The 126,855-nt window shown below is 47.3% G+C and overlaps 12 protein-coding genes across 15 annotated transcripts; 4 read left to right on the top strand and 8 right to left on the bottom strand.

The window, feature by feature from the left end:
• Positions 1–5,552: 5,552 nt before the first annotated feature.
• Positions 5,553–15,919, top strand: LOC136653475 (zinc finger protein 585A-like). The gene is made up of 4 exons (XM_066630371.1): positions 5,553–5,648; positions 7,110–7,195; positions 8,721–8,821; positions 10,429–15,919. Exons 1-4 carry the CDS (start codon positions 5,553–5,555, stop codon positions 12,840–12,842), a joined length of 2,697 nt encoding a protein of 898 aa, XP_066486468.1. The 3' UTR covers positions 12,843–15,919.
• A 13,282-nt stretch (positions 15,920–29,201) lies between these two features.
• On the bottom strand, positions 29,202–30,209 carry LOC136653474 (urotensin-2 receptor-like). Its single transcript, XM_066630370.1, has one exon. The coding sequence runs from the start codon at positions 30,207–30,209 to the stop codon at positions 29,202–29,204; it is 1,008 nt and encodes a 335-aa protein (XP_066486467.1).
• A 28,222-nt stretch (positions 30,210–58,431) lies between these two features.
• Positions 58,432–59,043, top strand: LOC136650906 (histone H1.01-like). Its single transcript, XM_066626848.1, has one exon. The coding sequence runs from the start codon at positions 58,432–58,434 to the stop codon at positions 59,041–59,043; it is 612 nt and encodes a 203-aa protein (XP_066482945.1).
• An 869-nt stretch (positions 59,044–59,912) lies between these two features.
• Positions 59,913–60,323, bottom strand: LOC136650907 (histone H3). The gene has a single exon (XM_066626849.1). The coding sequence runs from the start codon at positions 60,321–60,323 to the stop codon at positions 59,913–59,915; it is 411 nt and encodes a 136-aa protein (XP_066482946.1).
• Positions 60,324–62,080: 1,757 nt separating this feature from the next.
• On the bottom strand, positions 62,081–62,392 carry LOC136650910 (histone H4). The gene has a single exon (XM_066626852.1). The coding sequence runs from the start codon at positions 62,390–62,392 to the stop codon at positions 62,081–62,083; it is 312 nt and encodes a 103-aa protein (XP_066482949.1).
• A 3,158-nt stretch (positions 62,393–65,550) lies between these two features.
• On the bottom strand, positions 65,551–65,927 carry LOC136650909 (histone H4). The gene has a single exon (XM_066626851.1). It carries the CDS (start codon positions 65,919–65,921, stop codon positions 65,610–65,612), a length of 312 nt encoding a protein of 103 aa, XP_066482948.1. The 5' UTR covers positions 65,922–65,927; the 3' UTR covers positions 65,551–65,609.
• Positions 65,928–68,134: 2,207 nt separating this feature from the next.
• LOC136650908 (histone H3) lies at positions 68,135–68,545 on the top strand. Its single transcript, XM_066626850.1, has one exon. The coding sequence runs from the start codon at positions 68,135–68,137 to the stop codon at positions 68,543–68,545; it is 411 nt and encodes a 136-aa protein (XP_066482947.1).
• Positions 68,546–69,589: 1,044 nt separating this feature from the next.
• LOC136651832 (histone H1.01-like) lies at positions 69,590–70,207 on the bottom strand. The gene has a single exon (XM_066628544.1). It carries the CDS (start codon positions 70,205–70,207, stop codon positions 69,590–69,592), a length of 618 nt encoding a protein of 205 aa, XP_066484641.1.
• A 4,432-nt stretch (positions 70,208–74,639) lies between these two features.
• On the bottom strand, positions 74,640–76,248 carry LOC136652088 (histone H4). Its single transcript, XM_066628946.1, has 2 exons — positions 75,830–76,248; positions 74,640–74,954 (listed from the first exon to the last, which is right to left on the bottom strand). The coding sequence occupies exon 1, from the start codon at positions 76,234–76,236 to the stop codon at positions 75,925–75,927; it is 312 nt and encodes a 103-aa protein (XP_066485043.1). The 5' UTR covers positions 76,237–76,248; the 3' UTR covers positions 74,640–74,954; positions 75,830–75,924.
• A 3,952-nt stretch (positions 76,249–80,200) lies between these two features.
• FIZ1 (FLT3 interacting zinc finger 1) lies at positions 80,201–87,652 on the bottom strand. 4 transcript variants are annotated; one of them, XM_066628091.1, is made up of 3 exons: positions 87,627–87,652; positions 85,042–85,120; positions 80,201–83,938 (listed from the first exon to the last, which is right to left on the bottom strand). In XM_066628091.1, exon 3 carries the CDS (start codon positions 83,920–83,922, stop codon positions 82,474–82,476), a length of 1,449 nt encoding a protein of 482 aa, XP_066484188.1. In that variant the 5' UTR covers positions 83,923–83,938; positions 85,042–85,120; positions 87,627–87,652; the 3' UTR covers positions 80,201–82,473. The 4 variants fall into 4 exon arrangements, with proteins under 4 accessions (XP_066484188.1, XP_066484187.1, XP_066484185.1 ...); XM_066628090.1 differs by lacking the exon at positions 87,627–87,652 and adding an exon at positions 87,250–87,407; XM_066628088.1 differs by lacking the exons at positions 85,042–85,120; positions 87,627–87,652 and adding an exon at positions 87,250–87,407.
• A 1,500-nt stretch (positions 87,653–89,152) lies between these two features.
• LOC136650894 (sacsin-like) lies at positions 89,153–113,746 on the bottom strand. The gene is made up of 8 exons (XM_066626824.1): positions 113,679–113,746; positions 108,102–108,132; positions 106,788–106,875; positions 105,451–105,562; positions 104,521–104,667; positions 102,479–103,946; positions 101,478–101,566; positions 89,153–100,424 (listed from the first exon to the last, which is right to left on the bottom strand). The coding sequence occupies exons 2-8, from the start codon at positions 108,122–108,124 to the stop codon at positions 92,293–92,295; spliced, it is 10,059 nt and encodes a 3,352-aa protein (XP_066482921.1). The 5' UTR covers positions 108,125–108,132; positions 113,679–113,746; the 3' UTR covers positions 89,153–92,292.
• A 4,569-nt stretch (positions 113,747–118,315) lies between these two features.
• Positions 118,316–123,474, top strand: LOC136654285 (zinc finger protein 524-like). Its single transcript, XM_066631237.1, has 2 exons — positions 118,316–118,404; positions 121,757–123,474. Exon 2 carries the CDS (start codon positions 121,799–121,801, stop codon positions 122,921–122,923), a length of 1,125 nt encoding a protein of 374 aa, XP_066487334.1. The 5' UTR covers positions 118,316–118,404; positions 121,757–121,798; the 3' UTR covers positions 122,924–123,474.
• The last annotated feature ends 3,381 nt before the right edge of the window (positions 123,475–126,855 follow it).

Below are 126,855 nucleotides of genomic sequence, written 5' to 3'. Positions count from 1 at the left end.
AACTTTTTGGCCAGAGGGCCACATGAAATATCTGGTGCAGTGCTGAGGGCTGAAAAAAAATTTAAATATAAAATTTAAATAAAGATGGAAATTAGATGAATGAATAAATGAATGAGTGGGCTCATTCACTCAGCCTCTCCGGCCCTCAGAACACCCTCCAGATGCAATCAGAGCACAACTCTGGTCATGTTCAGTCGAGTGGGCCAGAGGCTTTCAGGGGACAAGAGGCTGGCCGCGGGCCGGATAGAGGCTCACTGTGGGCCGCATCTGGCCCCCAGGTCGGGGTTTGGAGACCCCTGGTCTATAAGAAAGACACCTGAGGGGGGGACGGGGACATGATTGAGACATGCAAAATTCTGCAGGGGATGCATAAGAGTGGATAAAGGGATGTTCTTTTCTCTCTGCACAACACCAGAACCAGGGGACATCCACTTAAGATTGAGTATTGGAAGACTTAGGACAGACAAAAGAAAGTATTTCTTTACCCAGCGTGTAATTAGCCTGTGGAACACCTTGCCACAGGATGTGATGGCAGCTGGCGTAGATGCCTATAAAAGGGGATTGGACAGATTTCTGGAGGAAAGGTCCGTCCGAGGTTACAAGCTGTGATGGGTATGTGCAACCTCCTGACTTTAGAAGTAGGCTACCTCAGAATGCCAGATGCAAGGGCGGGCACTAAGATGCAGGTCTTTTGTTGTCTTGTGTGCTCCTGAGGCATCTGGTTGCCCACTGTGTGATACAGGAAGCTGGACTAGATGGGCCTTTGGCCTGATCCAGCAGGGCTCTTCTTATGGGCATCCCAAACTTAACCTGCACTGGCAAAGCTGCACTGGCAAACACACATGGCCTGTGCTGTATCCAGCACAGGTTAGGAAGAGACTGAAGATATACTCTGGGTAAAGCCCCAGCCTGTCCAATGGGGCTTTTTGGGTCTGTACCAGCAATATCGCTGGTGCAAATCCAGGAAGTCCCGTGTAATGCCAGCAGGCCCAGGTAGGGAGTTAGGATACAGCAGAGGCCTCATCGCCGATCCCACCCCCCTCCTGCATCTGTCTCACCCCCTGCTCTGCCCTCTCCTGCCCTGTCACACCACCTTCTCACTTCTGAAACACCCTCCCACCATCTTCACCCAGCTCCTGCACTGTTTGGTGGTTTACTCACCTCTGCTGGCAACCAAGACTCAGATTCAGTGCGGGTGAGCCAGCGCAGAGCTTCCCACTGGTGCTGCTGGCTCACAGTAGTCAAAAACATGCTTTATTGCACCTTGTGACACTGTAGGCTGGCGCAGTTAGCACTTAGTATTGCACTGTTAGTAGAATAGTCTTGCCCACTACTGCTACTGTGAATTCTCGCCATGTTTGCCTTGAAGCTTTACATTGAATTGTCACAGACTATGCCTCTCACATTTTATGGCCATTGTTTACTTTTTTAAAAAAAAATTCTGTATACAGGTGTGCACCACTTAATGATGGGGGTGCATTTTCTTATCCCTGTTGTTATGCAATTAAGTCACTAAGTGAACATTGTCCAATCTATTGCCTTTGTTGTGTAAACAGACACTCCCTGCCAGACACTAGCTGGCTGCACAGGCTACTGGAGATAAATTGCCTCTCCTTTGTATTAAGAACCTCTCTGTTGTGTAAACAGACACTCTGCTGCAGGCTATGGGAGACATGATTGCCTCATTAAGAGCATCTTTATGATGCTTTATTATGCTTGCTTATGTGCAAGGAAAGCGCCCTACAGGTAGACCACAGCTGCTGATACAAGGACATCTGCAAGAGGGATCTGAAGGCCTTAGAAGTGGACCTCAACAGGTGGGAAACCCTGACCTCTGTGCGGCCCGCTTGGAGGCAGGTTGTGCAGCATGGCCTTTCCCAGTTTGAAGAGACACTTGGCCAACAATCTAAGGCTAAGAGGCAAAGAAGGAAGGCCCATAGCCAGGGAGACAGACCAGGGACAGGCTGCACTTGCTCCCAGTGGGGAAGGGATTGTCACTCCCGAATCGGCCTTTTCAGCCACACTAGACGCTGTTCCAGAACCACCATTCAGTGCGCGATACCAGAGTCTTTCGAGACTGAAGGTTGCCAACATGATATTATGCTTTGACGACCATCATATATGTGGTTCGTTGTTGAGCAAACGTATGTTAAGGGGTGCGTGTCTGCCAGCTGAGAAGATCACTTCACACATTTCATGGTGAACTGTAGTCCATGAAAGTAAATGTTACAATAAATGTGTTGATGTTTAAGATTCCACAAGACTGCTGTTGTTACATTCTGACCTGACAACCTTGCCCCCAGTAGTAGTTTGGCTATGAACCCCTACTGTGCAGAGAAACACTTTTTAAAGTGAATGCTCCTTGAATTTAGCAGCTGGAGAATAACTCTCCCCCCTTACCCCCTAGACTGTCTGTTCTGGTGGCTATTTGATCACCTTACATCTATGTCTTTGTAGATTGTGAGCCCTTTTGGGACAGGGAACCATTACTTTCTGTGAACTTACTGTTGAAAAGTTTATATAAATATTCATGATAATAATAATGACCTTGCTAGGCTTCTCCTCCATGAATCTGTCAGATCCTTAAAAATAAATAAAGCTATGCTGATGATGGTCATCACCATATTTGTGAGAATGAATTCCTTTAATGTGGTTGCCCAGTGATGTGGTGCATGCTCAGAGAGACCGCTTCCCCTTGTCTTCACCTGCCCCATGAGTGAGTGTGTCATGTTACTGTAAATATATTTAGGGGTGGTGAACCCTGTCTGGTATGTCCATGTGAGAGAACCCAAAAGACAGGAAAGAAAAGCACTGGAAGTTGACTCTCCACAATATTTTCAGGCTTCCTGTTTACAACAGGCCCCCCCCCTCCCCATTTACAACAGGAGTTCTAAAACCAGCATTTAGATTTTTCTGTGCTTATGATATAATGGGTGGCCAAACAGTGGTTCGTGAGCCGCGTGTAGCTCTTTGACATATAATGTGTGGCTTGCATAAATATGTTGGCTGAACTCCTTTTGGCATCAGAATTAATATAAAATGTAATTTTTTAAAAAAAAGTTTTATAACAGTGATTTTCAACCTTTTTCATCTCATGGCACACTGACAGGACACTGAAATTGTCAAGGCACACCATCAGTTTTTTGACAATTGACAAGGCGCACCGCACTGCCAGCTAGGGGGCTCACATCCCTCTATGGTCCTACTAATATATGACCCTTCCACAAACTCCCACAGTGCACCTATGGAGCATTCACAGCACACCAATGTGCAGCAGCACAGTAGTTGAAAATCAGTGCTTTATCAATATTTACTGCAGTGGTTCTCAAACTTGACCCACTTTTCAGAATGACAGTGTGTTGGGACCCACCAGAAGTGATGTCATGGTTGGAAGTGACATCATCAAGCAGGAAAATTTTTAACATCCCTATATGACAAAATCAATTTAATTAAGTAAATTAAAAAAGTTTACAAAAAGTATAAGTTTAAAAATTTATTTAAAATAAAGAAGAACCCTCCTAACCCTCCCAGCAGTTGCTGGTCTGTTAGAAAAAAATTCCCCAAACATCTGGAAGGCTGCAAACCTATTCACACTTACCTGCGAGTAAGCTGCAATCACTGTCATTGTTAAAAACATATATATAGATGCCTGTTAAAAGTACATATCTGTAACATTCCCCAGACGCAGTCACATACCATGCTAGCATCAAGTATACTAGATTAAAAATAAAATACACATTGACATTAATGGGGACCCATCAGAAATTGGCTTGCGACCTACCTAGGACCTACCTAGTGGGTCCTGACCCACAGTTTAAGAATTTTACCAGATATAAACTGAGAGTCCACTGGATTAAAACCAAAAGTGTGATGTTCTTGTTGAGTAAATATATTGAAGAATTTGAGTCCAATCATGTGCACGTTTACTGAGTAGTCATGTTGGCATCCTTCAGTCTCGGAAGACCATGGTGTCACGCTCTGAATGGTGGTTCTGGAACAGAGTGTCCTCTCCAGTGCGCGAAGCCTGGGTAAAGTAGGTATGGAGGATAGGCCGTTACCCATGCAGCAAATCCCCCCTCTCCACGTCGCTGAAATGGTCCAATGGAAAGGCAGAAGCCAATACGGTTGGTTCCAGCAGTGTCGCAGGAGTTGCCAGAACGTGACTGTGTTCAGCCATGAACTGCCTCAGGGACTCCGGCTCCGGATTTTGCCTCGAGGTTGACTCCTGAAGCCTTTTCCATAACTGGATGTAGCCACAAGGCAGTGGAGGTTTGGGATCAGAGTTTTCCTTCTCTCCGATGAGCTGCCTTCCCAGGCTGACGAGTCCCATCTACCCGGTGGCTGTTTATTCGCCTCTTATGACAAGTACAGCCAAACTGAGGGCCTATTCTTATCCCCAGCCCCCAGGGATAGTAAGTAAGTAGTAGTAAGTCAGTAGTAAGTCATTATAGCCAGTGGGGCTTACTCCCAGGTAAGAGTGGATAGGCTTGCATCCTAAATGCCTCTTAAATAAGTAAGAGTAGTAAGTCAGTAGTAAGTCATTATAGCCAGTGGGGCTTACTCCCAGGTAAGAGTGGATAGGCTTGCATCCTAAATGCCTCTTAAATAAGTAAGAGTAGTAAGTCAGTAGTAAGTCATTATAGCCAGTGGGGCTTACTCCCAGGTAAGAGTGGATAGGCTTGCATCCTAAATGCCTCTTAAATAAGTAAGAGTAGTAAGTCAGTAGTAAGTCATTATAGCCAGTGGGGCTTACTCCCAGGTAAGAGTGGATAGGCTTGCATCCTAAATGCCTCTTAAATAAGTAAGAGTAGTAAGTCAGTAGTAAGTCATTATAGCCAGTGGGGCTTACTCCCAGGTAAGAGTGGATAGGCTTGCATCCTAAATGCCTCTTAAATATTGTGGATCTCAAACATCTGAGGTTGATCAGATGTGGCTCTTCTGCTAAGCAGGTTTGGCCACCCCTGTGGCCAATATGAACTCAGAGGGTAAAAGGGTATTTCTGCCCTGAAGACACCAATCCAGCAGGGAAGGCAGGTTGGCCACGCGTAGGTGGGGAGATGAATCCACCACCCCGGGGGCAATTCCACGCGTGTGTATCCCGACAGGAGGAACCCAGGAGTCCTGCCCTGCCTCCTCCCCCTCTGCCCTCCTCCCTAGTTGCTCCTGTCCCCGCGTCATGGGGAATGGAAGGCGGCGCAGGCAGGCTGGCAGGCAGGCGCCCCGATCTTCGCTGGCGACTGGCCTGCCTGGTGAGCGCAGGGGAAGGGGGGAGCGGAGCGGAGCTTCAGGGCCAGGCGGGCAGGAGGAGGAGGAGGAGGAGGAGGCGGAGCTGGGCCTGGCGGTGTTTTGTCTGCAGGGCTTAACCCCTGGCGTGCTGCGGGGGGAGCGCCCTGGGGGGCTATGGAGACGGTAAGGGGTGGGGGGCTTTGGATCGCGGTCGGGGAAGGGGAGAACTTGGGGCGCCTCCGCTTGGGCGCACCACCAGCTCGGCGCAGCGCAAGGGGACCTGGAGAGGACCAGGCCGTGCGCTCCCCCTGGGGTGGGACGTGGGGATGAGTGTGCTGGGGGGATCCAGTGGGAAGGGGAAGGAGGAGGTCCTCGGCCCCGGGATCGGAAAGGTGGGAAAGGAGGAGGAGGAGGAGGAGAAGGTGCGCCCTGGCTGGCTGCCTGCCTTGGAGACAGGCTGCTGCTGCCCTGCCTGGCTGGCATTAGAGCACCCTGGCCCCCAGGGAGGGCAGCCAGAGGGAGGCAAGATCTTAAAGATCAAGAGGGCTCAGGTTTCCTGGAGGGATGATCTGAGAGGAAAGGGGAACGAGCCCCCAAACCTAATTGCCTGGTAAGGGTGGAGGGAGCTGATTCTTTGGGCCTGGAGCAACTCAATGAGGTCCCAGACACACTGTAAACCAAAGCGAATGTGGTTTCCCTTCCCTTTGGAGCTTCCAAAGGGTGTGTGGGTGTGTGACATTTGCCCCAAAGGGGTATGCCATCACCACCATTCCCAACAATCCCCATATGTACCATCTCGAAGCATGAGATCACCCCCATTCAGGGCAAACTTTCATGCAGGTCTTGGTCACTATGCCGACCCATACTGCAAGAGCACCCAAGGGAAAGCTAGTGTGGTTTTGTGGTCAAGGGTAGAATTGAGGAGATTTGGGTTCAAATTCCCATTTAGCTATGAAATTCATTGGGCAACCTTGGGCTGGTCACACTCTGCCTAACCTCCCTCACAGGGTTGTTGGGCAGATAAAATAGGGATGCCAAATATACTTACCTGAGCTCCTTGGAAGAAGATTGGGACCAAACAGTATAAGGCCTTTGCTCTCCCAGCAGTTCAAAAGTGGTGGGCTGGGTGGCTGAAATAGGCTGTGACAACTGGGGCTGGCTCCACCCTTCGTCTCTGAATCTAGGGAGAGGAGTTGTGCAAATGTAGTGACTGCAAAGCAGGCATTCTCCTATCAGTTCTTGTGATGGGTTCGGGCTTTAGCTTTTCACGAAAAGCTGTGGAAGGACCATGAGAGAGAAAGAGAGAGAGAGAGATCCATTTTGCCTCTTAAACCATGTTACATTAAGTCAGTACATAGGACAAACTGCTTCTCTAGCAAAATCTTCCCCAACCAGCAACACTTATTTACAAAATAAGTTGGTTTACAACAGGGGTGCTCACACTTTTTTGGCTCGAGAGCTACTTTGAAACCCAGCAAGGCCCGGAGGTCTACCAGAGTTTTTTTACAATGTTCACGCCATCATAACATATAACATTTATGTGTACAATGTATGTTGGTGTACCTTGAGCCCCACTGAGTATAACAGGACTTACTCCTGAGTAGACATGCCTAGGATTAGGCTGCAATCCTAGCCACACTTACCTGGGAGAAAGCCCCATTGAGTACAATGGGCCTTACTCCCGGCGTTTCCTCCCAGAGGCACCTGAAGGGGGGGGTCAGCACTCCACGATCTACTCATTTTGCCTCGTGATCTACTGGTAGATCGCGATCCACCTATTGAGCACCCCTGGTTTACAAAGTATATAGGCAGTTCTTCAACTTATGCTCCCAAACTGTTTGTTCTCCTTCACTGATTCTGACTCTTTTTCTCTTCCCATTCAGGCAGAATCAGTGTCCTACCCAGGCTTCCCAGTGGAAGCTGAATGCAATGGCCCCTTTCCTCTGGAAGAGGATCCCAGCAACCCAAGGTAAGGAAAAAAAATCCAAACCTTGGCTTCTTTCCCTCACTCCCTTCCCTATGTTTTTAAGTCCAAGTGGGCTGCAATCCTGTATACCTTTTCTTGGGAATAAGTCCCATTGAATTCTGTTGAGGCTTACATAGATGTGATGACTGCATAACTTTGAAGGCACCTGGGCACTTTGATGTCTATGTGATACTCTAGAACAGGGGTGCCCAAACCCTGGCCCTGGGGCCACATGTGGCCCTCGAGGCCTCTCAATGTGGCCCTCAGGGAGCCCCCAGTCTCCAATGAGCCTCTGGCCCTCCAGAGATTTGTTGCAGCCTGCACTGGTCCGACACAACTGCTCTCAGCGTGAAGGCAACTGTTTGACCTCTTTGCGTGAGCTGTGGGATGAAGGCTCCCTCCACCGCTTGCTGTTTCATGTCTGTGATGCAGCAGAGGCAGCAAAGGAAAGGCCAGCCTTGCTTTGTGCAAGGCCTTTTATAGGTCCTGAGCTATTGCAAGACCTTCATTCATTCATATAAGTTCATCTTTAATATATTCATTCATGTAAACTTATGTATATTTATTCAATTTTTAAATGTAAATTAATTCTTCCTTTCCCCGGCCCCCGAAGCAGTGTCAGAGAGATGATGTGGCCCTCCTGCCAAAAATTTTGGACACCCCTGCTCTAGAATCTAGACAGGCCCCTGTTATTGGGAAGGGGGCAAGCTGTCAGAGCAACCATTCAGATGAGAATGTTTGAGTCCTTCCTCTCATTCAGGGCTTTGAGCATTGTGGCTAGTTCATTTTATCAGAGTCATGCCTCAGAGAAACATAGATCCCCCCAAATGTATTGTTCCGGAGTAGGTGATGTCTGGAGAGAAGTCACTTAAGAGGGTGTATGCCACAAGAACAGTTCTTGAGCTCCTGGTTTCTATGGGCAGTGGACTCCTCCAGCCTCTCTATGCTACTCCTTTAGATCAGTAACAGACCATTTAAGCATGGTGTGTGTGCGTGCTGAACTTGCCATAGCATCAACCAAGAGTGTTAAAACTGAACTAGATTTTTTTTAGTGATAACAAATGCAGAAGGATTTTAAAGCATCAGGTAGGGCAGGAGTGAGATTCTTCTATATTATCAAGGCTGTTGCACATTGTCACTCCTAACTTATGTATGTCTTAGGCTGCAATCTTGTTTACTTGGAAGTAAGTGGGGCTTACTTCCAAGTAAACAGGTATAGGATTGTGCTGTTAGTCATGTGACTCTTTCAACTGATGTACAGAAATGGGAAATTCAAATATCACTGCAAAGGCCACTCACCCTTTTATTTTTTTGAAAGGGGCATATTAGGTTTGTGTGATGAGGATGCTGTATAACTGCACATGGCCAATCTCGTCTGATCTCGGAAGCTAAGCAGGGTCAGGCCTGGTTAGTACTTGGATGGGAGACCGCTTGCAAATACCAGGTGCTGTAGGCTTATACCATAGTCTTTCGAGACTGAAGGTTGCCAGCCAACCATAACTGTATTATATAAATTGTTGTTATTTAGGTTCCCAGTTGCAGAGCCAAACTTTTCTTGGGTGGAGCAAGAGGAGGAGCTGCAGTTTCCAGACTCCGGAGAGAGACAAGAGCTGATGGTTGTGAACACAGGTGAGGAATGCTTTAGGATTATTCTTACACCCATCAACTTGTGTGTTTAGCAAACACAGGGGGGAGAATTGACTGAAAAAGGCTTTTGTTGCTTATGGGCCCGATCTTATCAAATTTTCCAGAACCGGTGCAGCTGCAGTGCAGCCCCAAGGTAAAGGAATAAATGTTCCCATACCTTAAGGGAGTCTCTGTGACTGCTGCCCCACCACAAGATGCAGTGCATGCCCCATTGGCACAGCTGCACTGGCACTGGCTAATTGGATAGGATTGGGCCCTGTGCCCTCTGAACCAGGATGGTATAGTGGGTCTGGTGTTGGATTTGACCTGGAAGATCCAGCTTCAAATCCCCATGTGGCCATGAAGCTGCCTGTGTGACCTTGGGCCAGTCATTATCTCTTAGCCTAACTTACCTCACAGGGTTGTTGTGAGGACAAAAGAAAGGAAGGAATTATGTGCACCGCCCTGAGCTCCTTGGAGGAAGGGAAGTATAAAAATGTGAAATAAATAACTAAGGGCACAATCGTAAGCAGGTCTACTCAGAAGTAAATCCTATTGTGTTCAATGGGACTTACTCCCAGGAAAGTGAGGTTAGGATTGCAGCCTAAGGGCCCAATACTATCCAATTTTCCAATGCTGGTGCAGCCATGCCAATGGGGCATACACTGGATCTTGTGGTGGAGGGACAGTCACAGAGGCCTCCTCAAGGTAAGGGAACATTTGTTCCCTCACCTTACGGTGCATTACGGCAGCACCGGTGCTGGAAAGTTGGATAGGATTTGGCCCTAAATATCTTACAGGGTTTCTGTGATTGCAAAGTGTTCTCAAAATTACAAATGCTATGTCAGTGTTCAATTGTCATTGCAGTAGCCAGTAAGCATTGATCCATTGATCTGTGTGCATGACAGCCAGTGTAGTTATATGGTTGGAGTGTCAGACCAGGACTCAAGAACTCTTTTATGGAGGAGCTAGAAATTGAGGCAGGGGATGAGTGTTGCCCAGGCAACAAGATTTCTCCTGCTTTAATCAGTTGTGCAGAATGCTGATTGGCTGGCTGCTGTGACATCAGCAAAGCCTCCTCTTTCTCATTTTCCCAGCTGGCTGTGCAAAATGCTGATTGGTTGGCTCTTGCAGCCAGAAAGCCCTTAATGCCCCTTGTCCAGAGTTTAACAGAAAGTTTAAAAAAAAAAAAAAACCTAAGCAGGTTAGCTTTTTAGGAAAAAAGATGTCAAGCAAAAATTTAAATGATAAACATATCAGCCCACCAGCCCCCAAAAGATAAAATAGGAATCCAAAATATGCTTGTAGAATGAGAGGCCTGGACAAAAAAATCATGGAGCAGCTCACCAGAGAAGTGAGAGCAGGAGGAAGTTACCACAGAAAATTCCACACCCCCTCCTAGAGGGAGATACGTTGTTCTCAAGCTTCCTGCTGGCCCACAAGGTGATTGTTGCCAAGTGGAGTTCTGAAATTGGCTCTCACATGTCCAGACCCAATAAGCTATGCTCTGTGCCACATTGTGCCTTAAAACATACTTTGTGCCAGCACACACTTGGGGGAATATATGGATACAAGATATCAAAATGTAAGATATTCCTTTCTACTGCCAGGTTCTGAGACACCAAGTGAGGAAGAGGAGGAAGAGGCTGTGACTGACCTAGAGGGCTGTGTTTGGCCCCATGTTGCACCTGAGGAGAAAGATGCTGCAGTTCCTTCTGCAGCAGGGGGGCCAGACCCTCGTCCATTCCGATGTTCAGAGTGTGGTAAGGGATTTTCCCAGAGCTCAAACTTGGTGAAACACCAGCGGATTCACACTGGGGAGCGCCCCTTCCGGTGCCCTGAATGTGGCCGTGGCTTCAGCTGGAGCTCATCATTGGCGGAGCACCTCAAGGCTCATGGTGGGCGTCGCCCTCACACATGTGGCGAGTGCGGGAAGTGCTTTGCCCGTGGCTCTACGCTCGCCGAGCATCAGCGGGTGCACACTGGGGAGAAGCCCTTCCGGTGCCACCAGTGTGGGGCCCGTTTCTCGCAGAGTTCCACTCTGGCACACCACCTGCGTACACACTCGGGCGAACGCCCCCACGCCTGTCCTGACTGCGGGAAATGCTTTGGGCGCAAGTCCACTCTTGTCACTCACCGGCGGACTCACACTGGCGAGAAACCTTATTGCTGCAGGGAATGTGGCCGCTGTTTTGGCGTCAGCTCTGACCTCGCCAAGCACATGCGCAACCACCGGGCTAACGGGAGCAAGTGGGCAAACACAGCTGCAGAGGTGCATCCCCAGGCTCCACTTCCAGTTGCAGATCAGAGCCTCCAGCAAATTGAAGATGCTTCCCCTGAGAGCTCAGAATTAACTAGGCAGCAGAGTGATTGTGTGGATGAGGAGGAAGAGAAAACATATACATGCCCTGAGTGCGGGGAAGGTTTCAGCCAGAGTTCTGCTCTTACTACCCATCAGAGGATCCACTTGCCTGAAGTCTCCAGCTGCTGCTATCAATGTGGAGAAGACTTCCCCATCAAGTCGGATCTGGAGAACCATATGTTGAGTCACAGGGTAGAGGATAAGCCCTGCAAATGCTCCGACTGTTGTGCTTGCTTCTCTGAATGCTCTGCCCTTCAGATACACCAGAAAGTACACCTTGGAGAAGTGTCCCACTTTTGCCACCAGTGTGGAGAGAATTTCTCTACCTCCTTTGAGTTGAAGCAGCATCAAAGCACCCACGGTGGGGGGGACAAGCCCTTTGAGTGTGTAGAGTGTGGGGCTTGCTTTGCTGACACCACCGCATTAGCAACACACAGGAGAATTCACCTGGACAAGAAGTCCTACCACTGCCCCTGCTGCGGGGAAACATTTCCTGATGGCCATGAGCTGGCATTTCACCAAGTGAGTCATACTGGCAAGGAACATGAGAAAGAGATGCCTTACAAATGCCACATCTGCAGTGCTTGCTTCGGTGAGAGCGCTGATCTTGTGACGCATAAGATGAACCATGCAGCAGATGAGAGCTCCCACAACTGCCCTCAGGGTGGCAAAACTTTCCCTAGTAACTCGGAGCTTGTGATTCACCAGGCAAGCCACCCAGCAGAGGCTAGCTTGAACAAGCCATACTCATGCACAGTGTGTGGGAAATCCTTTGCCCTCTTTGCCACACTGGCAGCGCATGAACGTATCCACATGTCTGATGACAATGCCTACCGCTGCCCGACATGTGGTGAGCACTTCCCTGACAGTGGCAAGCTAGGGAGGCACCAACAGCGCCATTTGGGGGAGGAGAGGCCTTTCCGGTGCCCAGCTTGCAGCAAGGGCTTTGTGCTGCTTTCAGGGCTGCGACAGCACCAGCGTGACCCTCCAGCCCGGTGTCCTCAGTGTGGTGAGACCTTTGTGTGGCGATGCCGGCTTACGGAGCATAGGCGCAATTGCCATCCAGCTGAGCGTCCCTATAAGTGCCCTGAGTGTGGCAAGGGCTTTGCACAGAGTTCGAAGCTTCTGCGGCACCAAGTGACGCATACTGGGGAGAAGCCATTTAAGTGCCCCGAATGTGGCAAAATCTTCAGCCAAAGCTCCAACTTGGTGGAACACCGACGCACACATGCTCCCGGCAAGGCTCACCGCTGCGCCATCTGTGGCAAGGCTTTTGCCCTGGGTTCCTACTTAGCAAAGCATCAGGCCACCCACACAGGCGCCCGTCCTTTCCGGTGTACTGAATGTGGCAAAGGCTTCCGGCAAAGCTCCAACCTTATACAGCACCAGCGTACGCACACGGGGGAGAGGCCCTATGTTTGTGCCTCCTGTGGCAAGTCCTTCACCCAGAACTCACACCTGGTCAAGCACCGACGTGTCCACACAGCGGAAAGGCCCTACCGCTGCCCGGTCTGTGGCAAGAGCTTTCGGCAGCGTGGAAACCTTGCTGAACACCAGCACCAGCATGCCGGCACCCGCCCATACGTCTGTGGCGCTTGCGGGAAATCTTTTCGGTGGAGTTCAGCTTTCTCCAAACATCAGCGGACTCACCTGGCTCCTTGATTTCTAACCTTTTATCCTGTGAGGGGGGAAATGGCATGAAGTCTCTCTGGTGTGTTTGGCCTTCTCCAAATACCAGCTGATGGAATTCGGCTTATGTGACCAAATAGGAAGTTCCTCTGGTGTAACCTGGTTGTTCCTGAGCCCCTCCTGACCCATCTCAATCTCACCCCTCAGCTCTGACCTCAAACCAAAAGGAAGATTTTTCTTGTTAGGCAAAACGTTTTCTGGTGGACTCATGTTATGCCCTGATCCAGTCTAAACTGTGACGTCCCTTCCCAAAGATTGGTCATTCACATTAACTCGGGCAGCACCTCTTGATGTCCTGAGCAACCTTCTCAAGTGGGTTGGGCTCCTTTGTGCCCAGGGCTTCCCAGCACTGAACTAGAGCGGGGGGGGGCACTTAGTGTTGCAGGGAGCCTCCCCACAGCATGCAAGCGGCCCCTTCCCTTGGGAGCAATTCGCCTCTGTTTTGCCCCCCTCCCCCCTGCACAAATGGCTCCAAAGCGGAGGGGAGGAGCCGCTTGCACACTGCGGTGAGGTTCTCTGCAAAACTTAGTGCCCCGCCCCCCAGCTACGCCAGTGCTTCCCAGTCAGATATTTTAGCCCAAATTCCCCTGAACCAAGTCTGCACTCAAGCCACTATGCTGGGCAACTCTTCCAGCTCCTCATCATTCTTATGCCCTACCTCAGCAGTTCTCACTGTGGGTCTGGGGCCCACCAGTGGGTCGCAATTCAATATTTGGGACACCTCTTGGCATTTATAAATTGGCCAGCAGCCTCTAGGGCAGTGATTTTCAACTTTTTTTGTCTCATGGCACACTGACAAGGTACTAAAATTGTCAAGGCACACCACCAGTGTTTGGACAATTGACACTGTGCTATTGGTAGAGAGCTCACATCCCCATTGGCCCTACTAACAAATGATCCTTCCCCCAAACCCTTGTGGCACATCTGCAGACCATTCATGGCACACCAGTGTGCCATGGTACAGTGGTTGAAAATGGCTGCTCTAGGGTCTCTAAAAAGTTTGCGAACCCCACTGCCCTACCTGATATCTGTCCGCATAACGCACCCATTTTTGTAGCTTCTCTTTGGCTTTAGAAATAATTATTCCATTTCTTGTCTTCCCTAGTGAAGGTTCTTTCCTTTATGAAATATTGAGCCATTTTCTGCCTGTAGCACATCCAATTGAAATGGTGGGGGGGAGTGGGGGGGGGGAGAGTGTCAGCCCATTAAGGGCGGAGAAGAAAGAACGAAGAAGACAGATTGAGGGCTTGGGGATATCTAGCTAGATTATGATAAAACCAGTTTACATGGTTTGAATGCCTGAACAAACAGAAAAATTAACTTCTTCCCTCCTAGAGGCAAATCCCCCTTGCTTTGTTAGGTTTTTCATAGCCTGATCCTCCCAGGTTTAATGGGAACTGTTACAGTTTATTCATATCTAATAGAGAACTGTGGAGGAAGAGGGCAGGGTAATAGTTTTTGGGCATGGCAGTAGTTTTTCTTTATGAATTAAAAAAAATTAGGGAACCTCATCTGGTGCTGGAATTTTTGTGTGTGCATGAAGTGGAATGAAATACTGTATACTTCTTAGAGAATTGAAATATTTAAAAATTAGAATTGATTTAAGTTGTGATTTCCTCTATCACAAAAGCGGGGTTTTAGTCAAAAGGAGATCTTCCTTCAAGTGAAACTCATTTTAAAATATTTTTCTCTCCCCTTTGAAAAAAAAACAAAAAAGGAACCATTCAGAGTTGACTTTATATAAATGTATATAAACTAGAATTTTTGAAATACCCAAATTTGCTGCAGAAATAAATCATTTTGAAGTAGGACCACAAGAGGAGTCCTACTGTCAGGACCTAAGGTCCATCTGATCTAGCATTCTGGTTCTTGCAGTGGCCAACTAGATGTCTGTGAGAAACCCACAAGCAGGGCATGGAGCCAAGAACCCTCCCCTGCTGTTGCTCTCCCCACTTGAATTCAGAGGTATACTACCCCTAAACATGGAGGTTCATCCCTGAATTTACCCTGCACGTGCCCGATCTCGTCTGATCTTGGAAGGTAAGCAGGGTCAGGCCTGGTTAGTACTTGGATGGGAGTCCGCCTGGGAATACTGGGTGCTGTAGGCTTATACCATAGTCTTTCGAGACTGAATGTTGCCAACCATTTTTTAAAGCCATCCAAGCCAGTGGCCTTCTCCATGTCCCGTGACAACCCATTCCATAAATTAATGGTGTGTTGTGTAAAGAAGTACAGTACTTTCTTTTATCTGCCCTGAATATGCTTCTATCAGTTCCAGTGGGTGAGCCCCATTCTAGTGTTACAAGAGGGGGAAAGTGAGAAACATCTCTGAAATGGTGTGTGTGTGTGTGTGTGTGTGTGAGAGAGAGAGAGAGAGAGAGAGAGAGAGAAAACACTGATTACCTTAATCCCTCTTTTCCCCCTTCATACAGGTCATGGCTAGTATTGCACAGAGTATTGCACTTGCTGTGGCAGTGGGTATTGGCTGTGTGCCTGTGTTTGCTTCTTAATGTACATGTCCCCATATTGGAAGAGGAAAATTCAACATTACAGTTTCTGACCCTTTACATTCCACTAAGTCAAATAAAATATCTGGGCCAGTATTGTCCAGTCTGATTGCCTGCAGGATCTTGGGGAGAGCTTTTTCTCGGCTGTGCTCCTTTCAGCTGGAGATGGAACCTGAGTCTTCTTTGCAAAGTGTGTGATCTAGCACTGAGCTGTGGCCCCTCCCCAGATTCCATACCTTTACATCCTTCTTTGAATCTGACAAGCTGAGAACGGAATTCTATCAAACGCATCATCCGGAGGTCAGCCAGAGCACTGCTGCTTGACATCTGAACAAGAAAACTGGATTTTAAAAAGTACCAGTTATGATTACCATCTCTTCGCTTCCAAAAAAAAAAACCTGATAAGCTTTTCTAAAAACTGAGACAGGTTACCCATTGTAGGGGTGATCTTTTCCCACCTGGAACTTTGAAATTAAATCTAGTTACTATTGTAAAAGTAACTTTAGGCCAATGTGTTTGCATGGACTTGGAATAGGATGTGATTCTTGGGGGCAGGTGATAGAAAGTGGGGGGTGGGAAGGGGAATCTCATCTAATCTCAATAAAGCCAGTGTTCTCAGAAGTCATGATTAAGAATGCTTTGAATGTGTTAATAAAATGTATTTAAGCAAAAAGGCTCTTCACACATTACACTGCTACAGGTACAATCATTGTTGATCTGTACCCAGGAACAGTTACTCACACATAACCTGTATAACAGAGTATACACCTTTCCTTACAGCATTCTTTAGACCAGGGGTGCTCAAACTTTCAACTTTAGGGATGCTGGACTTTTAACAAGTGTATAGAAGAGAGAATTGCAGCAGGTGCAACTTGTCATCCCACAGATGACAAGCTACACCTGCTGAAATTCTCTCTTCTATACACTTGTTAAAGGTCCAGCATCTCTAAAGTTGAACGTTTGAGCACCCCTGCTTTAGACCATCAAAGGGCATTATTATTATTTTATTATTATTATTATTATTATTATTATTATTATACTGCTTTTCAACAAAAGGGTCACGAATGATTTCCTCTGTGCCCTGTCATTGCTGTTTCTCTTCCTCCTGTTCCTTCAACCTCCTCAAGATTCCTTCAAGACCCTTAGGTAATCCTTCAGAAGAAAAGTCAGGAAGAATTCTGTAGATGTGTGTGCCTCCTCGGGAGAGGACAGAAAAGGCACCATGGAATCATTTCATTGAAATGGCCTCTCTGCCTTCATATCTGTGTGGGCAATAACCTGGGTAGAGTTCGTATTGCATGTAAAATGATCGATCCAATCACGCAGCTAGAGGAAGAGCTATCTCTAGATTCTCTGGAGTTCTTGCCCCAGCTGTTAGTTAGTTGGCAACCTTCAGTCTCGAAAGACTATGGTATCGCGCTCTGAAAGGTGGTTCTGGAACAGCGTCTAGTGTGGCTGAAAAGGCCGATTCGGGAGTGACAATCCCTTCCACACCAGGAGCAAGTGCAGTCTGTCCCTGGCCTGTCTCCCTGGCTATGGGCCTTCCTTCTTTGCCTCTTAGCCTCAGACTGTTGGCCAAGTGTCTCTTCAAACTGGGAAAGGCCATGTTGCACAGCCTGCCTCCAAGCGGGCTGCTCAGAGGCCAGGGTTTCCCACCTGTTGAGGTCCACTCCTAAGGCCTTCAGATCCCTCTTGCAGATGTCCTTGTATCGCAGCTGTGGTCTACCTGTAGGGCGCTTTCCTTGCACGAGTTCTCCATAGAGGAGATCCTTTGGGATCCGGCCATCATCCATTCTCACGACATGACCGAGCCAACGCAGGCGTCTCTGTTTCAGTAGTGCATACATGCTAGGGATTCCAGCACGTTCCAGGACTGTGTTGTTTGAAACTTTGTCCTGGCCAGGTCATGCCCCAGCATGACTTTGAAAATGGTCCGGACCATGGATCAGTGGGCTAAGAACTGCTGCTTCTTTAAAGTTCTTTATGTATACATAGCAGGGCCACTGTGAGGAATTTTATCAGGGGGTACAAAGGTGCTTTGTACCCCCTGGTGCACAAAGTGGGGGGAGGGTGGTGACAGGGATCGGCAGGAAAGGAGCAAAAAAGGCAGGGAAAGGTGGTGACAGCCAAAAAGTCTATGAAGTCCAGGTCTATCAGGCATCCTGATGTGAAGCCCAGGTCTATCTGCCCATGCAGCATCAGCAGCTAGATCCAGTAATATGGAAAACCAAGCACACTCTTAAATCATTGTGGAAAATTAGCATCATCATATTTAGGCACTGGAATGGAAAGTGTCCTGTGTGGACCAAAATGTACTTATGCAGCAGCTGTAGTCTCACTGCGGTGCCCCTGAACTCCTTCACGGTAAGCAGATCCACAAGCTGCAGCAGGTCAATTTTCTCCCAGATTTGACACTATGTTAAGGAGTGTCACGTATGAATTCTTCAGCCCAGTGCTTATGGCTTGTGGCAGCCCCCAGCATCCCCTATGGGAAGCAAGTCTGGGTGAGATTGTAAAATGTAAGATCCCAGGAAATTTCTGGTCTCCCTTCTTTGACTCCTGGTCCCCCTTTTTGACCCTGGGCCCAGGGTACAAATTGCCCCCTTTACCCCCCACCCCACCCATGTGCCCTGATGCATAGGCAATTAAGTGGCAGTCCTCCAACCTGAGAAGTGGTACAAATGAAAGTTTAGGGAGGAAAGTTTAAAATATTGAGTGCTGTGGCTATGGTGGTGTCACTGGCACTACCCAATCAATTATAAAGATACCTGGGTATTAACAGCAGTAAGTGAAGGCAAGCTCTAGGCTGTCATAACTCACCTGCTCCTCCAGAGGGCTCTGGTAGCCTGCAAACAGTGGACTTGCCTGCTGGAATCTCAGGGCTGGAACTGATTCTCTGTGATTCTGTCTCCATGGTGAAGGAAAGCAGCCCCTGTTGAATTTCTGCCTGCCACACATGTCTGTTAAAGGCATAGAGCTTCCCATGCATTGTCCTACAGGGGTGGTGTCAGAAATCACCCAGGTTGGACACTGGCTGAGAACTTATATCAGAGAACGCTCCCCCCCCCCCCCGCCCGGCTGACTCATAGCTCTTAGTACTGATAGCAGTGCTAGTCCTTGATATGCTGGCTAGGGGTGGGTGCCCCTAGCAATCGGATTCCGGCACTATTGGTATTCTTAACAACAACCCTGTAAGGCAGGGCAGTACTGTTATCATCATACTGAAGGTGGTGAAAAGGGCTGAGCCAGAAAAGAGTGACTTGCCTTAAAGGGAGTAAATTCCTTGCATGGTGTTGTGGTTAGATTAGGTGCTGGATTAGGACCTAAGAGACCTTTAAATCCCCACTCAGCAGTGAAGCTTACAGTGTGATCTTGGGCTAGTTGCTTCCTCCCAACATGGCTTATCTCACAGGTGAAAGGAGGTCGTGTGTACCTGCTACCCCATGCTCCTTAGAAGAAGGAGAGGATTTACATGTGGGTAAGAATTAAGGCAATTTTGTGGGTTGATATGAAGTTTTCCTGGTCCAACACCCCCGTATGCCTAGAAGCAGGGAGTCTCCTTGCTTGGGTGTGGGGGTGTGTGTGGCTGTGCTAGTGTGCATACATTTATCCCCACATCAAAGAGACACAAGATCTGTTCATGCTGGGTTCCCAAATTCCCCCAGCCTGGGAACTTCGTAGGAACAGATGGTGGCAGCTTGAGTGTCAGCTGATGCTCAGATCAGAAGAAAACCAAGAGTTAGCTGGTTCTCCAGCCACTGCTAGTGCTTGGTCCTCTCTGGTCCCCAGTGCCTGGAGAATGGACTGGTTCTGTAGCTGCCGCAGCCACTTGCTCAGCCATTCTGGGACCGATTGGTAATGGCCTCGGCTTGACTAGCTTTTGACTGAGTTTAAGGGCGCCTGATTCTTGAGCCAAGAGAGGCCACTCTTTGCCAAGGAATCAAGTGGGTGAGCAGCCCAGTGGGCTGTGGGCAGGCAGGAGTGGGCAGGCAGGCAGGGGTGGGCAGGCGGGCACCCTCACCAGTCTGGTGCTTGGAGCAACTGCTTCACCTTTGAGAGGGATGAGACCTCCAGCATTCACAGCACCATTGTGAATGGTGCTGGTGCTTTTTGCCATTGTGCTGCTAGTTCTTTTTCCATACATTTGCTGGAGCTTGCAGAGAAGTTCCAATGCTGTGGGACAGCCACAAAAATCCCTGGCTGCTTGTGCCCTTGTTGAGAGATGCCTTTTAGTTTATCTTAATAGTTGTGACTGCGAGTGAGAATTACAAGGGGAAGAAGTAGTTTGCCTCTACGGTATTTAGGTTTCTCTCTCTCAGTAGATTACTTCTAAAAATATAGGGTTGAAGAAATGGGTATTGTGCTGCAGTTCAGTGACAGAACATCTCCTGTTTCATGGACCCTTCAATACAGAAGACACTGCTAATGACTACTGTCTCACAGCTCAACCCTTTGCATGTCTACTCAGAAGCAAGCCCCACTGAGTTCAGTGGGAAAGTGAACTCCCAGGAAAGTGTGCATAGGATTGCAGCGTCAGTCTTCGCTTGCAAGCTTTACCTAATTCAGAAAAAAAATCTTCCATGTGGAAGTGACTGTGTGGGGGAAAAATGTTGTGGTTTCTAGGTAAAAGCAAGCGTGACTTCCAAGTATTTTTATTTTTGCTGATGGGAAATTGAAGTTGAAACACCCATCTCTCAGTTCATGGAAAATTCCAGGAAACAAATGAGCAAACATGGGGGATTCTTCCAAATGGACTTCCAACTCCTGTAGCAAAGTCAGTAGCCAGGGTCTGGCAGTGTCCTGTCTCCATAAAGAGCCCAGTTTTGCCACTCTGTAATGGGATCAGGGTTCTGAGCACCTTCAAGACTCAACCACTTTATTGCAGCATGAGCTTTTGGGAGCAAGAATTTACTTTGTCACAATATGCTCACCTGCAAAGTGTCTATAAAAACAGCTTTAAAATGTGTCAGTCCATTTGAACAACATTTACATGGGGAATCAAGGTATTATTTTACTGCCTCTTGAAGGCAGTAAAAACAAAAAAACAAAAAAACAAAACCTGGGCCTCATTGCAGGACAATCAGCAGCTCCTGAAAAGGACTTTATGCCCTGGGGTGGGAGGTGGGGGGTCATTGGATCTATGGGCTATTTAAAAGGTTACAAATATTATTTTGAAGTATTAAACCCCAATAAAGTTGCAACAGTGCCAAATTACTTCTTGACTTTTTAGTGTAACAGCAATCCCACCTCCCCGAAATTATCTGGGAATTTTGCAGTTCAGTGTGGGGTCTTAGCACTTAGCACTTCTGGGGAAGCAGCATCACTTACACATGTAGAAAGTTCATGCATACACATACAGTTGATATGTCCACAGTCTCATGTGACTGGCTTAATGTCTCCTCCAGCAGGAGGATGTTTGAACTAATCTTGTTGAAAAGCAGTTAATAATAATAATAATAATAATAATAATAAAAACTTACCTTATTATATGCATATCTCACCTTGTATCACAGAACTCAGTGCTGCTTACATGGGGTTCCTAAGTACCAGACATCCATCTAAGCGCTGACCAGATCAAGACCTGCTTTGTTTCGATAAGGTGGTGGTACCAAATGCTCTCTGACCATATTCTGCTTGGGAATCAGTGAAGATGCAGAACCTGTATAGCCATTATGATCTTGTCAGGGCCAGCAAGTACTTCCTAGGTCTGGGAAATCATATTTCAAATTCCAGCACTGCCACAGTTTCAGTGCACAGTTTGGTTGGGCATGATGACAGCTGCACTTATGTAGCATATGACAAAGCAAGTTTTGGCCTTTGAATGTTTGTGCTAAGATCACTTTGCTTCACAGCCTTGAAGGTGCCACAGGGCTCTTTATTGTCTCTCTCTGCAGCAGGATCCCGTCTCATTCCCCTAATCCCTGTTAGGCAGAAGGATGTGAACCCGACTATAAGCTACTCTTCCCATATTTTTGCCGGAGACGTAGCATCCAGGCTTTCCTACTGGGAATGCATCCTCACCCATGCAGGAAAATGGGTAGGGTATTTCTAAGAGTCCTCTCTTCAACATTTGAAATGTACAGAATGTGGATCAGCCTGATGGCACTTTGCAGGGAAAGAAAACACAAAATGAAATGCAGCTTGTGAGTGAGTGTGTGGCCTTAAGAACGCAGCAATCTCCAGGGTGGGGCGCGTGCATCTGTTAAAGTACTGAAAATGCAACCGTCATGGATGCTTTATTGGTGATGATGCAGAACACAAGCTTTTCCCTGCATAACAGCGGGGAGGCGGATTAAATATGGCCTATCTTCTGACAGCGAAGGGAAACGGTATGGCAAGTATATTGGAGGTGCACACACAGAAACCAGCAATCATATCAAGTCCCCCCTCCCACAACCCACCACATCTCCTAGAGACTGCAAACTCGCTTACATGTGTCCTCTTTAAACTGGTTCATGGCCTAGGTGCTTCACAGAGATACCAGGTGATTACAGGTGTACATTATGTGCAGAAGGGTTCATATGAAGGCAGAATTGCTTCAGTTGGTGTGCCATTCTCTGTAGCACTGCAACCTTGTGAATTTTCACATCATTTCATCAGAGGCAGGGGAAGGGAGCAGGGCAGGAGTGGGGCTGGACTCTGTTTCATTGACTCCAGACCCCCACGTTGGGACTCCCGGTCTGACACAGGAGACCCTGTGCCGGCTATTTATTCTGTGCCGGCTAAATAGCTGCTCCCTTCCCCCCATTGTGCTCCCTTCCCCCAAGGAGCTGTCTGCGGCTGCCTGGCAGCCATTGAATGCAGCGGCAGCCATTTTGGCACCGCTGCTTCTCTGGGTGTCGGGTAGCTCAGGATTGGGCTGTTCATCTTCTGCATGGTCTATTCCTAATTTCGTTTCTTCTTCTAGTTCACAGGCAGCATTTTGTAATTCTTCATGCTTTTGCCAGGTTTTGGTGACCTGCAATTTCATCAGGATTTTTTTTTCCTAGCAGTTGCATCATTGTACCTTTAAATGTTCTGTTCTGGCTTCTGACTGTAAGGCAGACCATAGGAGAAAGGAAGAATGGTGAGTTGTTTTCTCAATGGTTAGGTGATCTCTGTGTATTTGTAAAAATGTAGATACTGTATTACAAAAACAACATAAATCTCCAGTGCCCGCTCTTCCAAAGGGAACCAACCTTCCACTGCTCAGGGTAGTGGGGTATGCACAACAACACACGCATTACATGCCCCCCCTTATTCCTGCCAGTTTTCAGTTTTACCTAAATGGCCTTTGGGGTGCATGGAAATGTGAAAGGAAATGTGATGAAGGTGATGGTGTATCCTTCTCTTGCAGTCACACCAAAGGATGTATTGTATGTATTGGCAACCTTCAGTCTCGAAAGACTATGGTATCGCGCTCTGAAAGGTGGTTCTGGCACAGCGTCTAGTGTGGCTGAAAAGGCCAATCCGGGAGTGACAATCCCTTCCACACCGGGAGCAAGTGCAGTCTGTCCCTGGTCTGTCTCCCTGGCTATGGGCCTTCCTTCTTTGCCTCTTAGCCTCAGACTGTTGGCCAAGTGTCTCTTCAAACTGGGAAAGGCCATGCTGCACAGCCTGCCTCCAAGCGGGCCGCTCAGAGGCCAGGGTTTCCCACTTGTTGAGGTCCATCCCTAAGGCCTTCAGATCCCTCTTGCAGATGTCCTTGTATCGCAGCTGTGGTCTGCCTGTAGGGCGCTTTCCTTGCACGAGTTCTCCATAGAGGAGATCCTTTGGGATCCGGCCATCATCCATTCTCACGACATGACCAAGCCAACGCAGGCGTCCACCAAAGGATATGGCCATGTATATTCATAAACAGCAAAAGAAAATTGTGATGTGAGCCCATGAACTGCAGTGAGAGTGAAATAGTATCTATATTCACAATACAATACCGGAGCACAGCACTAACCGCATTAAGAATAACAAAGGAATAGTCAGAGCCATATACAGATCGATGTGCAAACGATGGATGAATGTGTACATAAGCATACGTCCCATAAGCAGAAAGAAAAAGGCAAGGATTGCCAACCTGAAGACTGAAAGGGAAGAACAGCAAGAGAGGTCTGTCGTAGATATTCAGGGATTTGTTGTTACTCAATTCCTCAGAAAAACACAGCTCTAAGCATGTAACGTATGCTTATTTGGTGTGGGAGAAACATGTTATCACTCCATTTGTGGGGTCAGAGGAAGTAGATGGAACACAATCTCACAATAGGGCCAGCTATGATGAAAAGTTGGAACGCTTGCTGGTGTACAAAAAGCCATCATGACCTCAAAAGACATATGCTTGTGCACACCCCCAGTGATGAGGAAAAACCTTTGCCTGCTGATTTTCTGCCTGTCATGCAGCTGTTGGCACAGAGCCATTGTTCATAAAAACATGGCAACGCTAACACAGGCGAGTATCCCTCTCAGCTGACCCCAACGTCTTGCTGCTGTTGTCCCAGGAATGAAAGCAGAGCCTGGAGCACGGCCTGGGAATTTTTCACATACAGCTCCTCTCGTCAAGTCCTTCTCTACATAGGTTGCAGACCTAGGGAAAGAAGAAAAAGAAGGCAGAGAGTCGAAGGAAACAGTTGGCCTTTATATGTTTTTTAAACAAAGTGTTATAGAAGAAGCATCAGATTCAGGACTGGCATTACCATGAAGCCATGGAAAGTACCTTAGTTTGTTATTAGGGCTCAACCTTATGGGAAACCCATGTATCCACAATATGGAATCCCACATGTATTTGGAGGAGTGCTCAGTGGTGAGAGTAAATGACATCCTTTTCTCCTGCACAAGAGGCTTACAGCCCAATCCTATGCAGGATTGGACTACCAGCGACAGCTCTTTGCAACAACAGCATAGAGTTCCACCAGTGGCATAGCTAAGGGGGTGCAGAGGGTAGCAGTTGCATGGGGCAACAATTTTTAGGGGGGCAATAAACTGAGCTTGATGCTAGTGGCCAAAATTGTGAAAAAATTGGTAGGTACGAATAATCCCATCATGTTATATATCAATGGAAAGGTAATTTAATGCAGAATGCAATGAAACAAACCACATTAGAATATCTCTGCTCTATCAAACGTTATGGTCAATTAACCAGAAAATGAAAACACAACTCCCTTAAGGAACAAAAAATGGATTTCTTTAACTCAAAACTGACCTATGAGACTGATTGTTCTGAGAGCCAATGAGATGTTATTATGATACAGCATGGAACCAATAAGGTGTTAATGGGTCAGCTCTCGTTTCCATGTGTCATAATACAGCTAGTCTTTCTAACTGGTAAAGAGGCACTTTTTCAAGTGGTGCTCTTTTTATTTTTAGCAGGGAGAGAATAACAGTTCCTCTTCACCCCAGCACTGTGTCTCTAACCAATAAGGAGCACACTTTTTATTTCATAGTTGGCATCCTTCAGTCATGGAAGACTATGGTATTGCGCTCTGAATGGTGGTTCTGGAACAGAGTGTCCTCTCCAGTGCGCAAAGCCTGGGTAGAGTAGATATGGAGGATAGACTGTTACCCATGCAGCAAATCCCCCCCTCTCCACGTCGCTGAAATGGTCCAATGGAAAGGCAGAGGCCAGTACGCTTGGTTCCAGCGGCGTCGCAGGAGTTGCCAGAACGTGACTGTGTTCAGCCATGAACTGCCTCAGGGACTCCGGCTCCGGATTTTGCCTCGAGGTTGACTCCTGAAGCCTTTTCCATAACTGGATGCAGCCACAAGGGAGTGGAGGTTTGGGATCAGAGTTTTCCTTCTCTCAGATGAGCTGCCTTCCCAGGCTAATGAGTCCCATCTACCCGGTGGCTGTTTAGTCGCCTCTTATGACAAGTACAGCCAAACTGAGGGCCTAGTCTTATCCCCCAGCCCCCAGGGGATACTTTTTATTTATTTATCTACTTAATTAAATTTGATTTTGTTGGGGGGAGGGGCTACAAAATCTTTGATCCCAGGTAGCAGATAGATGCCTTAGCTATGCCACTGGCTGGGGGGAGGTGGCAGATCAAGTGGGTGGTGAACTGCTGGGGGGAGGAGGCAGGTTTCCCCCAATTTGCACTTTTTATAAAGCCTGGGCGTGACATCACTTCCGGGGGATCATTTTGAGCTCTGCTCCGGGCTATATGTTCATTAGCTATGCTACTGAGTTCCACTGTCAGAAATTTGCTGCCAACAGTGTACAGAGCACTCTGTTGATAGCCATTTTGGGAGCACTGATGCAAGAGACAGTAGTGCAACCCATTCATTGCCGAACACCACTGTGCCTGCTAGTGTAGGTGAAGCAACAGTGGTGCGGGGCAGGGGCAAAACTGGGTGGTAAGGTGGATGAACAGGGTGGGGAGGCTGCAGAAGGGGGTGGATATGGTGGGTGATGGCATGCGCCAGATCCTATTCCCTCCATCAGCAATCTCCCCACCCCATTTCTCTCCTCAGATGTGCACCACCTAAAAAGCACATCCGAGGCACATCTGAGAAGACCCATTGAGGAGCAGGAGGCTTATGGAGAGATAAGGGATTTAAATTCATTCCTGTGGAAAAACCCACAAGGTACAGTACTGCAAATGTATGCTTATCATAATTGCTTTGAAATTAATCCACATGGTTTGGTTGGCAACCTTCAGTCTCGAAAGACTATGGTATAAGCCTACAGCACCCAGTATTCCCAGGCGGTCTCCCATCCAAGTACTAACCAGGCCTGACCCTGCTTAGCTTCCGAGATCAGACAACATCGGGAGATAGTGTTCAGTATTTATTTAAGTTTGAAAAATATTCCCCCCCCCCCCCAAAAAAAAACAACAACCCTGAACATGTCCCACATTTGAAAGTCAGGGCTGAATTTTGAAACTTAGCTGAACTGGTGCAAAATTTTGTTTCAGATGTATTGCAGTTTAGCTCCTTTGCTTCCAAAATATGAGATTTTCATAAAGGAGCAGAAATTTTGAGAGGCTCAGAAATATACATGCTGGAATGATTAAACTGATAAATAAAAAATTATTTATTGCACAGCAAGAGAATTGCATTACAATCTACATCTGAACTGCTTAAACATTTGCTTTCTTGAGTAGCCACTAAAATTTTTTATTTATGGTTTGTTTGAATACTCAACAATAGCTCATATTTACGTCTTGCGTACCAAAGATAATTCTGCACCCCTGTCAGGATGTTCAAATCTGTAGGAAGGAAGAAAATAGAGAACACACAGTATATTGTGCAGTGTCTCTTGGAGCTGTGTACTGTTTCTTGCTCTTGGGGTAGCAACTTTTACAGATGGTTGTGATAGAAAAGAAGATGGTCTCTAAGAACTGATCCAATCAAATAGATTTTTAAAAACTGAAGAAGAAAATATGTGCTGCTTTGATTTTATTGTCCATTAAAAACAAGTTCAAACGCCATTGCATTTTGACCTGCAAAGAAAACCCAACCATAAAGGCAAATTAGGCAACTACCTAAGATATTAAAATTATGCAAATACCTACATCTAATGCATAAATGTCTTGTAGAGATTACTGCTGTTTATGATTTTAGAAGAGGTACACAGTTAGCTCAATAGTGGAGGAAATATCCCTTGCCTTCCAAGGATCATGATCAGGTGCCTATTTTTATTTATTTGGAGTGGTATTTTGTCCATTTTAATGTATGTTTAACATAATAATATGATAGCTAAGTTATGGGAATTAAAACTGAAAGTACAAAAATAGTGTCATGGGGAATGCTTGATAATTTAACGTGCTACTGCACAAATTATGATTTTAATTTCTTAAGGCATTGAAACTTTGCACTAATCTTGATTAGAGGGAAATGGAATAAACAAATGTGTCTGTATCATTAAAAAACAAAGCAAGAGGGGTGTGTGTGTGTGTGTGTGTGTGTGTGTGAGAGAGAGAGAGAGAGAGAGAGAGAGAGAGAGAGAGAGAGAGAGAGTGAGTGAGTGTGTGTGTGAGAGAGAGATAAAAGGACAATTGACAATATTTTAGTACATGTGAAACGTATCTCCTGAGAAAGAGTTAGCGTGAATGGCAGATCTATCAATTCCTTTACATTCCGGTTTTCAAATCATATCCTAAGCCTAAAGCATTTCTGGGCTAATATAAAAAAGATGGATTTACATTTGAGAAACCTGTTTTTCCCCAGTTCAGTTTCATTTTGGTACTTCTCATTTATTTATTTCAGGCGTTTTGCATTGAGATACTCAAGGCAGAGTTTCAAAATAAATAAAAATTACTGAAACGATGGTTAGACAGAGAAGATTTAACCTGGGATGAACAGAAGAATTTCTTTTCAAAGTTCTCTGGTGCTATATTTGGTTTTTTATTGTGCTCTTTACTATAATTGCCACGCCACTCTTCCCAACCCATGCATCATTATTTTAACTGCAGGTAGGCCTGAGAAGAAGGTGAATTGGAGGTACCTATAAGGCACTTGTGAGTACTAGTTGATTAGGGGCAGAACTAGACAGGGAGGTTCTGAGACTTGCATGGGTGCAAAAGCTGCAGCCCCTTACCAAGAAAAAGAAAAATTTAATTAAAAAAAAATTAAAAATGTAATTAAATATTATTTTAAATCGCTTTTATGTGGCCCACTGGGTTTTTTGTCTTTGTTTTTAATGTTTCATTACTGTTACATGTTTTTAAATTTTATAAGCCTCTTTGAGTTCCTTACCAGGAGAAAGATGGCGTAGAAATGATTTAAATGAATAGCTAACTAACTACCATAAATAAAATGCCAATTGTTTCTTCTTCCTTTAAGCCACCACTATTCTCCAAAGAGGAAAAAGGCCTCTCCTAGGCAATTTACGTTTGTGTAAATTATTGTGGCTGCAATCCTATCCACACTTTCCTGGGAGTAAGCCCCATTGACTATAACTGGACTGACTTCTAAGAAGACATGCATGGGATTGGGCTCTAAATGGACCCACTAGATGGCATTGAGGATGTGCTAGAGTAGAAAAGGTGTGATTCCTGTTGGGATTTCTGTTCAACATGAGGGCTAGAAGTGCCTTTCCCCCCCCCTTTTAAACAGAACCTGCATTTCGCAGTGCGCAACAAGTGGAAACACCACAACCCAACCCAGAATCATGCCAGATCCCAATACAGAAGGTGAGGTGTTGGAGATAAAATTGAAAGCACGCAATAGGAGTACAGTATAAGCCCCTCTCCAGCCCAGGGCTGGCCCATCCATGAGGCCGACTGAAGTTGTCATCTCAGGTAGCAGAAAGGCAGAGGGGAACCCACCTCCATCTGCCCAGTTGCCTCCACTGCTTTTCCTTCTCTAACTCCCTGGATCAGAGAAGGAAGAAGGGGATGGAGCAGAAAAGGAGGTACCGAGTCTTCTGTCCCCCCTCCCCTTTTCTGATTCAGGGAGTGGAAGGAGCAGAGGCTGAACTAACACCAGGCACACTGCCTCAGGTGCTTGGAGATCTTTTCTCCCAGCAGAGGTTATTTTTGGTCAGAAAGTTTCACCATGAGAAGAATCACAGGAGAAACAATTTCAGAGGGGGAAAGTGCAGATGGGCGAAGGGTTCAGCTGTAGATTTGGCCATGCTGGGATGGACATTCCCCCCCCCCCCATCCACTCTAGTTTATGAGCAACTGGTGGTGACCCCGTTCTTCAGAGTGACGCACTTCAGGTTGCACCCTGAAAACTGGGGATTCTATTTCCAAGAAACAAAGGTCTCTCTCTGGCATTCGAAAGAGGCCACTACAGCCAGGGTACTCAAAACCAGCTTTTACATTCTGCCGGAATGTGATCTCAAACTCACTCCCACAGCTTAACACCCATGGCGGCCTTCTTTGTGGTTCCCTCATTCCTTACCTGTGTCTTCTCAGACCTCAACGTGTTCCCCCTGATGCCTGCCTCTGCTCTGAAGGCACCGCAGGGAGGCATGTGTTGTCCCCCTCTGGCGAGCACGTAGGTACTCCCGATAGTTGCGGGTCAGCAGTGTGTACAGGAAAGGGTTGATGCAGCTGTTGCCATACGTCAAGCATGTCACCAAATGGTTGATGGAGATCTCAGTGTGGACGGGCAAGTGGGCTGCAGATGCCCAGTAAAGGGGCAGGAGCTGCCAGACCCAGAAGGGCAGATAGCAAGCCCAGAAGGCCAAGACAATGACAAAGATGAGCAGGAAGACGCGGTTCTTGGGGGAGCGGCCCAACCCGCCCCGGCTCTGGGACAGCCAGTAAGTCCTTGCCAGGCGCCAGTAGAGGGACCCAATGATGATGCCCGGTGCCACAATACTGGTGCTGAAGAGGACACTCAAGTAGACCTTGTACTGCTCCTCACTCCAGGTTGGGGAGCAGAGGTGCCGAATGACTGCTCCGTCACCGACCGTACGCTCCTCTTGGTGGATCATCACCATCATGGGGAGGGCCAGGGCAAAGGAGAGGCACCAAATGGCAATGGCCAGTGGCCGGCGGCATCGCTGTGCCCGGCGTGCAGCCTGGAAGGGACGTGCCACAGCCGTGTAGCGCTCACAGCTCATCAGTGTGAGCAAAAAGATGCTGGCGTGCATGGTGAGGAGGTCCAGGCTGAGGAGAACCCGGCAGCCAGCCTCCCCGAAAAGCCAGTCCTTCACCAGCCCGTTATGGACAATGAAGGGGGCTGTGGACAGGTAGAGCAGGTCAGCCAGAGCCAAGTTGACAAGGTGGACCCGAAGTGAAGAGGCCGTGGGTGAACCCCGGACCACTGCCAGGGCGTAGAGGTTCCCAGCCACCCCAGTGGCACACATGAGACTCAGCACTGCTCCCAGGGCCGCTGCTGACTCACCTCCATCCAACACAGAGGCGTTGCCCATTGGCATCCACAAGGAAAGGTTGTTTGGTGAAGCCTCCATGGGGAGATCACAGAGGATACTAAGTCCAAAAGAACTTAAGGTCCCTTCCGGTCCTCAAGCAGAAACAAGACTACAAAACTTTGTTCACACATCGGTCTCTCTATCTGCTGATCAACTGCTCCATCCATTAGTCTGGTTTTCTTTCAGTCACTCTCTGTTGCTCCTGTACCAAAAATGTCAATCCAGGGCTGCAAAGAATATTCTGGGGGCTACGTCCCCTCCCCAGTCTCTGGTGTACTCTGGTCCGCATCCAGACATGAAGACCTTTTTGTTCCGTCTCTTGTTCCTTTACTCAATGTGCCCGAAGCCCTTTGGTAGCGAGAGGTCTCCAGTATGTATCTGCGTGTGTCTGTCTGGGGCTGAGAATTCTCTTCCCTTGCATTCCTCGCACCCTGCTAGTGTCGGTATGTCGAGGTTGAACCTTGGCCCGGCCCCTCACGGGGAGCACAGCTCTCAGCTCCTGTCTGTCTTGAGGAACCTGTCTGTTTCATCCTTGGGGTGGGATTCGGACAGCGTGTTGGTTAAAGGGACTACGGGGCGGGTGACACGACAGCGTTGAGGGGTCCGATTGGTCTGGAGCTGGGAATAGACAGAGTTACTACCTCCACCTCCTCTCCCCATAACAGATGAACACTCAGGGCCCAACTCCCTGCTGGCAAAATCATGCAGCTTTCCATGGACTTGTGCCAACCAGGAAGGGAAAAAAAATAACTAAGAGATAGAAAGACAGAAGGAGACTTTATGGATCAATAGACAAAAGAAACCCATAAATGCAAAGACAGAGACAGTAAGACGAGAAATGATCAGCAGGGCAATGGGGGAGGGCGAGAGAGAGAGACACTTTCCTGGACTAGACACAGGAAACTAAATGGCCTTCAGTAGTCTTACTGTTGATTTTCATTTCTACCCCTAATTCATCATCCCACTCATAAAGAAATAAATTGAAACATCCCAGATTTATGGAGGGTTCATCTGCCTAGCTCAGTAAAATTGCTGACGCAGGGTCCGCTTTGTCAGAAGGCTCAGTTCTGAGCACTTGTGGTCCTGGCCCATGTTCCGCCCAGGGCCAGCACTGCAAAAGGTTCCCCCCCCCAAAAGACTGCCACTTCCCTCCTTACTGGTAGGTCCGGAGCCTCCTGTGACATCCTCTGGCCTCTGAAAGCCTTCTGAAGCCTCTGGAGGGCCTTTACGCATTACTTCCGGTTTTGGTTGGAAAACTGGAAGTAATGTTAGATAGCACTCTGGTTTTTGGAGAGCCACACTATGCGAAGCCTCCCTGGCACTCAGAATGGCTCCGGAGGGCAAGTGACAGCAGCATGGTGGGGGGTTGTGGGAAGTGGCGCCGCCTGCACAGGCCTCACAGGTATGGTGCCCTGGTGTATTTGCCCCCGTGACCCTCTACAGGAATGCCACTGGTTCTGAAAACTGTTTTCAGGACTAAGGGCTCACCACTTAGTCATAATCAATAATAATGAAGATGAAAGCACCTCTGGACATGTACAGAATCCATGCTTGAATTATTGGGGGTGTGTGTGTGTGTGTGTGTGTGCCATAAATGAAATCTACAAGCTTCACCTCTTGACTTCTTCCCTCATTCTTTCCAAATCATGCTCCCGTACCTGCAGTCTTCTAAAAAGCATAGCCAAAGGGGACCTTTAGAAAAGGTATAGGGATCCAGGTTTCCATGGCAAGTCAAGAGGTGAAACATGTGGGTTTCATCAGTTACCTCTACCTTTTCCATCATAATTTGAGAGTGCTGACTCTTCATTATTTGATCACTGTGAAGCAAACTCCTCACCACTGAGATGCGAGGCTGCTGCCCCATCTGCCTTATGGTCCTGCCACTCAAAAGAGGCTTTTCCATTGGGTACCAAAAATTCAGCGGTGTGTATCGCTCTAGTCTTGTTTAACTCTATGGTGCCGCTTGCCTTGACAGACATAGGACGAGGGGGCAGGAGGGGATGCCAGATCAAAGCGTTTCAGGTTGGCTTGAGCCAGTCAGACCCCTCTTGGTTCAGAAAACAAATACTAAGACCAGTGTTTGAATGACGAATGGCTCCGTCATGAGAATGTTTTAAGATGGGCTGCAGGCAGATTTTTCAATGGCTCACATTTTGAAGACCTAGACTGTCTAATCCTTCTGGGAAGAACAAAAGGGATATCACTGTATGTAAAACATACAGGGAAAAACCTGCGAGAGAAACAGCTCTTTAGGCACAGATTCATTCATTCATTCATTCATTCATTCATTCATTCATTCATTCTTTCTTTCTTTCTTTCTTTCTTTCTTTCTTTCTTTCTTTCTTTCTTTCTTTCTTTCTTTCTTTCTTTCTTTCTTTCTTTCTTTCTTTCTTTCTTTCTTTCTTTCTTTCTTTCTTTCTTTCTTTCTTTCTTTCTTTCTTTCTTTCTTTCTTTCTTTCTTTCTAACATGTTTCGATTCCAAGCTTTGCAAGATAAAGATTTCATAGGGAAAATAAGTGGAATCTGCTCTTCTGCTTTAATGAATATCTCTTGACTGTCAGTCCAATCCTATTCTTTCCCCTCCCTGCCAATGCACCCATGCCAAAAAAGGCTACTGCTGCATCCTGCAGTGGGGGGAGGGGGCAGTTGCCTTACTTAGGTCTCCTCTGAGTAAGGGAACATTTGTTCCTTTACTTGGGGGTAAGACTCCGCAGTGTGAAGGGGTCTACTCAGACCTACGCTAGAGAGTTCTTTGGCACGGGTCTGCATGGACCCACATCATGATATTGGGTCTGGGAAGGGGGCTGGATTTGACAGCCACTGCTGCCACTAAACCCACTCCTTTCCCAGACCTGATTCACCCTTTCCCCACCCTATAGCTGCCCTGTTCTGCCCTGTTACTGCCTTGTTCCAAGGCCATGCCTTGGTGGCATGATTGGCTTTGTAAGAATTAAGCATAAAACAAAAGATAAATCTCATTGGATGAATAGATCAGACTGCCTCACTTAAGCCATTTCTGCCTTGTTGCATATATGCAACAAGGACAGGTTGGGCCTGGGAGGTGACTTGGTAGTGTGGAGTGTCTGGACTCTACTGCCACGTTCTCCAGTTTGAGTCCGATGATCCTGGCACCTGGCAGTTATATTTTTTTACACCAGGAGCCGTGGAGTGCCATTTTGAATTTTCAAATATTTTGGGGCTGTCTCTGTAGCTCTCCACATTACTGCAACTACTAGGGAACCACCTGGGAAGGCCATTTCTACTTCAGGAGGTTGGCCAAATTCACTGCTTCCCCTCCTGGACCAGCTGTGACAGCAAACCTGCAGGACAAGAAGGTAGACAAGTGAAAAGTGCAAGAATATTTATAGAAAAAAAAATCTTAGTTTCTGATTTTTTTTCCAAACACAGGCTTTGTTGAAAGAAAATTTGCTTCCTGAGGAAAATAAGGCAGTTGGATTTATTCATCCAGTGAGATTTATCTTTCACTTTATACTTCTTAATTCTTACAAAGTGGATTCTTACAGAGGTGGATCTCCTGGCAAGTTTGTTTGGAGGCATTTGGGGGGGGGGATTGGGGCAGGAAGTGGGCTGACCCAGGGTGGTTTGAAGGTGGAAAGGGGGTGGATCACAGCGGTAGATGCCAGGATTCTATTCCCTTTTTCCAGCCCGAAATTGCCCCCTGAGGCTAAATAGCTTACATAGATCAGAGGAGACCCATTAGTGGCCAGATGGCCTACTGGGAAGTAAGTAAAAAATATTGACTGATTTGCCTTAGAAAAGCTTAGCAATGTGAAATATTTTATTTACACGTGTATGTAAGCAAAATACTTTTATTTACCTCTCCTGGGTCTCAATTGGATGCACCATTTGCTCTGGCTGCATGGCTGTATCATGTAGGATGGTGGAGGATAGGATTGGGGCATAACACCACCCTACTCCCACTCAGAGTTTAACTCCTAGAGGTCCTGGGGAGAGAACTGAAACCCCGGAGAATGACAATTCTAGCACCTTACATTAACATGCTTAATAGAATGTCTTCTAAAGGCCAATAAGGGACTAAATACCTATGTGGATACCTATGTCACCAAGGAAGCCAACTGAAAACTCCATCATCACAATATGATTTACAGCACAATCCTAAGCGTATCTACCCAGAAGTAAGTTCTGTTGTGTTGAATGGAACACAACTCGCAGGAAAGTGTGGATAGGATTGCAGCCTTACTTTATTTATTGGCTTTGTGAGTTCTGATTTGTTTTAGGAAAAATTAACACAGTGCAATACTGTATATATTTGTGCTATACTGGTGGCACAAATATATACTTATTCCCCTGGGGGCTGGGGATAAGAATAGGCCCTCAGTTTGGCTGTACTTGTCGTAAGAGGCGAATAAACAGCCACCGGGTAGATGGGACTCGTCAGCCTGGGAAGGCAGCTCATCTGAGAGAAGGAAAACTCTCATCCCAAACCTCCACTGCCTTGTGGCTACATCCAGTTATGGAAAAGGCTTCAGGAGTCAACCTCGAGGCAAAATCCGGAGCCGGAGTCCCTGAGGCAGTTCATGGCTGAACACAGTCGCGTTCTGGCAACTCCTGCGACGCCGCTGGAACCAACCGTATTGGCCTCTGCCTTTCCATTGGACCATTTCAGTGACGTGGAGAGGGGGGATTTGCTGCATGGGTAACAGCCTATCCTCCATACCTACTTTACCCAGGCTTCGCGCACTGGAGAGGACACTCTGTTCCAGAACCACCATTCAGAGCGTGACACCATGGTCTTCTGAGACTGAAGGATGCCAACAACAATACTGGTGGCAATATGGACATGCATTTGCCATGGAAGGCAAGGATTAACACTGTGGTCTGAAACATATTTTGCATGAATGTTTAAGTCAATTTTGCTGCCCTATACCCTGCAGAAACCATGTGCAAATCTTCTGGGGAAGGAGAGGGGAGACAGTGGGCTCGGATCTCTTCCAGGGCTTCTGCTCTGAAAAAATGCTTTGAATAATTTTTCAGGAAAAATTCCAATGAGATGAAAGCAGAGACAGCAGCAGAAGAAATACCAAACAAGCACAGGTATGTATGTTTGCTAATTCCCCATTTTCTGACACATCCAGATTGCCCTACACACCTTTCTCAATATCATTGGCTAGCCAGAAGATGCCACGACGGGAAAAATCTGTTGAATTTGTGCAGGTCACACAGCTGTTAAAAGGCACAAAGACTCTTATCAGACAAAAGGTGGCCACTTTTTGTTGTGGGAATGAGTTCTGATGGTGGGGAATGGGCCCTTTGGATAGATGAAACAAAATTCACTTCTGTGTTATTTCGTATTTCCTTTATGTGGGACTTCACGAACCTAGGAGAGAGGATTCTGGGCATTAGGTTCAGCATATGGCCAAAATCTGGTGTGCCCTGGCATTCGTCAGTCTAATGTAAAGAATGTATTAATATCTCCAGTAAAGATATTGTGCCTTTTTGAGAAAGCAATGTCTATACATCTCTGCTTTGTGAATGTGGAACTGTACACATGTGAAATGTTTATGTATTCTAGGTGCTTTCACAGACTTTGCTTATGTGTGTTTTCTGAGCTGCATTTGCATGTCATTCTGCTGTGTGTGTGTGTGTGTGTGTGTGTGTACACACTGTGTATATATAAATGTGTGTGTGTGGGTGCAGCTCAGAACTGAGCGCCATTGTATCAGATGGGCATGTCTCTTGACATTACTGTCATACTGTGTCATACTTGTGTGTCAAACTTTCTTGTTCGGTATTTGTGAGTGGCGTCCTCTGTATCTTTCACACTCCAGGGCACAGTGTCCCTCCATCTGCCCCTGCTGCTCTTAGATGCTCCCTCTCTTGCCTTGCCCCCAGTCTCGGTCCTTGAGTCCTCACCCCACAGTGAGGCTGGTCACTGGCTTGACTTGAAAAGAGGTTATTCCTGGCTTGAGTTGTGTGGATTTTACTGAGGGAGGGAGAGCATGTGGAAGGGGAAAGCCTGGCCAGCAAGTCAGAGCCTTGGCCAAAGCAAACTAGGTTGGCGCTGCTGGGTTTGTCTAACCCCATGACCCTACAGTGCAGGGCTCTCAGGGAGGGAAGAAGAGAATCTGACAATTCAAGCAAGGAGACAAACAGAACCCACAAAGGACAGTTTGCGCCTTGGGCAGGGGTCAGCCACAGAAACTGGGTTGGTCTGGCTTGGACAATATTTCTAACCTGAAAGTGGCCTCACATGTGAATTGGTAAACTTGCCTTTAAAGTAGATTTAGCAAGTGGTTTGGATTCCTCCTTATTTTGGTGGTTTGGATTTCTGATTTGGATGGTTTGGGAGTGGTTTGGATTCCTCCTCATTTTGGGAATTTAGGAAGACAGTGGGGATGGGGAATGAAGAGAGGGGCCAGGATGCGCATAAGCTGTGCGCATGAACATCAATTAACATATAGGCCAGTTTGGTGTTAGAAATATTGTTTGAACTGGTCGAAAGGCATGCATGCACCTCTGGCTGGCCAGAAATTCTCGGGGTGGGGGGAGAGCACTACCTGGAATCTGGCTTCTTTTGGAGGAGAGATTACTGGAGGCTTATGGTGCCTGTAACATTGGATTATATACAGATATACTGACTGAGCATTAGTTGGAGGCCGGAGCAGTCCACGCCTGCAAAAAGTCCGTAGATTACATCACATTCCCAGAGAAAGGCCCTGCACCCCAAAGGGTTCCAGTTCTCACTTCCTCCATTTAGTGCTGCAATTTTCAACCTTTTTCATCTTACGGCATACTGACAAGGCACTAAAATTGTCAAGGCACACCGTCAGTTTTTTGACAATTGACAAGGCAGAATGCCCTGCAGGTGGGGAGGCTCACATCCCACAATGCCCTTACTGAGAAATGACCCTCTCCAAAACTCCCATGGCACATCTGCAGACCATTTGCAGCACTCTGATTGAAAATTGCTGATTTAGTGTCTCAAAAAACTCAGTCTGCCACTCTGTCGCTCCCTTGGATTGTCTCAAGCTGCTTCTTTTGCTCTTCCTTACTCTCTCACATCATTTTGGTTGGAGGGTGGAGAAAGGATGAATCATTTCACAAGCTTTGCATCCAGGGAGCTCCCCCTTGAAGGAAGCATCCAGGACCATTAAAGGACATGAGTAAACATCAGCTAACCTCCTTGAGTCAATGAGCTGTCTGAAGTAGAGATGGTTGTGGGAGTGCACCAGTGGGCAAGATGTGGCCGTGAAGCTGCCTGGTCCTACAAAAGAAACACAGTTTGGACACTGAGGGTGCAAAGTGAAGCCCCAACTGCGGAGCAGGATGTCCACTCCTGTGCACAGCTGCTATCTCACGATGCCCAGAGGCAACAGAGCTCTCTTGCCGTTGCTCCCCAGAGCTGGCATTCAGAGGTATACTGCATCTGAACATGGAGGCTCTGTGTAGCCTTAATGACTAATAGGCATTGATAGACTTCTTTTGCTCTTTGTATGCCTCCATTGGCTTCTGCCTTTCCATTGGACCATTCCAGCGACGTGGAGAGGGGGGATTTGCTGCATGGGTAACAGCCTATCCTCCATACCTTCTTTACCCAGGCTTTGCGCACTGGAGAGGACACTCCAACTTCGCCATACGGCGTCGGCACAACACGGGAAGCAGCAGTTTACCGGTTATAAGTCTTTGCTCGATTGGCGTAGAGCATGACGCCAGGGGCTGCTTCCGACGGTGGGAGAGATCATTGCATCTCATTGGGCAGCTACCGCCCGCCTTAAGCTGGGCAGTCCCCAGCCAGTAAGGTGTTGCCTCGCCACGGTCCGTTAACCTCATGGGGTGCGTGGGGTTTAGGGTGAAAACCGACAAGCGGATCGACAACTCTGCACCATGCAACAGAAAACAGAAAACTACTGCCCTAAAGCTGGGCACCTGGAACGTTAGGACAATGACACCTGGCTTCTCTGATGACCTGCAAGAAATAGACGACGCACGCAAAACAGCTGTCATCGACATGGAGCTGAGCAGACTGCAGATGGACATCGTCGCCCTTCAAGAGACGAGGCTGCCAGATTCCAGATCTGTCAAGGAGAGAAGTTTCTCATTTTTCTGGCAGGGAAAACCACCAAACGAAACCAGGGAACATGGCGTTGGCTTTGCAGTCAGAAATACCCTGCTGAAATCCATCATCCCACCTACTGTGGGAAGTGAAAGAATTTTGTCTCTGCAGCTCCAGTCATCAGCAGGACCTGTCACTCTCATCAGTGCTTATGCACCGACTCTGTCGTCTCCAGCAGAAGCCAAAGACAAATTCTATGATGACCTGGCCACCACTGTCAAGAAAATCCCTGTAAAAGAGCCATTGTTCATCCTCGGCGATTTCAATGCTAGAGTTGGTGCTGATAACAGTTCATGGCCCACTTGCTTAGGTCAGTTTGGCACTGGGAGGATGAACGAAAATGGCCAACGCCTGCTAGAGTTTTGCTGTCATCACGGTCTCTGTGTCAGCAACACGTTCTTCAACACAAAGCCCCAACATAGAGTCTCTTGGAGACATCCAAGATCAAAGCACTGGCACCAGCTCGACCTGATCCTCACCAGACGCTCCAGCCTTCCCAGCATCAAGATCACACGCAGTTATCATGGTGCTGCCTGCGACACTGACCACTCCCTGGTGTGCAGCAGAGTGAAACTGCAAACAAAGCGACTGTATCACACGAAAAAGGAAGGAAGACCTCGCATTGATACCAGCAAGACCCGGGATCAGAGAAAAGTGGAGGAATTTGCACAAGCGCTTGAGGAATCTCTTACAGGCCCGGCTGACGCAAACGCATCCAACAGATGGGAACATTTCAAGAATACTGTTTACAACACCGCCTTGTCCATATTCGGCAAGAAGACCAACAAGGCGGCAGACTGGTTTGAAGCCCACTCTGAGGAGTTGACACCAGTCATTGAGGAAAAGAGGAGAGCTCAAGCAGCATACAAGGCCTGTCCCAGTGAGCGCAACCTGCAGGTCCTCCAAACTGCTCGCAGCAAAGTCCAACAGACTGCCAGAAGATGTGCTAACGACTACTGGCTCCAGCTCTGTTCCGAGATACAGATAGCAGCTGACACGGGCAACATCAAGGGGATGTATGATGGTATCAAGCAGGCCCTAGGTCCAACACAGAGGAAAATTGCCCCTCTGAAGTCTGCCACAGGCGAGGTCATCCAGGATCGGGCGCAGCAGATGGAACGCTGGGTGCAGCACTACTCTGAGCTATATTCCAGAGAAAATGTAGTCACCGAAGAAGCACTGAACAACATTGAGTGCCTGCCTGTGCTGGAAGAGCTTGACAGTGAACCAACCCTAGAAGAACTTCACGTGGCCCTGGACTCCCTTGCCTTTGGCAAGGCACCTGGAAAAGACAGCATCCCTGCTGAAGTCCTAAAATGCTGCAAAGAGATCATCGTCACTGAGCTGCATGAAATCCTCTGTCTCTGCTGGAGAGAAGGTGGAGTACCTCAAGACATGAGGGATGCAAACATCATCACGCTGTACAAGAACAAAGGTGACAGGGGTGACTGCAACAACTACCGCGGCATCTCTCTCCTTAGCGTTGTAGGAAAGCTGTTTGCCCGAGTTGTACTAAAGAGGCTCCAGGTACTTGCAGAGAGTGTCTATCCAGAATCGCAGTGTGGATTCCGAGCCAACAGGTCCACCACTGATATGGTATTCTCCCTTAGACAACTGCAGGAGAAATGCAGGGAACAACGACAGGGACAACAAGAAGCTGACGGAACATACCAAGATCCAGGTCTACAGAGCTTGCGTCCTGAGTACACTTCTGTACTGCAGCGAGTCATGGACTCTTCGCTCACAACAGGAGAGAAAACTGAACGCTTTCCACATGCGCTGCCTCCGACGCATCCTCGGCATCACCTGGCAGGACAAAGTTCCAAACAACACAGTCCTGGAACGTGCTGGAATCCCTAGCATGTATGCACTGCTGAAACAGAGACGCCTGCGTTGGCTTGGTCATGTCATGAGAATGGATGATGGCCGGATCCCAAAGGATCTCCTCTATGGAGAACTCGTGCAAGGAAAGCGCCCTACAGGTAGACCACAGCTGCGATACAAGGACATCTGCAAGAGGGATCTGAAGGGCTTAGGGATGGACCTCAACAAGTGGGAAACCCTGGCCTCTGAGCGGCCCGCTTGGAGGCAGGCTGTGCAACATGGCCTTTCCCAGTTTGAAGAGACACTTGGCCAACAGTCTGAGGCAAAGAGGCAAAGAAGGAAGGCCCATAGCCAGGGAGACAGACCAGGGACAGACTGCTCTTGCTCCCGGTGTGGAAGGGATTGTCACTCCCGGATTGGCCTTTTCAGCCACACTAGACGCTGTGCCAGAACCACCTTTCAGAGCGCGATACCATAGTCTTTCGAGACTGAAGGTTGCCAATATACAAAATGCCTCCATAAGTAACTATATGATGATTTCTTTGTGTGATACTATATGTAAACTGTACCTTCCCTCCTGGAAATTAGGAGCTTCTTTTTGTACCAGAAAGACTGACCATTCTGCATCTGTTCTGGTTAGTGCATCAGGCTTGTCCAGAGCTCTGATCATAAACTGATCCTGAAACCACGGTGTGGCCCCTGATTCATTACCTGAAATCCAGATTTTCTTCTGGGCCATTGCCCAACACCATGCATGGTCCCTTACTCAGCATGGCATCTTTGTCTGCTTCCTAGACAGGGTGGATGGCTGTCAGAACCATGGCAATTAATAGGTTTCCGGCTCTTTCATTTTTTTCTTTCCATTCCCTCCACCTGGTAGCCAGACAGGGTTCAGAGGTTGGAGACCAGGAGAGTTGAGAGTGTGATTCCTAGGGAACAGCTCATGTCCTTCCTTGGCTGCCACCTCTGAGGCTGGAGCCCAAGGACAGCAGGGGGGCTCCTGGCTGCCAAGGCAGGATTACACACCCAGCGCCAGCAGCTCGCAGAAAAATAAACCAAGAGGGAACAGCAGCAGCAGCACCAGATGTCAGGCAGAGAGCCCCAGCCTCTCTCCTCAACTCACATACACTAGAGCTGTTCCCTCTAGAAATCCCAAGAATCTTGGAGTTGTTACATTTTGCTGGTCCCAGACTTACCCCACTATTTTTCTGGTAACAGATAATATTATTGGTATTATGTTGCACCCTTATGGCATTTTATTTAATAAGATATTGCATAACGTTTTTCTCATTTGTCTTCCTATTAACCCTTCTTGTGCAATAAGTCACTCTTGTTTCCATTTTACAGATGTGCAGGACCATGAGAGGAGTTAGCTAAGGTTCTGCAGTAAGTACCAGCATGGAGAGATCTGAACCCAGATCTCTCGGATCTCCATCTGATATAGCCCGCATTGTACCACACTGGCTGGCAGATGGCTAATGCAGATGCAAATTAGGTATTGACATTAACAAAAGCCAGAAAAAAGATTGCTGACTCCATTTTTCCCCTCTCCAAAAGAGGGGAAAATCCTTCTACTGCCAATCCTTCCAGCAGTAGGAATCAGATGTAATAGCCAGATTCAGCAGAGGCTGCTTTGGGGCAAAAAAATGTTTTGACTGGCTTTCCCCGCTGTGCGGTCCTCGGCTTCTCTCTCGCCAGCCTGTGAACATGAGAGAGATCTTTGTTCATGGGCAGAGTTTGTTTTGCCACCTATGTGTGACAAGCGCTTTGAGGGTAGGTGGGGGGAGTCTGGGAGGAGACTTTGATTCCACTCTTGGGGGGGGAGCAGTATTTGCTGACAGGCAGAGGTGAGATGAGGGAAAGCCAGGTCTGGGGCAGATGCTGGCACCCAGATGTGTACCCAGAGGAAGGGGGGAGTGCTGAGGCTGCAATCCTTGATGTGGGAGGAAGCCTCATTAAACACAGAGGGACTTACTTCCAAGAAAACATGTGCGAGGACTGGGCCACAAGGGTGTTAGAATCTTTGCAAGTGGGCAGGTTAAGAATGGGCTTGGCTGCTCCACTGGGACATCTCAGGCCCTCCTCAGATATTCTGTTTCCCTTCATAGCATCTAGGAAGATGAATAATTCTCCCCCTCGCCCAGTACTAAAAACAGCCATCTTGAAAGCCACACAATAAATATACAGCCGACATTTTTGTGTGCTTCCTCAGAAGTCCCATTCAGTGGCCTACTTTCTATTAAGTATGATTAGGATGATAGCTTTAGACCTGCAATCCTATGTACACTTAGCTGGGGGGGGGGGTGTTCCATTGAACACTGGCATTTCACTTCTTAGTAAATTCATATAGGATTGCAGTTTTGTATCATAAGCAGATTTATTCAAAATAAAACCCACTGAATTCAGTTTGGCTTCCTCTTGGGTAAGTATGCACAGGACTGACTGCAGCTATGCGATGCTATGGCCTGCATTACAGTATATATCACTATTTCTCAAAGTGTGGGTCAGGACACTTTGTAGATTGTGAGCCAATTTCAGGTGGGTTCCCATTCATTTCAATGGGTATTTTATTTTTAATGTATTAGACCAGTGTTTTTCAAACTGTGGGCCAGGACCCACTATATGGGTCACAAGCCAATTTCAGGTGGGTCTTGTTCTGCCAGATTCCCAATCCAAGCCTCACTTAGGGAACTTATGCCCACTCTAAGCTAATTAGCTCCCCAACAATGGCCCCAGTTCTCTATGGCAGTACTGCTAGACTCCACCACCAGGGTAGCTTGCCTGTTTAAACTGCAGGGACCCAGTTCCTAAGGCAGCAGTCCTTCCCTGTATAGCAGCACACCTCAGCTCTCCGCAGCCTGCTCAAGTAGTCCATTAGTCAGTCCATTAGTCACAAGTCAGAGTATCCAAGGCAAAGTCCCTTAGTTAGTGAGCCAGATAATCAATTAGCCAGAAGGTCAGTCCACAAGGCAGAGCCTAAGTCAACAGTCCAGTAGGTCTGTTAGTCACAAAGTCAGTCAGAGTATCCAGGCCAAAATCAATAAGCCAAGTCATAGCCCAAGGTCAGATCCCAGGTAAGTCAGTCAAATCAGCCATCGTATCCAAGTCAGGTCCAACCTGCACTCCTTCTACAACCCACACCCACTTCCTGCCTCAGGTGCTCCTTATATCCTTAGGGATCTCATTGCCTCTAGTGGCTGCAGCTGTGCAGCACACCCTCTGCTGAAAGCCCAGGCCTTAACTCTTAAAGGGGCCACTGCAGACACCACATTCTACCTCCTCGCCAGATCTTCAGTGGTTCCAATACAGGTTCCCATTCATTTCATTATTATTATTATTATTATTATTATTATTATTATTATTATTATTATTATTATTATTATTAATAATAATAATAATAATAATAATAATAATAATAATAATAATAATAATAATAATAATAGGTATTTATATACCGCCTTTCTTGGTCTTTATTCAAGACTTTATTCAAGGCGGTTTACATAGGCAGGCTTGAATATATTAGACTTTAATAATAATAATAATAATAATACAGGTATTTAGATACCACCTTTCTTGGTCTTTATTCAAGACTTTATTCAAGGCAGTTTACATAGGCAGGCTTGAATATATTAGACTTGATGCTCCCATGGTATGTGACTGCATTTGGGGAAATGTTACAGACCTGTACTTTAAACAAGCTGCTATGTATATTCTTTTAGCAATGATAGTAAATAGGATTTACTCATCGGTAAGTGTGGGTAGGATTACAGCCTAGGACTGTTAAAAATTTTCCTGCTTGATGATGTCACTTCCAGTCATGACATCACTTCTGGTGGATCCCCACAGGTTCTCATTCTAAAAAGTGGGTCCCGGTGCTAAATGTGTGAGAACTACTGTATTAGATTCAATGCTACCATAGTATGTGACTGCATTTGGGGAAATGTTACAGATCTGTACTTTTAAAAGGCTATGCTATGCTATGCTATTAACAATGATAGTCAATGGGGCTTACTCCCAGATGTGTGGATAGGATTACAGCTTTTGGGATGTTTGGGGAAATTTTTTTAAACAAATCAGCAACAGCTTGGGAGGGTTAGGAGGGTTCTGTATTTTAAATAAGTTTTTAAACTGATTTGATTTTGACTAAGGGGGGATATTACATTTTCCTGGTTGATTATGTCACTTCCAGCCTTGATCACTGCCAGTGGGTAGTGACAGATGGTCATTCTAAGAAGTGGGTCTCAGTGCTATATATGGTATATACTGGTATATATGATTTCTTCCTTACCCTGCTTTTTGATCTACAGCAGATTCCCTCCTGCCCAAGCAGCTTATCCCATAAAACAACTACATGCCACTGTAAATTCACTGAAATCTTTTTCCCAGGTCAGATTATCTAAAATTGTGGTTGTTAAAACAAAGTGGTTGCATTTGACCTTGTGAATGTTGTTGATGTCAGCAGCAAAACCACTGCAAGTCTTGAGAAATTGAACTGAATAATTGGCCTGATATAATTGGTGTGTGAAGGGGGAAGACATACAGGCCTGGTTAAATCTCCTAGTTGGGGGACTCTCTCACTCTCCCCCACTGCCTCCCTGCAAGCAGCAGATCTGCCCTTAATCATTATGATGACCAATTGCTTCTTAATTGCTCCTATTATTCTGGTGACTCAGGGCAGTAACTCAGGGGGGTTAAGATGGAGGGGAGGGAGAAAACCAGTTGGCCCCTTTTGTGCTGCCAAATTCTCTGCCTTGAGTGTGCCTGGAGTACCCAGAGATCTTTCAAGGCCCCCGCAGTCCGTAATTGGTTCAGATAGCAATAACAACCACATCCCAGTGAGGAGTATGTGCTAATTGGGAATGTGCTGTTGGTTGACTCAAGCTGGGGGGGGGGTCACAAGGGAGGGGGAGCAATAAGGGGTGGGGGAGGAGGAGATGAAAGCAAACATAATTGGGTAAGGATGCTGAGAATGTACCAGATATACTGTAATAGGACTTAGGTTCAATTCATGACATCACCATGTCAAAATAGGGACTGTGTGTCTGCAGGAGGCCTTTATAGGGAAGAAATGCCTGAAAGATCATTCAGATTCGTGGTATGAATCTGGTATGAATCACATGGTATGCCATGTATGCCACAGAAGTGACAAGGTTGCCAATTTTTGAACCTAGGACTGTTCTCATGTTTTCTGTAACAACCTGGCATGAAGAAATTAACCAGTTGACACATTCCCCACTGCAGGCATACCTCGCTGATACAGCAGGTTGGGTACCACATCACCACCATAAAGTGAATATATTAAAGTGAATCAGAGCCTTTTTTCACTTGCCGGTGCATATAGAAGCCTAAAAACCTTTTTTTCATGATTGTTTTTTAAGTGCACAATAGCACTAGGCCTAAAAAAAGATGCAAAAGTAAAAATTACCAAAAAATGCTACAGTACACGAGTAACAAAATGGCACCAGCTGACTCACTTGATTCAGTTCAGAGATGATGTTGGGTCTCTCCCCAAAACCCCCTTAAGAGCAAGGCAAGCGCTAAAAATAGTCAACATGAATATAATTGAAAAGCACTATATTAGCAATTGACTCTAAAGCAAAGCACCTTAAAGCAAGATACACCTGTATTTATTTCCCTATCCATGCTTTAAGCCAGGGGTCTTTAAACCCAGGCCCGGGGGCCAGATGCGGCCTGCGGAGAGCTTCTGTTCAGCTCACGGCCAGCCTCTGATCCCTGATAGCCTCTGGCCCAGTGACCAAGTACAACCAGAGTTGTGCTTGTGGGGTGGGGAAATAGGGGTCCATTTAAGTGTGTGTGCTTTATTTCTTGGGCTGTGTTGGTACTTGGAGAAATCCCGGACATTTGAGCCCATTCATTCATTCATTCATTCATTCATTCATTCATTCATTCATTTCAGTCATTCATCTAAGTTCCATCTCTGATGTATTTATTTAAATTTTCTATTTAATTTAAATAGAATTAAATTAAACCGCGCCAGATATTTGATGTGGCCCTTTGGCCGAAAAGTTTAAAAACCCCTGCTTTAAACGATGCTTTAGTTACATTTTCATACTAACCAGGAGTTCAGCGTCTGTGTTTCTCTTTGTCCATGAGGAAGGCTGGGCTGAGCGATAGTAGCTGGCTAAAGGGCACCTACTGAGCTTCAGGGCTGCAGAGCAGGAGGATTCGAACCAGGCTGTCTCCAGCCCTGCTCTGACACCCAAACCACAGCATGCTGCTGTCACCTAAGGGCCCAGTCCTATCCAACTTTCCAACACGGGTGCAACCACAATGCAGCCCCAAGATAATGGAACAAACATTCCCTTACCTTAAGGAGACCTCCATGACTGCCTCCCCACCACAGGAAGCAGTGCACACCCCATTGGCACTGCTGCACCGGCACTGGAAAATTGGATAGGATTCGGCCCCAAGTCTGTCTGGGTTTGGCTGGTGCCTGGATGGGAGGCAGCCTCGGAACTGCTGCACGCTCCACCACCCCCTCCCAAGTTCTGTGAAGGCAGAAAAGGGGGATATTAACATGAAAGTACTGTGGCAGCTTCAGGTTTCTGGGTGCTGAGAATTGACAGGAGCAGGTTAGGTAGTGGCAGGGATGGGAGGTGGTGAGCTTAATGCAATCTGCAGTGCAGTCCTGGGTATGTTTATTAGGAAGTCCGTCCCACTGATTTCAACAGGGCTTATAGCCTAGTAAATGTCTGTGTGATAGCAGTCTCAGAAAAGTTTTTGCTGAAGGCTTGGGTGGATCTTCTGAGAGACACCTCTCTCAGCCCAGGGATCTGGCAAGTGGCATTACTTGGAGAAGTCAGGAGAATGTTTCCAGACTCCCCCTTTTCTCTGACAGTTTCCTTATCTATGTGTTCTCCCCAAATATTCTGGCAACATCTCTATCTCTTGATCTAGGATATCTTTCTCAATAATCCCTGTCTCCTTGGGCCACACCTGAGCCAGCCTTTCCTGTATTTATTAAAGCTAGCACCCTCTAGTGGGGAGAAAACCTAACTTGCCCTCTCTAGCTGACAACCACCAGTGAATTCCCTGCAGGAACTGATGACACTGTGCCTCTTCTACAGTAGTAAATGTGGCTTTCCTTAAGGGAGGGGGGAGGAGGGAAATGGGCGGAGTTCCTCAGCATCTTTTAACATCCTTTACTCTGCACTGGGTACCAATCTACAAACAGGCAGCCAAATTCCAGAGTGGGAGCTCTAGGAAAAGTAGTAGAAGAATTAGCTGGAAGTTGGAAATAAAAAGTTAAAGGAGTTTATTGAGGGCAATATGGGGATAGGACAAAATAAATAACTGGATCAACAGATCACCAAACATTGATATCTTTACCAGGAATCCATCATCTCAAGCCTCCATCAAGGAACAGGTATGTGGGAATGGAAAGTATAATAGGGTGGGTTTCCTATTAAAATTGTGCAAGTCCCTTCTTATTCAGCTCAGATATATTTTTGTTAGCATGACAGCACATACTTGTATATATGTTGTTAAAAACTGTGTGAAGGACCAGTCTGGCTGGGAGTAGAGAAGAAGAAGGTGCCACTTCACCCCAGAAGGGTATCCAGATCTTGTGGGCAGCATCCATATCTGTTTGGACTATGTTTCTTGTCTCTCTGTTTCTGATCTAGAAATTAATTACATTTTTCGATCCTCTATTGAAGTTGCTTGCTATCTGCAGTTGCTGATTCTCTCTCCCCTCCCCATTCAGTTTAGAGTTGCAGGAGTAAGCATGAATAAGAAACTAGGATTTTAATGGGTCTGCACCCCAAAGTACAGGCTTCCCAAACCAGATGGCCAAACGACATTTGCAGATCACCTGCAAATAAAGACTTAGGAACCAGTTTATGTTTCAACAGCCTTCCCATGCAGCTCAGTGTGTACCTCTCAGTCACAACATTCCCCTTTCCTAAATTATCATAGTTCAGATTCCCACCCAACAGGTCTGCCAGTGCCCTCCAATCTTAACTTACATTTCCTAGATGATGGTAAGAGGCAGGAAGGATGGGGTGTATAGTAATTCATGACATTCTGCGAACACTGTGATTGGAATCTGAAGTGTCAATGCCAATTAACACAGAAGTTCTCTTGGACCTTTGTGACTACCATAATACGGAGCCTTCTAGCAAAACAGAGAATGCCTCGCAGTAGTCACCTGGCCTCGCCTCTCCTGGCGTTTCCACAGCCCTTGACCACGTATGAACATGGGCGCGATCTATGCACCTTCATGTCAACAGCAGCCTCCCATGTCATGCGCACTCTACAGAGACCCCGCAAGACTCGACCAAGCAAGAGGAAGGTGAATCACCGGCGGTTTCTACAGAACCAGATATGCAGGTAAGATGAACTGGATCACCTGCTTCCCAGTCCCTCCTCTTCCAATTTCTAGTAGTATTAGGGAAAACTCAGCCCTCGGATACTACTATGGGGAATGTTTTCAAACTGTGTAATATACCCCCCCCCCAGCATGTTACTTCAGAGAAAGATTGAGTCAATAAGGAAATCCACAGGCATGATCTAAAGTACCAGGATAAAGTTAAGGAAAACTATAGCTCTTTCTCCAGAGAGCGGCTCATCCATGCTTTATAGGACATGGAATACAGCAATAAATTAGAAAACAAGGGTTATAGCAGCAGTTTTCAACCATGCCGTGAGTGGTCCACAGGTGTGCCATGGGAGTTTGGCAAATTTATTAATTAAATAAATATTTATTAATAGGGCTGTTGAGGGATGTGAACCCCCCACCACTAGCATGGTGTGCCTTGTCAATTGTCAAAAGACTGATGGGGTGCCTTGACAATTTTAGTGCCTTGTCAGTGTGCCATGAGATGAAAAAGTTGAAAATCGCTGGGTTGTAGCCAAAGAAAATTAGTTATTTTTGACTATGGCTGCAATTCTGTACATACATCTAAAAGTAAGTCCCACTGTACACAGTGGGACTTACTTCAGAGTATACATAGGATTGTACTGCCAATCTCATTACAATTAATAGGAGTCGGTTAGTCATTTATTTCAGCGGTGGACTCATTTTATTGGGATACAAACCTGTAATAATACTTTTATGTTTATGTAAAGTGTCTGAAGTGCTCTAAAAACTGCATGACATCCATATTCCCTACAACAACTTGGCAGGCCAATATTATTATCCTCACATAACTAATCAAGGTCACCCCGTTAGGTCAGGGCTAAGTTAAGATTTGAACAGGGGGGCTTCCAATCCCATTGTTACACAATTTCCCAGGGACAAGAGATTTGTAATAATCATCTACCTCCCCCACAATGCTCTCTAGGGCTAAGCGGTATAACACAATCTCTGCTTAATTTCCATGTCACTGCTGCAGATAACCTCACAGCCCTTTCTTTTCTTCCTTAGGAGCTTTTCAGAAATTGAGGCTGCTACTCGCCGCTTGGCCTCCTCCATCCTGTCCCAGGAGGCTGTGGCATCCCCTGCAGTACCCCAGCAAATGAGTCCTAAACCCTGCACACCACACCCAGTCCTGGCTCCTACTAGCTCCTTCCTGGGCATTGCAGAAGCATTTGTGGCTCCTGACCTGAGTCCTGCCTGCACCCCCTCTCTTGATTCCCTGATTCCAGACCCCGATGAACTCTTTGAACCCATTGCCAAGGAGATGGGGTCAGCAACCAATAGTTCCACCCTATTTAGCCCTGGACCTTTTGGAGCAAGCTTCCTAGCATGTGAGACACAAGCTGGCGCACAGTCCCAAGTAGATTCTGCAGCCTGTGTCACCTGCATGGACCCAAACATCTACCCTCCAATTTCAACTGACTGCCCCATCCTTGCCTCTGATCCAGGGGCTCTGGTGCTTTCTGCCAATGACACCTACATGCCTTTCTGGGACCTGGGAATGTGGTAACTTCCTCTCCCTAGAGAAGCATATTTCTCCCACAGTTCTTAAGCTGCTCACCTGAACCAGAGCACTTCCCAGTGTCCCCCTTCCCCACCTGAGCTTGATCCACAGAGAAGAGTAACACCCAGTGTTGCTGGCGTACACTGTTCTCAAAATACTTCAGCATCGGGCCATCTTCCCTGATATCCTGGCCTGTCACAATCTGATGGCTCAGGGAAACATTCCCTCCCCAAAGAAGCTTTAGGGAAAATATACCTTCTTTCCTCCCTCACCAGTATCCTGTCAGTCCTTCATTTTGTATCTGCTGCATTCTTATTTCTTCCATTCTTTCTTCCCTTTCCTTTTCCTTTCTTCTTTTCTGCTAAGCTCATTACCCACTAACTAATGAAACAGGTGATGTTCAATGGCTGTCGTTCAACTGTGCTATAGCTGTCTTCGTCCTATCTCTTCCACCTTCCACCATTCACCTTGAACTTCTTTCCTGTCCATTATATTTGTCTGTTATGCTCGTTCTTTTAGTTTTCATAACTGCAAAAGAGAAATGTCAGTGAATATTGTATAATCCATACCAACAGAATACAGTACAGTACTAGATGTCCCATGAACTGTGGTTTAATGTGCTCCAAAGACCATTAAATGTTGCTTACTGTCACCTAGTGGACTGTCCAATTATTACTTTCCTGCTATTAGCAAAATCTTCATCATTGTGATGACTACAGCGTATTTGCAGGGACCCCTCCTGCCTGGTGGTTACAACAACCCTCTGTCACATCAAGGCCTAGTTTTCATTCTCAGTGAAACATGGTTCCTAAGAGTAGCATGCTACTTTTTCCACACAGGAATGGATGACAAGTGTTCATTTATGGGGAAAAGTAAGAAGGTGGAACATTGGCAGTGTGGGCCTGAATCTGCTTCCTTCCATCAGTTATGAATCAAAGTTGTTCTTTTCTGCACAGTCCTGCAATATATTTTGTTTCTTTAACCATGTGGCTATAGGATGTTCATCTTATCAGGCTCAGAGTTGCCTACAAGGACAGGCAGCAGTTCTCCAAGCTCTTAGGCAGAAATTTTTTTCTCTCCATTACCCGCAATTGGATCCTTTGGTAGCACAAGAAGAGACCAGCAGCAAAGATGAGTCAATAGTATGTTTGTACATACAGAAATGGCACTGCGTGGGAGGTCCTGTCTGTTTCCATTTCCTTGTCAATGCAATTGGGGTACAAAATTCCCCCAACACCAGTGGCGTCACTAGGGTTCAAGCCACCTGGTGCGGGATGCCAGCACATCACACCCCATGCAGTGGGCGGGGCCCCAGATGGTGGGCGTGGTGATGTACCATCACTCCCCCCCCCACTGGTTTTTTGGCTGTACCTTTTGATAGAACACATTCTGCATGAAATTACGTATTGATTGATATATAACATGATGGTATTATTCCTCCAAACTGTGATTTTAGTGATTTTGGTCACTAGTGGTGTCACACACCCCGCCCCAGGGTGTCAACTTACTAATACCTTATTGCAGCAGTTCTCAAACTTTTAGCACTGGGACCCACTTTTTAGAATGACAATCTGTCCAAGACCCACCAGAAGTGATGTCATGGTGGAAGTGACATCAGCAGGCAAATTAAAATAAATAAGTTTAAATAATTAAAGTAAAACAAATAATTAAATAAGCAGAAGCCAGCCCTGGTCCACCAAGTGAATTTCCTCTGTAGCCTGCCTGCAATAACACACCCCTCCAAAATCAGTAAGGTTTTCAGCCCTACCCAGTGCCCAGTTCAATTTAAGAACTTCTGTTTCAGCCAGATCACTGTCAGGATCCACCTGGTTTTGCAAGTCTCAAAAAAGTTCACCTTATCAGCTGGAGCCTCTGTTTTGATCCTTTTTAGTGGGGGGGGGGGAGGAGGGAGGCTGCCTTCTGGAGTATTTGTTGAGCTCCAGTTCCATCAGATCAGGACCATTCTGGCGGCTTCACATTCCCCTTTGCCTGGCCTGACCACCAGCCAAGGCACATTTGCTTACTCACTAGTAAATGTGACCGTGAGGCTTAGTTTCTCTTTCCATAGGGCTCAATATATTCGTCTGCTTGGAGGGAGGGACTTCCTTCTCAGGTGTTTTTGGGAGCTGTGTTCATTGGATCAGGACCATTCTGGTGTCATTGGATTCCTCTCAGCCTGCCCTTTCTGATGGACTAAGGCAAGTTCACCTACTCACAAGAAGATGCACGATACGGCTCACTTTCACTTTCCATAGGGATCCATGCATTTTTTGTTCTCCAGTTTTTTGGCCATAACTATTAATAGAAAGGAGATATTTCACTCAGGTTTTGTGCATTGCATTCTGCTCAAAATTCCGCATCCAACAGTATATAATATGATGGGGTTACTACTAACCACCGCGATTTTAGCATGTCACCCCCGTGCATGTCACCCGTTACGGCCCGCACCCCCGCACCCCCCCCAGCGATGCCACTATACACTATCATTGACAAAAAAAACTGTGGGTGGGAGGGGATGGCACAAAGCACCACAAGACAATTGACCTCCTTAATATCAGTCTTATTGTTAGTATTCATAAATATATTTGTGTACTTTTCAATAAAAGTTCAGAGTGATTCACATAGCAAATTAAGTGAAAAGATGGTTCCCTGACCCCAGAAACATCAGTCTTTAAAAGATGACAAAAAGAGAGACTCTAGCAGACAGCCACGGGGGGGGGGGGGGAGCGTGAAAGAGGACTCACATTTGTGTTGCTTCCACCACAGCCATCTGTTCCTCTCCACCTCCCTGCAAGCCTCACCATTGGGCCCAGGTTCGCTGGCTGGCTGACCAAGCGATGGTGAAGAGTAGCAGTAGCAGTATTTGTGAAATGGTGCTGGAGAAGGAAGAGGACATCCACTGCTGCTGCAGCTGTCCCCATGGCCTTGCAGAAGGCCAACCAGGGGCCCAGAGCCCAAAGGGGAGGCAGCAGGGAGCAGGCAGAAGCAGAGGACCATCCCCTGCCTTCTGCTACTTCACAGTTCCTGGAGGCCACAGTCAGGCCCTGTCACAGTGTCAGGGGACAAGATATCCAGGAGTGGTGAAATGGCCGGGGGGGGGGGAAGATGACTGTGTTGCTGCCACTTCTCCCCCTGAATCATCCAGGAAGCACCCCCCCCATGGATGTTGGCTTGATAGTTAGTTGTGGGGAGCACTGACGGCAGCTGGGTTCTCACTTGCTCAGGGGGCAGACATGAAGTCGGCCTTGCTTTTCACTCATTTATCGTTCTGCAATTCTGCAACATAATACAGTTTCCTATCCGTATTTCAAGATCAAGAGGTGTGATTTTAGGCTGCTTGAAAGTAGCCCGAAAATCATCTTGATTTGAATCCTATCTCTGGTGGCCAATTGATACACATGGTGTGAACTGAGGGGACAAAAAAAGGTACTATTCTGTAATCTGATCTCTTTTCCTATCTCCAACAGAGTAGTGTCGACTTGCTCAGGCTAGGCTAGTCCAAATTATCACCTCCATAGTTAGCTTGCTTTTTTTTCTTTAGCCTACACATCCTGTACATAAATATTATTGTGCACATAGCACCATCAGTGTGTGTAGCACTACCTCTGTAAAGCCAAAGGACAGGTCAGGCCTCTGCCCCAAGGTAATCAATCTAAAATTCAACACAGAGGGAGAGGCAAATGCAGGCAGGGGAAGAATGTGAATTTATTTGTTACATAGTTGGCCTTCAGTCTCGAAAGACTACAGTATCACGCTCTGAATGGTGGTTCTGGAACAGTGTCTAGTGTGGCTGAAAAGGCCAATTCGTGAGTGACAATCCCTTCCACACTGGGAGCAAGTGCAGTCTGTCCCTGGTCTGTCTCCCTGGCTATGTGCCTTCCTTCTTTGCCTCAGTCTGTTGGCCAAGTGTCTCTTCAAACTGGGAAAGGCCATGCTGCACAGCCTGCCTCCAAGCGGGCCACTCAGAGGCCAGGGTTTCCCACCTGTTGAGGTCCACTCCTAGGGCCTTCAGATCCCTCTTGCAGATGTCCTTATATCACAGCTGTGGTCTACCTGTAGGGCGCTTTCCTTGCATGAGTTCTCCATAGAGGAGATCCTTTGGGATCCGGCCATCATCCATTTGTTACATATACTTAGGCTTAATTACCACAGGGTGGAAGAATAAGGGGTTGTGCCAAAGACTTCAGGACAATAGGTGAGTTTGGGGAGGGGTCTTAAGGGAGTAAGAGAGAAATATTGTGACCTTCAGGCTGCTGATGGTGGTGGGGGAGGATCAAAAGTATTTAGGGGTATAATAACAATGTATAGAAAACCTTTTTAAATTGGCAGCCTGGGGCAGTGGGGAATTGCTTTGACACTCTGTCCATCTTGTCCTCCAGCAACCTGTCATTCTGTGTGAGCAGCAGTCTCTTTAAAGGGTGTTAAATTATTTCAGAATAACAACTAAGACCCTAAACTTGAGCAGCTCATAGGCTGAGCAGGTGGCTTTGCAGAGAAAGCAATCTGTGTATTTGCTGAGGAGTGTGCTTTATATGCAATGAAAAAGAAGCAGATGGTAGCAGCTAGATTTCTGTCCTACTATATCCCAGATACTTTGATTGTAATAGATTATTATCTCTGCTTTCACAGCCACCATGCAAGGTAGGTCAGTAGGAGGGAGGGAAGGACTGCCTCACAATTAGCCACCATCATAGCTGAATAAAAATCTGGACCGAGATGTTCATTGCCAAAACCCCTGTTTAGGGTACCAGAGGGATTGCAGCCATGCCAGATAGTGCTTGCTAAATTATGAAAAGATCGTTTTAAAATTCTGGACTCTGAAAATCAAACAAAGATGAAGATATGTTGTTGTTGGCAACCTTCAGTCTCGAAAGACTATGGTATCACGCTCTGAATGGTGGTTCTGGAACAGTGTCTAGTGTGGCTGAAAAGACCAATTCGGGAGTGACAATCCCTTCCATGCTGGGAGCAAGTGCAGTCTGTCCCTGGTCTGTCTCCCTGGCTATGGGCCTTCCTTCTTTGCCTCAGACTGTTGGCCAAGTGTCTCTTCAAACTGGGAAAGGCCATGCTGCACAGCCTGCCTCCAAGTGGGCTGCTCAGAGGCCAGGGTTTCCCACCTGTTGAGGTCCACTCCTAAGGCCTTCAGATCCCTCTTGCAGATGTCCTTGTATCGCAGCTGTGGTCTACCTGTAAACAAAGATGAAGATATATGATGCAAAAGCCACAGTCTTGTTGTAATATCTTATTAGGACCAACCCAAATGGCACAGTATTGTGAGTAGCAACTGTACAATTTCTCCAGAATTCTTAACTAAGCTGGATAGCAAAACAGAAAAGGGGGTGGGATTTAAATAAAAGAAATATATGCATGATGACAGCACCCTAAAGTCTGCAGCTTACAAAGTTCTTAAGATGGAGTGCTGAAGAGTTTGGGTGTAATTTGATTAGCCAAATGCTGATTTCATGATGGATGTAAGAGTACAGGAACAAAGCAGTCAATCTTGGCTGTTTCCCTATGTTTAGAAAATGTAACACATTTTCCTAATTGGGAGCACAGCAACCTGTGTGTATGTGTGTGTGTGTGAGTGAGAGAGAGAGAGAGAGAGAGAGAGAGAGGTGGTAGTCTTGATATTAGCAATGGAGATTAATTTTAAGTAAACTGATAGAAACCAAATTGGGATGCCCCTTAAATATTACTGCTTTTCTAGAAAAAAAATTCATACCATTCCCTTTGATGCAGAAGATTTGTGTGAGAAGAGAAGCCTGGAGGTCTAGAACATGGAAACAATTTGCTAATTGACAAAAGTGATGAAGTTGGTTCCATAATAGAAACTTCTGGTAGTTTATCCATTACTGTACTTTGAGACCCAGATTTCTCTATGTCAGTGTTTTTCAAACTGTGGGTCAGGACCCACTAGGTGGGTTGTGAGCCAATTTCAGGTGGGTCCCCATTCATTTCAATAATTTTTAATATACTAGACTTGATGCTACCATGGTATGTGCCTGCATTTGGGGAAATGCTAGAGCTCTGTACTTTTAACAGGCAACTCTGTCTATGCTTTTAACAATGATAGTCAATGGGGCTTACTCCTGGTTAAGTGTGGGTAGAATTGCAGCCTAGGGTGGTTCAAAATGGTCCAGCTTCCAGTGGAAGCTGACAGATTCTCATTCTAAAAAGTGGGTCCCAGTGCTCAAAGTGTGAGAACCACTGCTCTATGTTTTAATTCAGCAACCCTGCTCCAGAGTTGTATGCATTTTCACCTGTCAGCCTATCCACTGACCCGTCATCCACAGTTCATTTACACTCTCCAACTGCCCATCTCTCCATCTCTAGTTTGCTGACTCAGGGCCCAATTCTATCCAACTTTCCAGCGCTGATGCAGCCATGCCAAGATGGTGTGCACTGAATCTTGAGGTGGAGGGTCTCCTCAAGGTATGGGAACATTTGTTCCTTTACCTTGACTTTGCATTATGGCTGCATTGGTACGCAAAAGTGGGATAGGATTGTGTTGGCATCCTTCAGTCTTGGAAGACTATGGTATCACGCTCTGAATAGTGTTCTGGAACAGAGTGTCCTCTCCAGTGCGCGCAGCCTGGGTAAAGTAGATATGGAAGATAGACTGTTACCCATGCAGCAAATCCCCCCTCTCCACGTCGCTGAAATGGTCCAATGGAAAGGCAGAAGCCAATATGGTAGGTTCCAGCGGCATCGCAGGAGTTGCCAGAACGTGACTGTGTTCAGCCATGAACTGCCTCAGGGACTCCGGCTCCAGATTTTGCCTCGAGGCTGACTCCTGAAGCCTTTTCTATAACTGGATGTAGCCACAAAGCAGTGGAGGTTTGGGTTCAGGGTTTTCCTTCTCTCAGATGAGCTGCCTTCCCAGGCTAACAAGTCCCATCTACCCGGTGGCTGTTTAGTCACCTCTTACAAGTACAGCTAAACTGAGTGTTGGAGTTTAGAGCAACTCCGTCTGCTGTCCAGAGGTGGCAGGATACTGTCCTGAAAGGGTTAAGCCATGGCCCAATGACCTGACTCTTTACCTGTCCCCTTTTGGTGACCTATGTAGGGTGTGTGGCCCAGACCCTATAACCTTCCCTTATGCCCTCTCTTGCCTCTCTTCCACACTGACCACTGACCTGACAAGATGGCATGCAGCAGGGCTCTGCTGGCGCTGCCATCTTGACCACATGGCATGCAGGGTGAGGCAGCTTTAGGGCCTTGCTATCTCAAGTTAGTGTACCTCTGATCATAAATATGCTTCATAAATCGTAAATATGCTTCTATGCAACCATGAGTAAATGACTTTATTTTGCAACTTCAACCAGCCATTTGTCTTTCTTGATTAGCAGTCAGCCGGGTGAGGGAGCTTCCCTGGGTTGGTGCCCAGTAAGGGGGGGGGGGTCTGCTGCTGAAGCTACTCTGCTTCCCCCCAAAAGAAGAAACCACTTTTTAAGATTCCTCCAACACTGAGGGCCTATTCTTATCCCCAGCCCCCAGGGGAAGGGATAGGACTGGGCCCTCAATTACCTTCAAATCTTTTATTGCACCTTAAGGAAGGGATGAGTTGTGCTTCCTCACAAATCTATGAGGAAGAGCAAACACTTTGATGACAAGGGAGAAATAGGAACTGGAGACAAAAATAGCATTGACACAGGCTTCCTAGTTTGCTGTTCTAAGTTATGGAAAAACCCATGACATCAATACCTCTAATGGAGAACTTTTGAAGTTGCAAGTCGTTTCTAAGCAGGCTTCGGGTGTCCTTGCAAAGCAAAGAAAAAAAGGAGAATGATTCTCAGGCAATTTCTAGGTCCTGAAACCAAAAGGTCTTATAGCCCAATTCTATGCATGTCTACTCAGAAACAAGTCCCACTATGGTCAATAGAACTTACTCCCAGGTAAATGCGGATAGGATTGCAGCCTTAAGCATCAAGTACCTGAGAGCCCAATCTTCTGCTTGTCTACTCAGAAGTAAGTCCCATTGTCTTCAATGGGTCTTATTCTCAGGAAAGCGTGCATGGGATTGCAGCCTCATCCGCAGTCCAAGGCCGATGAATGTCTGTGTTACTTGGGACACTTCCAAGAGCTCCCTTCCGCCTGCCACCCCAGCGGCTCCCTCCCCAGCGGGGCCCAAACCCTTTCCAGCCCCGGAGCCCCACGGGGAGCCTCCAGTCCGCCGGAAAGTGCCCCAGACTGGGGGGCGGGGACCCCTGGAGCTGGCAAGTCTCCCTCGCGCGCAACCCTCCCGGGGCCATCCAGGCAGCCCGGGCGAGGCGAGCTGCAGGGGGACCGGCTGCAGGAGGGTGGTGGCGCTGCGGGGCGGGGGCGCCCCAGAAACGCAGTCCCGGCGCAGGAGCCCCTGGCCGGGCAGGGCGAGCGGGAAGCGCCAATCAGGGCGCGGCCGCCCCTATAAAAGCGCGGGCAGCCGCGCGGAGAGGCAGAGCCAGCGGAGCAGCGCAGCATGTCCGAGACGGCCCCCGAAGCACCCGCCGCCCCCGCCAAGGTGCCGGCCAAGAAGCCCCGCAGGCCGGCGGGCGCGCCCAAGCCGCGCAGGGCGGCGGGCCCCAGCGTGACGGAGCTGCTGACCAAGGCGGTGGCCGCGTCCCGGGAGCGCAGCGGGGTGTCCCTGGCCGCGCTCAAGAAGGCGCTGGCGGCCGCGGGCTACGACGTGGAGAGGAACAACGGACGCATCAAGCTGGGGCTGCGCAGCCTCGTCAGCCGCGGCACCCTGCTGCAGACGCGCGGCACCGGCGCCTCCGGCTCCTTCCGGCTCAACCGCAAGCAGGAGGGCGGCGAGCGGACGGCCAGCAGGGCCGCCCCCAGGGCCAGCCGGCCCACCAAGGCGCCCGCCAGGAAGCCCCGCACGCCCGCCAAGAAGAGCCCCAAGAAGGCGCCCAGGAAGCCCGCCAAGAAGAGCCCCAAAAAGCCGGCCAAGAGCCCCCGCAAGGCCCAGCCCAAAGCCAAGGCCAAGAAGGCGGCCAGGACCCCCAAGGCCGTCAAGCCCAAAGCCAAGCCCAGGACCCCCAAGGCCAAGGCGGCCAAGCCCAGGAAGACCGCGCCCAAGAAGAAGTGAGGCGCCGCGCCCCGTCCCGCTCGCCCCACCCCAAAAGGCTCTTTTCAGAGCCACCACAGTCTCCCAGGAAGAGCTGGCTTCTCTGCCCAACCCTCTCGCAGCCCAAGTGCAGCCACACTTGCCCGGGAGGGAGGAAACCCCGCTGGCTAGAATGGCGCTTCTGAATAAGGGAAACAGCTCCTTTCCTTAGGCGTAAGATCCTTGCCTCCAACACGGGTGTGACATTCAGCACAGCTCAGCGGGGAGGGGGCTAAATTAACTTGCTACACGGTTCCCACGTTAAGCTATGTAGGAGCTGTGTTGTGTTCTGATCTAATGTTTTTTGGGCTAGCTCTCTCGGTCACCAGGCTCACTTAGACCTCACCCCCCCCCCTTCTTGTTCCACGGATGATCACAAGACAGGAAAACGAAAGCAGTATGAGATCCGCCTCCTGTACCCGTCTACTCATAAGTCCTATTAGTCAATAGATCTTACTCCCAGAAAGTGCGAATAGGATTGCAGCCCCAAGCGTCTGAATTCGGGCTAGGGCTGCAATCCTATCCGCACTTTCTGGGAGTAAGATCTATTGACTAATAGGACTTATGAGTAGACACGCACAGGCTTGTGCCAAGTCCTATTAAACTCAGCTTCATTTCCGAGGAGTGCCTAGGAACAACCACCACGTAACGAGTAGGAACAAACGCAGACTTGCTTAGAGCATTTAAAAGGTGCAAACAGACTGCAGCCTTCGCTCAGAGGGGAACATAAAGTCCTGCTGAAACCCCTTCCTCTGGCTGCAGTAGCAAAAGCCAGCTCTTTTGGGTGAGAAGGTGGTGGCTCTTAAAAGAGCCTTTGGGTTTAGACGTTCTTAGTAATGCCAGAAGTAGACTTAGGCCCTCTCCCCGCGGATGCGCCTGGCCAGCTGGATGTCTTTGGGCATGATGGTCACCCGCTTGGCGTGGATGGCGCACAGGTTGGTGTCCTCGAAGAGCCCCACCAGGTAAGCCTCGCTGGCCTCCTGCAGGGCCATCACCGCCGAGCTCTGGAAGCGCAGGTCCGTCTTGAAGTCCTGCGCGATTTCGCGCACCAGGCGCTGGAAGGGCAGCTTGCGGATCAGTAGCTCGGTAGACTTCTGATAGCGCCGGATTTCCCGCAGGGCCACCGTGCCGGGGCGGTAGCGATGGGGCTTCTTCACTCCCCCCGTGGCCGGGGCGCTCTTGCGGGCAGCCTTGGTAGCCAGCTGCTTTCTGGGCGCCTTCCCACCGGTGGACTTGCGAGCGGTCTGCTTGGTCCTGGCCATCCTTCCAGCGAATAATAAAGATGCACTCTTTCCAAGGGCTTGCAACGATTAGAACCCTTGGGCGCTACGGAGGGTATTTATAGCCCCTTCTCCTGCCCGGATTGGCTGACAGTCGTCTCTCAGCAGTTACAACGTTTGAATTTCCCGGGCTGGGCTGTGATTGGGCCACTGATGGCAACACTTTTCTATTCGTTCCTTCTTCCTGCCTTTGTTCTCAGCCCCTGATTTCTCTCTGCCAGTGCGCAGGGCTCGCCAGCTGTGCACTGGTGACAGGCTCCTGTATCCTCGCGAGAAGGTAGACAAGGGGGGCACCCCCCTTGCGCTTTCTGCCGCGATTTGATGGGGAGAAACTCTGTAATGGCAGTGCCCCCCCCCCGCCATGCAGCCACATATTTTTTCAACTGGAGTAGTGCACAAAGCGGTTTGCATAGTGAAATAAATCACATGGTTCCCTGCCCCCAAAGGGCTTACAATATCAAAAGAGATGCAGAATAGACACCAGCACTGGATAAAACGTCATGCTGGGGTGCAGAGGGACGGACCCCACTTTAAATGGTGCCTCTTGGTCCACATAGGAGAAGTGCATCAGATTAGGAGCCCCCTAGTCCACGTCATGCTCCAACAGACGAAAACCTGTTGGGATGCCGGGAAAAACTCTCGAGCAAGACAAGATCCTGGTGATTTCCACCCTGTTCTTTGTCCTTGGCAAAACTCCTGAATATGGAGCTTGTGACCACGTGCTGGTGACCATGCTTTCAGAAGAGAAGGCTGCTCAGTGCAGCCGGACTTTGATCGCCATCCTATGCACATCTACTCAGAAGTAAATCCCATTACATTCAATGAGGTTTACTCCCAGGAAGGTGCGACTAGGATTGCAACCTTTGAAACACAATTTATATCCCTAACCACAAAATGGCCGCTAGTTTGAGGCTTCTGCTGTTTGTATTGGTCAGAAAGTCTGGAAGGGGCGGGGGGGTAAGGCAGTGAAAAGGGGGGAATGGATGAGTGTCCTGGACGAAAATAAGACAGCAGGTCAGATGAAAAGCCCGTGGTGGAGGCAAAATGAGGAAGAAACCACAAGGGTGGAAAGGAACCGAGACCAAGCACAACATTTTGTAGCAAAATAAAAGTGTTTTGTTGTGCCTTAAAGACTTAATTGTAGCAGAACTTTTCACTGAGCAAAGTAGGATAGATCCACCTGATGAAGCAACTTTAGCTCAAGAACGTTCCTTTCCTTATAAGTGTGTTCTTCTAAAGGAGCCATCAGGCCTTTTATTTTTGCTTTCTATGTTTAACGTTTACTCCGGGTTGCTTGGGGCACCCATCTCTCTCAGGCACTACTACTGCTACCAATACTGAGAGCTGTGAAGTCAGTCTGGCAGGGGTGGGTGGGGTTCTCTGGCAAAAGTGCTCAGCCAGTGTCCAGCCTGGTGATTTCGGACACCACCCCTGCACGACAAAGTGTGTGAAGCGTTTCAAACACCCCAAAGTACTATATAAATACTGTTTACCCTACATACACGTATCTTGTGATGACAAAATGGGCCCAATCCTCGTTGCAACTAGTGTTGCAGTGAGGGATAAAGAATTTTGTCCATAGAAGTAACCACAAACATTTCCAGTTAGTGCTGTAAAACAAGATGCTTAACGTAACACATTGATGATTACTCTCTCGTACATCACAGCTCCTTTCGTGTAGAAGTTGGTGGCCCTGAAAAGGACCTTGTTGTAGGCTGAAAATGAAGGTAAATAGCTCTCTAGCCTCCAAAGCCATACAGGGTACGACCCTGGCGCTTCAGAGCATAAACAACATCCATGGCTGTCACGGTCTTTCTTTTAGCGTGCTCAGTGTAAGTCACAGCATCACGGATCACGTTCTCCAGAAAGACTTTGAGCACACCCCTTGTCTCTTCATAAATCAAGCCAGAGATGCGCTTGACGCCTCCACGACGAGCCAGACGCCGGATGGCAGGCTTAGTGATGCCTTGGATATTATCACGAAGAACCTTACGATGTCTCTTGGCACCGCCTTTGCCCAAGCCTTTGCCACCCTTTCCACGACCTGACATCTCGCCTTCAACCCTGACGCTTCAAGAAATACTCCCCACTATATGATACGAGCTTATATAGTTCGATGCCCGACCAAAATGAAAACTGTGCACTTAAACAAGGGGGTGGCACCAAGCTATCACGTTTCTCCGCGGGAAGACCAACCAATGAATAGGCAGTGTGTAGTTTTAAACTAACCAGTAACAATCCAGCAATCTTCAAAGGGAAAGGGCAATTTTTGGCGCTCATTTTTTCCCTTCTGCAGGCTGCATTCTGCCCAAGCCATTGTGGTTTCTCTTTATTTAGGAATTTCCAGATCAGCAACAGCCTCTCTGACAAGATCCCATGTCATGGTTTAGCATCTTTATTTTATAATCCTTGCTAAGAAGGATTTCTTTCCTCTACTTTGAGTTTTTAGGATACAAATGAAAAAAAAAAAAAGCTACAGGGGATAGACCGAAGCTGTAGGAAAAAGTGGGTGAAGTATATAGGTGCATTTAAAAACTTCATGGTACTGGAAACTGGATGGTACTAAGTGTTATACTTTAGTCTAAATGTATAGAGTATGTGTTTGCAATAACTGGAAAAGTTAGCCCGGTTAGCAGGGGCTAGGAAGCACCTTTTAAAATTGTGATTCTCTTATACTTAAGTCCCCAAATACAAATTGTTTGTATTTGTATTGTATTGCCAGTATATTTTCTCCAATGACTATTAGCTGGTGTTTCTTTTGCTGTGTGCATCCATCCTCTGGGAGAGAGATTTGTAAATTCATGCTGAATTTGTTAAAAGTAGTGCATAATTAGTAATATGGTAATTGCCATTTCTCCTAAGTGTCACTAGGTAAAATTTTTTGTATTTTTTTTTCCCCAACAGTCATCCAAGTTCTCCCCCGCCCCCGAAATCATCCATGTTTCTTTTTATCAGCATGTTTCTTTTTATCAGAGTTTAACTGTTGTAACTTTGTTGGATCCTCTCTGCCCAAGACAAATACGTAGACAAGTGGCTTGCCATTTAAAATAGCTTTAAGAAAATTATAATAGTGGGTGCATATGATAGCAATGCCTCCTGGAGGTCCAGATCCAAAATTCTGTTCTGGCATGAAGCTCACATGGTCGCTGAGCAAATCACCATTCCAAAGGGATGTTGCAATAAGGAAATTATAAAGCAGTTATGGGAATTGAACATGCTGTGAACACTGGATAAGAATTGTATCCTGCAGAACCAACAGGGTGGTCTTACTCTAAGAATGAGTAGCATTAAAAAGACAGCTGAATGAAACAAACACTAATGCAGATCTCAAATTCTTACAAGTCATGATTTATATAATTGTATATGCATTTGAAATGTTAGACCTGCTAGACACAGCCATTTTCAATCACTGTGACATGTCACACTGGCGCCATGGTGTGCCATGAATGATCTGCAGGTGTGCCACAGGAGTTGGGGGAGGGTTACTTATTAGTAGGGCCATTGGGGGATGTGAGCCCCCCACCAACAGCATAGTGGGCCTTGTCAATGATCCAAAAACTGATGGTGTGCCTTGACAATTTTAGTACCTTGTCAGTGTGGCGTGAGATGAAAAGGTTGAAAATCACTGTGCTAGACAATGCAATCTAAAATACTGTAGTCATGTTAAAGCAGAAAAGCCTTACCTTCTACTATCACAACTTAAAGTTCTATTTTCCCAAGTCACATCCTCCCTTCATGCCCCCAGTGCCTTCAGGTGCTTCCTAGAAAACCTGTGTGATGCCAAATTTCTTGTTTCCTTTAAAGACACCTCAAAATCCATCTTCTCTGTGAAGCATTTGGGACATACTCCCCATACCTACTCAACTGTCCTCGTATGTGTAAAGTGAAATAAATGGATATTAATCCCCTGCTTTCCTCTCCTTCCTCTTCATGAAACGTTAAGCTCATAAGACACCTGCCCTTGTATACTTTGAACAGTAGTGCACATTGATCATGCTGCTGCTACTACTACACAACTGATGTCAGCTATCAGTTTTCCTGAATCTTGAAATTAGGGAATTTTGAATATTTTCAAAGCATATCAACACAAATCACTGTATTTCTGGATAGGCTATGTCAGATGCAAGGGAGAGCACCAGGATGCAGGTCTCTTGTTATCAGGTGTGCTCCCTGGGGCATTTGGTGGGCTGCTGTGAGATACAGGAAGCAGGACTAGATGGGCCTATGGCCTGATCCAGTGGGGCTGTTCTTATGTTCTTAAACTGAAAATCATTGGACTAGATACAAGTGTCTAATTTGAATCTGCGTGATATAGACATTAGAGGTGACAAAGAATTAGCAGAATAGAGAAGCCTGATTGGATAAACCAGCAATATAGATATTGCAATGAATTTGAGCAGCACAACCCTATGCATGTTCACTCAGTGTTCAATATGTTCAGTGGAGTTTACTCTCAGAAGAGTGTGTCTAGGACTGCAGCTCTATACTTACCTATAATTAGACAGGGAAAAACATCATTTTTTTAATACAACCTGCAGTGTCTTGGTTCTTAGAGAAAGTAGTTCCTTTCTCTACCAACTTTTGGACTATCTAGCAGACCAAGTGTTCTTTTATTTCCATAAAGTCTTTGGTTCAGAAAGAGAAACTGTACTACAGAACAGTTGTAAATACTATAGCATAGCTTAAAGGGAAGCATTAAGCTGTTAAAAGCATAGGAAGAATTTTGCTTTAAGAGCTACAATGTTGCAACAGTCTGTATCATAATGTGACACTTTCACACAGGGTGAACTGAATACAGAGGATACAGTGCCTATAAATTTAACCATTATATAGAAGAGAAATTATGGTGTATGGAGCTTTTAAAACCCTTCCAAGTTCAACTGCACCTGCTAAAATTCCCTCTTCTATACAATTGTTGAACGTATAGGTACTGTCCTCCATTGTAACTGATCAGCCTGCTTTCACATCACTGCTCAACTTCCCATATTTTAAGTCTCCAAGTAGTTTTAGTTCCAGAATAACCCCAACAGGTACTAGCAATGAAGATCACCAAGTAGCCAGAATAAGCAAACATTGATAGAAGCAGTAGCTTGTTAAAGACAACTATCTTCACCAGGTAGGAAACAAGTAGAGCCATAAGTATACTATATAAGTATACATAAACATCATCAGTACTGCATACTAGGTTTAGTATTTTTCAGACCTTTTTATGAAAGTTTGGTGGCCCTGAAAAGGGCCTTTACATCAGCACTTCAGAGTCTTTGGGACCTAGCCACCAAAACCATACAGAGTACGCCCTTGGCGCTTCAGAGCATAGACAACGTCCATGGCTGTCACAGTCTTCCGCTTAGCATGCTCCGTGTAGGTCACAGCGTCCCGAATGACGTTCTCCAGAAAGACTTTGAGCACACCCCTTGTCTCTTCATAGATCAAGCCAGAGATACGCTTGACGCCTCCACGACGTGCCAGGCGTCGGATAGCAGGCTTAGTAATGCCTTGAATGTTATCTCGAAGGACTTTCCGGTGCCTCTTAGCTCCCCCTTTCCCCAAACCCTTACCACCCTTTCCACGTCCAGACATCGCTACGATCACTCTCGAACACACACAAAGAACCAATGGCTACATCACACCACAGCACACGCTTAAATAAGACAGAGACCGACCTGAGTGAAAACTTCTACAGGGAGTGTACCATTTCTGGCCCGCCCCTTCTTGCTTTATAATAGTTTGGCTTCTTCACCAATCGCTAGCCAGGGATTGGAATCTGACCAATCGGATTTCTCAGTCGTTTCAGAGTTTTTGTGTGGATGGATGTGGCTCCTAAAAGACTTTTCCTGTACGTGAAAAAAAAATACGAAATAACATTTTTCTTTATTGACATTTTTAATCAAAGTCCTGGATAAAGCAATTTTTTTTAAAGTACCCAGTAAAGAGGCGCAGGCTCAAGGAGCAAAGCATCTCCTTTGAAGGGTCCTTTTCAATATTCAAGGCATGTTTACTTGGAACTAATCCCCGAGGGGTATCCAATGGAGTTTCCTCCCAGGAAATTGTGCATGATATTGCCTCGCAAGAAAAGCCTAATCCTCTTACAATGCAATTTAACACCCTACAAGAACATTTATTCACTGTTTCTGTAGTGCTGAGTCCTTTCTTTCTACCTCCAGTACTTTGCTTCTATTTTCACTGCAATAAATGAGACCTAGAAAAAAAATTTTTTTAAAGCACTTCCGAGCAAAGGAGATTGATACACACATTATTAACTTTCCAAACTTAAAGGTGCCTGTGTTGGTTCACTAGAAAAAAATGATAAAGTCACAATTGGTAATTTTTTAGAGTTGCCATAATCCTATGCACATTTTTCTGGGAGTAAATTCCATTGAATTCACTAAAAGTTTTTTCTTGTTTCTGCTGTCAGTGTTTCTCAGAGCCCAATCCTTTCCAACTGACCAGCACTGGTGCAGCCATAATGCAGCCCCAAGGTAAGGGAACATATCTTGAGGAGGCCTCTATGACTACCTCCCCACAATAGGACGAAGTGCATGCCTCATTGGCACAGAAGCAAGGGCACTGGAAAATTGGATTAGATTGGGCCCTCAATACACAGGCTTTCCTACCTGAGCTTAAGGTAGTAAAGTGGTTTCCTGTCTACATATGAAGACTCACTGTGACCAAGTATGAGGAAGCTCCCTGAAAGCATAATCCCATGTATGTCTACTCAGAACCAAGTGCCATTAAATTCAATGGGATTTACTCCCGATATAGGATTCTTTACAGCACATTCCCATATGTGGTTACTCAGAAGTAAGTTCCATTATGTTCAGTGGACTTACTCCCAGGTAAATCCATATACAGTATCCCATATACAATCCATATACAGTAGCTAGATTTGCACTGTTAAAAAGTAGCTACACTTGCATATAACATGTTATTCTGTTTCTTTTTTCCTAACAGTTATTCATGTAGCACAAACTGCCTGCATGTGGGGATACATAATAGAAAAATCCAAAGGAAATTTGGAAATTTCTTGCAGCCAACACAGGGCCCAATCCTATCCAATTTTCCAGTACCAGTGTAGCTGTGCCAATGGGGCATGCACTGCATCCTGTGGTGGATGGGGAGTCACTATGGCCTTCTAAAGGTTTGGGAACATTTGTTCCCTTACTACGGGGCTGCATTGTGGTTACACCAGAGTTGGAAAGTTGGATAGGATTGGGCCCACAGCCAGGATTCTTGTAGCACTCTGAAAACTAACCATTTCTACATAAGCTTTAGTGGCCATCAGTTCATGCTTGCTAATTTTGTTATCTCCTTAAAGGTGCTGCAAATATATTTGCAGCGACATCAGTAGCAGAACTACATCCCTCTTTTCCCAGGGTGATTTTGGGCCCATACTATCCAACTTTCCAGTGCCGGTGCTGTTGTACCAATGGAAATGCACTGCACCCTGTGGTGGGGAGGCAGTCACAAAGACCTCCTCAAGGAATGGGAACAGTTGTTTCCTTACCATGGGCCTGCACTGCTGCTGGAAAGTTGGACAGGATTGGACCCTTTGTCAATATCTTTTTCAGTGAGATGTTCAATGCAGCCTTGAGAACAAAGTTCTACTGGTCAGTGAAGGCCACCCCACAGTCTCAATGGCGGGAGAAACAGCACCACCTTTCCTCCAATTACTGTATAGCCCGGGAACTTTTAAATAGCCCTCGCAGCCAATCATGGAAGGGGAGGTGGTTATAAATATATGTGAGCTGCTTTTATGCATTCACTTAAACTGAGAGCCTTCTCTTTGTGGGAGGATGGCTCGTACCAAGCAGACCGCTCGCAAATCCACCGGTGGGAAGGCGCCCAGAAAGCAGCTGGCTACCAAGGCTGCCCGCAAGAGCGCCCCGGCCACGGGGGGAGTGAAGAAGCCCCATCGCTACCGCCCCGGCACGGTGGCCCTGCGGGAAATCCGGCGCTATCAGAAGTCTACCGAGCTACTGATCCGCAAGCTGCCCTTCCAGCGCCTGGTGCGTGAAATCGCGCAGGACTTCAAGACGGACCTGCGCTTCCAGAGCTCGGCGGTGATGGCCCTGCAGGAGGCGAGCGAGGCTTACCTGGTGGGGCTCTTCGAGGACACCAACCTGTGCGCCATCCACGCCAAGCGGGTGACCATCATGCCCAAAGACATTCAGCTGGCCAGGCGCATCCGTGGGGAGCGAGCGTAAGCTTATCCCCGGACTCCTATGGCGTCTCTAACTCAAAGGCTCTTTTAAGGGCCGCCACATGTTTGTCCGAAGGAGCTGAATTCAATCAGTTTGAAAACCTGAAGGAATCTCACTTCCCCAGGAGCACCGCAGGCAAAAGGGTTCCTTATGTTGGAAGTCTGGCGCCCTCGTGAGCTTGCAAGAGAATCCATTTTTCACATTGTTTCACCGCCCCTTCTCCCAAGGAGCTCAAGGTGCTGCGAATAGTTCCTCCTCTCCTTTCTGTTCTTGCAACAACCCTGTGAGGTAGGCGAGGCCGACAGACAGCCCCAGCTTGCCCAAGAAGCTTCATGGCTGAGTCAGGAACCTGGATCTTACAAGTGCAACGCATGAACCACTACTACACTATCCTGGTTCTCTACTGGCATTGCGCAGAAAGAAATCAATGTTTCTTGCGCAATGCAAGAAAGTCTCAATGTTTGATGAATACACATCCAAGCTTTGAGCCTCAATGGAGGCTCTTGATAAGGGGCGGGGCGGAGCGGGGCTGGGGTAACTGATTCAAGCGCCAGTGGTGTGATTCCCAGGCTGTGCACTTGTGCACACCAAGGAGACATCTCAGCCCCTCGCTTGTTGGGAAACTTACTTCATATGTAGCCATCTTAGATTCCAATCCCAATTTTCTATTGCGGGTGCAATTGCGCCAGTGGGGCGTGCACTGTATCTTGTGGCGGAGGGGCAGTCACTGGCGACTTCTTAAGGTATGGGAACATTTGTTCCCTTTCCACGGGGCTGCATTGTGCCTACACCGGAGCTGGAAAGTTGGATAGGAGTAGGCCCTTAATAGGGTCATCCTATATAACATGAGATCGCATGTGCTGCGTTGCGCATTGAGGCTGCACATCGATGCACTTTCCTAGGAGTAAGCCCCACTGAATTAAATGGATACACGCATAGGTATGGGCTCCAAGAAGGTTCCTGGAGAGAAGCCAGCTCTTCCTTGGAGACTGTGGTGGCTCTGAAAAGAGCCTTTGGGGTGGGGCGAGCGGGACGGGGCGCGGCGCCTCACTTCTTCTTGGGCGCGGTCTTCCTGGGCTTGGCCGCCTTAGCCTTGGGGGTCCTGGGCTTGGCTTTGGGCTTGACGGCCTTGGGGGTCCTGGCCGCCTTCTTGGCCTTGGCTTTGGGCTGGGCCTTGCGGGGGCTCTTGGCCGGCTTTTTGGGGCTCTTCTTGGCGGGCTTCCTGGGCGCCCTCTTGGGGCTCTTCTTGGCGGGCGTGCGGGGCTTCCTGGCGGGCGCCTTGGCGGGCCGGCTGGCCCTGGGGGCGGCCCTGCTGGCCGTCCGCTCGCCGCCCTCCTGCTTGCGGTTGAGCCGGAAGGAGCCGGAGGCGCCGGTGCCGCGCGTCTGCAGCAGGGTGCCGCGGCTGACGAGGCTGCGCAGCCCCAGCTTGATGCGTCCGTTGTTCCTCTCCACGTCGTAGCCCGCGGCCGCCAGCGCCTTCTTGAGCGCGGCCAGGGACACCCCGCTGCGCTCCCGGGACGCGGCCACCGCCTTGGTCAGCAGCTCCGTCACGCTAGGGCCCGCCGCCCTGCGCGGCTTGGGCGCGCCCGCCGGCCTGCGGGGCTTCTTGGCCGGCGCCTTGGCGGGGACGGGGGCGGCGGGTGCTTCGGGGGCCGTCTCGGACATGCTGCGCTGCTCCGCTGGCTCTGCCTCTCCGCGCGGCTGCCCGCGCTTTTATAGGGGCGGCCGCGCCCTGATTGGCGCTTCCCGCTCGCCCTGCCCGGCCAGGGGCTCCTGCGCCGGGACTGCGTTTCTGGGGCGCCCCCGCCCCGCAGCGCCACCACCCCCCTGCAGCTCGCCTTGCCTGGGTGGCCCAGGAGGGCTGCGCGCGGGGGAGACCTGCCGATTCCAGGAGTCCCCGCCCCCCAGTCTGGGGCACTTTCCTGCGGACTGGAGGCTCCCCGTGGGGCTCCGGGGCTGGGAAGGGTCTGGGCTCCGCTGGGGAGGGTCTGTATTTCAGCAGGTGCAGTTTCGCATCGGTGAGAGGAGTAGCTGCATCTGCTGAAACTTCCTCTTCTGCACCAGGGGTGCCGAAACCCTGGCCTCCAGTGAGTCTCTGGAGACAGTGCAGGCCCAATGCAACCACTCCCAGAATGAGGGCCAACTGTTTGACCTCTTGCTTGAGCTGCAGGCAGAAGGCTCCATCCACTGCTTGCTGTTTCAGTCTGTGAGGCAGCAGTGGCAGCAAAGGAAAGACCTTTGTGCAAGGTCTTTCATAGCCCTTGAGCTATGGTTCACTTGGGTTCACTTCCATCTGGAAAAGTCTGTTGCATTGAAAGCCAGAATGAGAGAAAAGTAAACTCTTCTATCTGTTCTGGGATTGTAACCAGAGAGCCTGATTCTCAGTGTCTCATATAGGAAGTGTGATACTAATTGGGTGGAAATGAGGAGACCTGGGGTGAACTTGGTGCTGTTTGTCTCTACCACGGCACCCAAAATGTTGAATTCCTTGCCCTTGGAGATCCCTTGAACTCCCAGGTGTGCTTTTTCACCTTCCAAAAGCCCTGGCTGAATTCTTTGCTGGCTCTTATTGTTTGGGAATTGTGTTGTGCTATTTTTTATACTATAACATTTGTGTATATCTGGTTACTTTAGAATTTTTAACTGATTGTACCATAAGCTGCCTTGGGGTGCAATCCTAACCCCTTATGTCAGTGCCTTCCAGCACTGACATAAGGGCAATGCAGCTCTGAGTTAAGGGAACAAATGTTCTGTTACTTTGAGAAGGCCTCTGAGTGACACACAACTGCAGGATACAGCTTATGTCCCATTGGCACTGCTATGCCAAAACTGGAAAGCACTGACATAAGGGGTTAGGATAGCACTCTTAAGCAGTCTTTTTTGTAATGGAAAAGCAAGCTGAAATACCACAAACAATGCTTAATAACTTACTACCCAGAATGGTTGACAATGAACCAGTTTCAGTGTTCTCTCTCCCTCCCCCCCATATTGCCAAAGCTTCTTTTGCCATGGTAGGTAAATATTAGCCGGCTTGATAGATCACCATATTTTTAACTTGTCACAAACATCTACTCTCTAGTCTACACCAGCTTACTATCTTCTATAAATCAAGGATGAGAAAAAGGAAGCTGGTGGTGCATTAATGGACAAGTTTCAATGGACAACATAGTATGTTGTGGTTGCTTAGATTTTTGTCAGCAAATGCTGCTTTGATTAAGAGACTGAAACCAGCCCATGGCTGTTGTAAAGGAAAACCAGAGGTCTGAAAGCAGTCCATCTTAATACTATTTGTATGTTTTAAGCAGTTCAGGTTTTACCTCCATTAGGGCCATTAGAATTTGCTGGACTTGGTTTCAAACAAGTCATCTGTCCTCAAACAATTGTTTCAGGGCATTTCCTCTGAATTACATTGAAATTCTTTAATGAGAGCTACTTCAAAATTCTATCTCAAGTCCCAAATCAATGTATAGATATTGGGTTGCTTGACTTTGGTTGCATTTGACTTTGGAGCTTCCATGAGTTAAAAATTATTTCTAAAAAACCAGCGTGGTACGTCAGACAGAAGCTTGGCTATGGATACTAATGCTATGAGTTCAAATCCCTCTCTAGCAAAGGACCATGGTTCAGGGGAGCATAGATTGCATGCAGAAGGCCCCAGGTTCAATTTCTGGCAAGCATCTCCAGGTAGCATGGGAAATGACACCTGGCAAACTCATGGTGAGCTGCTGACAGTCAGCGTGGGCTATACTGAGATGGATCAATGGTCCACCCTGGTATATGGCAACATCCTATTCCATGCGAGTGACTACAAGCCAGTTCTCACTATACTCCACACTGCCATTCCTTTTGCAGGCTTGGCATTTGTCATGTTTCGGCAAGAATGTTTCAAAGGGAGACTTGAGCATGAAGCTACTGAGTTACAATTCATTTACAGTCTTGACACTATCTGTTTTGGGCTTACTAGAGCCTGGGAGAGACTAGTTAGCTACAGGAAGTAATTATCCCCTTTTAAGCATATATTTTTTAATACAGTACTTATTTTTGCTTCGCCAATTCATCATCATGTGTCAATAAAGATTAGATTGGAATTGGATTTTTGAAAAATTATTGATTAAACAGTCTTACTCTGTACCTATTTTTATTGCAAAACCAAAAATACCACACAGTGATGTGGACAGGGAACTGTGGGCCCAATCCTATCCACTGTTCCAGTGCTGGTGCAGCTGCAATGGATAAGAACAAGAACAGCCCCCTGGATCAGGCCATAGGCCCATCTAGTCCAGTTTCCTGTATCTCACAGCGGCCCACCAAATCCCCCAGGGAGCACACCTAATAACAAGAGACCTGCCTCCTGGTGCCATCCCTTGCACTGGCATTCTGACATAGCCCATTTCTAAAATCAAGAGGTTGCACATAAGCATCATAGCTTGTAACCCGTAATGGATTTTTCCTCCAGAAACTTGTCCAATCCCTTTTAAAGGCATCCAGCCCAGATGCCGTCACCACATCCTGTGGCAAGGAATTCCAAAGACCAATCACACGCTGAGTAAAGAAATATTTTCTTTGGTCTGTCCTAACTCTCCCAAACACTCAATTTTAGTGGATGTCCCCTGGTTCTGGTGTTATGTGAGAGTGTAAGGAGCATCTCTCAATCCACTTTATCCTTCCCATGCATAATTTTGTATGCCTCAATCATGTTCCCCCCCTCTCTTTTCTAGGCTGCAGAAGCCCAAACGCCGTAGCCTTTCCTCATAAGGAAGGTGCCCCAGCCCCGTAATCATCTTAGTCACTCTCTTTTGCACCTTTTCCATTTCCACTATGTCCTTTTTGAGATGCGGTGACCAGAACTGGATACAATACTCCAGGTGTAACCTTACCATTGATATGTACAATGGCATTATAATATTAGCCATTTTGTTCTCAATGCCTTTTCTAATGATCCCAAGCATAGAATTGACCTTCTTCACTGCCGCCGCACATTGGGTCGACACTTTCATCGACCTGTCCACCACCACCCCAAGATCTCTCTCCTGATCTGTCACAGACAGTTCAGAACCCATTAGCCTTTATGCAAAGTTTTGATTTTTTGCCCCAATGTGCATAACTTTACACTTACTGACATTGAAACGCATTTGCCATTTTGCTGCCCATTCTGCCAGTTTGGAGAGATCCTTCTGGAGCTCCTCACAATCACTTCTGGTCTTCACCACTTGGAAAAGTTTGGTGTTGTCTGCAAACATAGTAACCTCACTGCTCAGCCCTGTCTCCAGGTCATTTATGAAAACGTTGAAAAGCACTGGTCCCAGGATAGATCCTTGGGGCACACCGCTTTTCACCTCTCTCCATTGTGAAAATTGTCCATTGACACCAACTCTGTTTCCTGGTCTTCAACCAGTTCTCAATCCATGAGATGACCTGTCCTCAAATTATCTGATTATGGAGCTTTTTCAGTAACCTTTGGTGAGGGACTGTGTCGAACACCTTCTGAAAGTCCAGATATGTAATGTCCATGGGTTCTCCTGCATCCACATGCCTGTTGACCTTTTCAAAGAATTCCAGAAGGTTCTTGAGGCAAGACTTACCCTTATAGAAGCCATGCTGATTCTCCCTCAGCAAGGCCTGTTCGTCTATGTGTTTTAAGATTCTATCTTTGATGAGGCATTCCACCATCTTACTTGGTATAGATGTTAGGCTGACCAGCCTATAGTTTGCGGGGGTCCCCCCTCTTCCCTTTTTAAAAAATTGGTTTGACATTTGCTATCCTCCAATCTTCTAGCACCATGGCCGTTTTGAGGGACAAGTTGCATATTTTAGCCAATGCAGCCCCAAGGCAAGAGCACAAATGGGCTTTAACTTTCTAGTCAGTGAAAATAACAAAGGAAATGGCAAAGACATTGATTTTTTTTAAAAAAAAATACTGACTAAAATTTTAAAAATTTTTTAAAATGCTAATTAAAAAAATACTTAAAAGTATAAGAAAGCAGGCACCAACATACACACACAAATGCATAGAATATAGGATTGGGGCAGAATCTTAAGGGAAATTCCTAAATTTTAATGATTCTCTTTATCCCAAAAAAGAGTACACACCCCAATAGTTTGATGCCAAACACATCTACAAAACGTTTGATTCAAGGAATCAGAGTCCAGCTATATCCCACATTTGTCAGGCATTATTGTAGTGGAAGGATCACACACACACAAATGCCCTCTTCCAGAATGAAGAACTTTAAATCTCATCTGGTTTCCAATTCATGTTCTTTGTTATCTGTTGCCATCTTGTGGTAGTTGATGCTCTTGGCAGCATGGAGATTCATCACACCAGGATTTGAATTTGCCGCACTGCTGCTTTGGCGGGGAGCAAAACCACGCCTGTCTCCTCCAGCTTCTTTGTTCTCTGGAAACAGCATGGCTGAGGGAGGAGATGGAGAGGGTGGGTGAGCCTTTCACCATTTACTATGCTCTTTTTTAAAAAATTTCTTTTGATAAACCTACGTGGGAGTGATGAGACAGCATCTGTGAATAGAAATAAATTAGAAATACCAAGGGTTTGTGCGTAAGGAATAGAACAATATCTCTGAGTGAAAGAAAAATGGCGACTGCTTTTACTACTATGGATAAAACAGTTAAGGCAATGCAGTAACCTTAAGCGACTTAGAGCCCAATCCTGTGCTTATCCGTTCAGAAGTAACTCTCATTGTGTAATGGGGATTTAAAGAATTGCAGCCTTAAGAGCCCAATCCTATGCATGTCTACTCAGAAGTATGATGGGGCTTACTCCCAGGAAAGTGTGGATAGGATTGTAGCCTTAGAGCCCTATGCATGACTACTCAGGAATAAGTCCAATTATAATCAATGGGACTTACTCCCAGGAAAGTGTGAATAGGATTGTAACCTTAATAGCCCAATCCTATGCATGACTACTCAGAAGTTCTATTATAGTCAATGGGGCTTACTCCCAGGAATGTGTGGATAGGATTGCAGCCTTACTAGATAATTGTAAGCATGTCTAATGTCAGAAGCAAGTCCTTCTGAATCCAAATATTTATTCCCACGTATGTATGGAGTTACAGCTTAGTTTCTACAAGACCTGCCTGGTATAGCAGAGGAGCTACTATAATGAAGTTTCCTCTTTATCTGCAAGACAGAAACATGAAAGGGTTACATTTGTTACCTAATGCTGGTCAGTTTCCATTAAGTGTAGTAAATGGCCAGGGACCCAGGACAATTCCAAAACAGATCTACCTAAATAGAAACGAGCTCGAGCAAGGGCGCGCGTTTACTTACAACACAGAAGGAAAGCAGCTCTTTTCAAGGAAAGAGTGCGTGGCCCTGAAAAGGGCCTTTGGGTCTTTTTGTTTCGGATCGCTGAAAATCAGGGTTTAGCCCCCAAAACCATACAGAGTACGGCCCTGGCGCTTGAGCGCGTAGACAACATCCATGGCAGTGACAGTCTTCCTCTTGGCATGTTCGGTGTAGGTCACAGCATCACGGATCACGTTCTCCAGGAACACCTTCAGCACCCCGCGGGTCTCTTCGTAGATGAGGCCAGAGATACGCTTCACTCCCCCACGACGAGCCAAGCGGCGGATGGCGGGCTTGGTGATGCCTTGGATGTTGTCCCGAAGCACCTTCCGATGCCTCTTGGCACCGCCTTTCCCCAGTCCCTTCCCTCCTTTCCCACGACCAGACATGCTTCCACCTGGACTTCTACTGCTACAAAGATGCCAAGAAGGCGGCGGGCAGCTCTTATATAAGAAGGAGTCCGACCAGAGCGAAAACTTCTACAAGTTTGCTATAGTGCCCGCCTCCCCTTCCTTGCATCATCTGGAAACGCCTATGCTCTCTCCCCATGCAAAGGGATATTGAAAGCCGCGTCCAATCAGAACTCAGGCCAACTAACCGCCATTGTAGCGTCATCCTATGCATCCGTAAGGCTGCAATCTTATACACACATTTTCCTAGGAGTGAGCTTCACTGACTATAATGGGACTTGCTTTGAGTAGTCAGGTTTAGGATTGGGCTCTATGTCCAACGGGCTTCAATAGTACTTACTCCCAAGTAAATATGATGAGACAATCATTGCAAGAATCATAGAACAGAATCTAAGATTTGTTGGATTGTTTCTAACAAACTTGGGCTGCAATCCTAACCACACTTTCCTAAGAGTAAGCCCCATTGAACAAAATAGGATTTACTTCTGAGTAGACCTGGTTAGGACTGTGCCCTTGGAGAGTCTTCACATTTCAAGTTGCACAGAAGGGAGAGAACATGCAATTTGAAAGAGTCTCTCTCTCTCTCTCTCTCTCTCTCTCTGAGGTTGTGCCTTGGCACCTGGAGAGATCCAGGCTTTGTCATTTTGTCCTGATAAACTGACCAACCAGTGTTTCTCAAACTGTGGGTCGGGACCCACTAGGTGGGTCACGAGCCAATTTCAGGTGGGTCCGGTCCCCATTCATTTCAATGTTTTATTTTTAATATATTAGACTTGATGCTACCATGGTATGTGACTGAATCTGGAGAAACATTACAGATCTGTACCTTTAACAAACTACTATGTATATTCTTTTAACAATGATAGTCAATGGGACTTACTCCTGAGTAAGTGTGGGTAGCCCAGGATTGTTAAAAAATTTTCCTGCTTGAGGACATCAACTCCAGTCATGACAACACCTCCGGTGGGTCCTGACAGATTCTCATTCTAAAAAGTGGGTCCTGGTGCTAAATGCGTGAGGACCATTGGTCCAAGTGGTGCAGGAGAATGAGAACAATTTAAATTGAGCAAAGGAGGACTTTTGGGGGGGGGAAACTACGTAGTTAGAAGTGTTTCATTTTATGTCTCCAAAACAAGAATGCCCTTATTCCTAAGAGCGGAGAAAGAATCCTTGGCCTCATCACCTAATCAGAAAAGGTGATTAAAATTTCACTTGCTCAGCCCCTTGGAGAAAACAATCAGCTGCTATTCATGGTGGTTCCCCCCTGCCCCAGCCATTTTCCAGGAAGATGATATGAATTTTATTTTATTTTTCTATGGACCAGTTGGAGAAGAGGTGTGGGAAAGGTCAAGATCAATACCATCAACAACATAAAGAGGGTCTTTCTCTTGTAGGCCATTTTTTCTCTTCAAATACACAGCTAATGTTTGCTAATTCTGGCCTCAATCGCAAGAGCCTGTCTTTTCAGTGTGTGTGCAGAATCCTCCTTGCCTCAGGTTCCACAGGGCACAGGCAGCAAAGAATACTCTGATTTAAAACATCCTTTCCAAGTCCTTAAGAGATGTTGGGGGGGGAGGGGTCCATCTAAGATCAAAGCACATCCTCTAAAACTGAGCTACAGCCCAATCACCAGGCAGGGAGGAGCAGATTGGAGATTCATGGGCAGATTGGAGATTCTACTCAGTATCCAGAGTCTGTGAATATACAATCAGGGCTGTAGTTAAGCAACCAGGGTCAAAATGTTTTTGCACAGCTTGAATTTTGAAAATTCTGATGAATTCTTCTAGCGTTTGGAATCGATGTTTAGATGAATGCCTGCATGTGTGAATGTTGAAAATTCACATTTCAATATTAAAAACCTGAACTCCTGTCCACATAATTGGTCAGGCATATGCCTCTGTTTTTCTCCCACGGCCCACAATGGCTCTGAAGGGGAGGGGACACTTGCATGCCACAGTGATGCTCCCTGCAAAACTGAGTGCTTTGCACCCCCTCTAACAATGCCACTGTGTAATGCCATATTTCTTTCAAAAGGAAACATCTCATCTTAGCTCTTTGAAGCCATTTCTGCCCATGGGCTTTATATTGGACACCCCTGTTCTAGTGCACTCACCTTGGATGCCTACAGGCACAAACACAGGACAAGCATGACAGTCCAGGCAGCTTGTTTACATCCAGTGAACATGCACAAATGTGCTTGCATGCCAAATGCAACCATAATCATACAGAGGATGTGCAGTGCACGCACTACAGACTTATCTCCAGTTCAGTCACACACTGCATCATTCACCTAAATACTGTGAAGACACATTGCTTGAAAACTATCACCATGCATGGGAGAGTTGCAACAGGAGGCTGATATTGGGACCTAGATCCCAGGTCTGAGCTGCATGAGCAACCTTGAAAAGAACTGAAGTTTACAAATTCTTCAATCCAAAGAAGCTTTGGGCAACCTTACTACACATATCTGAATAACAGGGAGACTTTCCCCTTCAAGATGCACCCACATACTCTCTAGCCCGAAGTGTTTTTTTGTGCAATGTGATGTCCCCATGCCATACTTAGGAATAAGGATCTGGCTACCACCAGTGGTTCCCAAATTTTTTTGAGTGGCAACTCCTTTGAGTGGCGACTGGGCCACTGGCCACAGCTCCCCATATACATTGTATAGGGTGGTGAGTTTTTTGCAAAGATTCTGTGACTCCCCGGAGAGCCACAACTCACAGTATAGGAAGCCACTGGGCTTCCCAGGACACTAGGGGACTGCCCCAGCAAAATATTTACAACAACCATCTGTCCCCATGTGCAGATAGTATAACCAGCCCATTTTTTTCTATTTTTCAATTCCAACGGTGTCCCCAAACTTTGTGACAAACCCTTCATCACTCACAAAATAAACTGGAGTAGTACATATTCATGTGTATTGGAGTGTCACCACTATGTAAACAAAGAGGATGCCACCCCCTTCCTCAGGCATCTGTAACCATTATGTCTTCCTTATTAAAGAGAACATGTGCACACACGCATGCACAGGGCACAGACTCATCCTTCCCCCTTCCTGATTCTGAATTGGAATGTTGAATAAGAAGAGTAGAATATGAATTTAAAAAAAAAACCCATTAAAAATAATGATTGCTTGGAACAAAATAATCTTTGTTCACCACGTGGATTATGGTTCCATGAACACAAGTGTTCTGTTATATATAGGGATTGTACAGGGTTGTAGGATTATTCCTGTAAGAAGGAAACTGAACTGAAATAGATGGAATAACTCAGGGGGGGTCAAACATAAGATGTTGGATGTGGCCCCTGGAAGCTCCTAGAGGCTATCCCAGCACCACCACCAGCTACTTTCAGCTGCTGCTGAGCTGTGTTGAGGTGTCACTGCTAAAAGGGCAGCCCTCACGATATGCTCTTTGGCCATCTGTATTAAATGAGTTTGAACCCCTGGGAGAACTGTTGTAAAGTGACTGCAGTTTTCTCATTTAAAACTTAAAACCCTAGAAGCAAGTGAGAGCATAAATTAGCACACAACACACTATGATTGGACAGGGCTCACCTGGGGTTTAGTTTTCTAACAATGAGCCCTAGTTAATTCCCAGACTGAATTGCCACTGAAAAATGCCTTTCGAAAACCTGCGAAGGTGCCATATGACTCTGCTGTTGTTCCTGTAACATCTATACCTCTGGAATTTGCCAGTCAACGTATGCAATACTGAGCTCGATGGACTCCAAAGCTCTGACTCAATATGAGGCCATTTTAATATGGTCGAAGAAGAGAGCTGTTTTTAATTGAAATGTGCATCCCAACTAATTAAGGTTTTACATTCACTTCATACACCAATTTAAACAAAACACCCATCTCAGACACACGTGTGAAAATGCCCTGATCAAATGCAAAGCCAGAAGACTTGTACTCCACAGAAGATAAGGAACGGGAACATGATCAGGAGCACTTTTATTGGATTATTTTCAAGGATCTATTGAGGGCTTAAAGAAACAAAAAAAGAGAGTAGGACAACGATTTGTCAGTAAATAATTCCATGGTGGAACGGGTTGAAAGTTACCTCTGGGGTGGACTGGACTCTGAATTAATGACTAGGGCATGCAGGAACCCATCTGTCCAGTTAGGAGGCTGTAAGGCTGGCACAAGTACACAGGAGAACAGAGCAAGGATAAGAGGACTCCGGTTTTCTTTCTTATGAGTAGACCAGGTAAATGACCACATCTAGTCCTCCCACCCTGCACCCTCATTTCTCTGCTTATAAGTTAAGCCTTTCTTTTTCCAGTTTTGTTCTCTAACTATGGACAAAACCTACATTGTTCCCAGGCTCTTGGGAGGCCCACACCTTCCTGGATTCTACTACCACCACTTGCACAAGATTAGCATTTTGAGAGATGCCATTGAAACACATGAGCTTAGGCCAGCCTGAAAGCCTCCCCTAGCCCCTCAAGAAGGCAAGTAGGAAGGAGAAATGTATCCAGCTTCTCAATATCATTTTAAACATAGCTATGATCTCTTTGATTTTGCAAAACATTGCAGATTATTAAGGTCAATTTCCCCCCAAGGGCTAAATCTTATATCAAAGCAGACATATCCCTTTAGCGTTCCGCCAGTTTTCAGAGATGAACAGTATACATTTGTTTGAAATGAACATACTTCTGATTGGCAAATTACAGCCATCTTATGGAAACAGGAGAAAGAAAGTGGAATAAATAAGCAACAGGCCTACTAAGAAGGGTGCTTGAATTAACAATGTTAGAAAATCTTCAGAAAAAAATTAATGTGAACACACAAGGCCCAATTTAACCACAGAGACCTACAGTAGAGGTGACTACTGTATGACTTCCAGGTAGCACATTGCATTTCATCCAATTTTGCTTTACCTGATGAGGAGCAAAATTAATAATTTCAGCTGCTGTTCTGATCAATAATGTTTTAGTTCTCTTGATTGCAAAGAAAATGTTGAAAAATAAACTGTACTGTCTTTGACGACTTAAAGCTAAGAAACCGTATCAGAAACTCATTTTTTGTTTTAAAAACTTGCAATTTCTAAACTAATATCGTAATTGTTTTTAAACTGGCTTTTTAACCCCCCTTTTTTGTTTACATACATGATCAGATACATCAGGGCTATAACACAAGTGTTTTGAACCTTTATCATAGTGACTTCCCCAAATCAATGGACTCATTTTGGGCCACTTTATAAAGCACTGTCGATATAGTCATGCTTCAGATTGAAATGAACTTTAAATTGGTTTAAGTACCTTGGCTTTTTCCAAGATGCCTTGGGAATGGTAGTTTTGAAGGGGGTGTATTGAGATCCTTAACCCATTCTCCTATAGAATGAAACTGCCGAAGATACTTTGGGGAACAGGAGTCACAGCAGTTAAGCCAGTTGATATGTGTCACAACAACACACCTTTAGAGCAGCGAGAGGCAGAAACCCCCCTAACTGAAGCAACTCTTGCCCAAATAGAGGCTCAGAGATCAAAGAAAAAGAGAAGGAACAGAGACATATACAGTAGTCTTACAGCATGATTCAAGGTTCCTGCAAATTTATATTAGATATCTATATATCGATTAGTCAACAGCACTGCTTATTAACACAAAGGTGAGGCCTCCTTTATTATAATGAGTGAGAAGTGCTACAGCTGGGTTAGTAATCTGCTCCTGGCCCACTGTGTGACACATCCCAGGAAAAGCTTACGCCTCCCACGACAACTGAGAGACCCTCCTAGACAGGCCCTCTTCACTCTCTGAGAACCATAGTCCAAGGGTAGCTACAGCTCTCTGAGACATCAACGTGATCATGTTCATTTGGGTGTAGCTCCCAAAAGCAACAGTCTTGACTCAACCCTGGCACATCTTTCCTCTGCATGGCATATTAAGGGAATGAATCCCAAGGGCTAAATTACTTATGCAAGCACAAATCCAACCAGGCGCACTCCTGCCCCATGAAACTGCCAAGTCTGTGCAACATACTCCACTAACAGCAGTGGAACGTTAGGAAATAACTACAATGCTTTGTAATGAGGTTACAGGTCTCTGTCGTACAGTAATGGGCCAGAAAAAAGGGTGGGGCGAGAGATCCCATTCATCAGGCAGAGTTGTGCCTCTAAAAGAGCACCTCCAGCTGCCGCGGTGAGGTGGAGGTAGAGGAAAGCAGTGCTGGAGGGGAAGCGTTTGTTATGAGGAGACCGGGGTCCCTCCCATTAGTCAATCCCACGGTGCAACTTGAGATGCCGGGACAGATTACTCAGGGTGATGAAGCCTTTATGGCAGACGGTACACTTGAAAGGCCGCTCGCCACTGTGCAGCAGCCGGTGCCGCTTCAGGTAGCACTCGTGCCGGAAGAACTTGCCACACTCTGTGCACTGGTAGGGCTTCTCACCAGTGTGCACTAAGACATGCCGGTCCAGATCCCGAGGGCTACGGAAGTACTTTTCACATTCGCTGCATTTGTAGAGTTTCTTGCCAGGCCGAGCTGGGAATGAGCGAAGATCCAGCTGGGGCAAGAGGTGGCGTTCCAGCTCGCTGCCTGGACCGGATGTCGGAGAAGCAGGCACGGTGTGGCTCAGCTGGTGCTCCTCCAGGGCCTGTAAGTTCACAAAGGGCTGGCCACATATGCCACAGGTGAAAGAGGGCTCGCCACCGTGGGCAGTCAAGTGGGCAGCGAGGGTGTTGCCGTTAGCAAAAAAGGTCCCACATTCACACTGATACAGAGTTTCTGGGGGACGCGCGTCTGGAGGCTGGCACATTGGGCAACCTCTGCTGTGCTGCTGGGCCTGTTCCTCCTGCTCCCCCTCTTTCTTCTCCTCTTCCAGGCCCTGCGCCTCCAGAACCCCATCCTCATCCTGCTGAGCCTTCCTAGCACAGACTTGGCAGGGCGGGGGCCTGTCCTTGGCATGAGTGAGTTTGTGGCGCTCCAGGAGGGACGCAGCATTAAAGTCCCGCTCACAGTCTGGGCATTTAAAGGGCTTGATGTCGGTATGGGCCAGCCAATGACGGCGTAGCTCAGATGCCAACTGGAAGTGCCGCCCACAGGCCCCACAACCAAAGGGGGCAGCTCGGCCTCGCCCAGCACTACAGAGGTGCCCCAGAGGACTCTGCTCTTTGCCACAGGCAAGACAGCGGGGGGTGGGGGGCTGAGGGGCTGCGGCAGCAGGAGAAGCGCGGTGCTGTCGTTTGAGGTGGCGGCCCAAACTGCTGCGGGAAGAAAAGCGGAGCTCACAGACGTGGCAGCAGTAAGGCTTCTCCCCTGTGTGCACCACCTGGTGGTGGAGGAGTCCCGTGGAGTCGCGGAAGCCCTTTGGGCACATGGTGCAACGGTAGGGCCTCTCCCCAGTGTGGCTTCGGATGTGGTTCACCAGGTTAAAGGAATGCTTGAAGCTCTTGACGCAGTGAGGGCACTGGAAAGGCTTCAGCTCCGTGTGCCGGGCAAAATGGCGGCGCAAGTCTGACCGGTACCGGAAGCTCTTGTCACATTCGGAGCAGTGAAAAGGGGCCCGGGCACCCGCGCCATTGTCCACGAGAAGTGATGGGTCATCCTCGGTGTCCGAGTACAGAACCGCACACTCTTCCACACTTCCAGTAGCAACCCCAACTCCTGGGGCCTCAAGGGGGCGCTGGCCTTCTGGCCACTCTTCATCACAGTTCTCCATCTATCCACCAGTGACTCTAGGGAGCAGAAAGAGGACACAGATTCATAGAGCTGAAGAGGACCAAAAGACACTGATCCCAAATCCCCCCCCCCCCCCACAGAAATTCACCCATGTCATCTGGACTAGTGGCAAGGTGTAAAACAGAAGGTGCCTGCAGAGGAAATAGCTCCAATTGACATTTATGGCCAAGACTGGAACTTTACTCCACATAAATGTGGCTGTGTGTTTATGTGAAACTGGCTCTTCACACCGCAGGCCAACAACACGGGAAATTCAAAATCATTCAGGGTAGATTGATTAAGGGTTCGATGTTCAGCATTTACTACCAGAATTGGAAACTGAGTCAGAGGCTTTTGGGAATATTCTGGTCTTTTTAATTCCAAAAGGGGATGTGGGAGAGTGGATACACTATTGGACTTGGATGTGAGAGGTGCAGAGTTCAAATCTCTACCCAGCCATGAGATGGGTAGCCATGAGATGATGACTTCAGGCAAGTCATCATCTGAGCTCTCAACATAATTTGTTTTGCTGAGATGACATGAACAGAAACAAAATGAAGGTTTACTGTATCCCACTAAAGCAGTGTTTCTCAAACTGTGGGTCAGGACCCACTAGGTGGGTCGTGAGCCAATTTTAGGTGGGTCCCCATTCATTTCAATTTTTTATTTTTAATATATTCGACTTGATGCTACCGTGGTATGTGACTGCATTTGGGGAAATGTTACAGACCTATACTTTTAGTAAGCTACTATGTATATTCTTTTAACAATAAAAATAAATGGGACTTACTCCTGGTTAAGTGTAGGTAGGATTGCAGCCTAGGATTGTTAAAAATTTTCCTGCTTGAGGACGTCACTTCAGGTCATGACATCACTTCTGGTGGGTCCTGTCAGATTCTCATTCTTAAAAGTGGGTCCCGGTGCTAAATGCGTGAGAACCATTGCACTAACGTATCTTGGGTAGAGATGAAAATTAAGACCATCCAATATCTTTTGGCAGCAGCAGTGCTAGAATGCATGCAGCATGCTCAGCTGACCGTTGAAACTCCTGACTTTGTTAGATGGTAGTGGGTGTCGAGTCCACCCTGAACATATTAAGTCACCTTGTACCAAGTCAGACCTTTGGTCCATCTTGTTCAGTATCATCTGTGCTGACTGGTTCTCTAGGGTCTCTGCCAGGAGCCTTTTTCCAGTTCTGCCTAGAGATGCAAACATTTGAACCTGAGACCTTCTTGTGCAATGCAGGTGCTTCACCAATGCCACTCTCCCCCAGGGCAGTTACCTCAGGTTCATCATAAAAGCACTCAGGTGCCCCCATTTATTTATTTAAAATGTTTATACTGTGCCTTCCCCCCACCCCCAACTACAGGCACCTGTCATCACTCACTAGTCTTCTTGGATCACAGCAGGAGATCTATCCTCTTATACATAGTAGGGAGATAGTAATTTCACCCCAGCACAATGTCTTTTCTAGTGGCTGTTTGCTAGTGTTCTACATCCTTTCAGAGCTCTTTTGGGACAGGGAGCCATTTGATTATTTGACTTTGGGCGCAATCCTAACCAACGCACCAGCACCAAGGTAAGGATAATGCAACTCCAAGGTAAGGGAACAAACATTGCCTTACCTTGAGGAGGCCTCCATGACTCCCCCCCCCCCAACTGCAGGATGCAGCAGAAGTCCCACTGGAACACCTATGCCAGTGCTGGAAAGTTGGTTAGGACTGCGCCCTTTGCCTGTAAACCCTTTGTGAACTGTTTTTGTTGAAAAGTAGAATATAAATACTGTTAATACCAATACTAATAACAAAGCACCAGGGCTCTACACAAATCATTCTACTCTACCCTTTTATCAAATAACCCAAATCCTGACTCCCATACCCAATACATTTGCACAAACACCCTCAACAACCCACCAGCAGATGTAGCACTATAAGGATTTGTCCAGATGTTCAGAACTTCACCATTCATGAAGCAGTGATTTTTTGCTATGCGGTTTCAATGAGGAAAAATAATTTATATAAACAGAGAAGGCAGACATAGGAGGGCCCATATAGTACATACATTGAAAAATGTGTACTAACCAATGTTTCAATAACATTTTAACTGGTGTTTTTATTATTTATTTGGGAAATATATTCACTGCCATTGCATCTGAGAATTCAAGGCAGCTCATTGTGATGTCAATTTTCCTGGTTTGTTTTTAGGATAACTGTTCTGACTGCAGAAATATATTAGGTAGCAGAAGAAAGGCATGGACATCAGCTATCCTTTCTTTTGTCTTGGAATCTCCCATTCCAAGGAACCCCAAAGACACGGACTACACCCCCCATCACCACATGATTCCACTTTCACTGAATAACAAGACCACATGTTCATCCCCTCTCAGATAAACTAGAATATGAACTACCATCTAGGCTCTGGGATCTTGATCTCTTAACACACATATCACCATATCACCCTCAATCATGCATTAAGGGAACGTGGAGGAAATTCACCCATATGTCTCAAACTTTCCTGGGAGTAAGCCCCACTGAAAACAATGAGACTCACTTCTGAATAGACATGCACAGGATTGTGCTGCAAAACTCTGGCTTCAACCTGCCCCATCTTTGCAGGAACTCTGCTCCTAAAGACTAAAGCGGTATTCTTCAACTGTGGGTTGGGACCCCTATGGGATTGCACAAAACCTCATGGGGAGGGGTCATGGCAACCTTTCAAAACCTGTGCAAAAGAGGGCTTGAATCCAACCCAATCACGGTACAGCCTTCTCAAAACTGAGTTCTTGATATCATCCTGCACAGCCTCTTCTCCCCATCTTGCCCCACAGCACCTAAGGCCGGGCCCTGCTCAGGTTGCTCCCTCACAGGGTTGTTGTGAAGACACAAGTGGTGGTGGGGGGAAATGGGGTGGGCAGATCAGGTCCCACCCAGGATGGGGTGGGATCCGCAGAGGATCCCCAGTCCCAATAATAATTAATTGGGGGGGGGGTGGCATGAAAAAGTTGAAGACCCCTGGTCTACAGAGTCCAGGAAGAATCCTGGCTCCATTGGTGGGTTCCCCCAGCACACACCCCTATGCAGGCACAGGGAGGGAGAGAGCGAGAGGGTTCTCTCTCCCTGCCTGCCTACCTCCTACCCCTCTGCCAGTCTGAAGGGGAATCCCTCCCCAGTTTAAGGGGGAATCCCTCCCCCTTTCCCAGTCTGAGAGGAATCCCCATATCCCCTCCCCCCTCTTCCAGTCTGAGGGGGGATCCCTCCCCACACCCCCTCACCCCTTTCCCAGTCTGAGGGGGGATCCCTCCCCATATCCCCTCCCCCCAGGTACTCACAACTTCTCACAGGTGCCATTTCAGTGGAGGGGAGTCACTTCTTCCAAGGGGGCAGAGCCTCTCCCTCTCCCAGAGCAACAAGCAGTGTGGGGGGGGGGGGAAGAGGGAGGGCTGACCTCTTGTGGCAGCCTGTCCCTCCCCCCAAATCCAGCCCCTCTGGAAGTTGACTGGACACCCAGCCCCCTCACTGTGCCTCCATCTTTACTGTGGGCAAAAGGGGAAGGAGTGGAAAAGGTCGCCTCATCGCCATCTTTGCTGTGGGCAGGCAGGGGCGAGCTGAGGCGCCATTCGTCGTGTGGCTGCGGGGAAAGGCGTTGTCGGGCGCGGTCTCAGGCTGCCTGTCTCCGAACCGTCCCAGACCGAACGGAAGGTCTTACTGTCTCCTGGAGTCCTGTCAAAGAGTGAGGCAGGGCTGGGGAAGACGCCATCTTTAGCGCTGGCAAAAGGGGGGTGAAGGCAGAATGGCCGCCATCTTTGTTCTGGGAAGGGAGGAAAGGGCTGAAGCACCGCGCCATCTTCGCTGCCGCGGCTGACGGTGGGGAGGAGCCCGCGTCGCCATATTTGTTGTGGGCAAAGAAACCTGAAGGTCTGTCTCCTTGGCACACAGGGAGGCGCCAAGTCTTCGCCACGGGTCAAGGAAAGGGAAAAAAAGTCAGAGGGGGTGGTGTGGTGGGAGAAAATAGACAAAGGGAACACTTCTTTACCCGGCTTGTAATTGGTCTGTGGAACTCCTTGCCACAGGATGTGGTGGCGGCATCTGGCCTGGATGCCTTTACAAGGGGGTTGCACAGGGAGTATATGGAACCCCTTGCCACAGGATGTGGTGATGGCACCTGGCCTGGATGCCTTTTAAAAAGGGGTGGGGTAGGGGAGTCTTTGGAACCCCTTGCCACAGAATGTGGTGATGGCACCTGGCCTGGATGCCTTTACAAGGGGGTTGCACAGGGAGTCTGTGGAACTCCCTGCTACAGGATGTGGTGATGGCATCTGGTCTTGATGCCTTTACAAGGGGGTGGGACAGATTTCTAGAAGAAAAGTCCATCACAGGTTACAAGCTGTGATGGGCATGTGGAACATCCTGCCTTTAGAAGCAGGCTAAGTGAGCATGCGAGGGAGGGCACCAGAATGCAGGTCTGTGGAACTCCCTGCTACAGGATGTGGCGATGGCATCCAGCCTGAATGTCTTTACAAGGGGATTGGGCAGATTTCTGGAGGAAAAGTCCAGCATAGGTTACAAGCCATGATGCATGGTGCAACCTCCTGGTTTTAGAAACAGGCTATGTCAGAATGCCAGATACAAGGTATCTTGTCTTGTGTACTCCCTGAGGCATCTGGTGGGCCACTGTGAGATACAGGAAGTTGGAACAGATGGGCCTTTAGCCTGATCCAGTGAGGCTCTTCTTATGTTCTTATATTTCCTTTTCAAGGGGGTGCCATCATTAGGGAAGGAAGGAAATTTTGCGCTGTTTCCCCATCTGCCACAGGTTCTGCGGCCTGAGATAGCGCAGGTTGCCTGCGCTGACTAAAGCTATTCTTGGAGATTTTTCCCCAAACATAATATTAAAGGAGGCCTTGTTAACATCTCCAGGATCGCTTCAGGAGATTCCAGGAGGGTCAGCAACCCTACCCAGACCTGGGCTTTGCTGTTGTAAGCAGAAATCCAGCCGGTGATGCTCCTCATATCACTGCTACTGTATATGGGGAGTTGCACAGCTGTTAATGGCACAGGAGGCCTGCCAAGGGAAAAACAAAATTGAGTCCAAATCTTAGTTTACCATTTCCAGTGCTGGTGACTCTGTATTTGCCATCTCTTGTGTAACCCATTCTCAGGGCCTCAGCTGAATCAAGACTTTCTGGGTTCAGAGCAGTACCCAACTCCCATCAGATGAAGGAAAGACCTGTATTCCGATTACTAATAATTTACTGGTAGTTTATAGGTCAATTCATTCTGATAGCTCAGGATTGGTGTCATGTGACAGCAATACAACCTTGTTCAATACAACCAGTCCAGGAAGCTGGAATAGATGGGCCTATGGTCTGATCCAGTGGGGCTGTTCTTATGTTATTAATACAAGTCAGAATGTAAGTAATAAAGCAACTTGTTATCTAGTTCCAACTTTTAAAGCATACAACCATTTCCGACTCAGCCCAAATTTGTTTTAAGTGGGACTATGTTTCTCACAAATAGCTCCATCAATTTTTAAAACTGTCATCACTTTTAAAAAATTTACAAAATGAACATACCAAAACATACAATGATATTTAATACTAATGCTTATATTTTAATGATATACTTCAAATGCCCCTGCATATTAACAAAAACTTTGGGATCAAAACTTATTTAAAGGTATTTTTATCTTGCCTGCCAATAATCAAAATGAAGTTTTAAACAAAGCCCCTCAGCTCTCATTAATGGCCAAGCCAGTTCTTCACTGTATCTAGGATCTCCTGAGCTAGCAACAGTACAGTCTGTTCCTTGTCTGCAGAAAAGGCCTCATTGGGAATGGTAGGTAAATTGTGGTAGCTGGGATATTGGGTCTTCTTGTCATCCACACCATGCTTCCGGAGCTTAGCCACCTGATCAGGGAGCTTTGCTAGTTCAGGTCCATAAGATGAGACGTTGCTAGCCAGCATTGCAAGAGGCAGATCCTTGTCAAAGGACCCACCCTCACTGTACCCCACTGCTGTGAGAGCCTTTTCCACAGCTCGGTATGTCTTGAAAAATACCCATTCGGTACTATTGTTCCCAGCACTACTGACTGCAGCCCGCAGATCACATTCCGCTTGCCGTAGCCAGCGCTTGGCCTCCTCCTGGCACTGCCTTGAGTCATGCCTTGGTCCAGTTTGGTGGAATGTCCAGAAATCATAGTTGAAGTGGCAGCTACCTCCACTTCTTCCACGTCCATGCTGCCTTTGCCTGGTAAATGCTGTACGACTCTGTTGATGCCGATGTGCTTGTTGATCCCATTCAGCCCAAGATCTGGAGAAAGACCAAAAATTCCTGTTGCTAGAACAACTACTTTTTGATCCCCCGCTAAAGCTCTTGGACGTTTCCTTGTTCTCCATCTCTTTGATCTTCTCTTTAAGGTATTTGAAGATTTCATTGGCAGAATCCTCTTGACCCAAGTTTTTATCTGGGTGATAGCACAGATAAAGTCTTCTTAGAGCTTTCTTTCTCTCTTCCTCTGACAGACTCCAGATCTCCACTAGGGAGGCATCCACTTCCTTCTTCACCTCACTCAGCTGTCGCTGGTACCAGTTACCATCTCTTGCATTTGTAGCCGTGGCAGCGCTGGGGGACCTTTGATCCAACACCAGAGCTTTACTTAAGTCAGACATGGGTTTGCTCCTCCGAAAGTGGTAAAGATCATGGGCGCTGACTTCCACTTGTCGCCCACCTCCCAAGTTAACACGGTATGTGAGCACCTGGCCAGCACCGCTCTGCCGCGGCCCGAGTGCTTCAAGGACCACAGCATAGATGTAATGCTCACCAGGCAGAGAAGAGTCCAGAAAACCTACATAATCTCCAGGCTCAAAAGTATGAAGAATGCTCATATCCAGGCTATCATACCATTCCTCAGGGATATCATCCCCAGGAGGAGGTAAGGTGAAGGCATCTCGGTTTGTGGACTGTAGCAGAGGCACTTTATTACTCTCTAGTACTGTGGCAATTTTCTCAGGTCCTTCGCAAACCAAGATCATCATGAGGACCTCTTTGGCAGCCTTGTGAAGTCTTTCTCCCAAAGTCTTATTCACTTCTGTGGCTAGGCAGGTAGCGAGCTCCACAGTTCGCACTGAATCCTTGTTTTCATGATGCAAAAGGTAAATCCGCCGCTTGCCAGCTGGCTCTGTTTCAACATGCACTGTCTTGGCACACTGGGTCCCCTCTAAGCACTGTGAGTTGTATACCATCACTGTGCACACCTTTTCACAGCAAACAACCTCTAGCTGCTCTGGTGAGAAGAGTTCACTACATACTGACTGCGTCTCTTCCTGTGCTTGTACCGCCTTTGCTCCATTCTGCCATTTCAGCAGTGCAACCAGAGCATCCTGGAACTCAGGAGAAACTAGTAGTCCTTTGAGACGGTTCTGGAATTCACAGTGTTCCCCATAGATACACAGTTCCAGCGAGGATGACTCCAACCGGTCTTCAGTGATATCTGACAATTTCTTGGGGCGCAGGGCAGCAGGAAGCAGGCAGAGAAGTTTCCACTGTTGATATTTGTCAATTGATAGATAGCATGTGGTGAGATCAACCAGGAAGTTAAATGTGTTGTGCAAAACGTTTTGATCAGAGGTGTATAAACTGAAGATGAGGGTGTCTGATCGATACAACTTCCCATCAATGCAGGGCAGATACAGTTCCTTCAGCTCCGACAAGTCCACTGACTTCTCTTCATCTAACAGTTGGAAAAGGAACTGAGTGGCTCTGACCACCGTTGTCTTGAGATTGGCCTGCAGCGTGTCCTTCTCCAGCGTCTCCTCGTGGATCCTGGCCAGGACACTGGCATAGTGATGGATGCTTGGTTCTTCTTTCACTCCAAATTCTGTGAGTAGATCCAGATAGCATCCTAAGTCTGGAGGCAATTTGTAGAGATATGGCCGGAACATAAGTGGTAATTTCAAGTAGGAAATTACATTCTGGGCCTTTGCTAGGTCATCCCCATGAACCAATACCACAGGGCAGTCTTTTAGAGAGTCAAACTCTATACCTTTCTTTTCTGACAAATACTTATACATCGACATTATGACCCATTTTCGTATTCTTTTCACATGCAGGGTGTCACATGGTGCTTGGCATACATTGCTCAAATTCTTCAGGACTAACTCAGTTGGCAAGGTGCGCTGTACCCCCAGTCGTGTCAGAATGGCTTCTTCATTTTCTCCAACATTTAAAATGGAAGGCAGAGTCACTCCTGAAGTCCAAAATAATTCTACCCGGTTCTCATACAAAGAGTCTTGGGGAGCCACTGGAACATTGCAGGAGATGTATGGTGAGTGAAGGGCACATAGATGATCAGGGACTGGCTGTGGCACAAGGAATCAGAGCTTGGACACTTTTTTCAGGAAGGCATCTGACAGGGTATCATTTGGCCTGGAAAGCAGGTGTTTCCAGAGTGCTTCCCTTCTTTCAGGGAGATCACTGGATGTGGCCCCATTCCTCAGTGCTTCCCTTTCAACCTGGGTGGCAGACGCCAGAAAATCCTCTTCCGATATCTCCTTCTGCAAGCCCACCTCCCATAAGAATTTCTTCACCTCCTGTTTATTCTCAGGCCACAGCGCCTGGTAAAATTCATCGGGCACAAATCGAAAGTTCAGCTTCAACAGCTTACAAAGTGAATCAGCCTCATTATAGAAGTAGGATGCTGGACGCAGCACACCCTGCCTGTCCCGAATGAAGGCAAGAGAACGGAACTTTGAGATCACAGCCTTTTTCTGTTCCTCATACTCTTTTTTATAGTAAATTCTGATGGTGAGGAGCAGCTTCACTGCCTCTAGCTGATGGGCCTCAGGGAGATAGTGCAGATGAGGCAAGATTTGCTGTACAAACTGCTGCAAATCATTCATTATGCCAATATTCAAGCACTCACTCAGGTCTCTGTTCACTGAACTGTCCTTTAGCATAACTGTCTTTTCATCTACTTCATAAAGTTTCTTGAAGTTTTTGGACTCCTTTAAGAACTTGGATTCCAGGAGATACACATTCTGGTAGGACGATAGTGCCACATACTTTCCCTGATGAGTCTCAAACACGGGCAAGACCTTCAGCTTGTCTAGCAATCCACAGTCACCCTTTGCCTTATTCAGAGGTTTGATTAGGAATCTCAGGAGCCTTTGAAAGTCCCAATCGTCAAGTGTTTGCCAGCACAGGCTACTATGGGCAACCAGTTGCTCCAGCACTGCAGAAGGATCATCCATCTTCAACAGTCGTGGTGAGATGAAATACACAGTGAGACGTACAGGCAGAAGAGTGGAGTCTAGCATGACAAATCCCAGCTTGCAAAGAATTTCCGCAACATCATCTTTTCTGCTGGGAACAATTGTGCTGAGGAGCTCAAGGGGAACCAAAGACTTACTGCAGCCAGTCACAGGGAGCACAGCACAGTCTTTGAAGAGGGAAACTAGCTCTGCAAATGCCTGATCCCTCATGTTCTTTTTCTCAGGCTTGAGGATCTGTTCCTCAAAGAACTCCCATACTTTACGTAGCCAGAGGGTGCCTTCATGAGTACTGACCCAGCCGTCCCGTGCCAGCATCTCCTTGATATAGACAGCAGATTCACAGAGAGTAAAATCCATTAGGAACCCCATCTTCACTAACATGCTGGCATTTAGATAGTCAATGGCACAGAAACGGTCCTGATGGTGAGGAACAAGATCATAAGCACAGTGCTGGTACACGGGGTCCTGCTTACTGAAGTGCCGCAGAACTTCATCCCGGGTCAACAATAAAGGGAGACCTTCCAGGAAGCTGGTGTCTTCGGAATTCATCTGACGAAGGCAGAAGTTCAGGAGAGCAGAGCATGTGTTACTATTCTTAATGGGTGTTTCATTGATTGAGCACGGCAGGCACAAGGTAGACAAGTTTTTGAGGAAACAGCAAAGGGAAGGACCATCCAGGGTTAAAACTTCAATGCCTGCCTTGACAAATTGGTCACGGATCTCCTGTAGACGCTGGAAGGCAGGGACTAAGCACATGCCCAGATTCTGGAGAGTACACTCAAGGGGATCGTTTATTTTAGACTGTAGGAAATAAGGCTCGCTGGTTGAGTGGCCCAGTTTGGGTGCCCTCCAGCACACGCTCACCACTTGCATTCTGTGCCCATCCTTGCCATTACTCTGCTTCTTCTGGTACACTGGCACCAAGGGACACTGCCTCTCACACAGCAGTTCATACACACGGTTCACCAGCTGATGCCAGACTTGGGGGACTTTCTCCTTTACTAGTGGGAAATAGCGCAAGTACTTTGAATCTAGCTTTTCCTCACATGCTGTCAGGGTGTTGAACTGCAGCGGTGAATTCCCCAATGCCTGGCGCAGCTCCTCAAGCAGGGCGCAATACAACGGAGCCACAAGACACCGCAGCAGCACGCTATTCCACGCGGTCTCATGGGCGCCTTCGTCTTTCCGCAAGTCACGACGGGCTGAGTCGATGGCAAAGTTCCCATTGATGTGGATGGGTAGGTCAGTTGCTGTTGGCAGTGGGAGCGTGCAGAAGGCCCTGCCAGACAATGCTTTATTTAGACAAGCAGCTACACCGCCATGTGGCAACATCATATCCTCAACAGTATCTGTAGTCTCCAGCCCAATCTGCTTCCCAACCAGCCATTTGCTGGGGGTACTGGAGTTGCTGTGCTTTATTTTCATCTCATAGAAGACTCTTACTGGCTTGCCCGCATCCATACCACCTGCTGCAGCTGCTCGGGAGAGCTGCTTCTGGTACGTCAGTCTTTTGGGGTCTCCACCTTCAGCATCCACCCTCAGTACCTCCTGCGGTGCCCCTCCCTTCTCATCGATCACCGAGAAAGTCACACAGCGAACATGATTGAGGAACATCACAAAGAGGTCACCTTCTTCTTCAAGGGCCAACACCATACTCTCCATGTCCTTTGTAGACACGGAGTGCTGGCAGATAGGGGAGGATGCCGCACCGCCAGGAGTTCGCAGAGGTAAACGGAAAAGGGTGCCATGTTCAAGGTCAAACACTTCAGGCAAGAAGGTATCATAAACATCCTGGAAGGTGTTCCTGAACTCTTTAGTGAGATTGCACATTAATCCAGGAGAGTGTTCATCAGAGTTTGGTAGGTATTTCAATGTGGAGTCAAAGATACATAGGGTACTATTTCCAGTCACAAAAGCAGGGCAGTCTGTCAAGTGGTAAACTGTGTTAAAGCCCAGCCCATACTTGCCGGTAGCATCTCGCCTCCCACCCTTGCCGCCACAGCCCAACTGCTGTATCCCTTCAATATCACTCCTCTGAAAGACCCGGTCATTGTACACACAGAATGCTGGCCCTTGAAGAGCTTCCCACTCATCGCTAAGGATCTGACTTGCTGGGTGGTGACGTTGGTCCCAGAGGAAGTGTACCACACTTGCGCCGGCATCATCTGCATTCTGTAGCAACTCCTTTAGCACATCCCGTGAAGAAGAGGAGTAATCCCGGAGAATGTTGGCCAGCCGAGTACTGAGCTTCTCTTTGGCTCCAAAATCTATGCCCCATGGGGAGACATTGTGGATCTGATGGCGTGACAAGATGTGATGCTTTGTGGTGGGGATACCACAGCGCATGGCAACTTCTCGGAGGATCATGCGATGGCACAGTAGGGTGTTTTTCTCACGTGGCATCCATGGTGTATCATCAAAATGCAACTTGGGCAGTGGACGCAGGACTTGGTCTTGGTCTGGGAAAAACACGCTCTGAGCCTCATAAGAATCCAGCAGTTGATCCTCTAAGACGTCCAATAGCCCTACGTTGATCAGCCGAAGGACTAGATCCAATTGGCTTTTGGAAAGGGGCTGTCCAGCTGCATTCTCAGCCAATTCTTGCAACACAGTGGCATAGTCCTGCACGCTAAAGGCATGAGGGAGCCCCACACAGTCCCACAGTTCCTTTTGCTTCTGGTGCTCTGGAGGCAGCTGGAAGAGATATGGAGCAGCATCAAAGGTCAGGTCATGGGCCACACTGCGCACTGACACAAAGCCAGAATCTACTAGGACAAAGGGAAAAGTTTGTGCCCTCTGGGATATCTCCACCTTGCAGGAAGGGTTCTTCTTCACCATGTCATTCAAGAAGGCATAACATTTTTGTGTCATCTTAGCCAGGAAAGTTCTGGACAGGGCATTAGAACCATGTGACGCTGCCTCCAGTTGACTTAGTACCGTGGCAATCGGAGGTGAGCGACTCAGTCCTAAGAACTCAGTTATCTCCCTAGAGAGCTTCAGGCCTTCACCAAAGGCCTCCTTGTCCAGAACAGGTTGTATCAAACCCACCAAGGGCTGCATTTTGCAGTGATATATTTCATTTGGGCAGCAGAGCTTGTGATGGTTGCCAGGAAGTAGTGCAGGTAAGAAGGGAATGTCTCCAAACACAACCTGGGCAATATTGCTGGAGCTTCCCTGGAGATGGTCATTAAGGAGATTCAAGATGCAGAGGATACGCTGACATGCCTTGTCTTGGTTGTGACGCCACAATGCCTCTACAGTTCGGGCCCGGGCTATCAGTTCATCCATTGCCACCCAGTCTTTGGTCATACCAAGGAATTCCAAGCGCAACAGTCTCTCTGGCTTCAGAAACCTATCACCAACAGGGAAGCGCCCATCTTCCGGGGTATAGAGTGCTGCAACACGGCCCTTTGGGTGCACCAATACTTTGATATTTTTTAGCTGCTTATTAGGAGTGGTGGGAATGCAAGGCAGAGATGTCAGGGTCTTATCCACACTGTCATTATTCATGTCCAGGGCATGAAGGATAAGGGCATCACGATCATCCACTCTCAGCTGAGAAAGATTGGGTAAAACAAGTTCTCTGATGAATCGCACCCAGTTGTAGGTGTTGGGCAACAGAACATCTACTTGGAAGCTTGCTTTGAAACTCATCTTCACCCAGTGTGGAACAGACACTGCCATCTGTGGTTCTGGCAAGACTAAAGAGAAGACCCTGGCAGCAATATCTCTCAGCTGTTTGTCACAGGTAATGTCGGCATCCAGGATACAGGCATGCTGGGCTGAGCACCATTTCTGCCTATCTGAGAACAGAACTGGCTGCCTCCCATCAATGCCATTGATTAGGGCTTGGTAGAATGCCTTAGCTGTTTCACTGAAAGGGTACTTGGCATCTCTCACATCAGGCCAGAAAGTATGGTACTCGTAGTCCTCCAGCAACCCTTCTATGGACATGTCCCGGAGTTGAGACAGTGCCCCAAGCCATGCAACCAGCACAGAGTCCCGTAAGAGTGCCCTGTTCCACTGGCCCTTCTCGGTAGCATCCCAGAGTCCTTTGCGATTACTAAGCACAGCAAAGGCTGCAGTAAGGTGCAGTGGGAGGCCAGATTCAATAGGAAGAGGCAGAAAACAGAAGACCCGGCCCTTAAAGTCATCTAAATCTGGGATCCATCGTCCAGCAGCAGTGGCAGGGCGGAGGGGCAAGGCCACGCCAGCATCAGGAGATGAGAAATGGGCCCCCTCTTTGCCTCCCTGTTTGAATAGCTTCAGGGCTTCTCCTTTACCTGAACAGGAATGTAGCAGGTAATGGCTAAAAACTACCTCAGGTTTCCAAGTTGCTGTCAATAGCACAATATTGGGAGCATCCACTGTGTTGAGGACTTGCCTACTGACTGTAGCCAGTAGTTGTGCAGCTTTTGGGGAAGTGGAATCATCCGGAAGTCGGGCCAATGACACCTCCTGCACATTGTGTAGGAAGATCAACAGGTCCTGGTACATCTCCTGAAAGCCAACTTGCAATGCTTGAATTTGGCTGGGTCCAAAGGGCTCAGGGCAGATCTGAGAGTCTTTTGTCTCCTGCTCAGTGCGGAAAGGCAAGCGGATGAGGGTGCCCTGGTAATCCTCCCCAGCTTGGCATCCAAAGATGCCCAGGTATGGTTGAAATTGCTCAGGGAATGTAGTGACAACTTGGCGAGTCCACTTCAAACGGATACCTGGGTGGGCTGGACTCCGGATATACTTCTGGAGGTGGGTGACGTTGGGGTCGAAGATGAGCAATGTGGAGCCACTGAGAAGAGAGGGCACATCAGTCATATGGTAGACAGTGCAGAAACCCAGGCCAAAGTGACCAATCTTGTCATCCTGACGTTCCTTGGTGGCTGCGCCTAGTCGGATGATGTTGGAGAAATCTGTCTCACTGAACAGAGCATCGTTGTAAGCCCAAAGTGCTGGTCCCTGGCAGGCAGCCATGCCAGGGTCCAACAGTCCTTTGATGCTGCCATTATGCTGACGGAGATCCACGAGGAAGCAGCAGGTTTGGGCACCAGCATCCTCTGCATTCTGCAGCAGTTCCTGGAACATATCTGGACTCTGGCTGTACTCACGAAGGACGTTACGGATCCGGAGGGTGATTGGCTCTGAAGGACCCCAAGGCTCAAACACTTCTAAGCCTGACAACCGCATGCTCAGCATCTCCACGCCAAGAAAGGTAGCTGTGGCAAGGGGAACAGCTTCATGCACCAAAGTAGGTGGGTCTCCATCCAGTTCAGCAAGGCGGGATCGATCCATGTCACAATATAGTACTGAGCTGGCTGGGTGTAAAGCAAAGCCTGCCGATCCTGCAATCCTCACAGGCACCAACATCTCCCTGGTTTCACTGTGATTGCAAACACGGAGCCAATCCAAGACAGCAACCACAAGGCATAATTCTGTCTGTGTGCCACCTCGAGGTCGGGCATTGATTTGATCTGCTAACTTGCGAAGGGCCTGGCACACTTCTTCCTCATTTGGCGACCGACGGACACCCCATGCTGCAAACAGCTGGCTATAGTGTTGGAAGTCTGAGGGCACTCGTGGCATCAGGGCAGCAAGGTCCAAACCATCAGGGTAGGCCAGCACTATGTCCACAGGCAATGAGAAGCCATTCCCATTCCACACTACAGGGCCCTCAGGTGGTTTCTGGAAATCTCTCAGCTGTTGTTGCATATACTGATAGATGCCATGCAGCTTTACAATGGACACTAGGTTCCCTTCAGGGCGATACGTCTGTGCCAGCAGAGCTAGGTTCTCCAGCACTTTGTCTGGTGGAGGTGGGCGCTCCAGCCCCAGTGCTTTTGCAGCCTGCAGGTTAAACACATTTGTCAGTCCCATGACCAGCTCCACAAGAGCTGCGTACTTCTCTGAGCGAAGCGATTCAGGTGCCAAGAATTGTTTGGCTGGCACAAGTATGGAGGAGTTGGAGGCAGGCACCCAAGCCAGGAAACACAGCTGCCTCAGCTCTTGGGAAGAAAACTGTGACAGTAGAGGGGTTTCATTGCAGACCTGGATGAGTGCCTGTGATTTGGCATTGGCAACTGTGGCTTCCTGAAGTTGATTCACTTCTTGCGCGGCTGTTAACACATTAGCTGGAGATACAGAACTGAGATCAGATTTTAGTCCCAGGGTACAAAGGGTTCGCAGTGCTGCTGGCTCACAGAAGGGCTCTTGGGGGAAGTGGTTAGGTCTTAACAAGGCCCGCAAAACAGGAATCTCTGGGTTATAGAGGTCTCTAGGCCGAACCAGCTCTCCAAATCCACAATCCAGAAATGGCAGGTCACAGCACAAAGCTTGCAGTTCTTTGTTCTGGCTGAAGAGGGCATCCCCATTGCGTAGCACCCACAGCATGAGCCTCTTGGCATCCTGGGCCCGGCTGGCATAGACCTTCGTCTTCACTGCTTTGATACACAGCAGGCATAGATCTGGCGCCCCCAAAAGAGGCTTCTGAAGTTGCAAGAGCAGGCGACGTTCAGCTTCGCTACGGCATAACAACACAGGCTCTGGCGTCAACAGATCTGTGGGCACAGGTGGGACCAAACACTTCTCTAAAGCCAAGTGGCGCTGAGCTGGCACCAAAGCAGGCTTGCAGGGTGGAAGGAGTGAGGGCATCTTGGAGAAGAGTGGCAACGCAGCTAGTACTGCAGTCTCTTTGGGTGAAAATGATGCTGCTGCCGAGAGAAAGATGCTTAAGGTCTCAATCTGGTGGGCAGGCAGAGATGCCAGATGATTAACCACAGAGGCCACCCCCAAATGATCAAACGCCTGCAGGACACAGCCAGGTGTGGGGTCCAGGATGTATTCTTTCAGCTGACGGTGGCACCAGTCTGGCTTCCAGCTCCGGATCACGGTGCACCCCAGCAGCTCCAGCATGCCAGCCATTTCATTGGATAAGCAGTGCCCGTCATAGCTTTGGAACACCAGGGAAGTTGCAGGCAACAGCCTAGCCAGACGGATGCCTTTGGGAGAATTGTGCAGAGAAGTCAATGGGATCAGTGGGCAGCCCTGGAAAGGCACCAGGGAGGAAGCATGGTGTCTTAGGAAGGTCCAGAAAGCAGCAAGCCACTCCAGCGGTGGTTGTTTTGGGTCCTCTGGGCACCAAGCTATGGTGGCAGCGTTGCTACTGACCCAGTCCGTAGGAAGAGAGGAGCGCAAGTTCTGCTCAATAACAGTTTGATCCAAGGAGAGCAGGTTCCCAAATATCCCTGCAGCAGATGAAATATAGAGTGGGGGGAAAAAGAGTCAGTAACCAAAATTTCATAGAACTCACATTGCCTGCTGGAGTAAAGTGGTAGTTAATACAAGTATGCTTTGTGTGGCAGTGTGGGCTGCCTGATACATGACACATGATAAAACAGGCTCAGTGAATTATTTGGAATTATCTGGCACTGCAGAATTGCTGCCGCAAAGTAGATCTGGACCTGATCAAAACACTGCAAGCCAATACAGTAGTAATCAGTAAGGGAGACCCAGTTTCAATTCCTGTTATATTAGGAAATTCATTGGGTGAACCTGTGCCCGTCACTAAAGCTCAGCCTAACCCTACATCACAGGGTTGTTGGGATGATAAATTGGGGAAGGGAGAGAGAATCACATGTGCCATCTTGAGCACCTTCAAGGAAGAATGTCGTAAAAATATAATAAATAGGAAGGAGAAGATTGGGAGACCTATATAAGCTGCTCTAGGCTTTTCAAGGAAGAGAAGTATAATTATGCTTATAATAATTACAAAAATTATGCAAGCAGAACCCAATGTGACAATCCTACTTGTGTGCAGGTTGACACACGTGGGATCAGCACACACATCTATATGCCAGAATCACAAATCCTTGCGCAGAAGTAACTTCTGTTTAGAAATTTTTCAATAGTGATAAATGTAGCAATTTATGAATGAGCCCCAAGATTCCACAGCTTCAGAGCTAGGGTATGCAGGCATTTCTAGCTTATTTTAATCTTTAAGAAGCTTTGCTCCTGCTTTTCCTAAACTGAACCAGAGAAGCCAATGTGTTAATAAAGCAAAATTGATTCGATATAAAATCAAAGAATAAGTAACTATTTACAGCATAGGCAGGATTAGCACACCTGGTACAAAGGCAAAGTAACTAGGCCCTGTCTTCTTGGATGAGGGGGTCATGCTCTCTGTCCCACACCCACAATTCTCAGCTTGTCTCCATCCTATTTCTTCCCTGTAGACACAAGCCTTAACTCCGGGGCAATACTAACTTCTCAACTACGTCTGAAGCGAAGTGGCCACTCACCTTTCTTTGCAATTGTCTGCAGATGCTGTAGAAGATTTGGGTTTAGATCTTTTCTCAGGAACCGGTGAGCCAGGCCAGGCAAGAGTATCCTGCAAAATCAGGAGAAAATCAATCACAGTAAACTTGGGAGGATGACAAGGAGGGCTGGGGAAATAACTTGCCCCCACTACCTGCCATTGACATACATGGAGAAAAACGCACCAGAAAAAAGATGCACATACATTTATCTCCCGATATTTACACAAGCTTGCAAACTACAGGAGCTCAGCTGTTTACGGGGCAATTAGCAGCTATCTGATTTTTGAATGGCCTCAAGGCCTGAGGCAATTAGTTATCTGGTCTTTCCATCACCCATATTTTCATTGGAGGCTCTGTGGGACCCACCAGAAATTGGATCACAACCCACAGTTTGAGAAACGCTGGGATAAAGCACAGGATATTTTCCCAGATATAATTAGTTCTTTTACAGAGCTCATCCTTGTAGAGAGGCGGAGAACTGCTACATGGGCCCTTTAGCCACTAGACCAGAGTGCAAAACGGGTCTCTTTAATGAACTTCAGGCTGTTGCTAAGGGACACTAGAGTCGGTGCCTTTTATTTTGTTATATATACACAGAACGTGTGGTAGAACAAATAAGTGTCAGAAAGGCTCCTCTGGTTTCCAGAAAATCCAAGAGTGCCCTTTTACCACCTCTGGAGGCTTTTCAGAGGTCCACAGAGGCCTCTACAGGACTCAGAAAGGCCTCCAGATGGCAATCGGTGAACTGGTTTAGAGCTTATCATGTCTGGAGGTACTATGGACCAAACCCGTGGATTTGTTTTTTGCAGGTTTCAGTATCCACGGGGAGAGGGAGTTGTTTGGGAACGGATCCCCCATGGATACTGAGTACCAAATGTACTTACAAAGTTTCCAAACTTGGAATGGGGAGGGGCATCACAATACGGGAAAAGAATGGGACAATACTGGATTTTTTAGGGCTTGTGTGCAGGGAAGTTGCTTACCTGGGGAAGGTAGCATTCTCAACAAACACTGTCTCTCCAGAATCTCCAAATCTGGCAAACTGCCCATTGGCTGTTGGCAGCAGTGGCAGACCCTTCAGCTCCTGGTAACACTCGTCCTCAGCCATGTACTCCAAGAGCAACTGTTTCTCCAAAAGCGGGATTCTGCTCCAGATGTGGTCGGCCTGTCGGAGCGTCTCTCTCACAAACTTTGCCGTTGCCTCCTGCACCGCTTTTCCATCTTTGGCACCTAATGCCAAGGCTCGGCGCACATGGGGAGGAGCAACTGCCAGCAGCGATCCTGCCAACTTCAGGGCCTTCTCTAGTGCCAGTCCCACTGGTTTGTCTATCACCTTCTCTGGCAAGATGACTGCTTCGCGGGAGTGAAGCAATCTAGGATTCCCATCTCCAACCTGCACCAGAAGTTTCATGCCTATCAGCCTCTGGCAGATCTGAGCTACTAGGGCCTTGAACCGAAGTTGCTGGCTTTGCTGTGGGTCAGGCCATGCCCCGTATGGGTTGCTGCGGTAGCCAGATGTCAACAACACCATTTGACAATATGCAACAGGTAGCAACTCCTCCGTAAGTAAGTGGTTCCAACGGCCATCTGCTCCCCGTGCTTGGGACCCCTCTTCCGACCACTGCACGTGCCTTCTGTCATCCGTCAGTTGGAAAGGGGCACTGATGTGCAGTGGTAATCCTGTGTTGTTCTCCTCCGTAGCAGGCAGTGGTAGGACGCAGCTGAGGCGCCCAGTGCAGTGACCTTGCAGAGGATAGGCCAAGGACAGTGCTGGTTTAGAGCTTATTGAAACAGTAAGACCCCACAGTTCTTGGAAGGCATCTTTCTTTGCTTCTGCTGACAACACCAGCCAATCACAGCTACTGGCCTGTCCAATCCCAGAGCCACGCAAAGCCAGAGTAGTGATGGTGGCAACAGTGTCCAACTTGGAATCTGTGGCACTGTGAAGAGATTCCGATCCAGGGAGGAAGACGCTTGGATTTCCACCGCTGTACGAGTAATGTTCTGCAGCCTCTGGCACCTTGCACGGGATCCCTTGGCCTATATCCAGCCCCTGAGTAGAGGCCTCAGCCCTCAGCAGCTCATTGATGGCACCATCGGATCCAATTAGTCCCAATGTCAATCGCCGGACATTCTTGAGGAATAGCAAACTGATGGGGGCATCACCCAAGAATGTGAGCAGCAGCTTCTGCACCCTTTCTGAACTATAGAGATTTTCCGAGACTTTTGAGGGAGACTGTCGTGCTGGGAAGCGAAACAGAGTGCCAGGAAAGTAGCCCTCAGCAGGCGGGCAAGGCTGGCCCAGAGATTTAAGGGCCGCCCAGAATGGCTGGAACTGGTCAGACATCTCTTCCCATTCATCCACATGCCAGAGTTGGCCTCCTTCATTTAAAGCTGTCTGCTGTGGGTCCAGCACTCCTAGCCATTCACCAGAGAGTATTGATGGGAAATCTAGGTGGTGTGAGAGAAGGAAATTGGTTCACAAAAATATGGGTGCCCTGCCTTAGGGCCCAATCCTATCCAGCTTTTCAGCACTAGTGCAGCCGCAATGCAGCCCCAAAGTCAGGGAACAAATGTTCCCATACCTTGAGGAGGCCTCTGTGACTACCTCCCCACCACAGGATGCAGTGCATGCCCCACTGGCACTGAAAAAGTGGATAGGATTATGCCCTTAGTTACCATCCCTTAGTGTCTGTATCTCAGTCCATGTCTCTAAAATTTGTACCCAGAGGGTACAAAGGTATTCTACTTTATGAGTAGCGTTGGTTTAAAAGCAAAACAAATGAAGTTGTATAAAACTAGTTGTGCATTTTTTTTTGTTCTATCTCTTCAAAACATTGAATTAGTTTCCTAGGTTCAAAAAAGTGGTGGGAGGGGACAAGCACAGCCCTGGTTTTAAAATGAAAATCTACATCTCTACAGAAACCACTCAATATCACACACCACCCTGCTCGCCTCTCAAAGATTTGTCCTCTGGTTTTTAAGACCTCCCAGCTCTCAAATCAAGATACATGAAGCTGCTCACCTGTGATGTGATAGACTGAATTGAAGCCCAAGCCAAATCGCCCAGTAGTAGAGGGGTCGTCCTCTTTATGACTGAGGCCTGGACTCTGGATGCCATCCCAGTCAGCCTCAGAGAACTGGGCATCATTGTAGGCAAGGAGCGCAGGGCCTAAGAGAAAAGAAAGCAGTCATCTAAGGATAGCTCAAATATCCCAACAACTGCTCAGTTCAGACATCATGCGAAATCATGGTTTAGAATGTTTCACTGTGGTTTGACAAGACGAGAGAGTAGACGAGTCATTGCTACAGCCATAACTCTGTCTCCAGAAGCAGATGCATCCTGAAGAAGGGGTGAACTCATGAACCTGAGTGCTAAGAGAACAAAAAATGAAAATGGCAGCTCTAAACTGTGATTAACCTGTTAAATGTTGGGTAGCTCAAGCTACAGTTTCGTTTCTAAACAATGGTAAACATAAGCCACATTTGACATGATGTCTGAACTGAGTGGATGTCTGGAAGATAAGAATTGCCCTGATGAATCAGACCAAAAGTTCTTTTGGTTCAGCACTCTTTCTGGCAGTATTAAATAAAGAAATGCCCCGGAATGTTCACAAGCACAGCAAGAACATTATAGTCATTCTGTTTTTCTGTCTCTGAACATGGAGGTTCCATTTTTAGTGGCCATGGATGGGTAAACCAATCCTTGTTTCTCAAAGTATGTTCCCAGGAGCCCTGGGGCTCCCTAAGACACCTTCAGGGGCTCCATGAGCACACTACAGCTTGGCACTGTAGCTCCTTAGAGCTGCACAGAGCTCCTTAGAACTCTGTGCATGTGTTGGCGGGACTCCCTTAGACTCCCCCCAGGAACGCCACTACCTCTCTCCATTGAACACCTTGAGATCTCTCCATTGGGCATAACAGCTTCCATGTTTATAAGCTGTCTGATCCATACCTTGGGTACTCGCCAGCCCCTCTGAGAAAAGGCTCTGTGTTCCAAAGCCCCGTTGGTCATAAAGTAAGATCACCTCTCTTGCACCAGCGTCATCTGCATTCTGGATCAGCTCCTATGGGGAAAGAAAGGCAATCAGAGGCAAATAAAGGACCAGATCCCCAGTATCGACACTCTAACTTCATAAAATTGTCTCTCAGAAAAGTAGCTAGACTGGGACTGCAATCCTATCCACACTTACATAGGAGTAGATCCCATTAGCTATAATGAAACTTACTACTGAGTAGACATGCAAATGATTGGGCTGTTAGTCTTCCTCCTCTGGAGACCTAAGAATTACCTCTTCTAAACTCTAACCCTTCAGACTAACCAGAGAACAAGACTCAGAAAATTGACATCTTCCAGTATTGCCCTTTCAACTAAATAAATAAATAAAAGAAAGAACAGAAAAGAAAGATCTTATGCTATCTAGTCCAGAGATTCTCAAAGGGCATGTTGCAGACAACTTGAAAGGGGGTGGCAAAGCTCTGAAGAACTAAATTCAATCCCTAGAATCTCCAGATAGGGTTGGGAAGAGCCCTTTCTGAAACCCTGGAATGCCACTGCTAGTAAGTTAGGACCCAATCTTAACCAATTTTCCCGTGCCAGTGCTGCTGTGCCTATGCAGTAGGCACTGCTTCCTATGTTGGGGAGGCAATCCTCCTCAAACTATGGGAACATTTGTTCCCTTACCTTGGGCCTACATAGCGGCTGCACCAATGCTAGAAAGTTGGATAGGTTTGGGCCCTTATTCAATTCTGAGCTAGATGAACCATTTGTCTTACTATGGGGGTTCTCATGCTGTGGATTGTGACTAGCTGCAATACAGGGGTCATGTAAATCTATATATTATTTGGAGAGGGGGGGACACAATAACAATGTTTGAACCCTCTAGCTCTATTCTGTTAATTGCTATTTTGTTTTTCCCATTCATGAATGAATGAATGAATACAGTATGTTTTTATTGCATAGTTGTGTGTCAACTTGGATCTGCAGGGAGGAAGAAATGGCCTGCACAGAAGAATAATCTCTTTCCTTAAATGTACATATACAATGATTTGCTATGGACCTGCCCCACACCCCTTGCCATGGCACTCAAGCATTCTGACCTCTTTTCCAGCCCTGCTGTCCCAATTCCTTCCCAGAAAATTCAGAGGTGAACCAGACCCTTTTATGTCTTATTACCCTACCATTCAAGAAGACTCTGAATCATCTTCTTCTTCAACCAAATGTTCACTGCCCTCTCAGATACCCTGACACAAGAACTAAAATACCCACCACTTATAGTGCCTTCAGCTCACCTTTAAGATCTGACCCCCATCTGGGTATTTGCGAAGGATACCCTGCAAGTATTTGAGGACAGGAGGTGATCTCTGTCGAAAGCCCTTCCTGAAAGAGAGATGGGTAGAGAGTATAGTACAGGGCCAGTTTAAAAAAATAACTAGGGCAGTTTGTCCAGGTAAAAATGAACAATAATACTGCTCTGTAGTAGAACCAGTGGAATAGCTAGGTCAACACCCGGGGCCCATACAACAAAATTAATTATTATTTTTCACATTTTTATGCCACCCTTCCTCTAAGGAGCTCAGGATGGTGTGCATGGTTCCTCCCCTTCTTTTGCCCTCACAACAACCCAGTGAGGTAGGTGAGGCGGGCAGGATTGTGCCCTTAGTCTTATTGATCTGTTTTGAATTAAGGAAATCTGCTTTTTTTTACATAAGACTTACCACCTTCTTATCACCTAACTAGGTGCATCATCCAAGCCTTTTTAGTGTTTAATGTCCCAGCAAGGTTCCAAGACTGGGCACCTGGAGGTGATGGCAAAGCTTGTTACGATTGGTAAAGCTATCTAACAAGTATCACTGGAGTCTTATTCCTCCCTGTCGTATTTTGTCTTGGAAAGCACTGGGCACCACTTCAAGGCCTGACACTTGGGGGTCGGGGGATGGGAGGCCCAATATGGTCTGAGAGTGAATGGAGTACACCTTTACTCAAACATCATTATAAACATCATTAATATAGCCACATAATTAGCAGCAAGCACGTGGCCTTAAGGCATTTAAATCCCAAGACCCACATCAGGAAGACATCTCTAGGCTGCAGGAAAGGTATTGCATACCTTATGGGCTGTTGGAGGTCATCCAGTGCCAGAGGCACTTGGAAGGTGCACAGGGGGCGTCCAGGCAATAGAATGGGCTTTGGCATCACTCATCTTGTTTGTACTCTATTGATAGCTTGCTTTGATAATGGAAAGTTATTCATATCTTGCTTTACTAAATGGAAGTTGTTCTTCACCCACGGGGTGTGTTCATTGTCTTTATAGCCAAAAGAACCACTGCCCCTGTGGCAAGATACACCTGCATAAGGTTTGTTTCTCAGCCTATCCTTTCTCATAGGGCTGCTGTGATAATAAGACAGGGGATGGAGGGTGACACATGACAACCAAGAATTCCTTAGAAAGAAGAATGGAATAAAAATGCTGCAAATAAAAGTCATCAGACCATTTTAATTGGCTCATACGATTCTTTATCAGACCGTATTTTCTGCCACACCTGAGGAATCCAATGAACATATCTAGCCTTCTCTCAGTCTCACTCATTCGGGCATGTACTCACCTCTCCTTCCCCCTTGGAGACATTTTGGAACCTGCAAAAGGAAAGAGAAAGACACAGACAATTAAAAAATAAAGTATTCTTGTTGTACAACAGGGGTGCTCAAACTTTCAACTTTAGGGATGCTGGACCTTTAACAAGTGTATAGAAGAGAGAATTTCAGCAGGTGCAACTTGTCATCCCACAGATGACAAGCTGCACCTGCTGAAATCTCTCCTACACAATTTTAATGGTCCAGGGTCCCTAAAGTTGAAAGTTTGAGCACCCCTGTTGTACAACCTCACCACTTTCACACTGGTCCCCAATGAACACAGGCGCAAGAACTCTGTAACTATTATGACACCTCAGTCTGGAGACAGGCAACTGTTTGTAAGAAGGGCTGAAAGTGGCTTGAGAGGAGGTATCACTTCCCATGGGATCTCTAGCCAAAGAAGTTTTGAGGATTTTGAAACAACAGAAAACTTTGCTAACCCCATTTACTTGAGGTGACAATGGGAAGAGCATTCATACCACAAACCTCATCTTTTCAAAGCACTGAAAACTATCATTCACTTCCAGTCTGAGGCACATGAATTGTGACTTATGTCAACCACTGGATTTTAGATGGATTAAGAAATGAGAGTGGTGAGAAAGCAAAACATGCATGCTGGTCTCCAGGCAAAACAGGAACATGCTTAGTCATCCACAAACATGGGCTTGTGCTTGGTCCATGCTTCCCATTTGCCCAAGTAGCTGGACATTCCAGGGGCAGCTCAGCACAATCCTTAACATGCTTATTGGAAAGTAAGCCCCACTGGACTGAGAGGGACTTACTGGCTGGGCAAACAATGCATACGATGGAGCTGTTAGTCTTAGGATAAGAACACACTGGAGACTTACAGCATCTTTGAAGTATATGGAGGATTTATAAGTATACAATTCAAGAATATTGAAGTCACTTCTTCAGCGGCAGCAAATCTGCTAGCCTTATACCAAATGCCCAGAGAGAGAAACCATAAGAAGAGCCCTACTGGATCCCCATCTGCAGCCAGCTCACAGCTCTCTGCCTGGGGTCTCAATTACAGGGTGCTGGAGTTGGTTCCCTGTTCCTTATTTGGCACAAAGGCAAAAAACAAAATACACGAACAGCCTGAATGAAGAACTACCGTGAGCGCATGGCACTGCACTTCAAAATAAGCTTTGGGATTTCATGTACAGCAGTGGTTTCCAAACTGTGGGTTGGGACCCACTGGTGGGTCATGACCTAATGTTTGGTAGGTCACCAAAGGTAAAATGTGATGCCCCCAGGCAAAATGTACAAATTAGACATTGGAGGCGCAATCCCTTCCTAACCCCTTATGTCAGTGCTTTCCAGCACTGACTTAAGGGCAATGCAGCTCTGAACGAAGGGAACAAACATTCCCTTACTTTGAGGAGGCCTCCGGTAGTGACACCCAACTACAGGATGCAGCACACGTCCCATGGGCACCACTATGGAAAGCACTGACATAAGGGGTTAGGACTGCACCCTGGAGGATATACTCCCCTCCTAAAATAAGGCTTCGGTCATCCCAAATCATACAACCAAGAGGCTCTTTTCTATGTTACTCACTAACAGCGTGTCCAATCCAGGGCTTTTCATGTGTGTGCCCAGGGCAATACCAAAATGTACAACCCTCATTCCAGTAATTTATTTAGTACTTATTTAAAATCATATCCTGCCTTTTTCCATGCCAAAGCAAATACTCACAACAGCTTACAAAGCTTCATAATAAAACATATAATTTATCACACTTGTATGATCTTTAAAACAGAATGAAACAAAAACCCCAAAACTGTAGAGCCATTAGGAGGGGGTAACAATTTGGTCCAGAAGGAAGGAGTCAAGCCACGACGCTATTATAGAGGAGCAGAGGGCAAACATCTAGCTATCAACTGAATGCCTGATAAAACAGGCATGTTTTGAGTCCTCATTAAAAGCCATGAGGGAGTAGTTCTTATTTCCCATGGAAGGGAATTTCATAGTTATGGTGTGCAATGGAAGATCAGAAGATCACCAGGTGCATGATGTGGTGTTGAGAGCGATTCCCACGTTTTGACAGCTGTTTGACAGCACTGGGAGGGGCAGGGCTGGCTCCACAGCTGTAATCAATCAAGGCCAATGGAGACTGATAGACACCTGAGCTTCATTTGGCCTTGATGGGACTTTGAATGGACATGGACTAATGAGGTAGCTCACAGCTGAGCTGCATCTTGGATAATAGGACATCCAGGATAAAAGGCAGCTTCAGAAGGAGCAAAGACCAGATCTACAGAGCCACCCAGACTCTGGGTGTACCTGAAATCTACAGGACCCAGACCTATAAGACAGGGATGGACTGACTGTCAACCAGGACCTATGGGAGAAGGGGACTGCCAGGACTCTCCTGGAGGACACAGAGGAAATGAATGCCAGGACCCTGCTGGAGGAGACACTCTGCTGGAGAGGATTGGACTGGGAAGACTGGCCTGTGCTTGGGAGACTGGATTGGACTTGGACTGGAGGCTTTGGACCTTTACCCACTAAGTTAAGTGGAGTTTTGGGGAGGGAAAGCCTCTGAACAAGAGGAAGTGCAGGGAGTGTCTGCGTTTGTAGCAATAAATTCTGGTTAATTGCTCAAACTGATAAGGAGTTGTGTTTGTTTCTTTACACACAACAGCTGTTCTTGCTAGAGATATTAGTTAATTAGTGTTAACTAATTAGTGTTAACTAATTAGGCCAAATAACAAATGGCCAATAAGGCCAAATTAGCCAAATAACACCAATTAGGGGTGTTAATTAGCCAAAAAGTGGGCATTAGAAGGGAGTTGGAATATTTGGGCGGGACATGGTGCCACTACAGAGAAGGCTTGCCCCATGCTGTCATCCCTCTAACTTGGGACAGAGAGTCCAGTCAGATGACCTAAGAGGATGGACTGGAATGTATGAGAGAAGGTGGTCCCTCAGATACCCTGGACCCAAATTGTTAAGGGCTTTAAAGGTCAATTCCAGTACCTTGGAACCAGAAATGAATGGGCAGCCAATGTAGTCACTGAAGTAGTGGTCGAACAGAGTCAAACTGCTTAGCCCCAGTAACCACCCAGGCTGCTGCATTCTACCCTAATTGCAGCTTCCAAACTATCTTTGAAGGCAGCCCCACATAGAGTGCGTTACAGTAGTCCAATCTTGGCCACTGAGGCATAGACCATTGTGGTCAGGTCTGATCCATTTAAGTACAGTTGGGAGTTGGTGCACCAGATGAAGCTAGGCAAATGCACTCCTGACCACTATTGCCATCTGGTTCTCCAGAGAGAGCTGTGAGTCCAGGAGCACTCCCAAACTGCTCATCTGTCCTTGCAGGAGGACTACAACCCTGTTCAGAGTGGATAGATGACTCAGTACCTGCATCAAGGATTTCCTAACCATGAGGACACCTGTCTTTCCCAGATTCAATCTCCACCAATTGGCTTTCATCCAGACACCAACAGCCTCCAGGCAGTGCCCTAGAGACCACCAGTCTCACCAGAACAAGATGGCAAGGAGAGATAGAACTGGGTGTCATCAGCATATTGGTGACAACCCACTCCAAATCCCCAGATGATCTCCCCAGCAGTTTTGTGAAGATGTTAAAAAGCATAAGGGATAGAATAGAATCCTGTGGCACTCCACACTGCAAAGCCCAGGGCACCAAGCAGATGTTCCCCAGCACCTGTCAGCGAAGGAGCTGAATCACCAAAAAGCAATGCCCCCAATCCCCAACTGACCCAGAAGCTGCTATGTGGTACCCCCCGATTCTTCTGGAGGGTGCAATTATGTGAAATTATTTGTTTTGGTTTGTTTTACTGTTTTTGGTTTAATGTATGAACTAAGGCTTCTGGTGGCCAGAATTGTCACCCAAAGAAAAATGCATTTTTGGGTTTTGAAATCACTTCAAAAAGTCTGAATACTTTCCTGATGTTTCACCCCAAATTAGATGGGGAGAAATGTCAGGAAATAATAATAATAATAATAATCAACTTTATTTCTATCCCGCCCTTTTCCCTAAAGGGACCTAGGGCGGCTTACAACATATAAACAGATTAAAACAATTTCACAAAGATAAAAACATATTAAAAACACATTAACAAAAACCATAAAAACAGTAGTCGGATAAAAGTCAGAATAAAAAAGAGCATAAAACAGCAGTTCTTAGAGGAATCAGGCCTGTAAAAAAGCAACTAAAAGATGTTTAAAAGGCCATGAAGTCAGAAGGCTTGTTTAAACAGCAAGGTCTTCAGGCCTTGCCGAAAAGTCTCAAGAGAGGGAGCCATTCTCAAGTCAAGGGGAAGGGAGTTCCATAACGTTGGTGCCACTACTGAGAAGGCCCTGTTTCTTGCCGCCGCCCCACGTACCTTAATAGGAAACTATTAAGACTTCTTGAACGTGGCCTCAGAACCCAAAAATGCATTTCTCTTTTAGTGTTTTTGGGTTTGTTTTACTGTTTGCAAGAAGTTTGGTATGTGAAGTAACATTATGCTAACATATAACATTAGGGCTATATGGAACCTCCATGTTGACAGGCAGTATACCTGGGAATGTCAGATGATGAGGACATAAGGGGTGGGGGTGTTCCCTTCATGCTTGTAGACTTCTCTCAGCAACCTCTGGTTGCCCACTGGTGGAAATCGACTAAAGGGTTAGAGAGGGACTCAGAAATTGAACCTAGCATGGTTCTCTTAGGCGACAATCCTATCCACACTTTCCTGAGAGCAAGCCCTATTGACTATAATGGGACTTACTTCTGAGTGCACATGCCTAGGCTTGGACTCTTAGGGAGCAGTTCTCCTTAAGTGGATGCTCAAAGGCAGCTCCTGGAGGGCGGTGATGGGAGGTAGGCACCCCCCCCCACCTTCATGCCCCATTACCAGGCTCACTGCTGAGTCATGAACTGGAAACAATACAAGCCTGTGATTCCAGGCACACTTAGCAGAAAGAGACTTTTACCAAAACCTGTAGATCTTACTTTGGAGAAAGTGATGTTCAGGAAGGGTAGGCAGGGCCTAGGAGAGGGGGGTAATTTGGACCCGGGGCCCAGGAGCCAAAGGAGGGGGCCCAGAAATTTCCTGGGATCTGACATTTTCCTATCTACTCCGACTTGTTGCCTGTAGGGGATGCTGGGGACATTACCGTGACTGGGGGTGCTGGGGGCACTACTGATGCCACATGGGTGGGTAGACCTGGGCTCCAAAGACTTTTCCAGTTGTCTCTACCCTCTCCTCACCCTGCTTCGCCCCTCCCTGCCCCTATTCTGCTCACCCGTCACCACCACCCCCTTTTGCAAAGGAGCCCCAAAGAAATTTTGTACCTCCTGATAAAATTCCTCTCGGAGGCCCGGAGGGTAGGAAGGGGTCTGCAAAATTGGGAAGGGGGCAAAAAGTGCCCTCTACTACAATGCACTTTTCTCCTACTGTACGCCCCCTCTATAAATTCCCCCCACTTAATGGGGCCACTAGTTGAGGTCTTTCCAAGCCCGCACTCCCCAAGGCGCTTCTGGCCCCAGGATCTCCCCTGCCACACCAGGCTCCCTGCCCACCGATGCTCACCTGCCCTCGGATGCTGCCAGGTGTCGATCCCCACAGGTGATAATGACTCCGCGGGAAAGTGCGCGCTGAGCGTCCAGGGCGCAGCTGAAGCGCGCCTCCTCCCCTTTAAAGCTTCGATGAGTTTCGCTTTCCCGGCTTTGCCAGCGGGGAAATGGAAACCAAAAGCAGCCCGGCTCTCTTCGGGGGCGGAATAACTGTGGGTCAGGCAGGGGGCAGAGCAGGCTTGGATGGGGGGCAGGAGAAGCGAAGTGCAGAGACATTAAGAGCCCAAGCCTATGCCTGTCTACTCAGAAGTAAGTCACATTAGAATCAATGGGGCTTACTCCCAGGAAAGTGTGGATAGGATTGTAGTCTAAAGAACATAAATACAGCCCTGCTGGCCAAAGGGGGCCCATCAGGCCAAAGGGGGCCCATCTAGTCCAGCTTCCTCGCTGCCACCCACCAGATGCCTCAGGGAGCACACAAGACCACAGGAGACCTGCCATCCTGGTGCCTGCCTTTGCATCTGGCGTTCGGAAGTAGCCTACTTCTAAAACCAGGCTGTACATACCCATCAGGGCTTGCAACCTGTGATGGACTTTCCCTCCATCTGTCCAATTCAGACCCGACGCCATCGCCACATCCGGTGCCAAGGAGTTCCACAGACTAATTATGCACTGGGTAAAGAAGTATTTTCTTTTGTCTGTCTTAACTCTCCCAAAGGGCCAAGAAGGCGGTGATGTTGTAGAACAGTGGTCTCCTACGCTTTTAGTGCTGCGAACCCAATGAACACTGAAATATGAGAACTGTTACCCTGCATGTGCTCGATCTTGTCTGATTTTGGAAGCTAAGCAATGTCAGGCCTGGTTAGTACTTGGATGGGAGTCCGCCTGGGAATACCGGGTGCTGTAGGCTTATACCATAGTCTTTCGAGACTGAAGGTTGCCAACCAACCAACCCACTGCCAATCCTGCCCTCCTCCTTGGACCTGATTTGCCCCCATTGCCACCCACCCACTGCCCCCATTTCCCTCTATCTCTTGTCTCTTCACAACAACCCTATGTGGTAGCAGCCTGAGCAGGGCTGGCCTTGGGAGTTGCAGGGCAAGACAGCAAAAAGAGGCTGTGCAGGATGATATTTTAACTCTATTTTAAGGAGACCATACCGGGATTGGATTGGATCTAAGCCCTCTCTTGCACAGGCTTTGAAAGCCCTCTCTTGCACATGACCCTCCACCCAACGAGGCTTTGCGACCTGTTGGGGTCCCAACCTACAGGTTGAAGAACATTGTTGTAGAGCCCCAGGACGCCAGCTGACTCTTAAGTAACCCCACTGAATTCAGCAGGTCTTCCTTCCTCCTAAACATGCTTAGGATGGCACCCTGAGAAACCTGATTCAAGTAATCTATGTGGCCTCACTTGTAAACCATCTCAGCCTGAGGCTGCCAGCTTTTTTTCTAGCTGGGCTCTTGTGCCTTAAGTAGGGGTATGACTTGCAGATATTCCTCACCACTGTATTTCCTTGATAAAAGCCCCAACCAGTCAATCAACATGAGGAATTTTGCCTTGCAATTGCTTTTCAGTGCAGGATAACAGTGCTTCCTGTTGAATTTCTGCCTATGTCATGGCACTTATCCAGGCACAGAGCTGCTGTGTGGGGAAATAAAGAAGGTAACCCAACTGGAGGAGGAATATGAAAACCACCTCAGTGCAGCAGCAAGAATGGCCTGTTGCTCTTCATTTGGGATTAGTGCAAATGATCCTCCTTGGGCCATCCTCTCTGTGCTTAAAAACCACTGCAAGTGAGCTGTACCTGCATTTTCTGTGGGTGTTGCAAACACTAGAAGAGCCCTGATGGATCAGGCCAAAGGGGGCCCGTCTAGCCCAACTTTCTGTATCTCACAGTGGTCCACCAGATGCCTCATGGAACACAAAAAGTCAACAAGATACCTGCATCCTGTTGCCACTCCCTTGCATCTGGCCTTCTGAGGTAGCCTACTTCTGAAACCAGGAGGTTGCACAGACCCATCATGGTTTGTAGCCAGTGATGGACTTATTTGCCAGAAATCTGTCCAATCTTCTTTTAAAGGCATCTAGACCAGATGACATCACCACATCCTGTGGCAAGGAGTTCCACAGACTTATTTACACAAGCAACTCCTAATTTTCTAGCAACTCCTCTTGACTACTGCCAGCCATGCTTGCCCTGCAGCATGGCATTAACACGGATTCCAGAATCTATTCAGGCTCCCCCAGAAATATTCGGGACTTTTCCCTAGGGATGGTATTATGCCAATGTTCTTATGGACAACCAGTACTCCATAATTTAATACTAACTAAACAAAAGAAATGGCATTTAGAAGCTGTGGGTTAGCTTACATTTTCACTTAATTTACTCTGATGAAAGGGGCATTCATGTGGCCAGTTTCACTTTTCAGCTTGGGCCTAAAGGAAAGGAACGGAAACCAAAAGCAATTCAGTTCCGTTTGGGAAAGAGATAACTGCATGTGATGTGGAAGGGTGGGGGATGACAGGATGAGAAGCTCAAGACATAAAAAACAAGTGGAGACTCAGGGGCCCAATCCTATTCAATTTTCCAGTGCCGGTGCAATTGTGCCAGTGGTGTGTGCGCTGCGTCTTGTGGTGGAGGGGCAGTCACTGGGGCCTTCTTAAAGTATGGGAATGCTTGTTCCCTTACCATAGGGCTGCATTGTGGCTGCACCAGAGCTGGAAAGCTGGATAGGATTGGGCCCTCAATCCCTGCCAGAATGTACTGCCAAAGATGGGCATGCAGGGTTCCTTTGTCCTTTCTCTTGTACTCCCTTAACTTAGTATCACACAGATTTCTTGTACACGTGTTTCAGAATGAGGTGGCATTTTTGAACCATTTTGAGGTGGGGGATGCCTTTCATGAGTGGAAAGCTATGTTTAAAACTCCCTGTCAGAACCAGCAAAGCAATGAGCTGGACTGAAACCTTGATCCCTGATGCACTAGTTTTCTCTTTGCAGTGAAAGTTTTAGGTGGAGAAGCAGTCAAAATAATTCTGTCTCCCAGGTTGTCTTTTGTACCATTTCAGTCTGTTGCTCATGTTGAATCAGCAATAGTCAAAGCCACATACTCCAGAAATTTTAGGAGATCCCCCAAGTGAGCCGGTGGGAGGGGAGGGGTGAGTTGCTGAGAAATTCTGAATCCTAGAAATTCTAAAGTTGAGCTGGTATTAATTTTTCTCAAACTGTGGGTTGGGACCCACTAGGTGACAAAGACTTGCTCCAACTAGGTGCCAAGGCGTCATCCAAATAAGGTCATTTTAAGATGTCTTCATCCACTGATCTAAGGGCTTTGTTACTATTGAGAAGTTGCTCTTTCAGATACTCAAGACCCAGCCTGTTGGGTGCTATGATAAGAAAATGTGAATTTGCTGAAATTTTCTCTTCCATGTAATTTGCAGTATTTTTAATTGTTACATAGAAAAGAGGTTCTATCTTCTTTAGGAGCTTAACACAAAGTAGGCAGAGACAGTACAGAGATAAAATACCTTTACCTCCAGGCTTCTAACCTAATCTTAAGGTACCACTTACAAGAGATTTCTTTGGATCTGCAGCTGTTAATCATATGTGCAGATCCTGCCCCACCTCCAGTATAATTAATGATGGCCAATGATAACATTATTCAGATGCTCTTTTCTGCTACGAATACACTGGTATTGAACAATCGGAATGGCCAGTCATGTTTTTGAGTCCTCTTCCAAAAGCACAGTTAAAGATGCCATTATTTTTCCTTTAAAGATAGCATAGATGTTATGCCTTTAACAGCTGCTCAACAGGAAAAAAGATCAACAGGTGAAGCTGTTCCCAGTATAGAAAAGGGAGAAGCTGCCCTGAATTGCTGATCCTGCCCCAGTAGGCATGTATGACCCACCCAAATGGTAATGAGGAGAAAGCCCCTTGAATTACCCAGGAGTGTCTTGTGGCATCTTATAAGTCTAAGGCCCAAATCCTAACCAGCATTCCTGCATTGACATAGCTGTACCAATGACGCACATGCAGTCAGGTGACAGTCATGGAGACCTCCTCAAGGTAAGGAAATGTTTGTTCCCTTACCTGGATGCTGGAAAGTTGGTTAGGAGTGTGCCCTAGAAGGAACTGTAGAATCAGCTTTTGTGGGATATAGCCCATGAATTAATCGGATGCATCAATAACGGTTCTCTTCAAATACTATGACTGCTCTTTTTATTATCCTGACTTCACCTTCTTTCTAGGAGCACGGCAAATGAGAGTTGCCATAAGGAATCCTGTAACTTTAAGAGCTACAGGAGAATTCTCCCACATGCAGCTTCTCCCATCTCTACAGCCCTCTGATGAGAAAAGCTACACTGGGTGGGGAGGGCATGCCTATCCTCTGAAACCCTTAAAGGTGCAAGACGCCTCTCTCCTGAGAGCCAGAGCTGGCGACCCTCAGGCTTGCTTGCCTTCTGTTTTGGGAATTCTCCCAGATTCCTGGTAAGGATGCACAGTACATGGATCGGCACTGAGACCCGGGAGCGGCTCCTGCATGGAGGAATCGCCCTCTCTCCTCGGTCCAGCTGCTGGGTCCGTGCGCCTCCCGGATGCCCAGCGAAGGCCAGCCAAGGCTCTTTTGTTCTGCAGCGGCCGGGCAGTGAGAGCTTTCCCACCGGACGTGCATCTCCTCCCCACCCACCGCCGGCCCATTGAAACCACCAGCTGCCGCAGATCACAATGCAAAACAGGTAATCGCTGCTACTGCTGCCTGCCTCATCTGCTGGGCTGGGTGGGTAGCATCGCCCCCCTCCTGTCCTCCCCACAGCCCTGGAGCAGAACTGGGGGTGGGATAGGGGAAGGCTTAACGCGTTGGGTTCTCATCTGGGGGCTCAGAGAGGAAGGGACCTGTGGCCCCAGTGCTCATTGTGTGGGATGGATGGATGGATGGTTGCCTTGCTACTGATCCACTCTTGTTTTGCCTTTATCATGGATGCAGCTGGGTCTTATTTTTAAAGATGTCACCAGTGTGTGCGCATCAATGTATGTATTTTAAAAGATAGTAGGTGTTCAACCTGCCTCACACATCCCCACCCCTTTCCTCCTTTCTTTCTATGAACCTGTCTGCCTTGTCTCTGAATCACAGGTGCTTGAGGGCTGGCTTGTGATAGTCCAAGCACTCAGCACATGCCCAGAAGTGCACGTGCTCCAGTATGACAACTAGACTCAAACACAGAATAGGGATATTCACACTCTTTCTTGAATTTGTCGCTAGCTTCTGGAAGATTCACTGTCCCAGTGCTGCCAAATCAGTTCAGATGAAGTCATGAAGCTGGTTATTCTGTTGTAGCTGTGACAAGGATTTTGGTCACATGAATTTAGCTGGAGGGTGTGTGTGCTTTCCCCTCTCCCTCCCTCCTCTTCACAGAATTAAAAACTTGTAGGACTGATAGACTGTCAAGCTGTAACGAATTTGGTGGTGGTCCCAGGATCTCTCTTCCTAATTCAAATTTGCTTGCTACGCTTGAAATTTATATTCTCATTTATTCTACCTTTCGGCATTTCCAGAAATGAATGCTGTTAGGATATTTGGAAAAAGGAATTCAGCTAAATTCATAGAGTGATTATGTTAGAACAAATCAACCAGGTTTAAGTTTATTAAAAAAAAAATTCACCACTGAATTTCAAAAGTAAAATATTCCCATTAACCTTCTTGAAATGTTGCCACCTTTTGAAATCTGTGCGAGATTTCCTTGCAGCTCCAATAGGTTCTGTTCTGTATTTTGACATGTCTCCATGAAACTGGAGTAGCAGTATCTGAAGGTGGTATTGGCAGAGGCTGGGACTTTATCAAGTAAAAATGTATTGGTCTTCCACTTGGTATTTTTCAGGGTGAGCTGAAACTGGGTTCCAGAACAGACTCAAATTTAAGCCCTATGCTTTAACCTTTGGTTGCTGTACCAAGAAATACCTGCTGTGTTTGTCCCTAGGTAGACGTTACCTACATCTAAGCAGTGCCTGGAAGTAATTCACAAGAGATAACAACATGAGTTTTTGCAGCTGACATCCACTGTACCTTAGGAATAGAAAGCGGCCCCCAAGGAACCCTGGGACTTACAATTTTCTGATTTAGGTCTTTTGTGTGTGTTTTAGAGCACATATTCAAATCCCCCTGATAAAGATAAGCTGTCCCTATTGTATTTGCAAAACTATGGCAAATATAGCAGAATTGTAGCCCAGCACACAATCCTTCAGAGCAAGGGTCTCCAAACCCTGGCCTGCAGGCCACATCTGGCCCTTGGAGCTAAAAATAGCTCAAAAGACACACTTCTGGGTGTCCAGTGATGGGTATATACCACATTCAGCCACTAGAGGTGCTGAATGTAATGCAATCTATTGGAAAGAAATTATCAAATTATATTGCATTATATTCAGTATCTCTAGTGGCGGAATGAGATATACAGATTGTGGAAGACCTGGAATATAAATACAGGATAATTAAAGTTAATGTATATGTTGAACTCATACAGTGCAGAAACCAAGTTATGATTTGCATCATAGGTTGCTTGATACTTTTTCACAATCCATTTCCCCCTTCTTCCTGTGCAAGTCAATTTCCCCTCTACTCTCCTCCTCCTTCCACCGCTACCCACTTATTGTATTCAATCAAACTCTCCGCACATTGGTTCTCAGTGTGTATGTTATTTATTTATTTTCCAGCCCTTGGCACAGTGTCAGGTATATGATGTGACCCTTGAGTCAAAAATTTTGGAGACCTCTGCTTCAGAGCATTGACACTAGTCAAGGTCAAGCACAATTGCTACCTCCTTCCTTCTTCCCCTCCAGCTGTGTGCCTTAGGGCGCAATCCAACCCCTTATGTCAGTACTTTCCAGCACTGGCATAGCGGTGCCAATGGGACGTGTGCTACATCCTGCAGTTGGGTGTCACATAAGGAGTTCTCCTCAAAGTCAGGGAATGTTTGTTCCCTTACCTCAGAGCTGCATTGCCCTTATGTCAATGCTGGAAAGTACTGACATAAGGGGTTAGGACTGCGCCCTTACTCTCACACATATGCTCATTCTTGTGCTTCTTTTTAATCAATCTGGAGTAACCACTAACTCCTGATTCCTTACACAGACTCTCTAATGCAATTTAAAATAAGACATTAAGCACACATTGAAAGCATGAGGAAAGCTGTATTCATTTTAACCAACCTGATTTTGAGTATGATGGAGTGGTTAAAGACAGTTAATCCATGTTATAAATATTATGTAGGAGTAGTATAGATACCTAACTCGTTTGGATTTGGTGTACAGTCACATACAAATGTGCACCCATGGAAATGCTGTTTGTACATTGCACACAGTGTTTCTTTCATGCATGCAATGAATGTTTGCATGTATGGTTATACTTACAGATACTTTACAGGCATGCACAGGACACATCTGCATCCACAAGGGAAGGCATTGTACATAGCAGTCTAACAGCCCAATCCTATCCACACTTCCCTGGGAGTAAACCCATTGACTATAATGGGACTTACTTCTGAGTAGACATGCATAGGATCGGGCTGTAAGTCCAGTTGGGACTGCCCTCATGCACACAGACATTGTGCATGAATGTGTACTTGCACCTGCAATTCCCTGTATTTTAAAATAACTCCATACTTAAAAGAGATTCAGGTGCATGCGCGTGTATATGCACATACACTCAAATTTATGGGGATTTTTAACCCAGTTTTAAGTACTATTAATTGCAGAAGAGGCTAAAGAATTGGTTCATTTGCTGATGTATAAAGCACCGCTTAAAGTCCACTATTATGCATGCTTACATGAAAGTGAGCCCCACTGAGTTCAGTGGGACTTACTGCCAAGGAAATGTTGCAGAGATTTGCATGCTTGGTCTGTGAGGTGCCTCAGTGCTTCTTACCACCATAAAGGCAGCTGGTTTTCTGGAATGAATACTTTAAAACGTGTTCTCGTGGTTTTAAAATGCAAAGATCATCATGTTTTGTGCTCTTGAGATGACAGAATGCTTTTCTGGGGTGGGGGTGCTTCCTGGTGGGCTTCTCTGTGGTTCTCACTGTTCTCCCGTCTTCGCAGCGATGCCTCTGTAGCTGAACACGCTCTTGTTCCTGGTGCCCAATGGAGCCATCTCACAGGTGGCATGTCGACAGGGGTGATGGGCATCCAGCGGAGCTGCAGGCAAAGGCTCGGGTGCTGGTGCCAGGAGGGAGTAGTTGGTCAAGAGCGGAAAACCATGGCAGCATCGGGCTTGAGAACCAGGTGATAGAAACCTGCCCCCCAGTTCCTTGGGCCCACTATATGCAGGCCCCACTCAGCAATGACATTCCCCAGAACCATTTTGCCATAGAGGAAAGGCCTTCCCACCCTGAGATCTACAGCATTGCCCTGTGGGGGCCAAAACTGCATTCCGCACTGACTAGACACAGAGGAGGGCGGTCCAATGCTCAGACCTCTCCTTCTGCCTCCAAGCATCATGGTCAGCCAGGAGAGGGCGATGCAACAGATGAGGGGTCCCTGGTGCTGATTGATGCCGAAGGGGTGCCCCACACAGTGTCACGACAGGAAGTGGAGCTGGCTGGGCAGGTGCAATCCTCAGAGCCTGAGCTACTGGCATCGGCTCCGCCCCCACGGCAGCTATATTTCTGTCCCATTTGCCTACGGACGTTCCTGTACCAATCGGACCTGGAGCGGCACAGCATCACCCACTCAGAGAGCAAGCCGTACGTGTGCCGTGAGTGCGGCAAAGCCTTCAAACGCTCCTCGCACCTTCAGCGGCACAAGCACATCCACACCGGTGAAAGGCCCTTCTGCTGCCCGGTCTGCCGCAAGGGCTTCCGGGAATCTGGCGAGCTCTTGCGCCACCAGCGGGTACACACGGGCGAGAAGCCCTACCAGTGCCAGATCTGCCGGTTGCGTTTCACCGAGCGCAATACTCTCCGCCGGCACGCCAAGCGAAAACATGCTCGCGAAACCTACTACCAGCGCTCTGTGGAGGAGGGAGGTGGCAGTTGGACTACAGCAGGGGACTGGGAATCGGAAGTGGTGGCAGGAAGCAGTGACTGGGGGACAGAAGAGCTTGGGAGTGGCTGGACCAATGAAACGGTGGAGGACTGGGTTGGGGATGGCAGCCAATGGGAGGACGCTGTTGAAGGTGGGACAGGAGACACTCCTGTATCCGTGTCGCAGCTACCAGAGACAGAACATATCAAGGACAAAGACAAACCTGGAATCCAACCCTCATAAATATGCAAATGTTGAGGGCACCAGGAATGAAGGAGGACTGGGAAATGAACTCTGCTCCGCAATTATCTACAGGGACTTAAATCTCTGTAACTGCGCCAAGACTTCTCGTGGAAGGGTATGGGACCCTTCCTACAACTACTCTAGAGTATTGAAGGCTTTGAAATATCAATAATTGGGTAACTGGGTGGGCATTGGCAAGGACTGGAGAATACTATTGGTGGATAGGGAATCGTGGCAGTCCACTTCCTTCCAACAACTGTATCGTGCTGTCCAGAGCTATTGAGGAATTGGAGGAACAGCATCATGAGTTAAAAATCTGCAAAGATAGAGCAAGGGAGATGGGGGATTGAGCTCTCTGACTTTCTTGTAGCTTCTCAGAAGAATGGGTGCTAAGAGAGGTGGGTCCTTCTCCCAGTTGTACCAAATGAAATGTTGATATGTTGTGGACCTCTGTAAGTCTATTGCTCATTTCCTTGCTGCTTTTTTGGTTTCCTTTTAAGATCAGCCTCCATGCAATTTGCAAATATTTCAATGAATTGACATATGCAAAAGAGCAATGGTGTTTTGTCCCTCTCCCCTCTTTTTCCAGGAAAAGTTATCTAAGAATCACAGGCACCCCAGCTAGTGCCTATGCTTAGAGTTTGACAGAAGGGGAGTGAAAACATCTGGGTATATGTGGAGTTGTATACTTTTTTCTTTCATGCTTCTTGGCAGGTATTGGGGTGGGGGGAGGCAAAACCTGAAAGAGCAGGTTGATCTCCAGTTTGGGACTATATGTCTGGGAGAAAGTGAAGGGCTGAAGGGAAAGACAACGGGGAAGACCATGTGTTCAGTATTCCCTTCATAACCATGCAGAATCTTTTCCTGTTTCTTCTCTGGAAATAAGGTGAGATTAGCACCTCAGTCCTAAACTTACAGATTTATAAGTAAATTCAATTAAAATCAGATTTGCTTTGAAATGTGTTGAGGTGTGAGGCTACCACCTGATCCAGAGCACAGCACCACACATGCTGTGAGATAATGTGCAAGGCAGGTGTGCCAAAACTACACTGACACCACAAACATTTAAACTGTCATGGTGTCTCCAAACTGTGGAATGGGGTTCGTGCTGAGTATTCTGTTAGAGGAGGCTAGTCCCTTCATAGAACTAAATTTTCCAGGGTTCCTAACAGTGGAGGAAGGAACCATGTCAGCTAATCTGGGTTATGTTTGTAGTACAAAAGTAGATACCATTGACTGAGGGCTTCTCAAGCTCTGTAACAGTGAGCCTTTCCAAATCCAGGAGGCAATTGTTCAGTCCCCACTACACCTCTATATCAGACCAACCGAGGAGTCCACTTTAAAGCCAAGCAAACTGAAAGAAGTAGACTCTGATTTCAGATTGTTTGGTTTTTGAAGTGAGCAAAAGAATCTAAAGGTAAAGAGCACAAAGCTTTGGAAAAGAACATGAAGCTTATTAGGGATGTCTACTGCTGACTAGCAAATATGGCAATTTTGATTCAAGGCCAAATCAAGATGTTTTGGGAAGCAAGCTAAGGAGGAACACGGCTCCCATTAATGCATCCTTAGGTTTGCCTGCGTCACGTGTAGAAATTAAGTGTCCTTCATGATGCAGGGAACTTATGAGGTACAGAGGATCCTGTGGATGGAAAGATCAATACTGTGGCCCTTGGAGCGGGAGACTGGTGTTATTCAAAGGCATGGCAAAAGGGAGGGTTGTAGAATTCCCTGTCCCTTTTAATAAATAAAATGCTTAGGGTTCTTGATATAAAGTGTTTAGACTCTCTAAGATGGGCAATTTTTTCAGAACTGAGAGGGTCAAACTGGAACATACTGTGAGCCAGAGTCCTATAAGTATTTGATGGATAATGAATACGATCCTCATGTACTGATTTGCCCTCTTTCTGCTGTGTAACTTGATACCAATTCAAATTTGCCTGGGGCAGGGTGGCACAACAGTCAATGACTTGTATACAAGGTCACACCCTTGTACTCTTGTGCATTATTCTGAAAGAGCAAATATTCCCTGGCTTCCTTTCTCACAATCATCAGTGCTGATTAGAGGCTTCATTGCATTCATCGAATTGGATATTCTATTTCCTTGCAGTTCCTCTCCTAATCAAGATCTTTTTTTTTTTTTACATAAACCACCAGCAGTGTGAGTGTGGAAGTGGCTTGAAATTGAATTCATGTGCAGCAGTCCCTGATACGGATCTGTTATTGCCAAATGGTTTTCTCCACAGCCCTGCAAAATATGGTGCCCTTGCCAGTAGCTTGCAACAACACAGAGAAAACAAAGTGGCAGATTTAGATATGCAGGGTGAGCCTCTGCTCATAACATGAAGTGTCTATCACATGAGTTCTGCTTCAGATGGATGCCCTCTCACTTTTGTCTGAAACGGTCTTCTCATAGAAGACTTCATGAATGTTCTCATGGTGTTTGTGAGGTGGTAACCCTCATTCACTGTACCTGTTCCCAATAGAGCACACAAGCAAGAGCATGGATTTCTCCACCTTTCCAAATAGCAGAGGATGCATTGGTGTAGGCCAGGCAGACTGTGTGGGGGAAAGAGCTGTGTGAGCATAAAACAACTCCATTTTTGGCAGGTAGTGCTTCTCATACCTTTCACTAAGTTGTCAAACAGGGAGTGCAGGGCGGGTGTGATTTTTGCTTCTGTAGAGAAGACAATAGCTTTGCATGTCTGGAAGTGTGCCCTTGTCCAACAGACTGACCAGTTGAAATTGGCAATGTGGCACATGCAAAGAAGTCTCCCATCTTTGCTCGATAAATCATGAAGACTTGATCATGCCTTTTTTGTGCGCTCTTTTAAGGGAAAGACAAGATTCTAAGGATTCTGTTTATGTCAGCTGTATCTACATAGTGCTGAGCTCTCAAGGCTGTTTCCTCTGTAGACAGCACAGCAGAAAAAGGGGGAAGAGTGGGCAAATGCCCCTTTGAAAAATTATTCTCCCTTCCTCTTGGAGCACTACAGTCAGCGCTGATGGACTGCTGGTGAATAAGCAAGCTCACTTTTTACATTCCCCCCTCCAAGAGCTAGCTCATACAAGACAGACCGTGCCTCTTTCAAGCCCATCCCTCCAGCCAATCTTTTCCCTTGTGCAGGGATTTTCAACCTTTTTCATCTCAAGGCACACTGACAAGGTGCTAAAATTGTCAAGGCACGCCACTGATTTTTCTGACCATTGACAAGGCACACCGTGATGCTGGTAGGGGGCTCAAATCCCCCAATTGCCCTACTAATAAATAACCCTCCCAAACTCCCACACCTGTGGACCATCCGCATACAACGGCACAGTAGTTGACAATTGCTACCCTAGTGCCACCATGGGTGAAAACATTGTGCTTGAATCCTGACTAGCATCGTCAATCCTGGTGCCCTGTTTCACTGATCCATGTTGTCCACACTGGAGCATTTCTGTTCGACTGCCTCCCTTCCCATCAAAAGAGCTCTCTCCTTCCCTCCATAAATTGCATGCAAGTGGGAGGAATGGAACTGCCCTTTTGCCTTGAACTACCTCCAGGGCTCTCTTGTATGCCCAGGCCTCCAAGTTATCTTTGTTGCCATGGAGACCACCTTGAGTGCACAGTTTGGTTGTTACAAGCAGAATCTTTGTTAAAGACTCCAAGGCCTTGGCTCTCCTGATGGCTGCAGATGGATTAAATGAAAAAAAAGAGATTGCATCTCTTTTTTTTTTTTTTCATTCCAGCCACTGGGATGTGAACCTCTGGAAAGAAATTGAAGCTATGTTGAAGCTATGTTCTGGGATTAGTTCAGTGCAATACTCCTTTAAGCAGGGATGTGCGGTGGGTGGGGAGGCAGGTGAGGCAGAGCCTCCCCACCGAAGTCCGCCGCCATGTGAGGCGCGCAAGCACTCACAACCCACAAGCAGAGCGTGTGGGTTGTGAGTGC

The sequence above is a fragment of the Tiliqua scincoides genome, chromosome 5 (genome assembly GCF_035046505.1).
Source record: "Tiliqua scincoides isolate rTilSci1 chromosome 5, rTilSci1.hap2, whole genome shotgun sequence".
In the NCBI taxonomy this organism is placed as follows: domain Eukaryota; kingdom Metazoa; phylum Chordata; class Lepidosauria; order Squamata; family Scincidae; genus Tiliqua; species Tiliqua scincoides.
Note: the sequence above shows the minus strand (reverse complement) of the source record. Positions and strands in the feature narration are given on the sequence as shown.

Excerpts from the sequence above, each read along its gene's own strand:
- LOC136653475 (XM_066630371.1), top strand. The coding sequence starts at position 5,553 with ATGAGTGTGCTGGGGGGATCCAGTGGGAAGGGGAAGGAGGAGGTCCTC. Across the intron at positions 5,649-7,109 it reads AGGAGGAGGAGGAGGAGAAG|GCAGAATCAGTGTCCTACCC; the intron begins GTGCGCCCTGGC and ends CTTCCCATTCAG. Across the intron at positions 7,196-8,720 it reads GAGGATCCCAGCAACCCAAG|GTTCCCAGTTGCAGAGCCAA; the intron begins GTAAGGAAAAAA and ends GTTGTTATTTAG.
- LOC136653474 (XM_066630370.1), bottom strand. The coding sequence starts at position 30,209 with ATGGAGGCTTCACCAAACAACCTTTCCTTGTGGATGCCAATGGGCAAC.
- LOC136650906 (XM_066626848.1), top strand. The coding sequence starts at position 58,432 with ATGTCCGAGACGGCCCCCGAAGCACCCGCCGCCCCCGCCAAGGTGCCG.
- LOC136650907 (XM_066626849.1), bottom strand. The coding sequence starts at position 60,323 with ATGGCCAGGACCAAGCAGACCGCTCGCAAGTCCACCGGTGGGAAGGCG.
- LOC136650910 (XM_066626852.1), bottom strand. The coding sequence starts at position 62,392 with ATGTCAGGTCGTGGAAAGGGTGGCAAAGGCTTGGGCAAAGGCGGTGCC.
- LOC136650909 (XM_066626851.1), bottom strand. The coding sequence starts at position 65,921 with ATGTCTGGACGTGGAAAGGGTGGTAAGGGTTTGGGGAAAGGGGGAGCT.
- LOC136650908 (XM_066626850.1), top strand. The coding sequence starts at position 68,135 with ATGGCTCGTACCAAGCAGACCGCTCGCAAATCCACCGGTGGGAAGGCG.
- LOC136651832 (XM_066628544.1), bottom strand. The coding sequence starts at position 70,207 with ATGTCCGAGACGGCCCCCGAAGCACCCGCCGCCCCCGTCCCCGCCAAG.
- LOC136652088 (XM_066628946.1), bottom strand. The coding sequence starts at position 76,236 with ATGTCTGGTCGTGGGAAAGGAGGGAAGGGACTGGGGAAAGGCGGTGCC.
- FIZ1 (XM_066628091.1), bottom strand. The coding sequence starts at position 83,922 with ATGGAGAACTGTGATGAAGAGTGGCCAGAAGGCCAGCGCCCCCTTGAG.
- LOC136650894 (XM_066626824.1), bottom strand. The coding sequence starts at position 108,124 with ATGTCTCCAAGGGGGAAGGAGAG. Across the intron at positions 106,876-108,101 it reads TCTCCAAGGGGGAAGGAGAG|GAAGGGCTTTCGACAGAGAT; the intron begins GTGAGTACATGC and ends TCTCTCTTTCAG. Across the intron at positions 100,425-101,477 it reads GCAGACAATTGCAAAGAAAG|GGATATTTGGGAACCTGCTC; the intron begins GTGAGTGGCCAC and ends CATCTGCTGCAG.
- LOC136654285 (XM_066631237.1), top strand. The coding sequence starts at position 121,799 with ATGGAGCCATCTCACAGGTGGCATGTCGACAGGGGTGATGGGCATCCA.